At 37.6% G+C, this 143453-nt stretch overlaps 13 protein-coding genes across 17 annotated transcripts; 11 read left to right on the forward strand and 2 right to left on the reverse strand.

Annotated features, from left to right (window-relative positions):
* The first annotated feature begins 23874 nt into the window (after positions 1-23874).
* Positions 23875-25363, forward strand: LOC131332075 (ethylene-responsive transcription factor ERF105-like). Its single transcript, XM_058366132.1, has one exon. The coding sequence runs from the start codon at positions 24023-24025 to the stop codon at positions 24947-24949; it is 927 nt and encodes a 308-aa protein (XP_058222115.1). The 5' UTR covers positions 23875-24022; the 3' UTR covers positions 24950-25363.
* Positions 25364-38986: 13623 nt separating this feature from the next.
* Positions 38987-40128, forward strand: LOC131332076 (ethylene-responsive transcription factor 1A-like). Its single transcript, XM_058366133.1, has one exon. It carries the CDS (start codon positions 39169-39171, stop codon positions 39850-39852), a length of 684 nt encoding a protein of 227 aa, XP_058222116.1. The 5' UTR covers positions 38987-39168; the 3' UTR covers positions 39853-40128.
* A 12110-nt stretch (positions 40129-52238) lies between these two features.
* LOC131332078 (uncharacterized) lies at positions 52239-52943 on the forward strand. The gene is made up of 2 exons (XM_058366134.1): positions 52239-52657; positions 52739-52943. Exons 1-2 carry the CDS (start codon positions 52270-52272, stop codon positions 52762-52764), a joined length of 414 nt encoding a protein of 137 aa, XP_058222117.1. The 5' UTR covers positions 52239-52269; the 3' UTR covers positions 52765-52943.
* Positions 52944-52950: 7 nt separating this feature from the next.
* LOC131332673 (G-type lectin S-receptor-like serine/threonine-protein kinase LECRK4) lies at positions 52951-53915 on the forward strand. The gene is given in 3 exon segments (XM_058366972.1): positions 52951-52990; positions 53318-53776; positions 53779-53915. Coding segments are annotated over 3 exon segments (636 nt in total).
* A 6090-nt stretch (positions 53916-60005) lies between these two features.
* Positions 60006-62678, forward strand: LOC131332079 (G-type lectin S-receptor-like serine/threonine-protein kinase LECRK2). The gene has a single exon (XM_058366135.1). It carries the CDS (start codon positions 60093-60095, stop codon positions 62457-62459), a length of 2367 nt encoding a protein of 788 aa, XP_058222118.1. The 5' UTR covers positions 60006-60092; the 3' UTR covers positions 62460-62678.
* Positions 62679-73244: 10566 nt separating this feature from the next.
* LOC131332081 (G-type lectin S-receptor-like serine/threonine-protein kinase LECRK3) lies at positions 73245-75990 on the forward strand. The gene is made up of 2 exons (XM_058366138.1): positions 73245-74764; positions 74870-75990. Exons 1-2 carry the CDS (start codon positions 73498-73500, stop codon positions 75835-75837), a joined length of 2235 nt encoding a protein of 744 aa, XP_058222121.1. The 5' UTR covers positions 73245-73497; the 3' UTR covers positions 75838-75990.
* Positions 75991-76480: 490 nt separating this feature from the next.
* On the reverse strand, positions 76481-81188 carry LOC131332083 (uncharacterized). 2 transcript variants are annotated; one of them, XM_058366141.1, is made up of 6 exons: positions 81030-81188; positions 80796-80832; positions 80006-80283; positions 78844-78880; positions 78328-78608; positions 76481-76643 (listed from the first exon to the last, which is right to left on the reverse strand). In XM_058366141.1, the coding sequence occupies exons 1-6, from the start codon at positions 81096-81098 to the stop codon at positions 76485-76487; spliced, it is 861 nt and encodes a 286-aa protein (XP_058222124.1). In that variant the 5' UTR covers positions 81099-81188; the 3' UTR covers positions 76481-76484. The 2 variants fall into 2 exon arrangements, with proteins under 2 accessions (XP_058222124.1, XP_058222123.1); XM_058366140.1 differs by having other exon boundaries at positions 76481-77701; positions 81030-81165.
* A 5743-nt stretch (positions 81189-86931) lies between these two features.
* On the forward strand, positions 86932-87699 carry LOC131332675 (uncharacterized). Its single transcript, XM_058366973.1, has one exon. It carries the CDS (start codon positions 86932-86934, stop codon positions 87697-87699), a length of 768 nt encoding a protein of 255 aa, XP_058222956.1.
* On the forward strand, positions 87699-89445 carry LOC131332676 (uncharacterized). Its single transcript, XM_058366974.1, has 3 exons — positions 87699-87861; positions 88115-89047; positions 89090-89445. The coding sequence occupies exons 1-3, from the start codon at positions 87699-87701 to the stop codon at positions 89443-89445; spliced, it is 1452 nt and encodes a 483-aa protein (XP_058222957.1).
* A 4058-nt stretch (positions 89446-93503) lies between these two features.
* LOC131332085 (uncharacterized) lies at positions 93504-107347 on the forward strand. Of its 3 annotated transcripts, XM_058366144.1 has the most exons (5): positions 98405-98728; positions 101495-101588; positions 104801-104890; positions 106564-106643; positions 106723-107347. In XM_058366144.1, the coding sequence occupies exons 2-5, from the start codon at positions 101574-101576 to the stop codon at positions 107000-107002; spliced, it is 465 nt and encodes a 154-aa protein (XP_058222127.1). In that variant the 5' UTR covers positions 98405-98728; positions 101495-101573; the 3' UTR covers positions 107003-107347. The 3 variants fall into 3 exon arrangements, with proteins under 3 accessions (XP_058222128.1, XP_058222127.1, XP_058222129.1); XM_058366145.1 differs by lacking the exons at positions 98405-98728; positions 101495-101588 and adding an exon at positions 93504-93729; XM_058366146.1 differs by lacking the exons at positions 98405-98728; positions 101495-101588 and adding an exon at positions 104307-104353.
* Positions 107348-119255: 11908 nt separating this feature from the next.
* Positions 119256-121879, forward strand: LOC131332080 (G-type lectin S-receptor-like serine/threonine-protein kinase LECRK3). The gene is made up of 2 exons (XM_058366136.1): positions 119256-120593; positions 120699-121879. Exons 1-2 carry the CDS (start codon positions 119312-119314, stop codon positions 121664-121666), a joined length of 2250 nt encoding a protein of 749 aa, XP_058222119.1. The 5' UTR covers positions 119256-119311; the 3' UTR covers positions 121667-121879.
* On the reverse strand, positions 121676-129583 carry LOC131332082 (uncharacterized). The gene is made up of 8 exons (XM_058366139.1): positions 129006-129583; positions 128769-128805; positions 127975-128252; positions 127568-127636; positions 126805-126841; positions 126290-126570; positions 125113-125640; positions 121676-122471 (listed from the first exon to the last, which is right to left on the reverse strand). The coding sequence occupies exons 1-8, from the start codon at positions 129072-129074 to the stop codon at positions 122328-122330; spliced, it is 1443 nt and encodes a 480-aa protein (XP_058222122.1). The 5' UTR covers positions 129075-129583; the 3' UTR covers positions 121676-122327.
* A 707-nt stretch (positions 129584-130290) lies between these two features.
* Positions 130291-136595, forward strand: LOC131332084 (uncharacterized). 2 transcript variants are annotated; one of them, XM_058366143.1, is made up of 5 exons: positions 130291-130442; positions 134197-134286; positions 136001-136080; positions 136154-136441; positions 136475-136595. In XM_058366143.1, exons 1-4 carry the CDS (start codon positions 130413-130415, stop codon positions 136419-136421), a joined length of 468 nt encoding a protein of 155 aa, XP_058222126.1. In that variant the 5' UTR covers positions 130291-130412; the 3' UTR covers positions 136422-136441; positions 136475-136595. The 2 variants fall into 2 exon arrangements, with proteins under 2 accessions (XP_058222126.1, XP_058222125.1); XM_058366142.1 differs by having other exon boundaries at positions 136154-136595.
* Positions 136596-143453: the final 6858 nt, after the last annotated feature.

A 143453-nucleotide genomic window follows, 5' to 3' on the forward strand; every position in this document is an offset into this window, starting at 1 on the left:
GAACACCGTTTAATATTTCAACTTTGCATATTTTTATATCATACTCTCCGAATACCTACAACACAAAAATTAAGCATTAAAACACCAAGTAATAAAAATAAAAAGACTTAGCAATGATAAATTAGGAGGCGCTAATGTGAACAATTATGTGCGTATCAATACATGAAATATAAAACTTAAGTGGAAAAATAATGTTAGTTTAGAAATACAAGAAGGTAGATATGAGTTTGTGGCAAGGCTGCATGAGAGAAATGTTGGAAAATTTTCAGAATTAATGAATGATAGTTTTCAGCAGTTTTTGGCAAAATAATGCCCAATTAATAGAGGTTAAAGCTGGCATTTGCACCTGCTATTTACTCTGACAGTTTTGTATATTGATTCTCCCCTATTCAAGGCTGAGAAATCAATTTCTCATATTCATTTCCTAGCTGTTACAGAGACTCCAAAGCTATATATAATGGGCAGTCCATTCTTCATTTTGTACTAGGAAATTCACAAACTCTGAAAGCTCTGAAATTCGTTCTTTGTGTGACAGAGAGACAAGCAGTAGTTTGTTCGCCAAGACGGTCGACAGCGGTGTTCCGACGGCTTGCGGTTTAGCTGAGCCAACCCTGTGAGGAAGTCATCGACGCAACCTACAGCACCCACGGTAGGCGGCGAATCTTTCTTAAGGAGACTGTGGTATCACATCGGACTTGGTTTCGATCCAAAAAATTCTGTTTGTATCTCGTTCTCTGTAATCTGTTTATTGCTTATGTAAATTGTATTTGTTCAATCATGTAATTGTAAGTTATCAGTGAAATTGTTCTTTGGAATTTTCGTTATTGCCGAATTTTTTCCAACAAGCTTAAGAAAGATTTTGATCATTGATCGGCATCGAATTCCAGAAAACAATTTCTGTTTTGCACCAATCTTTAAGTTGCAAGAGCAGGTTCATGACGTGGTGGAGTACCACTGGTGTAAGATGTTTAATCAATCTGCTTGGCAGATTGATCGGTGATTCATACGAGATTATTACAGTTTGATTGATGGATTGAAACGTGATATGATAACAGACCTGTTTGGCTTCGGCCATGGCCTGTCGTGCGCGACATGGCCAATGTTCGGTGATGGGATAAACAGTAAGGCTACGGCCTATGGCAATCGTGCGCAGCTTGGCCTTGGATCAATTTTTGGTGGCCTCTGGGGTGATCTACATGGTTTATGCCTTGACATCGCCTGTCCTTGATCCCACTATTACGATCTGCTTGGCGGATACAGTTTGGGTACTTGGCATGGGATTAGCCAGAGGTGGCATACGGCCTGGTGTGCCTTGCCTGAAGTGATTAAGCCCGTGGTAGGCGTGATTCACTCAGCCTTGGTACACGACCTATGTGGTATAAGCCAGTACCCGGATTACGTTGTTTAGCAGAAGGGGAAGTCGGATGGCCACAGTCTTACTAGCAGCAGATTATGTATACCGTTTACCTTTCAGGGGCGCTTCCCCCGAACCCTCGCCTGGGGGCGCGACCCCTTGGACCTTCGCGACAAGGTCGATCCCCGCTGATGGCCAGCCCTCTAACTCCCGCTCGGGGGTGCTGCCCCCAAGATTCCCGTCAAGGGGTGCGCCCCCTAGGACCCTCGGGGTACGTGGTATTGTGGAGGATGTTAGACTTTTAGCTTATTTGATAGATTGTATAGCTTGTCATTTTGAGATTGAGATTTGTTCTTTCATATGTGGTTGTTCCTAATTTCAGGAAAACATGACAACTGAGTAAGGAAAAACTGCTATCACGGGCAAAGACAAAGAGACTGGTAGTGTTAGCGGAAATGGAAATGGTAGTGGTGCTATTCCAACTCATGCTCCTATTCCTGGGATTCTCAATGTTCCAATGTCTCACGTGGAGAGGCCGAGCAAATTTATTGGGGTCGACTTCAAAAGGTGGCAACAGAAGATGTTGTTCTATCTCACCACCTTGAACTTGGCAAAGTGGCTTGTCGAGGAAGCACTTGTCATTGCTGAGGACGATCTTGACACTCAAAAGTGAATTGATGTGGCCAGATGGAAAGAGCATGACTATATGTGCAAGAATTATATTCTGAATACTCTAGATGATTCGCTGTATTCTGTGTATGGCGAGGCTCCGTCGGCTAAGGAGTTATGGGATTTCTTAGACAGCAAATACAAGATCGAGGGTGCTAGGTTCAAAAAGTTTGTTGTGGGCCGATTCCTTGATTATATGATGGTGGACTCCAAGTCTGAGGCAGTCCAAGTCCAAGAGCTGCAGCTCCTGCTCAACGAGATCAGGACTGAATGGATGATTCTGAGAAAAGCATTCCAAGTGGATGCGGTCATCCACAAGCTACCCCCAGCATGGAAAGAATTCAAGAGCTATCTCATGTTCAAGAATAAGGAGATGACCTTGGAGGCTCTTTTCATCAAACTCCGTATTGAATAGGAGAATCGGGGTATGGATAGGAGTGCAATGGCCTCTTACATTGCCAAGGCAAATATGATGGAGCATGGTCAATCTTCCGGTGTGAGAAAAAACCAGAATGACAGGAGTTCTGACAAGCAGTTTGATAAGAAAGCTGGTAAATAGAAGGACAAGAGTGTCAATCTGGGACCGAGAGGTGGTGTTGCCAAGAAACAGAAAGAGAAGTTTCAGGGTACATGCTTCAACTGCAACAAGTTCGGGCATAAAGCTTCGGAGTGTAAGAAGTTGCCTAACCCTCGCACTCAGGCACACTTGGCTCAGATGGAGGCAAGAGTGTCCGATATTAACCTCTCGGCTATGGTATCTGAAGTGAACATGGTTGGTTCTAACCCGCAAGAATGGTGGGTAGACATTAGGGCTACACGCCATATCTGTTGTGATAAACAGTTGTTTAATACCTTTGAGCCAGTTGCTAACGGTGAAAAATTGTTCATGGGGAATTTAGCTACCTCAGATGTTGCAGGCACGAGAAAGTAGTCCTAAAGATGACTTCGGGAAAAGAGTTGACTTTGAATAATGTGTTGTTTGTGCTAGATATTCGTAAGAATTTGATTTTTGGTTCGCTATTGAGCAAGCACGGCTTTCGCCTGGTTTTCGAGGCTGATAGGGTCACTTTGACTGAAGCTGAAATGCATGTAGGGAAAGGTTACATGACTGATGGTCTCTTTAAGATGAATGTAGTGACTGTTATCCCTACTATCAATAAAAAGAAATCCCTTATTGCTTATGTGCTTGAATATTTCCTTTTTGTGGCATGGTAGACTAGGTCATGTTAATTACGATTCTATGCGTAGATTAATTAACTTGGACCATATTCCAGCTTTCCAATTTGATAAAAAACACAAGTGTGAGACTTGTGTAGGGGCTAAATGCTGAGAGCATCTTTCAAAGCCGTACAAAGAAACACAGAGCCTTTGGATTTAATCCACACTAATGTGTGTGATCTGAAATATGTCCAAACTCGGGCCGGTAACAAGTATTTCATTACTTTTATCGAAGACAGCACTCGGTTTTGTTATGTGTATTTGCTAAAAAGTAAGGATGAAGCCCTGGATATATTTGTTCATTACAAGACTCAGGTTGAGAATCAACTGAGCTGAAAGATTAAGGTGGTCAGAAGCGATCGTGGTGGTGAGTTTCAGTCACCGTTTGGAGAATTCTATGCCTAATATGGGATTATCTATGAAACCACAGCACCTTATTCGCCTTAGACTAATGGAATTGTTGAGTGCAAGAATCATACATTGAAGGATATGATGAACGCAATGTTGATCAGCTCTGGATTGCCTCAGAACGTGTGGGGAGATACTATTCTCACCACTAATTGCATCCTCAATAAAATACCTCGCAAAGATGTTAGTAAAACCCCGTATGAATTGTTTAAGGGTAGAAAGCCTACCTATACATTCTTACGAACATGAGGTTGTCTAGCGAAGGTGGCTGTACCTCCTCCTAAAAAGGAGAAGATAGGCCCTAAAACCGTTGATTGTGTGTTCATCGGTTATGTAGACGATAGCAGTGCCTATCGATTTCTTGTGTATGAGTCAGATATACAAGATATTCATAAGAATATTCTTATAGAGTCTAGGAATGCAATGTTTTTGGAAAACATATTCCTTTATAGATCCATTGGAGAGTCAAGTTCTGTTAAATGGACTTCGCATCTGACTAATGAAAGCAGACGAGGCCAAGAAGAGGAAGTTGATGTTGAACCATGACGTAGCAAGCGAGCTAGAACATCAACATCTTTTGGTGATCAGATTTTTTGACTTATCTGGTAGAAAATGAGCCTCAGACGTACCAAGAAGCTGTAAGCTGCCCTAAGGGTCCTTTGTGGAAAGAGGCCATTAAGCGTGAGATTAAATGCATACTGCAAAACCATATGTGGGAACTGGTGGATTTGCCACCAGGCAGTAAGCCTCTCGGCTACAAATGGATCTTCAAAAGGAAGATGAAAACAGATGGGTCAATTGATAAGTACAAAACTAGGCTTGTTATCAAAGGATACAGACAAAAAGAATGCCTAGATTACTTTGATACTTACTCACCAGTCTCGAGGATTACTTCCATCCGGATGATCATCGCGATCGCAGCTTTGCGTAACCTTGAGATACATCAAATGGATGTAAAAACAGCTTTCCTGAACGGCGATTTAGATGAAGAGATCTACATGGAACAACCTGAGGGTTTTTTCGCGCCAGGTCAACAAGGGAAAGTATGCAAGCTTGTTAGATCATTGTATGATCTAAAGCAAGCACGGAAACAATGACATGAGAAATTTGACAGTGCTGTGTTGTCAAGTGGTTTCAAGATCAACGAATATGACAAGTGCGTTTATGTCAAAGACACAGACGAAGGGTACGTCATTTTATGCCTCTACGTTGATGACATTTTCATGGTTGGTAGCAATGAAAAGGTCATTCGGTCTACCAAGGATATGTTAAACTCAAAGTTTGACATGAAGGATATGGGCCTTACAGATGTCATTCTGGGTGTCAAGATCACCTTGCGTTGTCTCAACCACACTATGTTGACAAAATTCTTGAGAAGTTCAACTCGTTCGATTCAAGCGTCGCAAGAACCCCTGCGGATTTAAATCTGCATTTATCCAAGAATAGGGAGGAAGGCTTATCTCAATTAGAGTATTCTCGGATAATTGGGAGCCTGATGTACTTGATGAGTTGTACAAGGCCCAATATAGCTTATTCAGTCAGCAGACTGAGCACATACACGAGTAATCTAGGTCGTGATCACTGAAAGGCAATAGTCAGGGTTCTGCATTATTTGAGGTATACTCGTGATTTGGGGCTACACTACACCAGTTATCCAAGAGTACTAGAAGGGTATTGTGATGCAAACTGGATATCAGATATGAAGGACTCAAAATCTACAAGTGGATATGTCTTTATACTTGGTGGTGCAGCTGTTTCTTGGAAATCCTCCAAATAGACGTGTATAACACGTTCGACGATGGAACCAGAGTTTATTACTCTAGATAAACCGTCTGAGGAGGCCGAGTGGCACCGTCAATTTTTGGAGGATATTTCAAGATGGCCGAAACCTGTGCCAGCAATTAGTATGATAGTATCCATTGCGACAGTCAATCTGCAATTGGTATGGCACAGAGTAACATGTAAAATGGTAAGTCTAGACATATTCGACATAGACATAATACCATTAGGCAACTACTCTCAAGTGGAGTTGTCGCTATTGACTATGTGAGGTCAAAAGACAATATTGCGGATCCGCTAACTAAATAGTTAAACAGAGAGCTAGTTGAGCAAGTATCGAAAGGGATAGGGCTAAAGCCACTACGCTCATAGTTACCACGGGAGTAGCCAACCTAGTTGACTGGAGATCTCAAGATCTAAGTTCAATGAGACTATCTTTCGTGAGTAGCCAAGAACGATCACTAAGGAGACTCAGTCTCCTACCCATTCCTATGGCGTAGAACAATGATACCTGCAAATGGAAAGAGGTTAAGCATTACTTTTAATGACTCCAATGCGCTGGGTTGCCAGGCGGGGTATAGTAGGATACCTTTTATAGGAAGGTCACCTATGTTAGTATGAAGTGGGGCCGCTTCTTTGAGAATTGTAGCGAAATTCTCAAGAAAATACTCGCGGAACCAGGAAAGGGGTGTCATGGCCAAAATGAACCCAATAATGAGAACTGAACTATGTCAGGAGAAGTTCTGTGTGACGTCCGTTGTCTCAGTTTATATCGGCGGCAGAACAGTTCAAAGTGAGACAGCACATTGGTTTGCCAGTAAACCCAACAGGCTATCACAAGGGAAGGTTCCAGGTCAAAAGCCACCTATCCTATGCAAGAATTATCCATTGTCTCTCTCTCTCTCCGACTCAGCTTTGTACTCTGCGTCAGTATGCCTGTCAATTTCTTTCATGGGGGGGGATTGTTGGAAAATTTCCAGAATTAATGATTGATAATTTTCCAACAGTTTTTAGCAGAATAATGCCCCATGAATAGAGGTTAATGCTGGCATTTGCACCTACTATTTACTCTGGCAGTTTTGTATATTGATTCTCCTCTATTCAAGGCTGAGAAATCAATTTCCCATATTCATTTCCTAGCTGTTGCAGAGACTCCAAAGCTGTATATAATGGGCAGTTCATTCTTCATTCTGTACTAGGAAATTCACCAACTCTGAGAGCTCTAAAATTCGTTCTTTATGTGAGAGAAAGATAAGCAATAGTTAGTTCGCTAAGGCGGTCGACGGCGGTGTTCCGATAACTTGCGGTTTAGCCAAGCCAACCCTAGGAGGAAGTCGCCGACGCAACCTACAGTACCTACGGCAGGTGGCGAATCTTTCTTAAGGAGACTGTGGTATCACACAGGACTTGGTTTCGATCCAAAAAATTCTGTTTGTATCTCGTTCTCTATAATCTGTCTGTTGTTTATGTAATCTATATTTGTTCAATCATGTAATTGTAAGTTATCAATGAAATTATTCTCTAGAATTTTCGTTATTGCCGAATGTTTCCCAACAAGAAATTTATTGTGCATCCCTAATCTCGGCATATGAATGGTTTGTCTTTAAACGCACCAATGTGTCATTGATAAAAAGTGACTTTTCCATTGTACATTTGCTTAGTCCAAGAAATGTATGATTCTTTTTGTCCCTTTCATTTTCCTTTTCCTATAATTATTTTGGACTTCTTTTTTTTTTGGTAAACTGGAATTATAATAAAAATTAGAAGAGTACATGTGTCTAAGGTATGAAACCCTCTAGGCGTTCGCCCTTAATTGAAAAGAAATACAACTAGGCATATTATCTAAAACATGAAACCCCATATCCATTTGAAGTCTCAAATCTGTCAACCGGTCCGCACATGCATTGCCCTCTCGAAAGGTATGTTTCACTTTCATCACCCCTAACTGCTGCAAGAGGTACTTTCAATAATTCAATAGAGCACTCAATTGATGTGTTTCATCCCAATTTGTAGCAAGTAACTGGATCATGACCATGGAGTCTTATTCAACTTCCAAGTTTGGTAGTTGAAGACTAGTTGCTAACTGTAATCCGTCACGCAACTCCCAAATTTTCGCAACTAGAATTGTAGCTGCTTTGATATTCCCGCAGATCCCCATTATCCAGTTTCCATTGTGATCCCGAACTAATCCCCCTGCAGCGGCTTGAATGAAATTGTTACGAGATGCGCCGTCCGTGTTGAGTTTGAACCCATTCGGTTCAGGTGGCTTCCAGCCTGATGTGAACCAAAAAGGTGCCCAACATGGAGGACAATAGGCACCAGTAAAATCAATAGGTTTTGGAACCCAACAAAGAGGTCAAAATCAGCCAAGAATTGGATGGAATCAACAACAGCAACCACCTTACCAAAATTAGAATTTTGGAATAGAAAATGGTCAAGCAAAGCCAAATCTGTCATCTGGAGGCAGGATTTTTCACACTTCAAGGAGATTACGAAGAATATGATCCTATGGTGATCCGAGGTAATCTTATAATTGTTCAACGCATATATTTAAGCATTATACAATTTGGAGCATCGCACGCTTTTGTATCTGCTGCATGTGTTAAATCACTGGGACTAGAAACGGAACCTCTAGGAACTATGAATGGAACCTCAGCATTAGAGGTAGAATCTCCAAAAGTCTTATATAGCAAGTTTGCATAATAGAAGTCTCCAATCTACGTTCGACCTGTGACCATCGAGTCAAAAAAAAAAGAAAAAAAGAGAGAGGGTCAATTGCAAATGTCAATTTGGGTAAGAATTGACTGCATGCTCACTCTGCTATCATAGGACACTATCGGAAGATAATGACAGCTTACTCTTCAAACATAACGTGTCCTAAATTTAAGGGGATAGACGGATTTATCATCAACGGCTTTATCATCAACGGCGACTCGGTGTTCGACATGTAACGAGAAACTGTTAGGATAGCTACAAAGTCTCTTTGCAATCAATCAAAAGAAGAATCAATCAGGATGCAACAGATGTCAACTACTCGCGCGTAATGGAGAAAACGCCATAATTTTGAGAACGAAATTGTTTTAAGGGGATAGTTTGTAACGACCCAGATTTTTGCCCTATTTTTTTTTTAAATACAAATTTAAAATGATAAATACTAATTTAATAATTAGTTAGATTAATTAATTAAAATACATTATTATGTGTATAATTGATATTACTTAGAAAATCGTATTCGAAATATATTATACTTTAGAGATATACATTCATCCCTTACCCTTCCTATCTAAATGCTAATTAGAATTCTATTGAAACTATTCCTCCACTTTTCTCTCGCACTCTACAACCTCCATCCTTATCTTCCAAACTTGCATCTCACCTTCCTCCACTACTCCACAATATTAGTTCCCCACCTCCATCTAATTTCTCTACAAAACCAACACCGACACTCCACCTCTCCATCACCTCTCTATCTCATCCCCTCTTTTTGTGCAAAAACCAAACCCAACCTCCATTCCCTCACTTCTCGGCAGTAAGAGAGAAAAAGGGAGCGAGACAGAGGGAGAGTATGTGAGAGAAAGAGAAAGGCATTAACCCATAGCCTTATTTCCTTTTCTTCTTTTCTTTTGTTCCTTGCCAAGAGTGAGAGAGAGGGGTGCTGGAAAAAGAAGGAAAAGAAGAAGAAGGAAGAAAAGTACCACCGTTGCCACCACCAAGTTCTGCTTCTGAACCCACCATTTTCATCCGTCCTAGCTAGAACTCCAAGGATCAAGGTAGATTTTTCTTTACCCTTTAACTCTAAGTAAATTAAAATAGTTTCATCATAAAATCGTGACTTGGATCAATTCATGCAAAGTGAAATGAAAAATGAAAAATATTGTTTGTACGAGTTGAGCACCTTGCGTCCACGAGTCACGACCTTACTACCATAACTTGAACTCATGCATGATATAATCTGATCTTTTGGTCGGACAATTCGCACGATCCGACCTTACGGCCCGTAAACCTCATTCCTGTTTTTGAAACTGTGTTAAATGTTAATGCTTTAGTTATTGATCGGTGATGATATGTTTGAGTGTTGCCATGCACGTAGCTAATTGCCATTTCTGTTAAATTGTTACTAGACTATATATTGTTCTTGTAATAAAATAATCTCAGTGCATGTTATTATGTTAGGTTAATACATGTACAAAAGAAAATGATTTGTATAGTTATATATGTAATGAGTTATAAAATTTTGTTTTGAAATCACTGGGGTGAAAGACTTGAGAAGTTAATGACATCTAGAAATTAGTAATTAAATTATACATCTAAAAAAAAGGAATAAAATAACTGTTAAGCGAAAATTTGTAAAATCAAGAATCTATTTAAATGACTATGTAAATTAGTTAGTTTAGTAATGATTAGTAACAGTCGTTTTATGAAAAGAGATCCTACTCCTTTAGGAATGAAAAAGTTGCCTTATGATTTGTACAAAAGATATTTTATTTTGCAAAAGAAATGTAAATTTAGAAGATAATAGATGTCAAGTTCAAGTGATACCTTATCTAATTATTTTTGTAGAGTAATCAAGTCAAAATCTATTTTAATAAAATTACAAGATAAACTCTAGAGCTTGCAAAGCCACGAGTTAACCCTTAACAGTTAACCAACTTAAAGATTAACCCTATATTTAAGCAAAGTGCGAAAAAGAACCAAAAGTCCGAAATAACTATTCAATCCTCAAATAATAGAAATTACTAAAATGAACCTATGTGCAAAATCCTAATGAAACCCAAAAGTCATATATAAGGACAAATCCGAATACTTCATGTGAAATTCTTCTGCCTTTTGAACTGTTGATAATGTTATGCTTCTGTAAATTTTTTTATGAACTGTTATTGTTGATCCACTTGCAATTACTTTGACATCGAAACATATTGAAATCGTTGAGAGGTTAGTTTGGACTTAAGCTCACTGGAGGTGAATGTACGGTGGTTCAGTTATCTTGTATCTGTGGTTATATTATGATCTGTTTGCTCGTCATTTGAGATGATTGTTTTGCCGATTGAACCGGGAACGTAGAAAGGATATTAGGGACGTTGGATGAGTTATGAACTTAGAGAAATTTTGTAGATGTTGTTCTAGTTAACAGGAAAAGGAAACAGATGAAAGGTTGTGGGCTTAGCAGGACCTTAGGAGTGGCCTGACAGGACCTCGTGTTATCGGGGGTGGCCTGGTAGGACCTTGAGGGCAGCCTGAAAGACCCAGTGTAATTAGGGTGGCCAAGCAGGACCTCAAGGGTAGCCTGGCAGGACCTCAGGTATTGAGGGCAGCCTGATAGACCAAGAATTGTGAGAGTAGCCTACTAGGACCTCGCGTTATGGAGGGTAGCCTAGGAGGACCTGTAAAGTATGTCCAGTGAAATTCTGAGTTTGGAACGTGGTGAATACTGCAGTGTTGGAATGATGATAGAAGTTGAGATTCTGGAATTTACTAAAGTTGATGGTTATATAAAGAAATAAGTTTTGTGCTCTTCAATTCTTACCTCCTTTTATTATAAATGTGATTGCTTGTAGAGTAAGGGTTAATAGGTAAGATTTATCTACTGAGTTTGAAAACTCATTATAGTGTCGTTGGGCTGGCGTTTCATGCCAGGTAATCAGGAGATCAAAGAACAGAGTCCTCTACAAAATGATCAATACCAGGGTGAGGACCTCCAGCTGAGGAAAGGGAGTTTGTCGAGCCTTGGATGCCTTACTCTTAGAAGCTCTGTTAATTTAGAATAATGTTATTTGAATTTCCAAAAGTGTTATCACATTTGTCAAACTCTGTTTTATTTTTGTTGAGTTGTAAGACAATTAAGTAGTTTTGAATTAGTATTTGAGATTTCCGCTACTAAACTCTGTTTAATAAAATTTTATTTCTTAAATCAGTTTTATGAATTATTAAATCAATTAAAAATGATTTAATTAACGTGTCCGAAAATCGGGGCGTTACAACAAAGCTCTGATAATTTACATTTTCTTTCTCTTCTTTTGATTCGTGTATCTGTCATAACCTAACGTGTCCACTATTAATATTAAATTTTTTTTTTTTGTCAATCGGTGGGAGAGATCATCATCACATCATGTATGAAGTACAAAGTACACATCGCAGGACACTACATCCATTGTGTGAGAGTCCACGAGATAACCAAGTTCAACAACTGAATCAACATGATAAATAAGCCCATCAAATGGATCATAATCATTATAAGTCCAACTCTACAAGCCCCATTAAAGGAAGAAATAACTCCAACAAATATAAAGGAAAGAACACCCACACGCAAGTGGGAAGACTCGAACTCCTAACCACTTTATGAAATGTAAGAGTCCTGGCCAACTGAGCTAGCTCCAGTTGGTTTTTAGTATTAAAAATTTCAGTAGGGTTACTTTTCACACTACCTTTTTTATATCCATACTTCATTTTTTGAAATGAGGAGCGTGAAAACCAATCCCCTTCTAGTATATATGTCTTTGCGGCTAAGCCGACCAATCAAATATGGCTCCGAGACGTAGGATCGAGATTGATCAGTAACAAGTTACTGTACATATCTAGGCATAATTTGTCTAATCTTATGCATATATAACATGTTCTACTCCTTATACTACCAGTCGAATTCTTCAAAATTTAGGACCCGTTCCTTCACGCATAAAGATTTCAGTGCAACGACGAAGTCGCCTCTCGTGATATCATGACGAGTAATAATCTGTACAAACGTTATTGTGAAACCCGTTATGCAAAGTGATGATTACTGGAATAGTCTGGATAAATTAATTAAATGTATTGATCAGCTATATATTGCGAGATAACTGATCTCTCAAAACTTTATTGGTTACTCACACCAAGTTTGCATGATGATGATGATGATGCAGTACTTCTCATTGGTCGATCAGCTACATATTTTTTCCCTTGTTTCTAGTGCACGCCCGTGCCAGCAGGCACGACTCGAACGATCAGCGCACACAAATAAATTCTAGATTCATGCGCAAAATATTAACCCATGTCCAACGAATCCAATTATGCGGAACTCAAGCATATTCCTTGATTTGTTTAATTTGAACAAACAATTTTTCAATCCATAGTTGCCCGTGCTTGAAGGCACACCGCAATACGTTCACAACAAATGAGCCTGTGCATGAAAACACTTATAAAAAAGCATTAATCTAATAAAAGTTTCTTGCACTATGAACAATGAAATTGCATACTCTCAATCAAAAATATTACTTAAGGAATCAAAACCATTTCGAAGCTGCTATTCAAATCACAAATATTTACTAAGTCAATCAAAAGAGTTATAAATATGATTAAAGACTATGAATTTAGAACAAAGTGGGGGTCTACCCACCAAAATTCAAAGCCACCATAGTTGATGTAGCACTTAATAGCTACCAACAAAAAAGATGGAATGGTAGCCAGTAGTATAAAAAGAATTGAAGAAGATAGAATGGGAGTCATTCGGAAGAGGATAACCAACAGTATAACCTCCACCACCACCTTCCATCTCTGGATACCTGCATATTGAATTTAAACGTTGGTGCAACAAGATTAAATAGAATCATTTGACTTTTGTTTAGAAAGAATCTGTTCAGAAATAACAAAATACTACCAAGAATACTTCTCATTCAACTCTGAGGGCTCCCTCAAAAGGCACAATCATCACCTCCTTCCTACTCCATAGAAAGTAAAAAACAGTTTATCAAAAATAATTAGGAACTATAGTAGAAATTGAAAATAAGTAAAGAGTTATGGAAACAATGTTATAGGATTTTATGAAATGAATGTAAACTCGCATTTCAAGTGACATCAAAGTACTCAACAGTTAGATAAATAATTAAATCAAATCATTGACTAAAAAATACGAAGAAATTTTGAACATTAAAAATAAACAATAGATGTCCATCATCTATTCTAGCTGCAAAAAACAATCAAACCTAAATATAACACACACAAAAATACTGGTTAACTGATTATTTTACGAATTAACTTTTTTCTATTCTTTTACTGATTAACTTTTTTCACACCAGCATATATATAGCAAGTATGTTGGAAAACATAAGAACTACATCAGTCAAGCCAATAGTACTCAAACCCTGCACACAATGTTTGGTGTCCTTTGATTTACACGTGAAACAGAACTCTAGAACAAAGAAAAAAGGGTAAAATCTATTAGTATATATTTCAGCTGAATAAGGAAAAAGAACTAACAGATCAGTAAATTTTGCTTTGGTACTCCTTTGTGCTAAGTTCTAATTAGCTTGACGATTTTGCTAGAAAACACATGAGGTATACCACCTATTCACTATTAAAATAGAAAAACAGAGCAAAAATAGCACCTCGTAAACATGTAATAATCCCTCCCTTCTACTCTAGGAATGAATTGAGATACAATCATTTACCTAACTACTTCGAAGTTGTGTACTTCTCGAATGCGGATGCATGGCCTCGATCTGGACAAAGCACATACAAAAAAAATAAAAATAAAAATCAGAGGAATACATTGAAGGAGGTTATTGGTCTTCATAGATTTTTATCCTAACAACATGCAACACTACAAAATGATTTTTAGTGGAATGGAACCAATACACTTGTCAATGATGTTTTGTGATTGAACTTTCATTTTTGTTTCGTTAAAAAAAATCACTTTTATAGAACACGGTTTCATTTTGCTAACACGTTAATCAAAAGCTAACATGTTAATCATGAATAATACAAACAAAGAAAAATGCCCCAAAATGCAATCACCTGCTCTTTCTCTTAGTTTAATTTAACCATAAAAATACAGATAACTAAGTAGTGATTTTGTAAAGTTAATAGGAAGAAACTCAAAAACACCCATGGTTTTGTGTTAGAATAAAAAATATTATATTGTTAAAGCCAAAAAAAGAGAGAACAATACAATTAAAGTGAAAAAAGAGCGAGGGAGACTGTTACTGTAGAAAGTCGATTCCGTTTCCAGTCTTTGGTAAATTGTTTCAACTCTTAAATCTAAAAACTAGAAATTGGTAGAAGAGATAAACGTTAGACGTTGCCAAAGTAACTAAAAAATGCAAATTGCAAAAGATAAAAGGGAGAGACAGTGAGAGGGACTTACCGCAACAATGATTTGGTTTGGGAGAGACGGAAGGTTCAGAATATGGAGAGAGAGAGAGAGAGAGAGAGAGAGAGAGAGAGAGGGAGGGAGGGAGGGAGAGGGAGAGGGAGAGGGAGAGAGAGATTGGTGGCGTGAACCGTGATGAAAATACAAAAAATTTACCAACTTTGTTTGAAGCGAAGGCAAAAATTGGAACTTTGCTTTTCAAGTATTTGTCTTCTTCTGTTGGAGTGATTTACATTTGGGTTAATATTCTCTCGATCCATCCTGCAAAAGAATTGATTGATCATTTGCGCACAACATGGGAAAAGGGAAAGCTTATTAGCCAACACATAAAAGTAAAAACATTAAATCAAGGCTTACACTGAAGTTGGAAAATTGATTGGTCTTCCTCTAAATTAATTTTGTACTCGAGCGAAGAAATCTACAGTGGCATATTCACCCAACGTGAAAAAAATTTAACATCGTTCTTTAACTAAGCAAAATCCAAACAATTCAAGCAGAGTTGAAAAAAATAACAAATGGAAAAAGACCATTAGAATCTCACTGTGGTTCCAAAAGAATTATTCAAGGTATGTATTCCTCTCAAGTTTAAACGTGAGATAGGTAGTTTAAAGAGTTTGGAATAATTTTGAAAAGATAGGGTTTGAAGAGATTTACAGATTTCAAAATTCTAAAAGATTGATAGATTACCCAATAGGAGTAACTTCTTTTGTGAGATAGGAAACCATGTAATTATCTTTCTTAATCATTTAAATTTTACCTAATAATTTACTTGTTCTTACCATAAATATCAAATTAGGTTTTCTTCTTTTTGGGAAAACAAATTAGGTTTTCCTTTATCCCCACCATTCACGCCTCAATCAATAGGATCAGCATCGATGTTTTTTCCTATCGACAATCAAAAGTTACAATGCTTATCTATGTTAATTTGTCTTTTCCTTTTAAATCCATCAATCATGCTTCAATAGTTGGACGGATAAAAATTGAGTTGGAAATGAATTAGTTGGACATGTTATGCAAAGAAATCTTCAGTGATTGCATTTCCTTTTTGGACAGATTAATGGACAGATGAATTACGTTTCCTTTTCGAAATTTTCAGTCATTGCATAATAATTTTAACAAATATCTCCTAATCTGGTACCATATAGACATAGATTCTTTCTAAATTTATCGTTAGCCCTACTACCCTGTAATATCAACCATAGAAAAAATATCTAACAATCCAATGATGGAAAATATAAACCCCTCTCCCATATTATAATATACTAGTACTTATCCGTGCCTATGGCACTATGCACCCCGGTTGAAATTGCCCATGCCTATAGCACTTGCTAGCTAGTGGCTCAAATACTAAATCGATTCAATAGTGTGTAATTAGCAAATAATGCCCTATTTTCGTACTGCCATAATATTTTCTTAGTAGGTTATACTCCACAATCACCCAAAATCATACAAAATATATAGCTTGTTGTTGCAAAAAGCTATACAAAGACGGCAAACTCAAATAGGTGGTGAGTTATCTGTTTCCACTAAACTAAATGGTATGTTAGATCTTGAAGTTTGAAAATTGATAGATAGATGTGAAGTTTGAAAATCTTAATTGGGATCTAAATTAACGGAAAAGGATTTTTTGTTTTGTTTGGATTTTTTGTTTTGTTTTGGCTGTTACGTAAAAGAAAATTAGAAAGGTCAACTTACTCATTACTACCGTAATTTTTTTATTAGGTTTCATCCATTCCACAAAATACAAATCATGCCTTAATTAAAAGAATCCCTTCAAAAAAAATTCAGTTTTGAGACAATTATCCCATAAATTTCCGGAATATTAGATTACCATGATCGGTTAGGATATTTCAATTCAAATGAGTTCCTTTTGTGGTCTTGAAGTTTCCAATAATTACCAAAATGCCATGTTGTAGAAGGAAGGACGAAGACAAATCTGGACTGTTGGTTGTGTTTGAATGGGTAGATAAATTTTGGACAAGGATAAATCTGAACCGTTGAGAAAGAATATTCTGTAAAATACCCATCATGTTTTATAATATAGATATAGATGTACACGATGTATATATATTATCAGTCAATATACAAAGCTTTTCTCTTCGGTGGTCAAGACTTAGAAACTTCTAACCTGCTATCAACTATTTTGAAAGTAAGTTCACACGGAGCATTTGTTCTAGCTTCAAATGTGATCATCGGTAGTGGACAGTGGGTTCATGACGCATACACGTAGTTATCAAAAATCTCTTAAAGTCCATGCACCCAAAATGTGCTATCTCAGTTCCGGTCTCTCCAAGGCACTCGGAGTTGACAATCTCTCCGGACACAATATTTTAGAATTCTTACGGTCCAATTACTAGTTTTTTATTAAGAGAGATAAGACAAGAATATGAATCAAAACTAACCGTTCGGCTAAATAAGTTAAGTGGCTTTTTTTTGTTGTCCTTATTCTATTTTTTTTTTGCGTTTGTTAGATTTTTGTCAATTTTTTAGAGATTATTGCATCGTCATGACGAAAGAAATCTAAAAACTAAAATATTACAATCGAAACCTAAATTTTTAGAATAAAGACAAAAATAAGTCAATAAGTCAATTTTTTTCGTCTTTATTCAAAAAAAAATTTGGATTTCGATCGTAATTTTTTACTTTTTAGATTCCTCTTGTCATGAAGAAGCAATAATCCCCAAAAATTGACAAAAACTAATAAATGCGAATTTTTTTTGAATAAAGACAAAAAAATAAACCAAGTGACTTATTTAACCGAACGGCCATAATCATGCTAGAACCATGGAGTGAAACAACAAGAATGGAGTAAATATTAGATCATGTAACTTTCCCAAAATTTTAAATAAATTAAAATATATTCCATTTACTTTTACTTAACTAATGTCTACTATTTAATTGATTAAATTAGAGATCATGGGTTATGTTGTAAATTAGAACAGATTATAGCTTAGACTCGAAATCTAAATAGTTACTTGAACCAACCATGGACCCAACCCAATTGTTGGCTTTGTGCATGGATTAGTCGTTGTAACCTTGTTTCTCCTCCATCCTAATATTTGCTAGCACATCATTCGTCTTTGTTTATCCTGTTCCGATCCTTTTTTTGGGTGCTTAATTTCTGGGTAAGTCTTTTGGGTACTCGGCATTAATGTTTCACTTCACCTGAACGCAATCAATTCGGCACAAGATGATTACACGTAGCACATCTCATTCGTCAGATCGAGTAGTACGGTCTGTAACGACCCGGATTTTTGACCTAATTTTTTTTTAATACAAATTTATATTGTTAAATTCCTAATTCAATAATTAATTAGATTGAATAATTTAAATATATTATTATGTGTACAATTGATATTATTTGCATTATTGTATAAGATATGTATTTAAACTTTAGATATACAAGAAATCAGTGATTCATATTCATCTCTTATCTTTCCTATCTAAACCCTAAGTAGAACTCTATTCAAACTAACTCTCCACTTCTCTATCTCTCATCCTATACATAAAAGCGTCCAGATACATTCTCACCCTGTACATACATGCGTCCACATACATTAGAATTGAAACCCCCCCAAATGTGGCACTTGTCCCCTATCTTTTTATCGTTATCAGTATCACTCTCCTTCCTCATTCCACCACTTTTACACTTATCCTCTCACCTTCTTACTATCTTATTCTCTCTCATTATACATACCCACATAATCCGAAAATTGAACACCAGTAGATTATTTCACTCCCAATTCTATTGTTGAGTCTAGAACAGAGAGAGAGAGAGAGAGAGAGAGAGTTGTGGCCATAGATGTGTGCACACCATGAGTTTCATGGGCACACCGCTGCTGCGGGCCCTATCAGAGTGCCGCCGTACGCTGCCTCGGGATTTCAAAACCACCACGGCGATCTACGGACACCGTATAACACTTATCCGAACTTAGAATCGCGTTTGAGGTAGATTTCCGGAAACCCAAAACCTTTATCTGCATTTTAATGGAGTTACTTAGATTTAAAGTTTATTGAAGATGATGATCTGCTGTTAAATTGTTAATTTATTTTTAGTCCTGTTTATATTAAAATTTAATCTGGTTGTGCTGGAATGATTAGTGTTATACCCTGTGAAAATTTATGATCGTTTAACAAGTGTTTGATTGTGAAATTATTATTGATGTTGCACTGTTAATTTGTATTAGAGTGGATGTTTACGTGTTTAATAAATTATTGGAGTAGATAAATATTTATGAAATATTAACAAGAATATTTTACTAGTAAAAATTTATTTAGATTGTAAACAAGAAATATTTTAGATTATATATTAGTTAATCTTTAACTCTAATAAATATTGACTAGAATAGCCTCGCATAATTTTGTTCTTATGAAAATCTCATATTAATATGTAATATAGTTAGTAAATACTAAATTTAGCAATAAGTATTTTTCAATAAAAATAATTAGTTTGTAAAATCTATGAATAATATGAAAGTTAAAGAAAATGTTTAAATAGTAGAAATGTTTTATAAAATTTCTAAATGAGAGAAATAGACTTAATTTTAAGTATAGTAATTAATTGTTTGACTGAATATTATTTTGTTACTCGCATGATAAATTCTATGACATGATTAATTTTATCGCATGGTTATATGTTGTTAGTACTTTTAGTTGAAATGTTGAACCGTGTGATATTTTGTTGTGGCTGTAGATTGGACAAATAGATTCCCTGGGTGGTTACGAGTAGTGACTCATGTAGACGATATTAAGTAAATGAAAATTGATAAAGTGTTGGAAGTGTGATTGTGTGGATTGTGATTTGAGCCATGGTGATGGCAAGGGTAACCTATGGGGCCCTGTGTTGAAATGGGTTACCTGAGGGGCCCGGTGTTGTGACGCTAACGTATGATACGTCATGGGAAGTTTCTCTTCGAGGAAGAGAATGGGTCCCATGAGACGGTTATAGTTAGTGAGACGTTAATGTATGATACGTCATGGAAAGTTTCTCTTGGAGAAAGAGAATGGGTCCCATGAGACGGTTATAGTTAGCGTGGGGTAGTGGATGTCCGACCCTAATGTACGATACGTCATGGGATGACTCGATCCTCCTGTTATGGTCTTAAGTGAGAACATACTCGGTACATAACTTAGATGCGCTCACCTAGGACCCTGGTGCAGGACAAGCAAGAGGAAGGGTGGACCCATGAGACGATTGTAATTAGTGGAATTGGGAGGAAAGGATCTCGCGGAGAGAATCCTTAGATTACATGTAAGATGATGGATAGTAAAGAAAAAGACGATGTGTTATTATTTTGTACCTTCGGTGTGTTATGAATTATTATATTGTCGATCTGCATATTGTGGTATTGGGTTTTAGGATTTCTACTTAGTGAATTATCACTCAGGATACGTTTGTATCCTGGCAAATCGTTTGCTTCGGCGTTCAATTTGCCAGAGTGTGCAGGATTTCACAGTGGAGCAGTTGATACAGGTGGGACCTCTGAAACGGAGTCTGGGCCAACATTGCTTGGAATTTCGTGTCAAAATTAGAGTCGCTCTGGAGTTGCTTTATTTAAGTAAATGTACATAGATTTTTGTATTATTTTGAAATTGTAATTTTTGTATAAGGATAAATAGGGGCCTAATAGTTTGTAAAATTTAGTGTATCTTTGGGTTAATGCTTCCGAAATTCTTTGAGAAATCGGGGCGTTACACGGTCACTAACACTATCTCCATTTTATTTATGTCGTCATATTGTTTCCAATTCGGACCACTTCTTTTATTCCTTTTTTTGTCAAGAACATTTGTGGAATCATATCTAACATAAAGCCCATGCTATCCACGGCGCGAAAGCGCGCAAATAATTGTGAACACTACTTTGTAGGCGTTTAACTATAATTCCAAGCATACTTATATTCTACGGTTATTGAATATTTTACTACAAAATAAAAAGCAGATACGTTGCTACCATCCTTTCTTAGCCGATACTCCATAGATACTAAACGTCGGTAGGATAGCTCGATGGGAAACGATTTCACCGATTCTAAAATGGATATGCTTACGCGTTGCATATCTATATCCAGTATGAATTGGGAGATGGTGCTGTACAGTGGTATACTGCGCATTTCTAAGCTGTCGGATCGTGCATCCAAAAGCTCAGATCTCATTACGGTAATGGACGGCTCTTGATCATTAGTTGCCAGGATCAGATCCGAGCCGTCGGATGCACGATCTGACAGCTCGGAGATGTATAGCACCAACCCGAAGTCCATCCAGTATGGTGAAACTTCAGGTTGCAGGTTAAATTGTTATTGCCTTTTATTTTTCTGTTTGCGTAAAGGACGAGGGGAAGAATTAATGAGGAACTAATTGGTCCATAATGACTGAAAAGTAAGCTAACAAAATAAAATAAGATATCTAATACTAAGAAATTTACTTCTTTCTAATATATTGATGGTGATTCGATACGATCCCTCATCATGTAATATGCACGATCTTAAGCAATGATTTTGTGAGAGATTTTGTTGTAAAAAAAAAAAAAATCAATGATGTCGTTTTATTGTGATGTAAGCAGTTTTTTATCCGATCGAGAGCCATTTCGTCATGGATTTTTTCTTGTGACAATCTTACAAGGGTTTTGCTACTAACCGCCCACTGGCGTTAAAGTTGGAAGGATGAAATGACTTCTCTTTACATACTAGAAACCGACGTGTCCTGTGTTTGATTACTTTCAACGAGTTTTTCAAGAATTGCAAAGGACTCTTTTGCATAGGGTGTTAATGACTATTTTAGCCTTGCCTTTTCGTCACTTTGAACTTTGTAGTATGTACTTCTCACTTTTTCTCTCTCTAACTTATGGGTCTTCGACCCTGTTTGTTTTGGGTTTTCCGATAAATACTATGTCCACCGATTGGCGTGTGGGGTCCATTCCAGATTCTGCACGAATGATTCGAGTCGTTCAAAAATTAAAAAAAAATCCGAGTGGGGCTTGGTGAGGATCAACTTAATCCGATATGTGTAGATACTCGATCTAAGCATCCCATTCTTGAAAAATTGGGAAAAAAAAAAGATTAGATTTTTCAATTTTCAAGAATGGAAAGATTGGATCGAGTATCTACACGTATTGGATTGAGCCGATCATTGCTTAGGCCCACTTGGATATTTTTTTAAATTTTTTGAACGACTCGAATTATCCGTGCAGGGTTTGGAGTAGACTCCACACGCCGGTCGGTGGCCGGCCACTGACTCCCCCTGTCAGTGGATGTAGTGTTTCCGTTTTAAATTTGGATTTGTAGGTAATGACAATAAGATTTTGTACTCCTTAACTTTTAAGGGAGCTTTTTGGCATTGTTCAATTTCTTTTTGCGTTTTTTAGTCTTGTATCAAACTGTGTATTATTGGTGACGAATCGAAAAAGTAAAAATATTTTTGTGAGGCCTATGTTGGGTCCCACAAAGATGATCCGAATTGTTCATTTTAAAAAAAAATAAATTAAAAGTTCATGTAAAAATCAACTCAATCGAATATTGGTAAGAGCTTTTTTATTCAAATATTCAACACTTTTCCTTTTAAAATTTCAAAGTATAAAATATTAATATTTCATTAAACATATTCACCATTGTTCTTACGTTAAGGTAATAAAAATATCACTTGCATTATTCTAATTTCAGAAAATATTAATGTGCATATATGCGTTAAAAAATGAAATTGAATCAGACAAAGTACATAGACCAGATGTGAATGGAGACAGAAGAGAGAGAGGTGCTTGGGGTTAATTTGGTAATTTGATTCATCTATTCCAATTTGATTTGACTTAGATTGTCGTCTGGTAAGAAAGCTGCAAGGTTTTGAGAAAAGCCCAAGAAAAACAGCGCATGTGTTGCACCAAGGACTGCCCTGTGGGCAGTTTGTAGAATTTGTCATCTTATAAAATCCAATTAAGGAATCTTGAAAAGATATGGATACTGTGTTGAAAAAATTCCCATTATCATGGTGGACACATCAAATATGATCAGCCTAACTTGAGGAACACTAAAAGATTAGTAACATTTATTGCGAATCTTTGGTTGGCTAGATCGTGTCCTATTGAATCCAAATTTTACATAATTTTTTCGAGTAAACGGTTTGGATAGAACTCATGATTATAATTCATCCAAATAGAGTTGGGATATTATTTCAAGCACAACATTTTTGTATTGATTTAATCTCTGTTATTTTTTTTCATTTTTTACCCTATCAATAGGAGTGATCATTACATAATGTATGAATTACAAATCACGGGACACTACATCAATTATATGAGAGTCCACAAAATAAGCCCAACGACTCAACCACTATAAGCCCAACACAACTATAAGCTCCGATTAGTGGGAGAAATAATCCCGATAAAAGAACATCCACACGCATGTGGGAAGACTCAAATTCCTAGCTTCTAAGTGAAATGCAAGAGTTTTGACCAATTGAGCTAGCTCCAATTGGTAGATTTAATTTCTATTATTCAGAAACGTAACTTTTTGTCCTATTTGGTTTGTCACGCTTAATGTTGAGAAATGGAATTTCGAAGGGGGAAACATATAGCCGACGTTGACTAGATAACCAATAGATTTAGAATAGCATTTTTAATACAATATGTTTTGTTTCAAAAAGACTTTAAAAAAAAAAAAACCAATTTCAATTAGGTATAATATTTTGCCTTTGTTATTCGTTCTGAAGGGTAGATATCGTTATCAATCAAAATTGTTTGGCAATAAAACTAATTCTTTTCGTTTTTTAATATGCAGTTTAGAAAAATCGGATAAACTATAAACGAACCACGTTATCCAAATCCACACATGGGGCTTGTAATTTTATGACGTTTAGGCATTAACGCAAATCAGGCTCTATTTCATTAAGATTCTTATTTTTTAAATATTTATTTTTTACTTTACAAAATATGTCAAATAATACATTATATTTAATTCAATAAATAAGTATTTATTTCCAAAAAATGTACTCGTAGTTATTTTAGTCAGCGGACGGAACCTCAGTTAAAAAAACTTCTCCCTTATGTCAAAATAAAAAATCCAAACCCACAGATGTGAAGGAGCTGAAAGTAGGAAAACGGCGAGGATAAAAAAACAACGGAAAAAAAAACATGACAGAATTAACTTGCTTTAAATTTCAACCGTCGATTTCCCACTTGCGCATTTTCAAAGCTGAAGAGAATCCAACGATCAGGACTCGTCAAAGGAAGAACAGATGCTTCGTGTATGCTATCGTAGGAACTAACACCCGAAGGTCGCTTTTGGGGAAGCCGTTTTCCTCTCTCTCTATATAAACCCCTTTCCACTCTCCCTTCCACCCTCATCTCCCCATCTTCTCTCCAAATTCAAACTCCTCTCCCTCTCTCTCTCTCTCTATATTTCTTCCATTCTTCTCTACGTAGCTCACTATAAGGTATACTCGTTTGCTAGAAAGCCACGAAACCTAAACAAATAGCTCTATTTTTACCATAAATGGCAACAGCAGACGAAGTTTCGGCACTTGAGCTCATCAGTCTCCACTTACTCGGCGAGTTCTCTCCAGTTGAGAACAGCTTCTTCTCAGATCTGAGTGACATTTCCACTTCTGAATCTGAATCTCTCTCCTCACAGAGCTCGATGGGTTACGACTCACCGATTTTAGCCCCCGAGTACCTAAACTTTAACGAAGTTAACGGCACCGATTTCTTCGATTCCTTCCATGATTCGGTCATGTTCGAGCAAAATCGAACGGAATTTTTCGAATTTGAAACCAAGCCTCAAGCAATCGATCTCACTGCGGTTGAACCGCTGATTTCGAGCAGCAAATCGAGCCGCAGGCAGTCGTTGAAAGTTGATCTGCCTCCGGTGAAGAAGTTCGAGGTGCTGGAGTTCGGCCAGCCGGAGAAACCGATTTTCGCCGAGAGATCGTCGAGTGCGGCGGCGGCGGAGGAGGAGAAGCACTACAGGGGCGTGCGGCGGCGGCCGTGGGGGAAGTTCGCGGCTGAGATCCGTGACCCGAAGCACCGCGGGTCCAGGGTTTGGCTGGGGACTTACGACACATCCAGGGAGGCGGCCCGGGCTTACGACAGAGCCGCCTTCAGGATGCGCGGGAGCAAGGCGATCCTCAACTTCCCGCTCGAAGCTGGGAAGTGGCGGGAGGCGGTCTACACCGCCGCCGTGGACGGCGGAAGGAAGAGGGAGAGAGAAGTTGAGGAAGAAAAGGCGGTGAAGAAGGAGAAGGCGTCGGAAGAATGTGATGCTTACGAGATTAGTACTAGTATTAGTAGTCCGTTGACGCCGTCAAGTTGGACGGCCGTGTGGGATCAAAACGGGAATGGGAATTGTATCTTCAACGTGCCGATGTTATCGCCGTTATCTTCCCACGCAAGTTTGGGATTTTCAGAACTCATGGTCTTATGAGGAGCAGTTATTTTTTTACCAGTTCGTTTTGAAAGAAAAAGACGAGACAATAGGTTCACGTGCAGAGAGTATCTCTAGTTATACTCTATTATTTTGCATTTTAGATTTTTCCTCATGGCTAATGATTACTGTATATTATCCGATAATCCGACTGCCGGAGATGTATGTAAAGGTTGTGGTAGTGAGACTGGGTTCAAAGTTTGTCGTAGAGGCATGTTCATGAAACTGTGCATGACAAAAACTAGACCGTCCAAATTCACCGGCAATTTTTGTCATGGAGTACAGTTTTATGGATTCAATGTCATCGATCTTATTATTTTTTGTCGTACAAATGACTACAGTTGTGTTATTTATTGACTTTTGTACAAATTTCAGCAATGTAATTACTCAATGCCTTCACAATTTTTAGTTTCATGTTGTTTGGATTCAGAACTTTTTTGCAAGGGAATTTCGATAGAGAACGAAAATCAATTCCTTTATTTTGATGGGCAACTAAAATAATTATTCTATAATCACTTACACACCCACATTCACAGGGATGTGAGCTCCAGCCTTATAAGTATAAGGGTGCAATTAGGTGTGTAAATGGATGTGATTCTAGTAATTTTATAACTAAAAACTAAAGAAAAAATTACTTCTCTCTTTAACTCTCTGAGCATCTCTTTCTTAAAAATTCTAGCTGTCTCTCCTCCTCCTTCTTCCCTCTAGGATTCATCACTCCCATCCGGCGGCGGGAGGGAATGGCTTTGTCCTTGTTGGATGTTTCCTTCCTCCATAAGAACTTTAAGTAGTTGACCAATAAATGTTGGTGTTCAAAACATAATCAGCAGTAATTAATTGATATACATGAAACACAAAACTTATGTGAATAAATAATGTTAGTACAAAAATACAGGAAGGTATAGGAGTATGAATTTGGGGAAAGGTTGCTAGAGAGAAATTCATTGTGAATCCATAGTCTCGACTTGAATGACCAGCCTTTGATCGCACCAATTTGTCAATTGATAAAAAAATGACTTTTCCACTTTACATTTATAGTCCAAGAAATAAAATGATAGTATGATTCTTTGTCCCTTTCATCTTCATTTTCCTATAATTATTTTGGCCTTCTTTATCCTATTCTGAACATATTTTAATACCGACCATGCATTCTTTTTCTTAGTTTGAAACTGTTCGAATTTTTTTTAATAAAAATGACGAACAAAGCTCTGATAATTTACATTTTCTCTTTTCTTTTTATTTGTGTATTTGTCACAACCTAACGTGTCCACTCTTAATATTAAAAACTCTAGCAGGATAAAAAGGTAGTGTGAAAATCATTTTCCTGTCAGGAAAATGATTCAGAAAAATAATTTTCACACTACCTTTTCTATATTCACACTTTATTTTTTGTCTTTTAATAAAGAAAAATACACACTTTAAACACCAAAAAACATAATGGAGAGTGTGGATATCAACGTAGAGAGTGCGAAAATCATTCCCCTTCTAATATATATGTCTTGGCGACTTAGCTGGCCGATCAAATATGGGTCCGAGATGAAGGATCGAGAGTAACAAGTTAGTGTACATATGTAGGCATAATTTCTAGGGGTGCTTTCGTGTAGCGTTTTGGACCCCCTTTTATATTACCAATCGAATTCTTCAAAAGTAAGGACCCATTCGTTCGCGCATAAAGATTTCAGTGCAACGATGAAATCGCCTGTGCGTGATATCATGACGAGTAATAATCTGTAAAAAAAGGTTATTGTGAAACCCGTTATGCAAAGTGACGATTATTAATTGGAATATTATTGATAAATTAATTAATTAATTGTATTGATCAGCTATATATGGCGAGATTAACTGATCTCTGAAAATTTTACTATTGGCTAGTGATACCAAGTTTGCACTTTGCATGATGATGATGTAATACCTCCCCATTGGCTGATGGATAATAGGCATATCATGTTAAATGAGTTAGAGCATATCTTTAACTGGCTCTCTACTTGAGACTCCTTGGCTATAATAACTACACGCAATTCATTTTGAGTAATACAAGGAGCTCATTACTTCACTAGCCTCTTTGCCTTTATAATTTCCACTAGCTACTAGCCGCTAGAGAAGGAATCTCTCTACTCAAAAAATAAAAATTTATTTGGATAGATAGCAAGAAAAGAAAGTAGGGTTGGAATACATATGGTTGGCTATAAAACGCGTCATTTACCGAAACAAATGGTTGGAATACATATATAAAGAGGTGAATGGACAAAATAAAGATTGTATTTTTTTTTTTGTCCTCTTTACTAGGTAAAGTAAATAGTAGCGTTGGAGATGCTTTTAAAACTTTCAAAACGTATCTGACAAATATCGTTGCAGGTTTTTCGGTATTGATATACTCCTACCTTTCAAAGATTATCCATTGTTGTTGGTGCGGTAGCTAGTTATCAGTTTCCTTTTAATTGTGAAAACGATTGAACAATCTTCAACTCTTAGACCCCGTTTGTTTTGCGGTTTTGAATTTTGGATTATAATCATTATTCTATTTTTCTTTAATTATTACCTTTTTTCTCTTTTCAATCATTATCCTATTTCCACTCATTACTCTATTTTTCTCTACATTTAATACCTACAAATCCAAATCCAAATCCAAATCCAAAATTCCAAAAACAAACGGAGTCTTAAAGTCCATGCAAACACAGCAAACCCCAAGAGATTGGTTTTGTGGTCAAAACCTGGAATTTAAATGTTTGCTCTCTCATAAGGTCTAATATTTGAAAATTTTAAGGTTTTATTAACTCCTTTGAGGGTTAATTCATACAGAGCATTTGCTCTGCCTTCAAACGTAACCACCGCTAGTAGACGATGGGTTTATGTCCCATACTAGTTATTATAAAAAAAAAAAACTCTTAAAGTCCATGCACCCAAAATGTGCTATCTCAGCTCCGGTCTCTCCATGGCACTCGGAGTTGACAATCTCTCTCACTTGGAGTTGACAATCTCTCTCGGCAGAATGTTTTAAATTAGGGCAAATTTCACTCAGACCCCTTGAGGTATCTGATAATGACAGAAAGTATCCCTCAATTTTTAAAAATGACAAAAACCTCCCCTATTTCACAGTTTGGGTTTCATTCCGTTAGTTCCGTTAGTAAAATGGACGGAAAACGTACGGAAAATGAAATTTTCACTTTTATTTAGTTCTACAGCTATCTTAGGGCTCTTATTGAACGTCCTAGAGCAAAAAATTAATTATGACCCTTTTGGATAAAATGTTCAGAAAAATAAGATCTTCGCACCGATTCAAACGGATTAAAAATTGGAGCACTTAAGTATCTTCTCTTCATTTGGTTTTATGGCTCTCTCAGGGCTCTCATTGAAAGCCTTGGGGCCAAAAATTAACTATGACCATTTAGGATAAAATGATAAAAAAATAAAAATCTTTGCACCGATTCAAACGAATTAAAAATTGAAGCACTTAAGTATCTCCTCTTTGTTTAGTTCTACGGCTATCTTAAGGCTCTCATTGAAAATCTTAGAACTAAAAATTAATTATTGCACTTTAGGATAAAATAATCAGAAAAATAAGATTTTCGCACCGATTCAAATGGATTGAAAATTAGAGCACTTTAAGTATTTGCTCTTCATTGAAAGCCCTAAAATCAAATAAAGAGAAAAATTTTAAATGCTCCAAATTTTAGTTCGTTTGAATCGGTACGAAGATTTTATTTTTTTAATTATTTTATCCTAAATGGTCATAATTAATTTTTAGCTCTAGGACTTTCAATGAGAGCCCTAAGATAGCTGTAGAACTAAATAAAATTGAAGATTTCATTTTCTGTACATTTTCGTACATTTTCCGTCCACTTTACTAACGAAACAAACGGAATGGAACCCAAACTGTGAAATAGGGGAGGTTTTTGAAAATTGAGGGATACTTTCTGTCATTGTCAGATACCTTAGGGGGTCTGAGTGAAATTTGCCCTTTAAATTACGGTCAAAACTAACTAACCATGCCAGAAGACTCAGACTAATCATGTCAGAAGACTCAGAACCATATTAAAATGTTGCAGAGCTTTGACCTTTCTGAAGCTCCATAACTTCAGCCTTCAGGTGCTGGGAACGGAGGCGGGGGGCTGCTGTTCCAAGGGAATTCAAGGCCCATTTCGGTCTCGCTCAGATGATCGGAAATATTCATTTCGTAGATCTCATCGAGTAGAACAACTATGCAAAAAATCAGCTTAACTCATCTATCAAGCACTTAATGATATCCAATTAAGCTAATTTTTTGCAAAGTTGTTCTATTTGACGAGCTCTACAAAGTGAACGCTTCCGATCATCGGAGCGAGACCGAAGTGGGCCCAGAATTTGGGCACAGCAGCGCGCTACTGCCCCAAGGGGACAGCAGCCCCGCCTCCGGAAACTAATCGTTGTTCGGCCCCATTCCAGAAACCTTATTAAAAAATAAACAGCTTATTTCACATTTTCAAACTAAAAAATAATGTAAATGAAAAATAATTTTTTAATTTTTTTTGCATCGTATAAAAGATCTCAATGAGATCTTTCAAATAAGATCCATAGTGCATATTTTTAGATTTCAATAAACCCCTTATTTTTGAACTTGAAATTGTCTTCTTAAAAAATAAGGGCTTTTTTTAAGTACCGGAACGGAGCCTTCAATTCCAAAAAAGATCGTAGTAAATATTAGATCGTGTAACTTTTCCAAAAATTTTAAATAAATTAAAATCCCCTTTACTTAATTAAATAATGTTTACTACTCCCTCCGTCCCTTTTTAAGTGTCCTGCTTCGTAACTCCAACTAATTAAAAAGACATCATCATTACATCTTTCACATCAATTTTTTCCTCCACTTTCCCTACTTACCCATCATCATTACACTTTTACTCACTAACTTTTCAAAATAAAATCTACTTTTAGGGACAAAATAGACAATACACTAACTTTTACCCCCCTAACTTTACAAAATGGACACTTATTAAGAGACAGCCCAAAATGGAATACTGGACACAAAAAAAAGGGACGGAGGGAGTATTTAATTGATTAAATTAGAGATCATGGGTTAAGTTGTAATTAGAACATATTATAGCTTAGACTCGAAATCTAACTAGTTACTAATTGAACCATGGACCCAACCCAATTGTTGGCTTTGTGAATAACCTAACTACCCCAAGCCATTTTCAAAAAAAAAAAACTAGGTTAAACCCTTGACTAGAAATGCTGTACATGACTAGGTTAGTGATCATGAACCAAATTCCGATTAGACTTGGACCACGGCCCAAGCATGTACTTACGTCTTTTTTTTCCCCTTGTTTTGGGGTATGTTTTAGGGCTCTTTTTGGTTCGTTTTGCAGGTTTAATTAGCTGAGGTTATGCATGCATCTATTCTTGGCATGCTTGAAGCCGGTGGCACTTATACAACGTCTGTGGTTCTTCTTCATGGATGCACGTAGCTTAAGTTTTAATTTTCACGTTCTGGTTGTACTTTTTGGTCTTTCTCACACACATGCTCACACTGTGCTCTATTCCTAAAGGCTTTTCTTAGCCTTCACTTATTGTCGGCGACCTCATAAGTCATATCTATTGGCGATAGCATAGATTTGTGTTCTATGTTTAGAGGACCAGTGCACCTTTTTTTTTTTTTTTGATCGGCAAAGATGAAATTTTATTAAAAATTGGGAAAGGGGAAAGGGAATCCAACAAAGAGTTGGAACCGCCATACACCTGAAATAGGCAAAAGCCCAAACACCTAAGGGTCTACAAGGGATCACAAAATAGAAACATTAGAGCCCAACCCAACACCCAAATAAAACAATACAACCCAAACACCCAAATCCCAGCCCAACCCTAGACCGGCCCACCCAAGCCAACCACCAAAACCCTAACCACAACTGCGGCCACTACCGTACAAACCACCGGAGAAACCAGCCTCGCCGTAAAGCCGATCCGGCTGCTCCCAGAAGTAGCAACCGGCGGCTGAACACCGGCCTACGAGGGAGACCACTGATGCAGCCACGGCTTGGGAACCAAAACCAACCACCAAGACACAGCAGAAAACACAAAAAATTCCCAAGTTTCACGATCAACACAAGCAGCGGCAACCGACCAGTGCACCATTCCTTAGGCCTTTATATTTTGGTCTTCGCCCATCGCAGGTGCCTTCTATTTTACAGCGATAGCATAGTTGTACTTTTCTTCACATTAAGGGAATTTCTTACGCTTCAAAAAAAAAAAAAACTTTTGACGCTTTCTGTTCGAGTAACCACATACCCAATATCAGCTTTCGTGCATTATATTTTTTTTTAAGATCGATACAATGTATGATGGTGTCTTCAAATTCAATTATTCGTGTTGATGCGACGGTAAGCGTAATTTTCAACGATTTGGTGTGAGATGGAAAAAAATTAACGAACAATTGATTCATTATTACATCTTTCTCAGACTTTCTGGTCAAAGTTGTTATATTTTAATGTGACACTCCTTTCTGCCCTAATTGTCTGTCCTCTACGAAAAAAACGTCGTACAATTTTGGGGTTAAAGACTAAAATATATACTTCCGTGCATAATTGTGAAATGTTTAACACCAAATTAAAGAACTCATCACCTACTTTCATTCGGTGCAAATAAATTCAAAAAATAATGCACAAAAGTACTTGATTCTTTAATAAAAAAATTACACATCTGTTCGCATGGAACAAGCAATGTAGGGCAGAGGTAGTATTTATCTTGTATCACATACCGGCATCTAAGGACTAAGTAACCCTAAAGTCATAAGTTTGGAAAATTCAAGACATTATTTTATTACCATGGTTGAAATGCAAAAGCCTAGGAGTATTAATATAATACTAGAAGCCAAACGTCCTATATGGTCGTGCACTTAAGTATCAGGAGTTCAACTCGGGATCCTCTAAGATATCAATCTAATTATTTTAATATAATTCTAACTTCTGCCGAGGAAAAACAAAAACGTGCCGTGGTTAGAATTCCTTTGAACAGCAAACTTTAAAAGTCCAATTTAATATCCACAAAGTACTATTTTTGTATGACTTTCCACTTAGAAAAACACAGCCAAGAAAGGTCCCGTGCACCCTCCTATTTGCTCACGTTTTTTTTGCCCCGGGATTATCCAACTTATCCGAAGCCTTTATGGTTTCAACGTTGCCCTTGTGTCCATTTGTAAGATAGTAAAAAATTATTTCCACCCATCGAGCGATTATGAGATGTTTCAGGATCAAGCACCGTCACGTGACGCTCGAATGACATTTTTCATCACACACATGCATATATTTCGGAGACGTACATTTCGTGATGGAACCCATAAAAGTATGTGATGTAGAAGGCACACGTGTTGCTTCAGAAACTGGTAATACTTTTCCTCGCGCACGAAAGTCAAAATTAAGATTTGACAAAACACATGCAAGGTGGTACTTTTTCTTTTCTTTTTTATAACCGAGGAACAACTCTACAGCCGAGCCACTATTGGACCCGACTGCGCAATTCAAATCTCGGGGGAGACTAGCACAACAACCCACCGTCATGGCCTCCCACTTAAATAATAGTTTGCCTCTAGGGAGAATCGAATCCTGCTATGTTGTAAGCGCAGGTTCGCTCTTACCATATTGACAACCCATGGCAAGGTGGTATTTAATTCCTACTTAAGCAAAATCACTAGGAATTAAAAAAAAAAAAAAAAAACATCTCTTTAGAGGTGATTGTCAAAGATTAGGTCTGTCTCCTGCTCATACCTCCAATAATTGAGAACTACATGGGTTCTGTTGTTATTGTATTGCTTTAGAGGTGTTTCGGCCTAAAAAGTGGAGTGGGATTACTGAATTGTCGAATGGCAATAATCCTGCTCATTTGAGCTAAAAACAACACTTCACACCAGCATTTTTTTGGAGCAAAATCTCCTTGATAATCCAATACTTCACACCACCATTTAGCCCAAATGAGTAGTATACTTATTTTAATGATCCAATAATCGCCTTGATAATCCAATAATCTTTAATGAGTTTACGAAGATTCAACAAAGCGAGAACACGATGTGTTCACATTTGGATAAACTACACGATGGCTTCACACGAAGGAGCATCCTATATTCCTAAGTCCTAACTAGCTAGGTTCGTACTCAACCCGACACCAATGAAAACTCGAATGTTGAATGGCTTTGTCTTGAGAATTGCTATGAGTACCGACGGCTGCGCCGGGCCTACACGCATCGGATGTCGTTGATTCCCGCGTTAGGTCCCTCAGTTTTTTTTTTAAGAATTTTTGGACGGCTCGGATCGACCGTCTAGTGGCCGGAGACGGCATGGCGCGACCGTCAGTACGGAAACCCTACGGAAACCGACGGTACTTATATCATTTTCGCTTTGTCTTAGCTAGCTCCTTGGCATGCACGCGGTGAACCCAAACCGTTTTTGCCAAATAGCTAGCATACAAAGGGGAAAGGGGAGAGGGGAAATATTCCAAGTCAAACTCTAATAATTTTCTTGTGCGTACCAAAAGAAAACTCTAATAATAGTTAAAATCATCACAAGGTTGTCCCATTCTCCATCCTCTTTGACCGTTAAACTGTCTACTTCTTCTTCTTTTCTTTCGGTACTTCGGGAAGTGATTTTCACACATCTTTATTTACATTTGCTATTTTATTCACGTGAATTTGTAACATTATTTAGCTTGTTTAAGAGATGAGCCAATCTCAAACGAGTTTTAATCAAACCGAAAACGAATTGATTTTGAGTGATTTGAATTTTTATACATCATAAGCCGAACGAGCCGAGTTATAGTTTGTTCAAGTTTGATTTGAAAGTTTAACGAGCTCAAAAAAATGTTCAAGCTTGATTTTTTTTTTTTTACTTGGCAAACCAGTCTTGAACAAGCTTTTAACGAATGAGCACGAGTTCAAACTTTAGTAGCTTGGTTTGTTTATCAGCCCTATTTAAAACCCAGTCTTAATCTTTAGGAAACCAATTCACTATTCAAGATAGGGGGAATCATTAATAAAATTTAAGTAAAGCCATGTATGAACCGGTCCACAAGAGTTGATGACACCTATTTCGAAGCAAAGATCTAAGAGGGAGCAAATTCTTAAATCTTACAAAAATGATAGAGGTACAGAAAATTGGGGACCGAATCCGGACCGACGGCCGCCGGCGAGCCATCTCCGGCCACCGGACGGCCGATCCGAGCTTATACATATACACACGAAAAGGGGTGCTCCGATCAAGCACCCTACACACCTCGGATGACGTTGATTCCCGCGCTGGGCCCCTCGGTTTTTTTTTTTTAGAATTTTTGGACGGCTCGGATCGGCCGTCCGGTGGCCGGAGATGGCTCGCCGGCGGCCGTCGGTCCGGATTCGGTCCCCAATTTTCTGTACCTGTAGCAGCACTCTAAATCTTAGAACTTGATTAATAGGTTGATCTCATGGGATTGCATAATTTTAATTTATTACGAGAAGTTGTAATTTTTTTCAAGGAAAAAGTGAAGTAGTGCTGTTCATTATTTGAGATTGAGATATGACAAACCCAATCGAATTAATTCTTCTATTAGAGGCCGTGGGCCAAAAAATTGCAGTACTACTCGGAATCACAAAGCCAATCGAATTAATTCTTGCACTCCGACCTTCTTCTTTTTTTTATAACAAAAAAAATAAACAATATCCCTATTAATGAAAAATCAAATAAGCATAAGAACAAAAACTTTTCTTATTTAGTCGTTTTGTTTGTTTTGTTTGTCTTTTCAAAAAAAATTGTTAGATTCATGTGATTTTTTTTGGATTAATCATCGTTTTGATGAGAGTAGTCTAAAAAGTAAAAAATTATAATCTAAAGCAAAAAAAAAAAAAGTTCAATAAAGACGAAAAAACACAAACAGCTGTCTTTTGGAGCTTAAACGCCGTCTTATTTGAATTTTTTCAACATAGGTTTACATTTTTATACTTTTCCGAACAATTAACCCCTAAAATTACGTCGAAAAGCTAAACAAAAAGTTACGAAAAATAAAAACTACCAAAATAACCAAAAAACTTATAAGTTTAAAACAACGCAACCTTATAAAATTTTCAAACCAAATTTGAATAACTAATATGATCATTAGACTAAAATTATGTGACCGTGGGACTAAACAAATGTGAAAGGGGGTGGAGGCTGTTTTGGAAAAGATTATTGGTGATCTGAGGTCCTACATCTGCTCCTGAACTAAAGTCAAGAATTCTGTAGCTGATGAAAGCATTTGTTTAGCTTGGCATATTCCTTGTAAGGTATTCTTTTGATGATTAGCAATTTTTTTTATAACTCAGGTGTTCGGGCCATCTTATCCGCGCACCTCGACTAATCTTGGGAGACCAATCCCACCGCCCACTTATGAAGGTCCCAATTAAAGTTCGAGCAAAGCTCTTCATAAATTGGCCCTAAAGAAATTGATAGCAACAAATCCTTAAGTTTTAGACCTTTATGCTTAGCAGTTTGGTCTGCCATGGTCTTTTTGTGTTGCGTGTCTAGAATTGGTTTTGGGCTTTTCTGTGTGCTGTGTATAAAAAGCACAGAGTTTGGGTGGTTTCCTTTTCTGCTGTGTTGGGGCAGGGGATATTCTTGCCTTTTGTATGTAGATTCAGGGGTATGCCCCCTTGTATTCTTTCTGTTTTTGGTTTTAATAAAATCATTTATTTAACAAAAATGAAAAAACATTTTACTTATAACCATAAGGCCGGGGAAGTAAACTTTTTGCTTCATGAAAAGTTGCATCGCTGAATTGGCAAAACGACAGATTGATAAGGGAAGCATGCATGTAAAATGGCATATACTACAAATAAAAAAAAATGTAAAATAGCCATATTTGATATAAAATATTCACCCAAGAGTTTATTAGGTAATGTACTCATCATATAGTGAAACTTATCCGACATTAAAAATGCGCCCTTCTAACTTATATATAGTGGGATTGATCTCTCAAAATTAGTTAAAATATGCGTAAATTAATCCGAACACCTTAAAAAAAAAAGTTAGAGTTTTTCTTTAAATCCTGAAAAGTTAGAGGTTGTGCCTCACTGAACTTTCTTCTTCTGTGACGAGATTGAAAAGGATTAATCCAAGTTGAAGATGGGGATACTAGGCACGTACCAAAAACATTTGAGAGAGAGAGAGAGAGAGAGAGAGGAGCCCACCACAATGACCACATATGTAAATGACATATTGCCTTTGAAAGGAGACTTATCCAATCAGAAAAGACAACATTTGTCTAGGATGGATGTATCCCTATTGTATTGGGCACTAAAACATGTCTTCCTCATGTTTGTCCTCTTTAACACGCGGGGGGTTGAATTTGGAATTGATTGGACAAGCCCCACGGTCCATAATAATCATTTTACGGCCATAAACACTTATACAAATATAATATTTATACAAATTCATTTATATTCACATTAAGGCCTACATAAATTACACTTCTAATGTGTGTAGGCCCCACTAAAAGATGCAATTATGTATATAAAGTGTGTGTTTATGTGTGTGGTCAAATAATATACAATTATTGGGGCTATATTCTATTCCTAATACCACTCAAACGTGTGGTGAGATCTTTGCTTCGATCTCGATGTACGTGTGGTGACATTTCCTATAGATTTTTGTGTGATGCGACAGAGCAAAATACTTCTTGGCAGTCTTGACAGGTACTACACCTGCATTTTCGTTTTGTTCATTCTGATTCTGTTATCGTAAAAAAAAAAAAAAATCAAATATTAGATCGAGCACCTACATATATCGAATTGAGCTGATTTTTCACGAGCCCAATTGATTTTTTTTTAAAAATTATTGAACGACTCAAATCATTCATAAAGGACCCAGAGTGGATCCCGCGGGCCACTTGGCATGCCTAGTCGGTGTGGGGTGTCGATATGAACACTTGAGCCAATGGTTAATACTGCCATTCCATTAGTCCTCAACAAGATTCACAACAGTTGGAGAAGTATCAATTACTATCCTGGACCGTCCATCTGATTTGACTGGTAAAAATAACAAGTATATATAAACCATTGATTATCGATTTGGATCTCTGGACTCGCTGGATTTTAAACAAGTCAAGAACAAACACCCTAGAGCTAGCTCGATTGGAGTCGTTGGCACTTTTATTCCCAACTTGTGTAAAGCTACAATATTAATTTTGCATTTATCCCCTAAACTAGTCACATTTTGTCTACTTCGTCTCTAACCTATGTACTAAACAACCATTTTGTCCAAAGGCAGCTCCACTAAAAATTTGTAATTTTTCACTTATAATTTGATTTTTGTTCAATGTTGTCAGCACTAAGTCATTTATATGTAGCTAAAGTAATTGAAAATTTACTTAAATTTATGAGTAAGTAGATAATATAGCTCAACATAACAACCCAATAAATTTTCAACCATAAGAAATTTGTTTATTGTTCCATAGAGCTTCGTATACAAAAAAATTCTTTACATTTTTGTCAAGCTAAAATCTTGGAGTCACCCTTGATTTTGGCCTTCAGCTTTCTTTTTGCAATCTCGCACAATTTCATACAATTGTTGAGGGGACAAAATTGTTATTTACATAGTTTAAAAATGAAATTAAAAAATGTGGATAGTTTAAGGGATAAAAGTAAAAAAAGCTCTTCTATTTATTTCTATGTATGTTCTTAATATATTGAGATTATTGGAGTTCAATAGTCTTCTCCACCACAATTTATGCGGAGTCCAAAAATAAGTGTATGAAATTCACATAAATTTGTGGTGGAAAGTATTGGGTCACCAATCACCATGTGGCGGTGCCTTAGAACCACAGAATAATAGGTAGTCTCACCTATTTTCCTTTAAAAAAAAAAAAGTCAACTTGGTTTTTTTGTTTTCTTCTTATTCAAAATTTTTTGCATTAATTAGTTTTGCATCAAACTTTTGAGGAATACTTCATCTCGACTAGAGGAATTTAAAAATTAAAAAATTACTTTTACCTACTTTGTTTAGGAGATATCCAAGGAAAAAACCCAAATAGTCCATCTTTTTGGATTTTGTATTCGATTTTTCCCAAAAAAAAAAAATTGGATAAAAATTATATATTTTTACTTTTTTAATTCCTTTAGTCGAGACGAATCAAGAATCCACAAAAATTTATCGCAAAAATCACCAAATACGTAAAAATAAAAAAAAAATAAAGACAAATAAAGAAAACCCAAAAAGTCAAGTGAATCAGGAGTATATTTTTGGACAATAATACTATGGTGGGTTCTTTTAAACTTACCTTATTTCTTTGTTTTTTGTGTTTTATTCGTCTTTTTTAATTTTTTTGTTAGTTTGCGTGATATTTTTTGGAGTAATCATTCATATCGAAAAAAATATCAAACAACTGTCATTTGTCGAAAATGCTATCTTATTTGAATTTCTTAACATTTGTGCATATTTTTATACTTTTTTGATTCGTCTCGTTGAGACAGACACCCCAAAAATTACGATGAAAAACTAAATAAAAAGTTACGAAAAATAAAAAATACCGAAACAAATTTCAGACTTGTAAGTTTACAAGATCGCAACCTTAGACCCCATTCGTTTTGGAGTTTTGGATTTTGGATACTCATTCAATAATGCTACTCACACAACGATCCAATACACAACAATTTACACCACCTTTAACATACATGTGGCGCCCACACATAGTAGTATGTGTGGAGCCCACATGTATATGAGGATTGTGTTTGGTGTTGTGTGAGTATCATTTTTGTTAATCATTATTTTATTTTTCTCCAATCATTACTCTCATATTTTCTCTCTCCAATTATTATCTCTATTTTTAATTATTACTTTATTTTTTTCTACACTCATTACCAAAAAATTCAAATCCAAAAATCCCAAACGGGCTCTAAAAGACTCCATTCGTGTATCATCCTTCAATTTAATCATGTGCTGAAAACACTCTCTCTCAACCCCACTTTTCAGAAATTTCAAGGAAACTCAGGCCTCGAGAAATCAAAACTAAAATCCAAAAATAAAAATAAAGCAGTTGTTGACTGTGTAAAGTTCCCCCAAAGTGGAAAAATTAAAAGAAGGAATTCTCTATCTAAACCAAGTTGATGAACTCCTTTCCACAATCCACACCTCTCTTTATAAATACCTTCCCCCTCTTTTCTCTCACAAAAAGATCCTCTCTCTCTCTCCAAAAAAAAAAAAAGAACAGAACTTACTAGTATATACGGAGTAATTATATGCTCTGTTAAGATAATGTACACAAACGGTGATTTTGATCCTCAATTAGCCCTGCTCGATTCAATACGATCTCACTTGCTGGGCGACCCCGAAGTCCCTTCCTTCACTGAGAATTGGGGAGAATTGTTACCTCTCCGGGAAAACGATTCCCAAGACATGCTTCTTTACGGCCTCCTCAACCAGGCGGAGAGCGTCTGGTGGCTTCCGTCGCTCGCGCCGGAGGAAACCCCCTCCGCGTCCTCCCCCGTCAAGTTGGAGCCCGAAATGGATAACTTGGAGGGAAGTTTTGGTTTCCAGGCGGCGGCGGCGGCGATGCCTGCGGTGGTGGCGTCGAAGGGGAAGCATTACAGGGGAGTGAGGCGGCGGCCGTGGGGTAAGTTCGCGGCGGAGATCAGGGATCCGGCGAAGAACGGGGCCCGGGTTTGGCTCGGGACGTTCGAGACGGCGGAGGACGCCGCGTTGGCTTACGATAGGGCTGCTTACCGCATGCGCGGGGCGCGTGCGTTGCTCAATTTCCCCCTCCGGGTTAATTCCGGTGAACCGGAGCCGGTTCGGGTTACTTCGAAAAGGTCGTCATCGGAGCGATCCTCGTCGCCATCGTCGGAGAGTGGGTCGCCGAAGAGGCCAAGGAAGGTGGTGGCAACGGCGGAGCCGGCGGTGGTGGTCCGAGTTAAGGTGGAAGCAGGGAGTGGGTTGTAGCCTTGGAGGGTATAGAAGTTTCGGCGGTTCCACGTGGCGAACACCTGTTGGTTGGTGATGGTGATTTGGTATCCATGTTGTACACATTGCATTAGCTTAAGGATTGTAAACTTATTTTTCTTTTTTGTTTGGTGTGTTTTGTTCATTTTTTTGAATTTTTGTTAGATTCGCGTCATATTTTCTGAATTAATCATCTGCCTCGACGAGAAGAGTATATATTACAAAATTATTATGGAAAGCAAAAGAAAATTCACTAATGAGGAAAAAAAGTATCAACCAGTTGTCTTATTGTCTAAAGTGCATGCCGTTTTATTTGAATTTTTTTAATATCAATTCCTATTTTTATACTTTTTTTTATTCGTCTTATTGAGACAAACGATCAACTCCAAAAATTATGACGAAAAGCTAAACAAAATGTTATGAAAAGTAAAAATATCGAAATAAATTTCAAATTTATAAGTTCGGTCCGTCTAATGGGTGCTATATTGCACCCCTTAACCTCGGAATCAGAGTAGTATTTTAGTTCTTATGTGGGTCCTTTGGTTTTGCTGGCACGTTCTTTCTTTGTGTGTACCAAGGCAAGTGTCAGTCCAAAATGAGTGTATAGCAAACACATATGAAAAGACAATACTACCCCTAGATTCTTTTTAAACTAAATTTTGCTCGGCAAATAGTTTTTATGCAGAAATTCTAGCCGTACCGACCCATTTCATACCGAAACCGTATCGACGGCTGTGTCGGGCCTTCTATGGCCCCCGGACGGCCAATTCAAGCCGTCAAAAAATTCAAAAAAAAAAAAAAAAGCCGAGGGGGCCCCAAACGGGAATTAATGACATCCGATTTGTGTAGGGTGGTTAGATTGAGTACCCTATTTTTCGTGTATATACGTATACACGAAAAATAGGGTACTCGATCCAAGCACTCCACACACATCGGATGCTATTGATTCTTGCCTGACCCCTTGGTTTTTTTTTTTTTTAATTTTTTTACGTCTCGGATCGGCCGACCAGTGGCCGGAGACTTCCCGGCAAGACCGTCGGAACAGTTTCGGTATGGAATAGGTCGGTACGACTAGCAGAACTTGTTTTTACGGTTCTTCCTATGTAACTGACAACTGTAAGTGTTACTTACTTCTTTATTTTCTTTTTCTTTTCTTTTTGCTTTTTTTTCCTTAAGGGGTTAGAAGTTAAGGTAAAAAAAAAAATATATTTGATTTTTTTCCTAAAAGGGCTGTTTTGGGTTGTTTCAGAAGGATATACTATGGGAAATGATTTTGCCACAATAATATAAAATTCACATTGAAAAATTAAAATTTTAGTTTTAAATAATTTTATATTTAATATAGATCTCATTTAGTACATTTATACGAGTAGAGTTGAGTATATAATTTGTGTAAAAAATGAATATGTATAATAGTGGAGTAATAGTTATAAACATTTTTAGAACGAAAATAAAAAATGAGATACAGAAAAGTGATGAAGAGAGAGAAACGGAGAGGAGAGGAGAGAGAGAGAGAGAGAGAGAGAGAGAGAGAGTAAAGTAGTACTTGTAAAAGTAATGAGGTGGGAGCGAGTACATGAGGTGAGAATTGGGAACAACAAGAAGGGTACAAATGTCATTTCAGTGCACACAGTAAAAGTGATGTTGCATACTCTGACATTGAATTTGACTTTCACAGCAAAAAAGCTGCAAAGCTAGCGCGTGAGCTACACAAACCGGTGCCATATTGCGGTCGTTAGCATTTGCCTTATAAGTTTACGAGAACCCAGGAATGATCCTGGGAGGAGGCTATAGTGTTTTCGAGGAAATTTTCAGGTTCGAATTGATGGGCTAATATAAATTCCAGGAAAAAAAAGTGAAGTCCATGTTTGGGATTGCGAATGCAAGAGCCTCTTACTATTTACTACTCTGTCCCAAATTCTTGATCATCTTTTATTTTTTGTAAGTCTCGAAAAATTAGCTATATATCTTTTAAGTTATTTTAAAAACTTTGTATAAAAGAGCTCATTGAAATTTATCAAACAAAATTCATATTTAATACGGAGTATAAAAAAATATTATATATTAAGAGATAGGGAAAGACTACAAATACACGCCTCTTATTTGGCCATAGCATTCCAAACATTCAAATGAATGTGGAAACTTTATATTCATCTCAAAACAAATTGACAATAAGTGAAGGGATCTCAAAATCGTATTAATTGATCGATCACTTTTTTTGTTTTTTGAATATGCCACAAGAGACAACAAAACAGCTCAAGACACATCTCTAAGCAAAATGGATTCTAAATCGGGCAGAATACATTGTGATGCAATCCAGTGAGCTGCTGCTCCGTTGGGAGCACGATTACACGAACGACCACCTTCTTGTCCCGGGCCATTCCTTAATGTCCGCCACAATTGTAGTAGCTATTTTCCCATGGGCACTGTGCTTTGGAATCAGTAATGTAGGAGATGAGGTTCTTACAGTCAGCTAGATTGAAAGATCACTTCTGGGAAATTCTGCTCTATTGCCAAACTGCAAGCAATCCGAAGGGCCCATGCTTCAATAGCCAAAGCCTACGAGACCACCACTCTTCCACAACGCCACACTTAGAGCCAATTCACCTAATCACTCATTCCACTTCATATATTCCACTTTCAAGTAACGCGGTATTGTGTCTTTTGAGCTCTTTGAGGACAGGTATCAATATGAGTTACTCCAGCAATTGATTGTCCATGTTCAAGTTACTAACCCCACAAGCTTGTGTGGTCCACTAACTAAAGAAGTACTTATTTTTTAAATTATAAATTTTTTTTCTCTAATATTATATGCATTAGCAGGAATTAGTGGGGGTATTAGAGTTAGTACAAGGAAGTCAAGAGGCTATCTATAGCTATGGCTCCTAAAGCCCTACCCCTCGTGGAACTCGACCCTTGGTCACTACTGGTGGAGAGAGAAGAGTTACTAATTGGTTCTCTAATAAAGAAGTATTCCACCAACCCAAATAAATACTTATTTTTCGAATTAAAGGTGATGTATTGTGAGAGAATAACATATCTTGTAAAATGAAAAATTAGTATTTCAAAAATTAGAACCTTAGCGGAACGGGAAGCGCTTATTTTTTGAATTAAATGTGATGTATTATTGTAAGAGAATGACTTATCATGTAAAACAAAAAATAAATACTTAAAAAATAAAAATTTTAGCGAAACGAGACCAGCTATTAGTAAAAATTTTTGCTCTCACTCTATTAATTCTTGTACTGCAATCGCTCTCTCAATCCTTAATCTCATAGAATTTAGTTCTAGTAGTTCGTTATATATTTTAAAAACGCTTTCACGTTCACGGTCTAACTTATGCAAGCACGCACAAATTATGCGACTTGCCCACAATGTTAAAGCAACAAAACAAGTTGACATTGACGCACATGGTTGGGTCCCCCATCAGATGATACGTACGGTCTAAGAAAGTAGCTTCTCCAAAGACTTTGACTACCAAAGTTGACCAGACTTGTCTTCACGAGTTGACATCTCACCCACAAAAAAGTAGAAATTTCCTACTTTTTTTCAACCACAAAGAGAACATTGGTGACTCTTCAACCACAGAGAAAAACAAGAATCGAGAACATTGGTGACTCCTCTATTTAGGAACTTTTTCTTTTGAACAACTTTGTGCTTTTGTCATTATTCCAACTTTTTTTGCGTTTATTAGTTTTACCCTAAACTTTTATATGAGATATGGGTTTGTCCAGACAAGAAGAACCAAAAAAATAAAAATTATGACTTTTACGCAAGCATTTTGAGAAATATCCAAAGAAAAACTCAAAAGGTAAAAAATTACGACTTTTACACAAGTATTTTAGGCATTATCCAATAAAAAGTCCAAAAATTGACTTTTTGAGTTTTTCTTTGAATATTTCCCAAAATACTTGTGTAAAAGTAATAATTTTTTATTTTTCTGATTTCTCTTGTCGAGACGAACCTATATCACATAAAAAATTTTCGTAAAACTAACAAACGCAAAAAAAAAATTGAATAAAGACAAAATCAAAAAATTATGATGCATAAGTTAATCATTAGTGTAAAGACCCCGTCCCAAATTAATTTGTAGTCTCTCATTGTATCCTAACTGAATTGAAAATTGGTTATAGTTTTCAACTGATAATACTTTTTTATACGCAATATGAATCTTATTCGATATATTTTAATTAATTTTTAAAATGATATTTTCAAACTTGTCTAATAAATTATGATTATAATATATAATTAATTGAAAAGTGGTGCAAATTTTCAAAAAGGATAAATAAATTAGGATAGATGGAGTATATGCGGATTAGCCATTCTACTAGTGTTGCCCGGACAACCAATTTTATATTGCCACGTCACCTAAATCATTGAAATTGCGGGCCACCCTATTCAAAAGTCACACGTCACATGTATGCTTACCACAAAAAAAAAAAAAAAAGTCACATGTTAACCTAACCATGGTTTAAACAATATTTTGGTGCTCCCCTCTCTTTGCGCTCTCTCTCTCTCCTAGCTGCTACATTGTATCGGCAAAATACAGGTCGTTATTCCCATTTCCCACCATCAAATCCTTCCATGCTTTTTGGTAAATCGAAGAATTTGAAACAAGAATTAGCCTTCCTTTGCAATCCAGCTTCGAACCAATCCCATCTTGTGGATTAAAATCACTTGTTATTTAGCCAAATTTATAGTTTGGGTTTCTTTTGTTTGTGCCCCTTATCTGTTTAGTGATTACTATCTTAAATCTTCAATCTACTTTGCTGAGTGTTTTAACTCGTGTAGATCGAGAGAGAGAGGGGTGGGGGCGCACCTAGTTAAGTAGGAGTGTTAAACTCAGGTCTAGAAATGGAGTATTGTTTGGAATTTTGGACCCTGGTTGAGAGAGAGAGAGAGAGAGAGATGATTTATCTTGGTTAAGTTAGCATTTGACTTTCAAACAAAGTGGTCCACAATTTCTGTGTCTTTGATGATGTGTCAAACTAGCATTGGTGCTCCGGACAAGCCTAAGTGAACACAGCTGATCTCTCTATATTCTCATATGATCCGATGGTTGAAAATGCACAAGAACATCGGTACATGACAAAGTGAGTAATGAGAATTTGAGAGGCCATTCATCGGCTATCGTACACACACCCGCCCAACGACTGACTTTTTGAATTTGAGAGGCCATTCATCGACTATCGTACACACACCCGCCCAACGACTGACTTTTTGCAAGTGTGAACTGTGAAGGATATACAATGGACTCTGCCTCTTTGAGCATTTCCATTGTAATAAGTAAATGAATGTGAATAAATAAATTTAACAATAATATTCAAAAAACACACCATAAGCAGAGTTACAAGTCTTTTATCAACTAACCAAATTTCACTTATTTTATAATCAAATTTAAAAACTTTTACCAATAACCAAACTTAATAACTTAAAAAAATCCCACATTAGAATCGTCTCATCGAGACGAATAATTTGGTATAGTCGGGTGCGTGATTGAAACTCGTTTGCGATTGGACAACTGTGCATTGTGTATTGTAGGGGTTTTTTTTGTTAGGGATGCAAAAAAAACCAATGTGAAGGTAGAGGTTGTTAAGTTTGATTATGGACTAAATGGATAATTAAATGCTAACATGACACATTTTGATTATTGATTTTGATTATTACCATTGCGGATGCTCTTACTACCAAATAATTTGCCCTTAATTTAAGAGAAAATGATGGCCAATGACGTATTTTGATAATTTATACTCGCCAAAGACATGCTGAGAACATTTATTAATGCTGAAAATGTCCTTGACGGGTATTAATTATCAAAACACGTTATTGGCCATCATTTTCCCTTAATTTAATTCGGGCCATATTACTAGGCTCAATCAAGTTTTTGGCCAGAAAAGGGTGAGTTATTTAACAACTTATTACAAACGGTAATACTTAGTACTATGGCTAGAAACAACGAAATCTCTCACAAATTCACACCGACCATGCTACTTGATTTGTGGGTCCGCACCACCATTACTTGTTGAAAGAATAAAGAATAAAGAAAGGAAAAAACTGAACCCTGTTTGGTTTGGATTTTGAAAGAGATTTTAAAGTGCGCTGGAGTTTTAAGTACTTCAAAGTTCAAACGAACAAGTCCGAGATAGTTGCTAGGTCATGGGTGGAACAGCGAGCGATAGTTGTGCACTAAAGTGAGGGAGATTGTAATACATCCAATCTCACATTAGTGAGTTAGGAAAACAAAAATGTGAGGGGTATACAAGAGACCACTTATGACTGTCAAATAATTTGATTTCCAAGTATTTTGAGCCTTGTTATTTGGTTCAAAAAAAATTATTGAACTTGTAAAAGAGGAGGTCGCTACATTCTATAGCCGAAAACACCACCACCTTGAGACTAGTAGTCGAGGAATCCTATCAAAGTGCGCAAACCGCCTGTCTACATTTTGACATCAACATGAAGTACAAAAGGCACAATAATATTTTCATTTCTTAATGCAACTTTCTTGCCATCATTTATGTCTTAACCCTTGATATATTGATGAGAACTTGTCATTTTTTCCTCGGCAAAAGTCAACATTGTTAATTTTAGTTTGTGAGTTTTGAATCACTGTCAAATGTGTGGGAGTACGCTGTGCCTGTCACTTGGTACCACTCTAGTAGCAGATTTGTGAGAACTCTGTTGCCTTAAGAATCTTCTATCTAAAACCTGATTTTCTTAGGCTGGGTTTGGACACAGTATCTGCAATTTACCAAGAACACTAAACTGGTAGGAGTGTGGCTATATTTATTTATTTTTCTTGTTACTTCCTTATCTCTTTGCTAATCTCCACAGAAATTCTTGATTCAAATCAAACTGAATATAACACCAGGCCCATGTGTTTATTAGAGGATTTTATTTGGGGGCCTGGCCATTAGGGTGTGTTTGGGCTTAGTCTCAACGGGTTTTTCCTTTTCGTCCAACCTTTAGTTTTTTTTTTTTATCCATGTCCAACCTTTAGTTGGATTCTACTCCCTTTCCCCCACATCATTTGTCAAGGTTTCTCAGTAAAACGTTTTTTTGCCAATCAAGAAAATAAAATAAAATAAAAAACAAATCATGCGGATACTCCATTAGGCTGCGGCCCGTTATACCAAACCATTTGGGCCAAATATCCAAATTGGTTGTTTGTGGATATTTTGGTTGTAGCCCGTTACAGCCGATTTGTGGGCATTCGGTTGTGGCCCATTGTACCCAAACAAGCTCGTGGACTAAGTCCAAAACCAAACATGTGGGCCCACTAAGCCCAACACAAGCAGGAGAAGATTAATCTCTCAGAAATAAAGACCCATGTCATTGGCAGCCCGCATGTCCGAACATTGAATTGATCAACAACTATCGGTTTTCCTTGCTTTGAGGAATTTAGGATTGAACTTAACTATTGTGTAGATCATAATCTAGGCGATTTTTTGTGGATGCTGTATGGCTTGTTTGATCGAATTGAATGGGTGTGCTTTAATTTTTTTTTTTTAGTCGATAGGTATACAATCGACTTACACTATATGTATAGTTACATTTCAATCATTCCATAAATCATGCCTCAAATTAATAATAGGATCCTTTTAAATGTTTTCATGTTTAAAATACTATCCCACAAAATAAGGATTTGTTACCCTTAAAGAATTTTTTCAAAACATTCGAAAATAATTTGACTAAGAATTGTGCCGACCAATAAATTGAAACCACTTGTCGCGCCGATGGTTCTGCTTACGAAAAGCCATTCTGCAATCCTATATAGTATAGATAGATTTTTGGAGCCTACTCGAAGAGAATTATCTAACGAGATCCATTTTGAATAAATTTTATACTGAAAAAAAAATGATTCAAGAGAGTGTAGATTCTGCATGGGTGTGTGAATTGTGTGTTGTAATAGGGGTTAGGGGACGGGTGTGAATTCTAAATTTTGTTACTTTAAGGTTGCGCATTTAGGGAGTTTGAATTCTATATTTTTGGTTTGTTATTTCTTTACTTTTGGCCATGGGAATCTTGTATTTCTGGGGGTGTCAATTATGCGTTTTTTTGTGTGGCAAGTTGTAGAATGTTAGCCTATTAGTACGTCCCATTTATTCTAAACATAGAATCCCAAAGCACCTTAAATAATTTAATCATGTTTTCACGCTTGGCGTTCACTCTGATAATGCGCATTGACTAGCATAAAGAATTTCTCACTTCCACATTCTTCCCCACCCTTTCCATATATGATATATTATACACAAGCGGAGGCGGAGCCAACATGTGACGGGGGTCACGTGGCCCCTGGAATTTTATCACCAACATCTTTTCGTTTTTCTTTTTGGATACACCACTCACAAAAATTGTTAAAACATAATCTAAACACAGCAAATTAGTAGATCTTCAAACAATACAACCCCCCTAATATATAGCGTCAGTAATTCAAGTCAACTACTAAAATTGCCAAGTCAACTCTTTTTCGCGCATTTGGCTGGTTGATTACGTAGTTGCTTTGCTGTTCAAGATTTTTGATAATAAGGGAACACCCACAAAATAAAACAAATTAGCAAACTTCAGCATACACTACAACACGAAAGGAATGTAGCGAGGATTTAGTTTCCTCGCAAAAACACCTGATTTCCTTGCAAAATGTATTAGCGAGGAAATTTTTTCTTGCCAATTTTCCTCACCTAAACATTGTCGCAAAAAGTATTAGCGAGGAAAAAATAGATTTCCTCGCCTATTCGAACCCAATTGCGAGGAATTTTTTCCCTCGCTAAATCTTTTCCTCACAAATATTATTTGTCGTCCATTCTGCCATTTTGTCGCAAAAGGGCTTGCAAGAGGATTTTTTCCTCACTAAACAAATTAAAATCTAAAAAGAAAGCCGGATCTCCACATATTGTGCAGTTCCCAACACTCGAACCTCCGACCTCTTAGTTGAGACACGCAACACCTATCAACTGCATTATTAGGGTTGGCAATGGGGCGGGTAGGAGGTGGATACCACTATCCCCATCCCCGATCCCCAAATCCAAATCCATCCCCATCCCCGTTCCCTCCCCGATCCCCACCGGGGAATTTTTTTTATCCTCCATCCCCTCCCCAAACGGAGAACGGGGATCCCCGTGGGGAATCGGGGATCCAACTGGAACCACAGGAAAAACCGGTATTCTTAATCCGGTACCCCTCCTGCAGCAAGACGCCAAGAACAAACAACACACGCAAGGCTCTTTAAAGCTTCGTTTCTTAGTCTCTCAACACGACGCTATTTCATGAGTTTCCTACGTGAACAATATTTATCAGACGTGAACAATATTTATCTGACTAGAACTATCGATTTGAGCTCTTTTTTCTACTAATCTTCTATCCGTGGTACGTGAATTCAATTACTTCCATGTTAATTGACAGTGAGATTTAGTTTATTTCTTTCTTCCTCACTTATGTATAGATAGTACTCCTATATAACTTTCATTTATGTATATAACTCATTTATTTTATATATACACACACACACACACACACACACACACACAAATGGGGCGGGGCGGGGCGGGGCGGGGCGGGGATCGACTCGTACCCATCCCCTACCCGTTCCCCATTTTTTAAAAATAATTATCCCCATCCCCTACCTGATCTCCAAAAAATCCCCGAATCCCCAATCCATTTGGGGCGGGGCGGGGTGAGGCGGCCGGGATTGCCATCCCTATGCATTATGTTACACTTCTGGCCCTCTGGGTAGAAAGGTGAACTTTTTCTTATATATTACGTTCTAGAATCTCTTTCACCTCTCCAAATTAGTTTCTTCAACATTAATTATGTCTTTTCGACTTTTTGTACTCTTGTAGCATTTGAACTTTATTTGAACAAGTTTAACTTTTTGCTAGCACAACATTTTTTTTTTTTTGATCTGCACAATTTTATTAATTACCAAATTCAAAAATTACAGAGATTATGGGCACAAGAAAATTAAAATTACTTAATCTCCATAGGCACCCGAGACTTAAACACAATAATTTTCTGGTTGAAATATTTTATATTGGTATCTGATAGTAACTTTTAAAGGACTAATAATATGTGTTATTATTCTAATTTTTTTGATGGAATTATCCTTAGCTATTATGGAATGAGATTTTTGTTATCATAAGCTCGAGATATATTTTAATACTAGATTCTGAGCGACAAGAGACATCACTGTCGTTTTTTAATTTTAAGAATGCATTTGACCTTCTTCTTTTTGCCAAATACAAAGGGTATTATAGATTCATAGTTATTTTTTAAAGCTCTTTTCATCATTGCTATAATAATATGAACAAAATTTGTAAATATTCAGATAAGATTATCCTAAAACTAGTAAAGACAATACTTTTTAAATTTTTCCATCTTTAACAAATTTTTTAAAATTTTAAATTACCCAATATCTATCATACACACATAATATGTATGTGTGTGTGTGTGTGTATATAGTCCGGATCTGGTCAGGACGTCCTAACCAGAGCTTAGGTCCGGACTTCTCCCATAGCCGTCAGATTGTGTTTTCGATGGTCCGGATGCACGGATAGTTTGTTCACGCAAACAAATTATTTGTTTGCGTGAACAAACTATCCGTGCATCCGGATCATTGAAAACACAATCCAACGGCTAAGATCGTGGTCCAGACCTACGCTCCGGTCAGGACGTCCTGACCAAATCCGGATTTTATATATATATATAGGAATGCCAATAAAATCACCTAAGTTGGTTTAAATAAAAATCAATAACGGTTCACACAAAAAATTCTTTACAGCATGAATGCACAATTGATATGAAATAGTGTATTTTTTTTTTTGTGAAATAGTGTATTTTATGTAGATGTTTTGAAAATAGATTTGTGATGATCTAATTAACTTCGAGCTAGTTTCAATACTACATCACTTCAAGATGTTTTTAACTTTATTATCTTTTATTGAGATTTTCATTACTATGAAATAAATCCTCGACACCTACACTTCAAGATATCTTTCATTGCTAATTAGAATAAGAAAAGTGACAAATATAAGATTTTTTCACCAATTCAATGCAATTGACGAGGAAACTATTTTTTCCCGTTTATCACTTTTTTATTTTAATAAATTTGATAATGGTATTAAACTATGTAGTTGATTATGTCTTACCATTGAAATATTACAAATACATATGATATGTCTTACCATTGTAATATTACAAATACATATGAACATAGTTAATAATGAATATAAATAATAAGTCGTAAAAAAGGCGAGGAAATCAGATTTCCTCACCAAATGTAAGCTTTTGGCGAGGAAATCTGTTTTCCTCGCTAGAAACGGTCTTTTGGTGAGAAAATCTGTTTTCTCGCTAGAAAAGGCGACGAAATTAAATTTCTTCACATTAATATACTATCAGCGACAAAAACCATTTTCCTCGTCATATTTCCTCGCTATAACCCTTTCGTGTTGTAGTGATAACCTTTATCGTAGTATTCTAATAATAAGCGCTTTCAATAACGCAATCACCATCGACTATTGACTCTTCAAACTGTCATTACCTATGAAGCACAGATACGGATACGGGATACAGATACCACATGATATGGATACGGCGATACGTCAAAACCTAAAAAAATAGGATACGGATACTTCGGGGATACAGCTGTATAAATTATACATTTTTATAATTATTAGTCTCCTAGGCATAAAAGTGAAGTCATAAGAAATAAAAGAGTAGTTGAATTACTAATACCAAGCATGAAGTACATGTCAATCTCAAAAGAGTAGGAACATATCATCCAAAAGATTAAAATTTTGTAAAAAAGAAAAAAAAATACAGGTTAGTAGGCAATAGACTAATCGGTATGCATATAATATACTTCATATATATACAAATATATCTATGTACCAGTGTATGTATTAGATATAATTTATTATATAATGTAAACAATAGAAACCCACACCAATAAAATAGAGAGAACCTTGTGAAGCGATCTAGGGTAGGAAAATATCGACCGGTTCATAGAATGATCTATCGATGTGCATAATTTCCTAAGTTTTATATAAGTGATGCTATTATTACAATTTTTCCCTTTTAATTTGTACTTGATTCTTTAAAAAATTTCATTTTAACCCCGACCGTATCCTAAACGTATCCTGCCGTATCCCCACGTATCCCTCGCGTATCCGAAATAAAAAATATTTAATTTAAATGCAGGATACTTATTTGCCGTATCCAATACGTATCGGGACGTATCGGGCGCGTATCCGTATCCCTCGCGTATCCGATACTCGTACGTGACTTGTTTCGGAGTATCTGTGCTTCATAGTTCATTACCACCTGATTACGTAGTACAAGGTTTTGTGAATTGACTAATTCAGTACCCAATCTCATTTTGTAGTATTAAACCTTCTTTGAAGTTAAAGAGTAACATCTTCAATGGCTTCTTCAGCTATTCCACCTCCGATCATCTTCCTCTCCCTTTTGCCCTTTCTGCCCTTATTTGCTGCTTCTAATGTGCCTTTGGGCTCATCGCCTTCTGCCACTAACGGTAACTCTTCTCTAGCAGACAAAGGAGCAAGCAACCCCGCGGAAGACTCGTACGATTTGATTGAGGTTCCAAACATTAACTTCCTGTTCGGAGATGATGAAAGTTTGGGTCCATTAAATCTAACACACTGTATACGAGCTTGTTCGCAGGATTCCGATTGTGTTGTTGCTATATTCAATGGCATATCATGTTGGAAGAAGATATTGCCTATCTGGGAGGATGATGTTGACTGGGAGGAAGATGACGATTACGAGGAAGAGGATGATTTCGAGGAAGGTGCCGCTCTTTTTATAGATTTTGATGATGTTGACTTGGAGGAAGATGACGATAACGAGGAAGAGGATGATTTCGAGGAAGGTGCCGCTCTTTTTATAGATTTTTAAATCCGAGGTTTGGCGTTTCCGGTCGTTCTTTTGAGTTTCGATTGTGGTTGTAGGTTTTTGGTATTTATTCTCTAGATTTCTAGGTTGCTTTGCTTGTAGTTTTGTTTAGATTGTTTTAGTGGGTGTTACGGTTTTGGTTGTAGTGTTTTTGGTTGGCTTCTTGTCTTTCGTTGGGTTTGGTTCTCCATGGCGTTATGCTGGTGTGCTCGTAATTCGTTGAATCTATGTAATCATTTTCAAAGATTTATAAAATCTTTTTTTGCCGATCAAAAAGAAGAAGAAGAAGAGATTGCCTGTGTAAAATGGGAGACTACAAAATGCAACAGCAGTGAGAGGAAACAAAGTGTTGTTAATGCTACGTCTTTGGGTGGTTCTTTTGATCACTAGAGTTATGTGTGGCATTTCTTGATTTTCTTTGACACCTTGAAAAACCACTAGAGGAATCACGCCTAGCATTAGAATGCTAAAGAGCTCTGAGATTCCAAAAACAAGTGACAATCAGAAAACTCGCTTGTGATCTTCAAAACAAATTTGCATGTTTTTACTTTTGAAGGGCTCCAAAATGTGACAAAAGGGTTCAAGGAAGAACTGGGAAGGCATTCATTCGGCATTGTTTACAAAGGCTCAGTGAAATATGGTTCTAACACTCAAGTTGCAGTCAAGAAGTTGGACAAGTTGTCACAAGGATGAGATAGGGAATTCAAAGCCGAACTGAATGAGATTGGGAGAACCCATCACAAGAATCTGGTCCAATTGCTGGGCTGTTGTTATGAGGGGACACACAGGCTTCTAGTGTATAAGTTCATGAGCAATGGCAGTTTGGCGGATTTCCTCTTTGGCATCCCAAGACCTGATTGGTATCATAGGGTCCAACTAGCTCTAGGGATTGCCAGAGGACTGGTATACTTACATGAAGATTGCAGTACCCCAATAATCCATTGTGACATAAAGCCTCAAAACATACTCATCGACGAATTGTTCAGACCACAAATTTTTGACTTTGGATTGGCAAATCCCTCGTGCTCAATCAAACTTGAACTCATAGAGGGATAAGAGGGACTCGAGGATATGTGGCTCCAGAGTGGTTCAGAAATGTACTTGTGACAACTTAAGTGGATGTACGTAGCTTCGGTGCATGTTGCTCAAGATAATTTGTTGCAAAAAGCACTACAACAAAGTTCGTCTATGGCAACGAATTTTTTTCGTCGCCAATTAGATCGTTTTTGTTGCCATAAACATTGCCGACGAAAAAAATCCGTAGTCTTATCCTCGTCGCGGTAGACTCCTAGCGACGGGGAAAAAAAAAATCACTAAAAGCAAAAACCAAAAAATTACTTTTACTTTGTTTTTTCCACCAATCAAACTCACAACCTCTAGAACTAATATCAGAGCCTCCCGTGCCACTTAAGACTTCATTACTAATACTCCTAGATTTAGTTTATATTACCTTTTTATGACCAATTTTTAATTAAATTATTCTGTTTATATTTTATGTAATATCTAATTATATATGTATTTTTACGGTTAAATAATATGAATTTTTATAAATTAAGAAAATAATTAGTCAAAAAAATTGGTCTATGGCGACGGATTTTGAAATTTTGTCGCTAAAAGCTACCCCTATGGCAACAAATTCTAGATTCCTCGCTAAATGCTACCCTTTGGCGACGAAATCCAAAAATTTGTCGCCGAAGGGTTATGAAGATGAAGAAAGAGCAATACTAACAGTCATGAGACATTAAGAAGGTGGGTTATGATAGCGCGCAATATGAATGACATTGAGAAAGAAAATGAATATGATTAGGAACATAAAGATCAAGATCAAGTGTTAACACTAAATATGAGCAGCTCAATACCTGCTGAGTGAGTAGTTTCCTCCATGAAGGCCCAAAATGAAGATACAAAAGCAGTGACCTAATCTAGCACGAACAATACAAGACAAAAGAGGGGAGAAAACATCAACGGAAGCACAAATGGAGTCAAATTTGCATTTTGGGACTGTTCTTATAGCTTTAAGATAAGATACACTATTGCGTTAACACTATCCCAAGTCACAAAAGAGGTGATGACAAAGGAACATTGTAAAAAACTATGGTCTATTTTCATTTCCAGGAAGTTAGTATAAAGCCAAGGGAGATGGTTTTAATACACCTTAATATATTTTTTTAATATAAGAATTGAGGTTTTTTCTATCGGCTCATAACAAGAAGACAAATATGATTTCTAATTGTATGTGAGATATGCCTGTGAACTACCACCCTTAATCGAGTTTATGTTCTTCTTTATAACAGTAAGTGAATCATACGTTATAACAGTAAGTGAATCATACGTTTAGTTAAGGAGCAGCATGAACTAAGAAAACAAGAATCATATATGTATAACTGGTGAAATTTTTGGGTGCCGAGCGGGCACCACGTGGTTGCTCGAGCAGTGTATCTGGGCTGTCCATTTAGGTTTTAGACGGCTCGGATTTGGAAAGAGAAAGAGGAGAGAGAGTGGTGGAATGAGAGGAAAAAGAGGGTTTCAATCTGGCCGTCTAACACACTTTTGAATGGCCCGGATGGGCTGCTCGGACATCACGTGGGCACCGCCACGTGGTACCCACCCGGCACCCAAAAATTTATCATATAACAGGGGTTCCTAGAGTATTTCCCACCCTCATCATACAACAGAATTCCTTCTTATCTTCAGCAGTGCAGTTAAATGAAAGCTAGAACTTGACATGTATGCATGCATGAGCTTTTGAACATCTTTCCCAACTAACAAATGCAAAATTTGCAGCTCCAAATTCACAGCTCCAGCATTTGAAGAGATGGTTCCAGCTTTAAAGTTAGTTTCATGAAGTTTCTGCAACTAAACATCAAAACCAGCTGTAGGAGGAGCTACTTCAGCTTCTAATCCTTGGAATTCCAGCAATCGAGGATCGATTCCAATATTTAGAATGACTTTCAGCAATTTGAGGCGGCACTGATTACTCCAAGTTTTGACCATACATTTTAGATCAATAACTTCAGTTGCACAACCAGTTTAAATACAATAACTTAAGTACCTGGAAGGTGCGATACGGGAGATAGATTGGCAAGGGCAAAAATGTAAAATCAGCAAGGACGAAAAATCCAACCAATCATCCATTTGAGAGGATGAGATTTGATACTTTCAAATTTGGAGTATCAAAAAATTATGGAAGATCTCTTCCATTTTACCATTCACCTTTTCAAATCCCACTTTTGTCCCCGCTTATGACTATCAAACTATCAAAGAGTTTGAGTTTCAAGTATTTTGAGCAATGTTATTGGGGTTCAAACAAGTTATTTGGCTTTTTATGGCGAAAGTCAGTATTGTTAGTTTAAGTTAGTGAGATTAAATCCCTACCAAATGCATGAGAGTATATAATGGCCACCACTTGAAACCACTCCACTTGCAAATTTTAGAGATCTTGTCGCCTTCGAAGATATGTGTTTTCCTCTCCATGTCGCCTAAGGGAGCGTTTCCACTAAGTAATAAGTTATGGACCACAACTTTTTTGTTTTGTCTTTATTCAAAAAAAATTTCGTATGTTAGTTTTACACCAAACTTTTATGTATTAGGAATTTGTCTCAACGAGAAGAGTCGAAAAAATAAAAAATTAGTATGACTTTTACATAAGTATTTTGGAAAATATCCAAGAAAAAGCCTGTAAAGCCGACTTTTTTGGTTTTTCTTGGATATTTCCCAAAATACTTGTATAAAAGTCATAATTTTTTATATTTCCGATTCATCTCGTCGAGACTAACGCAAAACTAACATACGCGAAAACAAACTTAAATAAGAACAAAATCAAAAAGTTATAGTCCACGACTTATTGCTTAGTAGAAATTAGTGATTTCATTGACTGGGTCCGCAATTACCAAGAACACTTTCGCCACAATTCCACAGAACAGAAGTTCTTGATTCAAATCAAACTTGATTTTTACCAATAAAAAAACCTATACCAAATCTTGTGGGCTTAATATCCAAATCGGTTGTGGCGTATAATGTTGTCTTTGGAGATATATATATTAATTATTTTAATATCCAACTTGGTTGTGGCGTATAAATGTTGTCTTTGGATATTAATTACTATTTTAATACATCCAAATTGGTTGTAGCGTATAATCAAACTTGATTTATAGCCGTTTTGTGGACATCTGACTGTGGCCCGTTATATCCAAAGAGTGTGGACCAAGTCCAAAACAAAACACGTGGCCCCACTAACCCCGTCTTAGAGGCCCGTTGAGCTTAAGAAGAGTCCACGAATAGGCCTACTAAACGTTTCAGTTGGGGTTGTAAACCAATCAAACAGCTCGCGAGTTCGGCTCGGCTCGTTTAATAAATGAGCCGAGCTCGAGTTTTCAGCTTGTTTACTAAACTAGCCGAGTAAAGCTCGGCCCGTTCGACAAAAACTCGACTCGTTAAGGGAAGATCGACTCAATTAAAGAAGCTCGTTTAGTGAATGACTAAACTAGGCTCATTAAGGCTCGAACCGAGCTCGAACTCGCCGAAGCTCAATTCAGCTCGGCTCGTTTACACCCCTAGGTCCAGTCCCTTTTAAACACAAGAGTGGATACACCTCTTAAAACTAAAGGTTAGCTTTGGAAATGGCATATCCTGTGCACATTATTTTTACCACCAGAGAGAGAGAGAGTGCTACAATCAGATGTGGGGTACTGCACCTTACATAGTTGTGGGACTAACATTGTGTGAGGGAATACGAGATACCGTTACACCACAGTGCAGCTGAGGCAAATAAATGAAATTAACAGCCAAACAATTGATTGAGTAACCTTTGTTTTGTTTAATAACTTAACATAGGAGTTTTAAAAAATGTTTAAACTAAAAAAGTCAATCTCAAACGAGCCGAGCCAATCACGCACCGATCTCGAGTACCTTGAATTTTTAAGATATTATAAGTCAAATGAGCCTAAAAGTAGCATGCTCGAGCTTAAGTTTAAACTCTTAACGAGCTTTAAAAAAAAATGTTCAAGCTTAGATTGTTCATGAAACTAACTGATCTCAAAAGAGCTTTTAACGAGGCAGCACGAGCCCGAACTTGGACGGTTTGGAATGGTTTTGTCAGCCTAGGTGCAACAGTTACACAAAAATCCTTCTCAGAGAATCAAAGTTATATTAGTCGAAGGATTATTTTGCAATGAGTTCAACTCCTCCTCCTATGAGCTAATCTAACTATTCTCAAAATACTACAAACATTTGCCGATAAAAAAAGAAGATGATTATTTTGTCAAATATATTGTTGTTTCACCCGAAATTGAGGGTGAAAACCATAACAACAGAACAAAGCATCTCGAATGACAATAGATCGAGCATCTCTAATAACAAGCGGAAGGAGCTTCTATGACATTGATTAAAAGAAGAGATTAATGCTATAAATTGGCAGTACCAAGCTATTTGGCATGATTTTTGGAATTGCAATTGTTGCTATGCAACTCCTTTTTTGAACAGGATTTACTATGCTAACTCGATCACAATTTTTCGACATCTCCTAATAGACTCACAAACAGCGTTTGAATTTGCCACTGCAGAGGAGTAAAGTAGGGAAAATGGTTATCGTACCTTCGGAATAGCATTGCCAAATCTCAGCATTCCGCATTGGCAATGTAAAGCCATTTCAGAACATTGCCACCTACGGAGTAAGTCCACCTGCTAGTTTCAAACTCTGCAATATCAACGGTTCGGATCTAATTTTTTGTATAGGGAACGGATTGGTTAGATTTTTTTTTTTTGATCGGCAAAAGATAAATTTTATTAAAAACGGGGAAAGGGGAAAGGGATCCAACAAACTGTTGGAAAAACACCACAAGGGCAAAGCCTAAACCACCGAAATGTCTATCAGGATCCACAACATATAATACATTAAAGCCCGACCTGACACCCAAATAAAACAATAATGACCAAACACCCAAAACCGGTCCAAGCCTGGACCAGCCCACCCAAACCATCCTACAAACCCTAACTACACCGACAGCCACCGCCGTACAAACCACCGGAGCCCAGCCTCGCCGTTAAGCCGAACCGGCCTCTCCCGAATGTAGAGACCGGCAGTAGGAACCAGCCTACGATAGTGAAAACCGAGGCAATCAAGGCTTGAGGCCAACCACCACCACTGCCTACAAAAAATCTGAGCAATCCCCTGGAACAAACAATCTTCATCCGCGAAATCACCACCCAAAACGATGAAATGCCAGCCCCAAGCCCGATTGGGAGCTCAAAAGGCCGCCAACCGGAATTCGGCACACAAAAGACGACCAAAGCAACACAACCATGGGAGCCACATCCACCTCACCACCACCGGATTGGATCATCACCGATCAAAATCGCCATCTTCACCAATCAATTTCTGGAAATAAAGAGACCTGCAAAACAAAAATTATGAAAACAACTACGCTACACCTCCCTACCCACCACAGCACCGCCCTCCACCAACACCCCGCCCACGCCCAGATCTACACCACCAGTTGCCACCACCAAACAAACACTGCACAAGCACGGTCCACCCAACGCCGCTAGGCCTCCGGAGGAAGCCAAGGAGTCCTCCGGCCGGAGGCGGCAACAACCGAGGGGGAGATCGAGGGGGAGGGTGAGGACATATCGGTCTTTTAATGTCGTGTCCATTATGAATGAAAAATATGATGACAGAGAGTTTATCCGCATATAAACTACAGAGAGGTTATATGCACACTTTTGAACCACAGAGGGTGTATCCGCGCATGTGAAAGTGGACTTTGCCCCATCTTCAAACAATTCTACCCCATATGTATCCGCGCATGTGAAAGTGGACTTTTGCCCATCTTCAAACAATTCTACCCCATATGTAACTGACTAGTGCAAGTCAACTAAAGTAAAATTGCCAAGTCAATTCTTTTTTGCTCGCTCATTGAATTCGTAGTTGCTTTGATCTCCATGATTTGATAATAAGGGGACAACAAAAAACAAATAAATTACTCTCTCCATTCCTAAATAAGTGTCCGGTTCGCAAACTTAAGCCTTACAAAAGATGCATTCGTTTCATTAAAAAAATTAATTTTTTTTCACAAATGAATAGAAGGCAATGAGTTCTTTTGTATGGTCTAAGTTTGCGTGCCGAACACTTATTCAGGGATGGAAGGAGTAACAAACTTAAGCCTATACAGTATTCTAATTATACTCTCTTTCTGTGGCACAATCAGCATCTATGGACTCTTTCAAAGCCATTCCTGCCTAAGCATATACGAGATTTTCTGAATTGATTAAAACAGCTATAACCAATCTCATTTTGTAATAAACCCTCTTTGAAGTTGGAGGTAACATCTTCAATGGCTTCTTCTGCAATATTTCCTCTTCTCTTACTTTCCCTTTTGCCCTTTCTGCCCTTGTATGCTACTTCTAATGTAACTTTGGGCTCATCACTTTCCACCACAAGCGATAACCCTTCATGGGTTTCACCTTCTGGGGATTTCGCGTTTGGATTCCGACAACTTAACAATACCGACATTTTCTTGCTTGCGATATGGTACGCCCAATTGCCCGATCAAACCATAGTTTGGCACGCAAACACAACAAGTCCAGTGCAAACAGGATCAAACATCAAACTCACAACGAATGGGCTCAATCTAACCGATCCCAACGGCCTAACAATATGGACGGCACAATCTGCAAATTCCACCATCTCCTATGGCGCGATGCTTGACACGGGCAATTTCATACTTTCAGGTACTAATACAGCTGTTTATGTGTGGCAGAGTTTTAATTATCCTACGGACACAATTTTACCAACCCAAATACTGCCACTAGGTGGCATGTTGTATTCTAAGTTGTCTGAAACCAACTACGCAAAAGGAAGGTTTGAGCTCCATTTCATGAATGGAACTCTCCAGCTCAATCCCGTCGCCTGGCCAACCGAAACCCAATACAACTATTACTACAGTAGTGGAACAGCGAATCTTAATTCTTCTCTGTCTGGGTTTCAGATAGTTTTCAGTCAATCCGCAGATATTTACATTCTTCTGGGGAATGGGACGACTTTCCCACTATGGCCATATGTCTTTCCAAACTCAAGCAACTACTATCGTGCAACCCTAGATTTTGACGGTGTTTTCAGGGAATACGCTTATCCGAAGAGTTCAGTCGGCAACGAGAGCTGGTCAGCTGTTGGATACATTCCTGAAAATATATGTGCGGATCTAACAACTAACGACTTGGGCAGCGGCGCATGTGGGTACAATAGCTACTGCATGGCAAATGGTTCCAGTAATAGTTGCCATTGCCCACCTGGGTTTTCATTCATCGATCCGAATAACGACTATGGTGGATGCGCACCTGACTTCCCTCAAGATTGTGGAGTAGACAACGGAGCAGGCAACCCGGAAGACTTGTATGATATGATTGAGGTTCAAAACATTAACTTTCCGTTCGGAGACTATGATAGTTTGGGTCCGTACAATCTAACACAGTGTGAACAAGCTTGTTTGCAGGATTGTAATTGTGTTGTTGCCATATTCAATGGCATATTATGTTGGAAGAAGAGATTGCCAATGTCAAATGGGAGACAACAGACTGCAATGGCTATTTTCAAAGTGAGGAAACATAGTGTTGCTAACACTACTCTTTTAGGTGGTTCTTCTGATCCAATTTCCAACTCCAAGAGAGACAAGCTAGTTTTTTGGTTGTCACTTCTTTCTGGAAGCTCAGGACTCTTCAATATCCTATCACTAGGCGTGATTTCTCTGTTGATTTTCAAAAGTCGTCGGAGAAAATCAAGAGAGGCCATTCGTGACTCAAGCGTCTTTGAAACAAATTTGCATGTTTTCACTTTTGAAGAGCTAAAAAAGGCAACAGATGGGTTCAGGGAAGAACTGGGAAGCGGTTCATTCGGCATTGTCTACAAAGGCGTACTGAAATATGGTTCTAAGACTCAAGTTGCAGTCAAGAAGTTGGACAAGTTGTCACAAGGACGAGATAGGGAATTCAAAGCCGAAGTGACTGCGATTGGGAGAACCCATCACAAGAATCTGGTCCAATTGCTGGGCTATTGTTATGAGGGGACACACAGGCTTCTAGTGTATGAGTTCATGAGCAATGGCAGTTTGGCGGATTTCCTCTTTGGCATCCCAAGACCTGATTGGTATCATAGGGTCCAGCTAGCTCTAGGGATTGCTAGAGGACTGGTATACTTACATGAAGATTGCAGTACCCCAATAATCCATTGTGACATAAAGCCTCAAAACATACTCATCGACGAATTGTTCATACCACGAATTTCTGACTTCGGACTGGCAAAATCCTTAGTGCTCAATCAAACTCGAACGCATACAGGGATAAGGGGTACTCGAGGATACGTCGCTCCAGAGTGGTTTAGAAATGTACCTGTGACAGTTAAAGTTGACGTATATAGCTTTGGTGTCATGTTGCTCGAGATTATTTGTTGCAGAAAGAGTGTCGCACAGGAGTTTGAAGATGAAGAGAGAGCAATATTAACAGACTGGGCCTATGATTGCTTTAGAGAAGGGACTCTCGATGCTTTAGTGGAAAACGATGACGCTGCTATGAATGATATTGAAACATTGCGAAGGTGGGTCATGACAGCAATCTGGTGTGTTCAGGAGGATCCGTTGCGAAGGCCTGCAATGAGTACGGTCTTGCGAATGCTGGAAGGATATGTCAAAGTTTCAAGTCCTATCTGAACTAATTCTTCGATCTATGCAACTTCTTGGACCGTACGTGAAGACAAAGATGGAGGAAGATCATTTTTTCTATTTTTCTTTTCTATTCTCCTATTCCAAAGGACTGTGTGCACGAATTTTTCTTATTGTAGTGGGCAAATTTGAAGCAGGTGGATCATATATGTGATGATGTGAAAGTTGTGAATGCATAACCATTGTGAAAATAAACAATTTTGGCTTACAATCCTTGTTGTGCTCATCAGATAGGCTCTATCCTTTCTTTTGAATAGCTGAATCTCATTCAACAACAGACCAAACAGGATAGTCTTGATACAAAATGGCATTAAGCCAGGAAGAAAAATGAAACCAACAGGGATTCACAGATTCGAACACAGGGGAATCTAATGTCGTGTTACAATTCCAAAGTGAAAGACCTAATGTCGTGTTACAATTACACCAAACTGCCAAGGCGGGACTGACTCAGATACACATAGAGTGATGAGATCCTTGTCGTCGCTTCCCTCAAAGCAAAGAGCTTTGCAGAACAACACTGAGGGTCCTGAGATTTTCACTCTTCTGCCATCCACTATTTTCGTAAGATGATCCCTCAACACCACACCGACGAAACCAGATTTAGTCTCCCCCATCCACTTTCCACGATACATCACAGTTTAATTTATTTAGGCTCCATCTCATATTAGAAAATCCGAAACGTAAATTTTGACTGGCTCCTAAAAAAAGATTGGAGCAAAAAAATGATCCATTTATTGGACCAGGATATGGCCCATTTGATGTGTACAGCAGGGGCTGCTCCCCAATCCAAAAATCTGCACTCACCAAGCAAAAGCAACAATCAAGGCTAAACCATGTAAGTTAAACCTCGTCACACAATCATGAGTGCATCAAATTGATTTTTGAGCACAGGATTACCAAAACAATAGAACCGAGCCAATGAACTTATTATTCTCGTCATTTAGCTACTTATTTCTTGCAACCGGTAGGAAACTAACCAATCTCAAACGAGCTTTTAACGAGGAAGCCCGAGCTCAAACATGGACGGTATGGATGATAACAGTTACACAAAAATACTTCTTCTCAAAGATTCAAAGTTATATTAGTCTCAAGAATTGGTTCGTAATGAATTTGACTCCTCCTCCAATGAGCTAATCTAATTATTTTCACAATACTAACATTTGTCGATAAAAAAAAGATTATTTTGTCCGATATATTGTTGTTTCACCCGAAATTGAGGGTGAAAACCGTAACAACAGAACAAAGCATCTCGAATGACAACAGAGCATCTCTAACAACAAGCGGAAGGAGCTTCTATGGCATTGAAAGAAGAGACGCAATAAATTGGCAGTACCAAACTTTGTCACTACCAATACCATGCTATTGGCATGAAGTTCTGAATTACAATTGTTGCTAACTCGCTCACAATTTTTCGACATCTCCTAATGGACTCACAAACAGCATATGAATTCGCCACTGCAGAGGAGTAAAGTAGGGAGAATGGTTATAGTACCTGTGGAATAGCATTGCCAAATCTCAGCATTCCACACTGGCAATGTAAAGCCATTTCAGAACATTACCACCTACAGGGTCAGTCCACCCGTTAGTTTCAACTTTTCTTTGTCAGCGTAGTTTTTTGACTTGTTACAATGCCAAAAACTCAAAGAATAACAATATTGCATCACTAGTTTGGTGTTAGCAAAATCTCAGATATAGACGATTGGATGCACTTTTCGATACTGATCACTTTTGCTTGGGTGATCGTTAACGATCTTGGTAGTCAAAGTTTTTGCAATTTTGGCTCACCGGTGGACCTACATTTGTCGAAAGAAACTTCCAAATTTTCGAATGGCCTTGCTCTTAGTAGGTTTGGTTCCCCTCTGTTTCAACTAGCTTTTTCTCCGGCCCAGCATGGTCTGGCTTGTACCAAAACCTGAATGAACTGAGTCAAATTTAAAAAACCCCAGTCGAGGACCACACCATGGCCCTAGAAGGAGGATTCGACCTGGTCAGGATTCTACCAAAACCTAAATGAACCTAGACTTTAATGAGCCCAAGTTGGTCCATGAACTATAAAAAAAACAAAAAGAAGAACACAACCCATTTATCGCGCCTTACCGAAAAATCTGGATTACAGCCTAGCAGGCCTGGTTGTGCTCATCAGATGAGCTCCATCTCTTGTCAAAGAAATTCGCACTGTAAATTTGAATTGGCTCCTCAAATATGTCACGTATGTTAAAAAGTGATCCTTTTATTGGCCCAGGATGAGGCCCATGTGATGCGTAAATGATGTAGAACACGTGGAGGCCCAATTCCATGATCAGCTGGACCGAGCCAAGCCTCGAAAGTCCAAACGGTATTTAATTTCGGGAAAATGACGGCCAAGGACGTATTTGATAATTAATACCTTCCAAGGACATTTTCAGTATTAACAAATGTTCTCAAATGTTCTCAGCATGTCCTTGACGGGTATTAATTATCAAAACACGTCCTGGGCCGTCATTTTCCCTTTAATTTCAGATTACCCAAATTGGTTAAAATCGGACGAGCTCGGAATAGGCCCAAACTTGGTGGGCTGACTTATTTTCGCGCTCCGGTCAATACTCATGAACCCTAAGTTGATGATCGATGGTGCTTTTCGGCCTAATTCCTTCGTTTAGGCATTCAATTGCGTTATTTTGCTGTTTTAGGAAAGATTTGTTTCGTTAATAACTCTTAGACCGTAATTCCTTTTAAGTTGATTCTTTTTGGGAAAGTCTTGTTTTTCTTTCCCGTTTTCAATTTTAGGAAAAGCCCCAAATTCTGGGACTTTTTATTTTCCAAGTTTATTTTTAGGGTTTCTAGGGTTTCAGCCTATTTAAGGGTTTGTAACCTAGAGTTTATGCAGCTTATTATCAATAATATTCAGACTTTGTCTTTTTCTCTTGAAGATTCAAGAACTGCTCGTGGCTACGAGTACCTATCATTCGTTTGATTAGTACGCAACTAATCTCTTTGTTAATTCCGCTGCGTCAAGTGGTATCAGAGCAAGGCTTTGCCTGGTTCGATGGCACCAAACACAGAAGAAGACACACCCATTGACGTTGGTCGTGGGCTTACTGACCTAATGAGAATGGTGGAGGATCAACAGGCACAATTAACCGAGATCCGTCAGGATACTCACACTCAATTCGCTCAGATCCGTGAGTTGCTGCAGGAGTTGACTCTACAAAATCGCCGAAGGCCAGAAAGGGTTGAGGAGGAACGCGCGGTGGGGTTTGCCCATCGTCAACCTCGTAACCAGGATCGGGAGCGCGCTGAAGGATTTGCCCGAGGCCCACCCGGTGATCGACGGGTTGCAAGGAACCTTCGTCATCGTGCTGATACCGAAGATTCTGAACCTGAAGATGAAGAAGAGGTACAAGGAGGACGCCGTCCAGCACGGCAACAACAGTGGTTTGATGATTACAAAGTGAAGGTGGATCTTCCCACGTTCAACGGTAATCTGCATATTGAGGATTTTCTTGACTGGCTTTCTGAGGTTGAGAGATTCCTTAATATGATGGAGGTTTCTGAGACCAAACAGGTGAAGTTGGTCGCCTACAAGTTGAAGAGCGGCGCTGCAGTTTGGTGGGATCAGTTACAAACGAAACGGTACAGGCAGGGAAAAGAGCCTGTGAGGACATGGCGCCGGATGAAGCAACTGATGATGGAAAGATTCTTGCCGCCTGATTATGATCAACATCTATTCCGGTCATATCAAAACTGTTCGCAGGGATCTAAATCTGTGTTTGACTACACGACTGAATTTAGTCGACTTTCAGATCGTAATAATCTGAATGAGACCGAAGGTCAGCGCGTAGCTAGATATATAAATGGATTGAAGCCTTCAATTCAAGAGAAAATTGGGATGCAGGTTGTGTGGGATGTTGAGGAAGCCTATAACCTAGCTTTGAAGGCTGAGCAGTTTGAGCGTAAACCGACCACTTCGGGATTCCGCCGAGGTCCAGAGGAGTCGTTTGTTCCCTCTTCTGAAAGGGGGAAGGAAAAGCAGCATGCGGTTCCAGTGGTTCCAACGTTTCAATCAAAGGGTGTTGCTGGTGGTGGAACGAAGTTTGGAGGACCTAACCAGGCAGGTAGCTCTAACAACAGAAACGTGGCCAAGGATCCGAACCCTTATGCCAAACCGAGGGGTGACAAGTGCTTTCGGTGTAACAAACCCGGTCACTTGTCTAACGCATGCCCAGATAGGAAGGTGGGCCTGGTAGAGGAAGACGGGCATATTGAAGAAGATTCTGAGAATGATCTTGAAGATGTGGATTATGCCGAGGAAGATGGGGAACGGGTCAATTGTGTGGTTCAACGGGTGCTGTTTGCGCCAAAATCGGAGGGTTCTAGCCAACGTCATAGCATATTTCGATCGCGCTGTTTAGTCAACCAGAAAGTTTGTGATTTAATTGTGGATAGTGGGAGTTGCGAGAATTTTGTGGCAAGGAGACTAGTGGAGTATTTGAAGTTGTCGATGGAACCCCATCCCGCGCCTTACAGCATTGGGTGGATCAAAAAGGGCCCCACGGTGAAGGTAACTCAAATCTGTAAACTTCCTCTTTCAATTGGGAAATTTTATAGAGCTGAAGTTACTTGTGATGTTATTGAGATGGATGCTAGTCATGTGCTGTTAGGTAGACCCTGGCAGTTTGATGTAGACGTTGTTTATAAGGGTCGTGACAACACTTACTGTTTTAATTGGGAGTCCCATAAGGTTGTTATGGTACCCACCAATCATAAGGTGTCTGTCAAGCCTTCTAAAGTAGAGGGGTCCTCGTTTTTAACCATTGCTAGTTCCGAAGCTGAGTTTGTTGCAGGTTTGAAAGAGTCTGAACAGGTTTATGCAATGGTGGTAAAATCGTTGGTTGTGCACGGAGTGAATGAGGCAGTGATTTCAGTGCCTAAACAGATACAACCGTTACTGGAAGAGTTTGAGGAGCTGGTTACTGATGATGTGCCTAATGAACTCCCTCCCATGAGGGATATTCAGCATCAGATTGATTTGGTGCCTGGGGCAAGTTTGCCCAACTTACCACATTATCGTATGAGTCCTAAAGAGAATGAGATCCTGAGAGAAAAGGTAGAAGAGCTATTGCAGAAAGGGCATATCCGAGAGAGTCTGAGTCCTTGTGGTGTGCCGGCTTTGTTAACACCAAAGAAGGATGGTAGTTGGCGTATGTGTGTTGATAGTCGAGCTATTAACAAGATTACCATCAAGTACAGGTTTCCTATTCCGCGTTTGGATGATATGCTGGATATGTTGTATGGGTCGAAGTGGTTTTCAAAAATCGATCTACGAAGTGGGTACCATCAGATTCGTATCCAACCGGGCGATGAGTGGAAGACAGCGTTCAAAACTAAGGATGGCCTTTACGAGTGGCTGGTTATGCCATTCGGCCTTTCTAATGCGCCAAACACTTTTATGCGAATTATGAATCAGATTTTGCGCCCTTTTACTGGAAAGTTTGTTGTCATTTATTTCGACGACATACTGATCTATAGTAAGTCCGAGGAGGAGCACGTGGAGCACGTGCGCCAAGTGTTGATGGTGCTGCAAGAAAATAAGTTGTACATTCAACTTAAGAAGTGCAGTTTCTTGACTAACAGCTTATTGTTCTTGGGTTATGTGGTTAGTTCTGATGGGATTCATGTGGATGAAGATAAGGTTCGAGCCATTCGTGACTGGCCAACGCCGAAATCTGTTACTGAGGTTCGAAGCTTCCATGGGTTGGCCACTTTCTATCGGCGTTTTATTCGGAATTTCAGTTCTATTGTGGCACCGATCACTGAGTGTTTGAAGAAAGGCAAGTTCTTATGGGGAGATGAAGCAGAGAAGAGCTTTACAGTGATTAAGGAGAAGCTATGCACTGCGCCGGTTTTGGCACTACCTAGCTTTGAAAAGATTTTCGAAGTTGAGTGCGATGCTAGTGGGATTGGTATTGGGGCTGTACTGTCCCAAGAAAAAAGGCCGGTGGCTTTCTTTAGTCAGAAGTTAAGTGAAGCAAGGCAGAAGTGGAGTACATATGATCAGGAATTCTATGCTGTGGTGCACGCTCTCAAACATTGGGAACATTATCTGATTCAAAGGGAGTTTGTTTTGTATACTGATCATCAGGCGCTGAAATTTATCAATAGTCAGAAGAAGCTGGATAGTATGCACGTGCGTTGGGCGACGTTTTTGCAGAAATTTCCTTTTACTATTCGACATAAGTCTGGGGTAACAAATCGTGTGGCTGATGCTTTGAGTCGTCGAGCCGATCTATTGGTGACCTTAGCACATGAGATTGTGGGCTTTGAATTCCTGAAGGAGCTGTACCCAGAGGATGATGACTTTAAAGATATTTGGGATGTATGTATGCAAAATCGGCCTATGAGTGATTTCCATATTACTGATGGGTATTTGTTTCGAGGCAATCGCTTGTGTATTCCAAAGTCTTCCTTAAGGGAAAGCTTAATCCGAGACTTACATGGTGGAGGATTAAGTGGTCACTTAGGGAGGGATAAAACTGTGGCCAGTTTGGAGGAACGATATTATTGGCCTCAGTTGAAGCGAGATGCTGGGAATTTTGTAAGGAAGTGCTACACTTGTCAGGTGTCTAAAGGTCAGTCCCAAAACACTGGTCTTTACACGCCTTTGCCTGTTCCTAATAGCATTTGGGAGGACTTGTCGATGGATTTCGTGCTGGGTCTACCTCGTACTCAACGAGGAGTAGATTCTGTGTTTGTGGTGGTGGACAGGTTTTCGAAGATGGTGCACTTTATTGCTTGCCGAAAAACATCTGATGCTTCTCATGTGGCTCGTTTGTTTTTCCGTGAGGTGGTGCGTTTGCATGGGGTGCCACAGTCCCTTACTTCTGATCGTGATGTGAAGTTTCTTAGCCATTTTTGGGTAACTTTGTGGAAGATGTTCGGTACGTCGCTGAAAAGGAGCTCTACTGCACATCCACAAACGGATGGCCAAACTGAGGTGACTAATCGGAGTTTGGGAAATTTGATTCGCAGTATTTGTGGGGACAAGCCGAAACAGTGGGATTTTGCTCTACCGCAGGCTGAGTTTGCTTTCAATAGCGCAGTTCACAGTGCCACAGGAAAATCACCTTTTTCTTTGGTGTATGTGACCCCTCCAAAGCATGTGGTGGATTTGGTTCAGTTTTCTCGAGGACCTGGGGTTAGCGTTGCAGCTGAGGCAATGGCTAAGCAGGCTCAAGAGGTGCATGAGCAAGTAAAACAGAAGCTAACTGAGACTAATGCGAAATACAAAAGGGCTGCAGACAAACATAGGCGTGAGAAATTGTTCAAGGAAGGGGATTTTGTGATGGTGTTTTTGCGCAAGGAGCGGTTTCCAGTGGGAACTTATAACAAGCTAAAGCTCAGAAAGTATGGTCCGTATGAAGTTTTGAAGAAGATTGGTGACAATGCTTATGTGATTGATCTTCCTGATTCCATGAAGATTTCAAAGGTTTTTAATGTTGCTGATTTATCTGAGTATCATGCTGAGGAGCCGCTGTATCCAGACTTGAACTCGAGGTCGAGTTCTTTCGAAGAAGAGGGGACTGATGTAGAACACGTGGAGGCCCAATTCCATGATCAGCTGGACCGAGCCAAGCCTCGAAAGTCCAAACGGTATTTAATTTCAGATTACCCAAATTGGTTAAAATCGGACGAGCTCGGAATAGGCCCAAACTTGGTGGGCTGACTTATTTTCGCGCTCCGGTCAATACTCATGAACCCTAAGTTGATGATCGATGGTGCTTTTCGGCCTAATTCCTTCGTTTAGGTATTCAATTGCGTTATTTTGCTGTTTTAGGAAAGATTTGTTTCGTTAATAACTCTTAGACCGTAATTCCTTTTAAGTTGATTCTTTTTGGGAAAGTCTTGTTTTTCTTTCCCGTTTTCAATTTTAGGAAAAGCCCCAAATTCTGGGACTTTTTATTTTCCAAGTTTATTTTTAGGGTTTCTAGGGTTTCAGCCTATTTAAGGGTTTGTAACCTAGAGTTTATGCAGCTTATTATCAATAATATTCAGACTTTGTCTTTTTCTCTTGAAGATTCAAGAACTGCTCGTGACTACGAGTACCTATCATTCGTTTGATTAGTACGCAACTAATCTCTTTGTTAATTCCGCTGCGTCAAAAGTTCCCGATCCAAAAATCAAAACTCATTATACAAAAAGCAATAACCAAGGCTAAACCATCCATATGTAAAACCTCATCACACTATTCATGAGTGCATCAAATCTAATTTTGAACAAAGGATTACCAGAACTATAGAACTGAGCAACTAAACATTTTCTCGTCATTCTTTTCTTCTTTTTTTTCCTGCATGTGGTAGGATGTTAGCATGTTTACATCCCACACTGTTTAGCTTATCCTATTTTTACACTTAGCAAAATCACTCTGGTTACATGCATATTGACTAGCATAAAGAATTCCTCGCTTCCTCATTCTTCGCCACCCTCCTTATTATATATTGGAGAACACAATTATAAAACTCCAAATTACTAATCAATGACCAGTGGCGGATCTAAGAATTTTCGATAGATGGATCACTCCTTTAAGAGCGGCCTTATATGTTTCAATGTCGTAAGCGAACTCACATCAATTTTTATTATTTAATTCAAAAATGAGTGTATATATACATCAAATATTTTTCTTGTTAGTGGTAGTTAATGTTGAGCTGTAAAAAAAATTAAAAAATGTTAAAGAAAATACATATTTTTTATTTTATTTTATGTGGAACTTAGAATTATAGTAATTGATTTGTGTAGGTAATTACATTATTGTAAATGACTTTGTGGTATCAATGCTAGACAAGATAGTTTACGTTTGGGTTTGAGATCCGAACACTCAAAAGAAACATGAAGAGGTGTGTGTTTTAACCATTAAAACACAAAAAAAAAAAAACCGGAGGATGTAGGCACCAAGATTCGAACTTGAGTCAAGACTGTGGATAGGCGGCTTCTTTCCACTAGAACAGTCATGCAAAAATTTCGAGATACTTTACATGAGTATATTACAAACTTTAACTTGGGGCCCTTCTTCGAGGCCATTTTTCAACTGGGTCACGTGACCCACCTGTGCAGTGTGCCTACACTGAATCCGCCCCAGAATCAATCCAATAGTTAACGTACAGAGCAAGCAAATGATTTTTGACTAATCTCTCAAAAAAATTCATAATCCAATCACGGTGATGTATCTTCAAACAAATATTATACTACCCCATACCATGCAACTTTCCTAGTTCAACTCAACTACAATACTATCGTTGCCAATTCAAACTCTCTTTTGCGCATTTGACACGTTGGTTACGTGGGTGCTTGAAAGCCTATTTTTTGACTTTTCATTTTCAATTTTTGACTTTTTGAATTATGATCAGAATGAATTTTTAATTTGGTAAAATGTTTAAATGATATGTACATAATGCATTTTGCAACAGAAGTAGTGTTTGGAAGATATGTGATGAAAATGAATTATGACCTAGTTTTTTACCATGTTGCCCTTGTTTATTTATTATGAGATATACTATGTATAAATAATGGTTTAATCAATTTTTTTTAAATTTTTTCGTTTTTAATTGTATCAGCACACACAACTTTTTACACCTTTCTCCTAAAAAGAAAATTTTTACACCCTTTATATATTACAAAATATAATTAAAAAATTAATTGCTCAAATTTTCAATCCGTTTTAACCGATGTGAAAATTTTATTTTTCTAATCATTTTATCCTAAATGGTCATAATAAAATTTTGACTCTAAAGCCTTTCAATAAACACCCTAAAAAAATTCTAAAATCGAATATAGAGGATAATTTGATATTTTCTCTTTTTAACTCATCAGAAGTGGAAAAGGACCTCCCTTCCTCTTTTTGGCTTTTTCACGGCATCTTCAAAATTGAAGAAATCATTTGTCAAAACTCATTCTCTACCCAAACAGTCAAAAGGTGAAAATGAGAAACTGAAAAGTTGAAAAAGAACCGTCCAAACTGGCACGTAGTTGCTTTGCCGTCCATTTTTTAATAACAAGGGGACGACAAAAGTCTTCTAATTAGACTCGCTTCCAGTGACGCAATCAGCATCTACAGACTCTTTTAAAGCCATTACTTCAATCAAATAAGAAAAGAAAAAAACGTAGTTACTTGTGTTTTGATACTCCTTTGTGCTAAATTTTTACTTCGAGACGAATTAATAATTCACAAAAGTTTAGTCCAAAATTAACAAACGCGAAAAAAAATTGAATAAAAGCATAACGTGCACCTTTTCTATAAGTAAAAAAAAAAGTGTTAGTGGAACACCACCTTAGTCTCATTTTAAAGACACTGCCTTCATCCTTCCAACGGCACCAACTTTATAAATAGTGAAGGTACTATATATTAAAAGTTAAAAGATATTTCATCAAAATATAGCAAAATATATAAAGGACATGCTTGGTATTTAAATTTGGAGTCAAATGCTCATGGGAACAAAAGTGATATATGAAAATGTGAATCGTGAAATGGAGGAGATCCTCCATGTTTTTTTGATGCTCCAAATTTGGAGTAGGAAATCTCATCCTCTCAAATGGAAGATGGTTGAATTTATTTTTTCCCCAAACCTTGAAGATATATAGAGAAATAGAGCATGCATCGGAGATGCTCTATTTTTATACTTGCCAAAATCACTCTGGTTACATCCGTATTGACTAGCATAAAGTATTTCTCACTTCCTCAGGAGTATTACATGTAGGAGAAAACAATTATAAAACCCCAAATTACTAATAATCCAATAGTTAATGTGCAGAGCAAGCAAATGAGTTTTGACTAATCTCTCCAAAAATTACCTAACCTTAGTACTAGTATTCAAATCCTTCTCGCGTTTGCTCACACGCAATCACCATAATATAATTTGATCTTTCAAAACCATTCCCGGCCCATTACTATAAATGAGGTTTTCTTCTGCATTGACTAAAACAGCAATTAATAACCAATCTCATGATCATTTTGTAATAAACCTAACCTTCTTTGAAGTTAGGAGTAACATCTTCAATGGCTTCTTCTGCAATCCCTCCTCCCCTGCTCTTACTCTCCCTTTTGCCCTTGTATGCTGCTGCTTCTAATGTAACTTTGGGCTCATCACTTTCCACCACAAGCGATGACCCTTCTTCATGGGTTTCACCTTCTGGGGATTTTGCTTTTGGATTCCGACAACTTAACAATACCAACATCTTCTTGCTTGCGATATGGTACGCCCAAATACCCGATCAAACCATCGTTTGGCAAGCAAACACAAATAGTCCAGTGCAAGCAGGATCAAACATCGAACTCGCAGCGAATGGGCTCAATCTAACTGATCCCAATGGCCTGACAATCTGGAGTGCGCAACAAAATTCCACCACCTCCTATGGCGCGATGCTTGACACGGGAAATTTCATACTTTCAGGTACTAATACATATGTTTATGTGTGGCAAAGTTTTGACTATCCCACAGACACGATTTTACCAACCCAAATACTGCCATTGGGTGGCATGTTGTATTCTAAATTGTCTACAACTAACTACACAAAAGGAAGGTTCGTGCTCCATTTCACGAATGGAGATCTCCAGCTCAATCCTATTGCCTGGCCAACCGAACACCAATATACCTATTACTACAGTAGTGGAACAGCGAACCCTAATTCTTCTCTATCTGGGTTTCAGCTGGTTTTCAATCAATCCGGAGATGTCTACATTCTGCTTGGGAATGGGTCGAATTTCCAACTCTGGCAAAATATCTTTCGAAACTCAAACAACTATTATCGTGCGACCCTAGATTTTGACGGTGTTTTCAGGGAATACGCTTGTGCGAAGAGTTCAGACGGCAACCAGAGGTGGTCAGTTGTTGGATACATTCCTGATGATATATGTTCGGATCTGACAAATGAGGAATATGGTAGTGGTGCATGTGGGTACAATAGCTACTGCGTGGCAAATGGTGCCAGTATTAGTTGCTATTGCCCACCTGGGTTTTCATACATCGATCTGAATAACGAAAATGGCGGATGCGCACCTGATTTCCCTCCAAATTGTGAAGTAGACAACGGAACGAGCAACCTGGAAGACGTGTATGATTTGATTGAGCTCCAAGACATTAATTTCCCGTTCGGAGATTATGATCAATTGGGTCCTTACAACTCGACACAGTGTGGACAAGCTTGTTTGAAGGATTGTAATTGTGCTGTTTCCATATTCAATGGCTCATATTGTTGGAAGAAGAGACTGCCTATGTCTAATGGGAGACGGGAGACTGCACTAGCTTTTGTCAAAGTGATGAAAGGTATTGTTTCTTCTGATCCAATTTCCAACTCCAAGCATGACAAGAAAGTTATATGGTTGTCAGTTCTTTTTGGCAGCTCAGGGCTCTTTAACATTCTACTGCTAGGTGTGATTTCTCTAATGGTTTTCTCAAGGCGTCAGAGAAAGTCAAGAAAGGACGTAAATGACTCAAGTGTCTTTGAAACAAACTTGCATGTTTTCACTTTTGAAGAGCTAAAAAAAGCGACAGAAGAGTTCAAGGAAGAACTGGGAATGGGTTCATTCGGCATTGTTTACAAAGGCGTAGTGAAATATGGTTCTAAGACTCAAGTTGCAGTCAAGAAGTTGGACAAGTTATCGCAAGGAGGAGAGATGGAATTCAAAGCCGAAGTGACTGCAATTGGGAGAACCCATCACAAGAATCTTGTCCAATTGCTCGGCTATTGTTGTGAGGGGCCACACAGGATTCTAGTGTACGAGTTCATGAGTAATGGCAGTTTAGCGAATTTCATCTTTGGCATCCCAAGACCTGATTGGTATCAACGGGTTCAGGTAGCTCTGGGGATCGCAAGAGGACTGGTGTACTTACATGAAGAATGCACGACCCCAATAATCCATTGTGACATAAAGCCCCAAAACATACTCATCGACGAATTGTTCATACCACGAATTTCTGACTTCGGACTGGCAAAATCCTTAGTGCTCAATCAAACTCGAACGCATACAGGGATAAGGGGGACTCGAGGATACATCGCTCCAGAGTGGTTCAGATATGTACCTGTGACAGTTAAAGTTGATGTATATAGTTTTGGTGTTATGTTGCTCGAGATTATTTGTTGCAGAAAGAGTGTCGCACAGGAGTTTGAAGATGAAGAGAGAGCAATATTAACAGACTGGGCCTATGATTGCTTTAGAGAAGGGACTCTAGATGCTTTAGTGGAAAATGATGACGCTGCTATGAATGATATTAAAACATTGCAAAGGTGGGTCATGACAGCAATCTGGTGTATACAGGAGGATCCGTTGCAAAGGCCTGCAATGAGTATGGTCATACAAATGCTGGAAGGATATGTTGAAGTTCCAATTCCTATCTGAACTTCTTCAATCTATGCAACTTTATGGACCATGAAGACAAAGATGGAAGAAGATTATTTTTCTATTTTTATTTTCTATTCTACTATCCCAAAGGACTGTGTGCATGAATTTTTCCTATTGTAGTGGGCAAATTTCAAGCAGTTGAATCATTTATATGATGATGTGAAAGTTTGTAATGCATAACCATTGTGAAAAAAAATAAATTTTGCTTACATGTTCTCTTGGTGCTTCATCACAAGCAAGGAAAATCATATGTATTTCAGTGGTTCTCTGTTAGTAAAACATGAAAATTTGTCAAAGCTCAATGAGTTTTATGGCTTTAAGAAATGGTTTGGTACGACGTCTGGTGAGATTGTTTAGAAAAATCATAGTTGAATTATTCTACAGTATTGCTTGTGTTTGGAATCATTGATGATCTCATGCACTATTCTTTTGGCTTGACCAATTCCACACCACCCAACTAACATTAACAGAGAACATGGTTACCAAATCTAGATACAAACGTGACCACAATAATGGGTCAAACCTAAAGTTCAAAAACCTTGAAGAGCTCTCTCAAGGAAGCGATGGTCCCAAAGGCCAATAGCATGTAGAGGTGCAATCGTTTCATAGTTTATGAGCCTTTTGTTTATTTAGTCACGAGTATATTAATGCTTCATTTCTAAGAAAAATTCTGACAAACCTTCTAAGCAGCCTTTGGTTTCCATGTGTTGTTCCCAGCAATCTTGTCCCAATGCCAAAGCAAATCCCATGTCTTTATTAAGCCTGACACAAATAACTCGTGCCGAACTTATTGCCAGCTGACCCTGTGAAGAACATGTTAGTATCAACGTTCAACATGTAACTGAAAAAATCTAAGCAGTTTTCTCCAAATGAAGGAACTCTACGTAGCTATTTGTCCCTAAGATCCATTAATACTAAAGTTTAAATGAACTTCTCAATTCCCTGAAGTGGACATTGTCCACAGGATTTGGCAAACGTCAGGAGTATAACAGTACAATGTACATATACATGTATATACATATATATACATGAATATTGTGATGCAAATTTTCGTAGGTATGAATTACATAATTTATAAATTTGTCGTAATTGGATATGGTGGAGAATCCGAAATTTACCATATTATTTGATCTGAAAAATGGTACGACTTTATAAAATGGGATAAACAATGAAATGAGGACAATGGATTGAACTGGCCTTTGCAAACAACATAAGAACGCATCATAGTGAAAATTCTCTCTGAGGACTCTAAGGCCATGAAAGAAGAGTTATGGCTGTTCAAAAAATAAAAAAGAAAGAAGAGTTATGACCACTCTTAAAAACTAATCCAATCTCCTTTTTCTCCATCACAACTCACAAGCTTTCATACCCTGTGAACCCATTGTTCAAGGCGAAGCTGCTTCAAAGGAGGTCCAAGATTCGGCTTCCTCTTTTGTGGACACTGCCACTTTCCAGTAATCTCTGAATAATCAGTGCATCGGATATTATTATTGGTTGTTTCTGATAATGGCTTTCTTTTTAAAACAGCTAATGAATCTGTCACTCCATTTGTCAGACAATTTTTCAAAGAACTGTCATGGTTTACCCTTTCTCTTCTCTCGTTCCTCGTCGAAACAAACCCATTTTCTGCAATAGTGGTTCCCTGGTTTTCTTTGTTGATTCCACAAGCTGGTTTTCTTATTTCCCCGTAATCCCTCCTTCGAGTAGACTTTTTTGGAGATTTTCCGTTGTTCTTTCCAATGGGAACTTGGCAGTCTGAGCATGATTTTTCATCATTTTGGGTTGAACAATCATCATAATTTCTTGTTGGTTTTCCTTCCTGTCCAGAAATCATTTTGACAGGTTCAACACTAAAAGTATCCTGAAAAGTGACAAGAACGAAAATATGTTAGCACAAACAACACTAGAGCAAAAAAATCGTGAATCTTTCTGATCAGCTTCTCCCGATGATCAGTTATCCAACTAATAATCAAACTACCAACTTAATTTCGTACCAAGTGCCAAACCATTAATTTAGAGATTCTATGTCAGCTAATAACTTAAGAAGTAGATAAGAACCTGCCCCCTCTCCGAAGAAATGGACAAAAAGTGTTGTTAAGGTTCGAGTTCTCTGTTAATGCTTCATAATTTTTTTGGGTAAGTAAAACTTCATAATTTATTCATGAAACATTAGACTTGTTAGGAATACTAGAACCCAACGCAAGAACTAGGAAATAGAATTCAAAAAGATAGATACAAATCAAAAACCATAACCTAGGATGCTCGAAGCTACAATTTCTCTAGTGTTACAAACTAACAATATATAGTTGGAATCATGAACACAAGGTCTAGATTACAATTCAAAGAGCCTCCACAACATATAACACTTGTAATTTTGACAAAAGGTGTTTCAGAACTTTTCAAGCTATGAACGACTATGTGAGTTATTGGGAAATGAAAATAGCAAGAAGAAATAAGACTACAAGGAAAAAGGCTCGGCAAAAGTACCTCATTATTATACTGGTGGAAACGGCTTTTGTCAGTAGCATAGCTCTTACATTCAGCCAAACCATTTGAAGATGTGTTCTTATCGGCAGCCAATACATCCCTTTTCGTACTTGTAAACTCAGTCAAGTGCTCTCCTTTATCTTGGCTGCATTTTTCAGCATTAAAGGGCACTCTCTCACTTTCACTTTCTGTAGAAACGGAATCTGTGAAAGCATTACTTGTATCAACTGCAGGAGATTCATACACGTAGCTAGCAAACCATCTTGTAATTTCCAGAGGCTCTGTTAGAACAGCAAATTAAGCGATAAAAGAAAATATGTTAGATGGTCTGGATATGCACCGGTTTAGTTTGTCACAGAAAGTAGAAGAAGAAAAGGAACTCAGAGTCTTAAACAGCCCTATGAAGCCAAGTTTGGATACGATTCCAACTAATCTTTTTTCTTATTTTCGTACAATTAATCAGGAACCGAAGATTATATGGAGTCCAGATGAATATCCAGTAGAGTTGTTACAAACCAGATGAAAGGGAGAGGGAGTCTGAAGAACCTATAACCTGCAACAAAAAAGAAACTGAGTTTGTAAGGTTTTGGACCTTCAAAATTCCTATTTGTATGAGAAGCGTGCGAAGAAATTAAGATTGGGAGTGGTACAATTGATAAATGAAGTTTTGAATCTCACAACAGTTACATTAATATGGTGCTTAGTTTGCACTTCGTAAGGCATCCCTTCGATTCCCTTTTCCCACAAAACTAGCCATGTACACTTAGTTTTTGACCAGGGCTAGACATGAGTTTGATCTTGGATTGACTTATATTGTGAACTCCATGTTCACTACTCTAGAAATGGCAAATTTTCTTTAAAAAATCTATCTTATTGTCGTTTATTTGACCCATAACAAGTTTAGTTTCACAAGCGCACACAAGTCTGGAAGAAAAATGAAATTAGTTGAAGTTCAGATTAGTTATATCTAATTAATGAGCGAAGTTCTGTGTTAGATGACTAATTTCAAAGCAAAAGGAAAAATTCTCCCCAGAAAATGGCTGCTGTCAAAGGTGTTCAAAACACTTGTACTGGATGCTCCTCCATGATGCTCTACCATTTTACGAACGACTCCATATTTCTAGCTCAAGTCATATTAGACTCAATCTGAAGTTAATATGGTTGAATATACTCTTATACCCACCCACGAGGAGGATTCCAGAATAGATATAACTAGATGGCAAAATGGTGATTAGCCTCTTTAAACGGGTGTCAAGCCAATGTACGCGCACCTTGATTAATCCCGGACAACCCTCCAATGGCCCCAAAGGTCCTCTGGCGGTGGGAGTTGAATCTGCGAGCTTGGGAGTAAGCCTTTAACTTAGTATTATCCTCCCACTCCACCAACCCATTGAGGTTGATTAGAGAATAACCTTAAAGAATTGTCAATCCAAATTCCTTAGAAATACATATACAGTCTACTCTTTTAGCACATCTGAAATTTTACATCACATCAGGCTATTCGCATGTAATCTGCTCAAATGTCTCCAAAAGTCCTTGAATTAGACTAGACTGATCATTAGACAAACTTAGATAAACATAACATTTTCTTTAAAGGAATTAAAAAAAAATCTCAAATCAATTCACCCAAAAGGGGTGAAGAGGGGGAGGAACAAACATATACAACATAAAGGAGTACCTGACTTGCGTTCTTGATTCGATGGTCGTAATCTCCCGTAGGGTTATTAGATTTTTCAAACCCAATTGAAGCTGCTTTCTCAACCAGAACTAAACCATCCTTGTTTCTGATTTTCTGAAACCTCCCAAAAGTCTCATCGTTTCCTTTTGTCTTCTCTTCGCCATCAATCCCCTCTTCCACACAACCACTTTCTCCAAAACCATATCCTTGCAAATCAGAATTCATTTCTGGAGACTCGTACGCATAGCTTGAGAACCAGTTCCTAATATCAGGAGGCTCTGAAAACCCTTAAAATCATCAGCACACAGGAATAAGCCCTGATTTTTCGAGGCAGATAGGGTTCTTTTGTTTGACCAGACCAGGTGTGAGCATCGAATTGTACTATATATCCAATAGAGTTACATATTCAGTGTCTGGTTAAAATTCTTGCGGTCTAGACTAAGCACGAATCGTGCTATATAGTCCCACACAATGTGGGATAATACTAATCCCATCATTGTTAGTCACATGGCATTATATAGCCTGACGCCTGTCGGATTATATTTCTCCATTATTAATCCCGTAAAGGGCTTGTTTGACCAAATATGAACCTTAATTTATAGTTTCATAAAGCATGAGGTGTACATCAGCCTCGGGACTGGAGTGTGGAATCATCACTTGGATCCCACATATACTATGAAATTGTATATCCCTCAGCGTTAGTCTCGTTAAAGTTTTGGGTTTTCTTAGCATCCAAACAGGGCTTACGATTTCTTTGAAATAACAGTCTTTTCGTAGAAGAAATACTAACCAGATGGATTTGAAAGAGAGTCCACGGCAGCGAGAACCTGTAGACAAATAGATTATTGAAAGCACAAACGTACTTAAGTTTTAATGCTCCGTTTGGTTGCTGAGAAAGTAAAAACAGAAGATTTTTGATACAGATCTTAGCTTTCTATGCAACCAAACAGAACAAAACTCACAATCAGTAAGAAAACAAAGCAAAGAGGGAAGTGGAAGGTGCGAAGAGGAATAATCTTGTCACCTGAGAATGCGAAGCAATCAGGAGAGAGAAATCAGAGGGTTGGGGAAAAGGGTTTGATCGTTTAGCCATCTCTCTCTCTCTCTCTAGAAAAATGAATTTTGTTTCTCGTCTTTTGTTTTCTCTCCTGCATTTCTTGGTTAAACATGCAAGTACCAAAAGCAATGAATAATGTTTCAGATTTTCTGTAAATTTTCAAATCTCCCGCGCTGAAATCACCGGCCTAAAAAGAGGGAGAGAAGAAAGTGTAAATTACATTTTGTACCTGCAGGTTGGTGTTAATTTCACTTTGGGTGTTCAAAAACTTCACTTAGACCCATTTGCCCCTCCCCGCACCACACAACAGCCGCACCACTTCTCATCTTGGCTCGGATGACTCTCTCTCTCTCTCTCTCTCTCTCTCTCTCTCTCTCTCTCTATCTCTCTCTCTCTCTCTCTCTCTCCACACCCCTTACACAAATCAACCAATTTATTCTTCCAATAGCACGCCAACTGGAAGTCTCCATTACATCTTCACATGAAGTCGTGGAAACGCCCCACTCCACCGTACAACTCAGCTGTGGTAGATCCCCACTTATTTCAACCAAAAAGTAAGGCTCTATTTGGAACTTGTGGAAAGGAAAGGAAAAGAAAAGAAAAGAGAGGGAAAATGTGAAAAAAAATGGATTCTTTTCTCTTATTTGGTTGTAGAAAGAAAATAAAAAGAAACTATGAGGAAAATAAATTTCTCTTATTTGGTTTCAAGAGGAGAATGGAAAGGTAATAAAAAAAAATTTAACTACCTTTAATCACACCTGAGAGCTTTCTCATTTCTTTTCATTTTCCTCAGCGTTCCAGATCAAGCTTTCTCCTTTCTTTTCCTTTCTATTTTCTTTTCCTTTCCCAGGCATAGGAACCAAACACCCCCTAAAAGAAATTTTTTTATTTTCCTTTCTTCTCTTTTATTTTCTATAGGTTCCAAACATAGCCAAAATTTCGTTACATTATTGGATTTTTTGCTGTGTTTCCTAACCTCTGTTTCAAAATTCCGTTCTATTTGGTTAGGATTTGTAGCGATTCCGTGGGTATTCTTCTAGACAAGGCGTTGTGACGATTCCATGGGTATTCTAGATTAGGGTTGAAGGATTCTTTTCAAATCTGCCAAAAATCAAGATAAATATTGGTAACTCCGTTTTGCTATAAGAGCTGACTAGAAAATTGGTGTGAGTTTTTGTCAAATGGGTTTAAAAGTATAGTTCCTATCTGAATCATGTTGTACTCCAAGTCTGTATGTAATTTTAGTTGTCAGTGTAAATGTACTATGAAAGGCAAAATGGTAATTGCAATAATTATTGGATTGATTGTTTTCAAATTAAGAAAACGAGGTCAAACATACCCATTCACAACTTATTCATTCGTGGTCTATTCCTACCGGCTTGTTCGGCTTAATAAGCCTTCTTCTTTCTTTTTTTTGTCCTTATTCAATTTTTTTTCGCATTTGTTAATTTTTTGAGGATCATTATTTCACCATGATGAGAGGAATTTAAAAAGTAAAAATTACAATCAAAAGCTAATTTTTTTAATAAAGGCAAAAAAAATTTGGCTTATTTTTTTCTTTATTTAAAAAATTGGGTTTTAATCGTAATTTTTTACTTTTTAGATTTCTCTCATCACGACAAAGCAATAATCCTTAAAAAATTAACAAAAAACTAACCAATGTGAATTCAAAAAATAAGAAGAAGAAAAAAAAGCAAATGGCTTTTAAGCCATACAAGAAGTCTACCGCTCCACCCACCGCTCACCTAAGTGGCGGTGGGTCCCACCAATTTTCTTAAAAAAAATGCAGCAGAAAAGAGAGAAAGAAACGAGTGCTGTTAATCACCCCTTCGGTGTCAGAGTCCCCTAGACTCGGGCCCCTCCCTTCCCTTTCCCCTTTTACCACCCTCCCCCCCCCCCCCCCCCTCCCTCCTCTCTCGTTTTTTTTTTGTTATATAAAATTTTAAATGCTAATAACTTTTTTTTCACGTATATTATTAATAAATTTTATATTTTTTTTATCTACTCAACAAACCTATCAAACAAGTCTAATATTGAATATGAAATAATGTGTTTAAATCAATTTTTTTTTGGGCCCAATATATTATCTCTTTGTTTTTATTTTTTTGTCCTTCATTTTTTTTTAAACTTCTATATTTAAGTTTTTTAAGTAAATTATGTATGTTGAATCTACTAAAATTTACTTTATATTTATCTAAACAGTCAATAATGCAAACTGAAATCAAACTTTATTTAATTATAATTGAGTATATAGAAACAATACATGAACATAAACATATACACAAATTTAGTCAATATTTCTGCCAAATTGTGGTTGTCGTCCCAGCGGATCTATTTCCATTACTTCGTACCACAATTGAAGACGTGCTTCATTAGGATGAGTCCATCCGCGTGCTTCGACTGATGGATTTTGCCTCCACCATATGATGATGGGTGGTACAAGATAACGAGGGTATAGGAAAACTTGCACGAAGTGATTGCCATTAACATGGCCAATAGCTATATTTTTGCGCTCTGTGAATGGAACTGGATGAGAGCTCAACGGCAAGTAAGTAAGACAACTTGAAGCAATCCTATCAAATGTATACAGTACAACGTTGTACGTTGATGCGATGAAAAGTCCAAATGGTATAGAATCCATCCAATGATCCTCTGGTGCCGATGGCTGGAAGCAACGAAGTCTTAGTAACACCTGGTATACATAATCACGTTCTGGATAAAGCTGATCGTACATGATCCAATTTTGTTTAATCTCTTGGAAAAGGTCCCTGTAACACCCCGAATTTTGGGAACGTTAAATGGATAATTTCATTGAAATTTAAATGGAGTCTGGCTCAATATTACAGCATGATTATCAAAAGAGTACTTTTATTCAACAAAAGGAGGGGTAAACTAGGGTTCCTATCTACTGCTTCGCATCTTCTTCCATTTTGGCCAGCTACTCGGCTCCAAAAGCTTCCGAGGTGTAGAGTTCACCCTGTTCGTCTATAAGATCTGACACATTATACTAGTGTCGCCACTAATATAATATGTCAGGGTCACCAAAAGGTAACACCGTGAGCTACAAAAGCTCAATAGAGTAACCTATACCAACTAACCCTTAACTTACGAACAAACGATCACAAGTTCAATGATTTCCACATAGTTCATACATATTTGACAAAATAGTTAATAATGACACTTCCGCATTCATTATTCAACTAACGTTGGTGTTCATGATTTTTTGAGTTTCTCCTACGCGACTCCTCGTAGACCGTGTCACTAGTTTCACCTTTCATTAACCAAATCAACATTTCCAAAACCGTTATTTTAACACACCCAACCTCGGTTCCGCCGTTCTGGTCTTCCGAGTATCCTCACAATGGTTCTACCGCACCGGGTTTCTATTGGCACACTTTGCATTGGCTCCTCTCCTCAGATAACCAAACCACACACCCAACCTCAATTATGTCGTTCCGGTCTCCCGAGTATCCTCACAATAGTTTCGCCGCACCGGGTTTCCATTGGCACACAAAACACACACCACACAATGGGTTACCACGTCCGGCCACATTGTGGTTTCCAAAACATTTCACCTTTCCAAAACTCGTCTTTTCATTAACCACACCCTAGGTGTCATGTTTCTAACTTTCTTGATTTTCGTGTCACGTTTTCATGCAACGACTCCGCAGTAAGACTTTTCACATATGAAATCATAAATCATTTATTGTAATCTTGAAACTAAACTAGCAAGATCATCCAACTCTATATTACTGAGCATGCTCAAATCACAACTTAAAGCATAACGCCACGTGTACGGACGCCTTTAGAGTGAAAATCACTTATGCTTTACAATAAGACAAGTAATACAAATAATTCATAATACATGCTCATAACCATCTAAAGATCAAAATATGAATACTTCTATCAACGATAAAGTCTTATCCTTTGAAAAACCGTTCTTTCTTCCTTTGTGGGAAATTCAAAACAACACATGTTTACTAGAGTAAAAGTTGATTATTCCAATAAGTTCATACTTCCATTAGCGAGAATAAGTTTACAAATTTTCATGCGTTTCAAACTTATAGGGGATAGATAACCTTATATACGGAAATTCTACTTATACTTCCAATATACGGTTCTACGTTATACTTGGAGTTGGTGGACAAAGAGACTCTACCTTTCTTCTTGGCGGTAGTGGCGACTACGGAGAGAATGTGTAATTTGGACAGAGTAACTTCCTACGGTTGGCTTCCGGTAGCTTCGAAAGAGAAAAGGTTCTCTCGAAACTACTTTGTGACTAAAACTACTCAACTTTATGGATCGAATGGTGGTTTTAGGATAAGTTTCTTGAAGAACTTAGGAAGAACTCCAAGAACAAGGAAAAACTAAGCAAGAAGAAGTAAAAACACAAGCTTTCTTAGAGAGAGAAGTTGGAGGATGAAGGTATGAGTTGAATGCTTAGACAAGGGTCCTATTTATAGCAAAATTTGGCCCTCTCTCCCTCCTTCATGGCCGGACTCCCTCTCTCTCTCTTTCTCTCTCTCTCTCTCTCTACCATGGATTTGCTCCATGGTCATGTCAAATCATGCTTGAAAGCCTTCCATGACTTGTCTTGTCCAATCCTTTTAGGTTTAATGCTATAAACTAACTAGGATCTTAGGCTTTCTAGGTGAATCTAGGTGATTATAGCCTAGGTCTAGGATGATTAAAGGCTAGGATTCTATGCTAGAATTTGACTAGAAATGGGTTGGCAAATCATAAATAGGCTTAAGGCTAAAGGTACCTTGTGGAAGTGAACAAAACACATGCACACACTCCACCTCTCACTCTCAGCCTCTCTCTCTCCCTCCCTCCCCCCCCCCCCCCCTCGCCGCTCTCTCTCAGGGCCGGCCTTGGGCCTAGGCCCACCAGGCGGTGGCCTAGGGCCCCCCCAAAAAGGCCCAAAATTGGGGCCCCTCACCATTATAAGTTAGTATACTAGATTAGGAGTCTTTAGGCCCAAAATTTGTACCCAAAGTTACCTTAACTGAGTGAGGCCCCATTTTAAAACAAGGCCCAAAAGATTTTTTCGGCCCAATTCTGAAATTCCTGAGACAAATCTTAAAAGGAAAAAAAGAAAACAAAAAAACAAAATAGAACCACCCAACGTCGTCTTTCTCTGCCTCTGGTCTCAGACTCTCATAGCAAGAATTGAAATTTGAAAACGCCAAGTTACCCAACCCAACGTCGGCGGCTCAGCTTCTCCTCTCACCTTCTCTAGTCTCTCTCTGTCTCTCAGTCTCACCCACAAATTTCATCTCCTACATTCCTACTTGTAACCCTAACCCAACAAAGCCCCAAAATACTTTTAGCTCCTACCCTTGATTCTTGAAGAGGTAAAAACGTGAATACAATAATCAGTTTTCGCGGCAACTCGGCAAGAAATCAATCGACCAGACTACCAGGTATGGGCTTTGGGCATTTGTTTATGCTTTTGTCTTTTGCAAGTATTATTTATTTATGGATTTGGGAAATTGAAAACTATTTGTTTAATTGCTGGAAAATAGGGTTAAGGGCCTTAAGGCCATCTGATTCAGCCGTGTGATTTGCTTTGAAATAGGGTTGTGCTCTTGTTTTTTATTCCTTTAGAATAAAGCCATCAGCCGATTTAGCAATCAGCCTATTCGAAAATAGGGTTGTGCTCTTGTTTCTTATTCCTTTAGAATAAAATATGTTGGAATGTGGTGGTGCATATAGAATAAAATAGGCATATAGGAGAGTTCATTGATAACCTAACATTGTATATATCTTAGTCTAATAAAATTTGCTTTAATCGATCAGTAGAACAAGAGAAAGTGTGTTACATGATTAATACCCTTCTTCTTTTTTCCTTTTACCCCAGCTTATCATGAAGCTTAAAATATGTTACCCGTCTGGATATGAAAAGAGAAAAAAGAAGCAAAGAGTCGAAAGTTTACTCAAATCTCAAACAGGGGCTATTGATAAATTCGTTACGGCCAGTAAACCGATAGAACATTCGGTTGAAGACTTGGAAAATAAAGAAGATGAAGGTTTGGAGAATAATGAAAATGAAAATTTGGTGAATGAAGAAGTTGAAAGTTTGGTGAATAACGAAAACGAAAACTTGGTGAATGAAGAAGGAAATGGGAATTTAGGGAGTGGAGAAGCCAATCAAGATGAGGAGATGAATGTCGAATATGAACCTTTGAATATTGATGATCCGAGTAATTTGAAAAATATTGATCAAAATTTACGAGATTTATTAGTAGAGAGAGGTCCTGTGAGAAGAGATTGTGACGTCAACTTCCCTAAGGACGCTAATGCCAGGCATTTCTCCTCCATTCATTACATTCGGCATTTAACAAATGGAGAAAAACTTGATAGGAAATGGCTAATATACTCGGAGGTTTTGGATAGAGTTTTTTTCTTTTGTTGTAAGTTGTTTAAGCAAGAAGGAAATAAGACTCAATTAGCTACTGAAGGATTTAAAGATTGGAAAAATATTGGTGAGAGACTTAAAGGCCATGAAAGTAGTAACGAGCACATTACTTGCATGAGCAAATGGATTGAGCTAGAGAAAAGATTGGGGAAGAATCAAACAATAGATAAGAGTGCACAAGACCAAGTTAGCAAAGAAAGAGACGAGTATTATTGATGATAATTGCTATTGTGAAATTCCTTGCGAAGAATAATTTGCCTTTTCATGGAAGCCATGAGAAGATTTATGAAGAGAGCAATGGAGTTTTTTTAAGCACAGTTGAAATGATTGCCGAGTTTGAACCAACAATGCAAGAGCACTTGCGGCAGATAGAAAAGGGTGAGATTCATTACCATTATTTGAGTCACAAAATTCAAAATGAATGGATACAATTGTTGGCCGGGGAAGTCAAAACTGCAATTGTGTCAAAAATCAAACAAGCGAAATATTTTTCAGTCATACTTGATTGTACTCCGGATATAAGCCATCAAGAACAAATGTCTCTTGTTTTGTGATGTGTGGATGTTTCAACAAGTCCAATTATGGTAAAAGAGTTTTTTTTTGGAATTTTTGAAGGTGGATGATACAACAGGAATGGGACTTTTTGGTGAACTTCAAGAAGCGTTAGTTAGCCTTGAACTTGATATTGGTGATTTAAGAGGACAAGGATACGACAATGGTTCTAACATGAAAGGAAAAAACAAAGGCGTTCAAACAAGAGTACTTGAGCTTAATCCTAGAGCATTCTATACGCCATGTGGTTGTCATAATCTCAACCTTGTGCTTTGTGATATGGCCAACTCTTCCTCTAAAGCAAAAACTTTCTTTGGTGTGGTACAACGGATATATGTTTTGTTTGCATCTTCCGTTCAACGATGGGCTATTTTGAAAGATAATGTGGAAGGTTTCACAGTTAAGCAATTGTCACAAACGCGTTGGGAAAGTCGCATTGAAAGTGTCAAACCACTAAGGTACCATGCTCCACAAATAAGAGATGCTTTAGTTATCTTGGCAAATACTACCACAGAGGCGTTGGCAAAGAGTGAAGCTAAATCCCTAGTTACTCATGAACTTGAGAATTTTGAGTTCTTGTTTTGCATTGCTATTTGGTACAATTTGTTGTTTGTTGTTAACTCTGTTAGCAAGCTCCTTCAAAGTGAAGATATGGATATAGATGTTGCTGTAAAGCAATTGAAAGGACTTATTACCTATTTTGAAAGGTATAGAGAAAATGGTTTCGTGGAGGCAATGGTTGAAGCTAAAGAAATGGCAAGTGAAATGAAAATTGAACCTTCATTTGTTGAAAAATGCATTATTTGCAGAAAGAAACAATTTGACGAGGATATTAGTGAAGAAGTGACCCAATCGGTTGAAGAATCCTTCAGAGTTAATTACTTCTTGTATATTGTTGACAAAGATCTTTCGTCACTCAAGAATAGGTTTGAGCAATTCAAAGTATATGAGGCAAACTTTGGTTTTTTGTTTAACTTGAAAAAGACCAGCGATGAATTTGTGAAGACTTGCTGTGAGAACCTTGAAAGATTTTGAAAACATGGTGGGGTTTCAGATATTGATGGAAAAGAGTTATCTTTGGAGCTGAAAGTCTTGAAAGATGGATTGCCAAAGGAAGTCAACAAACCAATTGAAGTGCTCAATCATTTGAAGACTATGGACAATTGTTTTCCGAATTCATGGATTGCTTATAGAATACTTTTGACTATTCCGGTTACAGTTGCATCGGGGGAAAGAAACTTTTCAAAGTTGAAACTAATCAAGAATTATCTTCGATCAACCATGTCACAAGAAAGGTTGAATGGGTTAGCCATGCTATCCATTGAAAATGATTTCACAGCAAAACTAGACTATGGAAGCTTAATTGATTTATTTGCCTCTAAAAATGCAAGAAGAGCAATGTTCAAGTGATAGTTATTAGTTATTGTACTGTAATTTTTGTGACATGGCCATATAAGTATTTGCAAGTCTTAGATTTGGGATAATTTGTATTTTTTGAAAATATTTCATTTGTAGATGTGAAGGGCCCCAAATTGATTGATCGCCTAGGGCCCCGTAAAACTCAGGGCCGGGCCTGCTCTCTCTCTCTCTCTCTCTCTCTCTCTCTCTCTCTAGTACTATCATATATGTACATCTAGAAAAATCTAGGAAAGTAAGTCTAGGAGGGAAATTAGGTTCAAGGCTATTCTTCCTAGGCTTGCATGCATGGCATGATTAAGGTTGCTTCTTTTGGAAGCTAAATGATGACTACCTTTGGTATGGCTTGTCTTGTCAAGTCAATACATTCATTGGCAATTTCTAATGTCTATTGTCCAATGGATAAAAATTTTCCTATCAATTATTATCCAATAGATAAAAGAATAATGATGAGAAGTAAGGTCTTGATGTGACTAGACATGGTTAGGTCCAAGTAGGCTTATAAGGCTAAGGTAGGTCATGATTAAAGGTTAAGCTTTTAAAGGTAATCTTATGGACCAATGGCTAATAGTTTCCTAGAAAGTAAGTCTATGGTCAAGTAGTCATGATTAAAGTAGGTTATGAGTGCTACTTTTGGAATATCATGATTACTATCTTTGTCCAATGGTTTTTAAATGCTAGGGAAATGTAACTAAGTTAATTGGTACTTAGATTTGCCTAACTAAATGATTGGAAACAAAACCTATTACACAAAGCGTAAGAATTTTTCTAACAATTATCGTTCAATGGGTAAAGAGAAAAGATACACTAGAAAGATGCAATGATGAAGAATAAAGTCAAGAATTGACTAATCATGAAAGTGCAATGATTACATCCTTGGTTCAAAAGGTTTAATTAGGGTTTGGATGGGTTCATGCTTATCCTCCGAAACCTCGCCTTCAAATAAGGTTGAGAAAAACCCCAAGTGTAGGGCTAGATCGTCGGTAGCATAATAAATCGGTAAGACCGGGATCGTACCACAGGGAATTCGAATATAACTTAATCGGATTGTAGGTTTTATAAGGTGGTTTGTGGCGTTTAAGACGGCCAACTTGGTTTTGCTTTGAATGGTGGAAAGGCTAAAGCAACATATTAGAAAAGAGCTTTATAAATTAAAAGAGGCAAGTCTAGGGATCGTCTAACCCTTGACTAAGGCCGTTACCGGCTCTCAATATAACTCAAGCAAGAGTCACGACCGCGTGCTCACGCCCGGAAGATTTGGCTTTAACGATTATGTTTAAAGAAAGATATGATTAAGCGGAGCTAAGCAAACCTATTTTTGCTAATGTATCTAATACGTAGGAGGCCACGAGCCCTCAATATGCCGCTTGCCAAGACCGCTTGACTAAACGACATATTAAGAAGTTAACACCCCTCGCTTAGACCAAAATGGCTAGGTTTAGTTCAATTCCGAAAACCATGATTTTAAGCTCGAGGGTTCGAGAACCAAATAACCACCTAAGTCATTGGGAAAGATTACCCCAAGACTTAACCAAACAACTACTCAATCATAGCTAAAGCACAAAAGAAAGTATAAAAACGAGACATGATATTTAACCGACGGAAACGAAAATAAACTTGAGATTAAGAAAGATCTAGTTCGTAGCTATAATATTAACACACGACAAAACAATAAACGAGAAAGACTTACTTGAGTTCTCAAGGAAATTAACTAAGAAAGCTTAAAAAGACATTAATGGAGTAAATCTTAAGAAAATAATGTGTTAGCTAATAAAGAGAGAGAGGTCCTATTTATACAAAAAGACTCTCTCTCTCCTCCAAATTATCCAGAAACACACCAAAAGTAGAAAGTTGTCACTTATGGATAGTTAAAAGTTGTCAAAAAGTAAGTCGGTAAGCCTCTCATATCGATACTCCAAAGCCGTTTCGATACGGTTCTGTCTTGCTCTGAAACCCAGGATTCCCTGTAGACGACCCGTATCGATACACACAAAATCGTATCGATACGGAGAACAGCGTATCGATACGATGAAAGCTGGACTTCTCTCTGTTTTAATGAAGTATCGATACTCCGATAACCATATCGATACGCTGAAGCTTCCCCTGTATCCTGGCCTCAGCTTTAGCAGGCAGCCCCCAGCAGCTTCACAGCTCCTTAGCATCTTATTTTCATTCTCTAAAGTTAAGTAAAGACTACATTTTAAACATTTCTTTTACCTTTTCTTTACTTTAATTTATTTAATGAAAATAAGAAAGTACCCTCCATTTGGAAACAATGGCATTACCAGAATTTCAAGATTCCAATTAAATCAAAATGTCAACCCCCCACTTTTAGTACAAAACAAAAAACTGCACATTTTTCTCAAGAGAAAATGACTCAAAACATGACCTTGCACTTTAAATAAAACCTTGCAACTTTGTAGTTACTCATAGAAAAATTCAAGGATCAATTACCGCCATTTTTTATCTCGAAAATCAAAACTTTTTTAGAAAGTCATTTTTCCATACTTAGACAGATTTTAAGGGGCCTACAGGGTCTTAGTCATTTTTCCATACCAAGTATCTACAATATTGGATGCTCATTAGTTCACAAGGCTCAAAGACAGTCAAAAAGGTCCATCTATGGTTAGAAGAATGTAACTAGGTAATTTGGTAGTTAAGTTTCTCTAACTAATCGGTTGGAAGCTAATTCTACTTGCCAAGTAGGATTTCTAGCCGAGAAATGTAATTTAAAGATTTTATTTAACTCGTTAGGAAAATATACAAGTGTTTTTTTAAGCATCATTGTCTTTAGAAAATGACTAAATTGTTCGATGCGAAAAGATAAAATTTTATAAGTCTCAAATCTAATTATGACGGATTATTAGAAATTAAAAAGAAATTTTAAAAGCAAATTCAAGTAATTAAAATAAAATTCAAATATTTAACAAAAATTTTATTTACCGAAAATCAGAGTCGTTACAGTCCCGTCGTACTTGAGCCCATTCACGTTCCGGTGGCAGTTTGTACAATCCTCCCCTTTCACAAATAAGAATGCATTTCGGCATCTTGTTACCCTTTATACTAGCAGATTTACTTATGACAATCACAAAACCATTTTTCTTACCAACTCTCTGCACCCAATCTAACATGACAGCTCTAGTTTCAAATATCTATAACAAAAAAAATGAATACGTATAAGCACAACACTATGCAGCCTACTCTCAAAAAAAGTACCAAATATGTACAATAACAACAGTAATAACTAACCTGGTCAGTCGTAAATTTGGTTGTATAATCACACCTAACGTAGGAGCTGCTCTCCCCACAAGGAACATCATTCACAACATCGTTCCCAACTGACCAACTATCCGAAAATGAACAATTGTACTGATTCATAATGTTCTTCTATGAATTACAAAAATGAAATGAAAGTTAAGGAAATTGTTGAGGATGTGGTGAATGAGAGTAAGTGTGAAGTAGTTATATATATTGAAAATTGAAGATTAGAAGAAAATCTAATTGGGTGGCTAAAATTGAAGATAAAAAGAAAATCTGATTGGGTGGTTAAAATTGAAGGTAAGAGGATAAAATGGAAATCTAAATGAGTGGTTATAATTGAAGATAAGAGGAATGAGTAGTTATAATTGAAGATAAGAGGATAGAAAGGAAATTTGAATGAGTGGCTATAATTGAAGATAAAAGGATAAAAAGAAAATTAGAATGAGTGGTTATGAATAAAAGTAAAGGGAATAATAAATACAATGTGCTAAAATTATTAAACTACCACAAAAATATAATTTTTCCGTTTTACATTATTTTACCATCAATATTAAGCTCGTTTTATAGGTTTCGTTGAGTAGATTTCAAAAGTATAAAATTTATTTTTAAAAAAACGTGAAAAAAATTATTATCATTTAAAATTTTACAATAAAAAAGAAAGAGAGAGAAAGAGAGTGCAGTGTAAGAGAGAGAGAGAGAGAGAGCACATGGGGGTAAAAGGGGGAAGGAGGGGGCCCGTGTCGAGGGGTCTGACAATTAGTAATATCCAAAGAAACGAGTTCTTCGCTACGGATCAAAAAAGAAGAAGAGTTATTCGCTTCTTGTGGTTTGGGGGGAGAGAGAGAGGAGGAGGAGGAGGATCCAGTACGCGTGCCACCCCATCACCACCGACGACCATCACCACCGCTGCCGACCACCATCACCACCACTAGCTCCACCTTTGGCGACCACCTCCACTCCGCAAAAAATTGTCACTGTCAAATCGCAACACACCACCGTCCAAGCTCCACCGCCAAGGTCTTTTCTCTTCCCCCCCCCCCCCCCCCCCTTCTCTCTCTCTCTCTCTCTCTCTCTCTCTCTGAACTTGTCGGTGAGCTCTAGATTCTCCATCTTGGTGGTGGCTAGAACTTGTTCAAACCCCCAAAAAATTAGGGTTCAAAAAATCGGATTTTTTTTAGAAATCACGATTATTAGTAGGTGTAGGAATGCATGCCATTAGCCAATAAACTCAAAATTTATGCATGAACTTGTGAATTGTGTTCTGTCAATGACTTCAAGAGATGCATTCAAGGGATAAATTAAGAAGCTCAAGGCTGTGAAGTTGTAACTTTTTGAGGGTTTCAGATGGATTCTTTTTTGATTGGGTTTGTGGGTGGTTTTGGGGGTTGGTGCAAATCATGGTGTGCGGTTTCAGTAGAGTAGAGTTTGTGTGTGTGTGTGTGATTTCAGTAGAGTTGAGTTTGTGTGTGTGTATGCTCATCAGTGTGAGTTTTGGGTCTTTTGTTTGTCTTTCAATGTTGATGTTTGAGTTGATTTCTTTTGTTGTTGAGTTGATTAAGACAACTATTTATCGCAACAATTGTCCTTTTGACACTACAACAAAATACACAATTTCCGACTAAACTTTCCCAACTAAAAAATGTTTAGTCGGAAAATATAAGCCATTCACCAACCAAAGAATTTTTAGTCGATAAAATAGAAAATCAATTCCGACTAAACTAAATTTAGTCGGTAATTTTCATTTTTTCCGACTAAATTTCAATTTAGTCGTCGAATATCATTTTTTCGAATTTAATAAAATAGAAAATTAATTCCGACTAAAATAAATTTAGTCGGTAATTGGCTTGTTTGCCGACTAAACTTAAATTTAGTCGTGAAATATCATTTTTTGAACTTAATAAAATAGAAAATTAATTCCGACTAAAATAAATTTAGTCGGTAATTTTCTTATTTGCTGACTAAATTTAAATTTAGTAGTAAAATATGATTTTTTTGAATTTAAAAAAATAGAAAAATAATTCCGACTAAACTAATTTGGTCGGGATTTATACATATTTGCCGACTAATAATGGTTTTAGTTGGGAATATATGCATTTTTCACAATTTTAAAAAGTAAATAAGTGAAATAAATTTTCCGACTAATTAATTTGGTCGGTATTAATATATTTTTGCCGACTAATAATAGGTTTAGTCGGGGAAAATAAATTTTTTTACGGATTTTAAAAATCAATAAACAAAATATATTTCCAGACTACTTAGTTTGGTCGGCATTTATATATTTTTGCCGACGAAAAACAATTTTAGTCTTGGAAAGTCAATTTTTCCCCCTTTTTAAAACTTTCAAGAATGGAAATATTTGTTTGAACTACATTGATCACGATGCAACTTTCCCGATCAAAACCATTCATTTTTTTTGTCCTTCTTAATCATAAGTTTTTTGTAAAATTTTGTCTTGATCAAGTTAAAGTAGCCCCTTTATCGGCACACAAATTCTTAAATTAAAAAAAAATTCTTATCCGATCAAGTGTCTACCCATATGGGATTAACTTCATATTTGATACAAATGATCTTATTCGTATTACGTCAAAGATAGATGATTTCAATTGCCAAGAAAGATCTCAAGCGGGACTCATTTAGTGCATTATAACACTTAAACGTCTCCAAACGCACTAAATAGCTTTCAATCATGTGGTCGCTAATATCGAATGATCCTCGATTTTGGTGACAATACTACAATCGGTAAGATGTAAAATCCTAACGATTCAGATCAAGCATTATAAAAAATAACACGACAGTTACCTTTGCTATCTATATTTTTGATTTACTTGATAATCAACTAAACCTTATGTTGTATTTATTGTTATAGTAACCACATGAGTGCATGACAATCAAGACCGTTGATTTTTTTGCACTTCTTGAATTGTTTATTCTAAAAAATTTGCAACTTGGTCAGATTTAGAAACCTCTTTATCGAGACATGAACTCATTAGAAAAATAGGATTTTCCTTTCGATCAATTGTCTAACGAAAAGTTATCAACTATAATCTCAGTAAGAAAGATACAACCATAGTTTTGAATACCGTTTCGGACAGGGTACCGGTTTTCCTACTGGTACGGTACGTATCGGAACCGGTCAGGTACCGGGTACCGTTTCGGATTTACCACAACTACAATATATATAATAATTATATGTAATTATAATTCAAAAAAATCTCTCATATCATACAATTCATCATGAAATATCTCTACTAGAGATTCTCTAGTCCCACATTACTTAGTTACAAAACTCTTTTTCACTTTAAATGACTTTGCACACTAGTGAACTTGTGAATGAGAACCCAATAAGAGGTCTCGCGCGCTCGAGAAAATGTGCCGTGGCCGAAGGCAATTTGGAAAAACTGATTCGGAAACCAATTAATCGGGTGCGCGTCACAGGTTATTCGTGCGCAAGGGGGGTGCAAATCCAGGATCTAAGCCTCGCGCACGTAAAAAAAAAAAAACTCTGCAAAATTTCGGCTGGTATCCCGGTACCAGCCGGTATTGAGACCGGAAACGAAATTGGGGGGTTAGGGTACCGGTTCTTCGTCAAAACGGTACGTACCGGCCGGTACGGAACGGTATCCGTAACTATGGATACAACACATAAAAAATTAAAGATATATTTTTTGATCGCGCAAAAAGACCTCAAGCGTGGCTCGGGTGGTGTGCTATAAGACTTTAGTCTTTTAAGATAACATAATAATAACGGAATGAAAACAAAAGCAACATAACAGAAAGGGAAAAAAAAAACAAAAAAATTAGGCATTGCTAATGGTCAAGGTGAGTCCGGTGACTCGAACCCACGTGGTTTGCATTGGGGCCTCAATGCTTTACCACCATACCCAAGCATGAGTTTGTGTCTGCTTGTTCACAAATATCATATATATAACCTCTAAGTTTATATAAGTAAAATTTTATATAAGTAAACTTTTAATGTCCGATTAAGTATGTAAGGATGAGCAATTTACTTCATTCTTGGCATGAATGATCTAAGCTCTCCAACGTAAAAGTTAGACGGTTCTGATTTTGAAAAAATAACTCAGACGGTCATCAAATGGTGCATTATAGGGCTTTAATGCCTTTGGAATAGAGGTGTCAAATGGGTCGGGTCGGCACGGGCACGACACGTTTGAAGGCGGCAGGGCACAGGTACGGTTCTAGCCAGGCACGGCACGAGCACGGGTATGAGCACAGAAGTAGGACGGGCATGGCACGACACAACACAATTTTAGTCGGGCAAGGCACGACACAACATGGTGTTGGTTCTCGTCGGGCACGGCACAAGACATGGAAAAACCAAAAAAAATATGTTATTAAATAAACAAGGGATTTTAGATTAAAGTTTACGTTATTTCTATGTATTTTTTTGATAATCCAATAATTTATTAATCATTTCCTTTTATTTAAGTAAAATAAGCTTTTAAAATATTTTATATGATTAAGAAATTTTGAATCAAAATTCAAACATGATAAATTGATAATATACCAATTACTACACATATACTAATATACATTCCGTTTTATCTAATAAATATTTTTATAAAAAATACATAGAAAAATAAATAAGAAAAAAACTAATTTAAAAAAAATGGTTTAAAAAAAAATAATCTCTATGGCGTTCAAATCCAAGTCCTTGGGAACTTGACAGTTGACACACAAACCATCAATGCTAAAAAAAATTTTGTGCTTATAATTAGAACAAGGAAAATATATATTATATAATTATATTCTATAAAAACGGGCCTCTTGTACGCTAGCTACACAATTGCGACACAAGTATGACAATCCATACTGTTCATTTTGTTGTTCTTAGTGTTTTAATTACTCTCGCAAATTTTCGGGTTTATCGGGTTTTGGAAGCCCTTTCATTGAGACGTAGATTTATTAATAGAATTTTTTTTTATGTGCGATCAAGTATATAACAATAACCAATGTACTTCATTTTTTTCACGAATGATATAATCACTCCCACATAAAAGGTAGACGGTTTCGATTTTCAAAAAACAACTCGAGCGGCCCTCAAGTGGTGCAATATAGGATTTTAACGCGTTTAGAAGTACCAAATGTGTTCTGATCACGTGGTTTCCGACGTCCAATTATCGCCTATTTAGGGGAGAATGATAAATTTCACAAGATCTTAAATCGTAACGGTTTAGATTGAATATTTGAAAAAATGAGTCTGTAGTTACCTTTCAAATTTATGCATCCAACTTATCTAAGTCTAAACCAATGTATTCCGCTATAGTCCAATGTACGCTAGCCACACGATTGTGACACAAGTATGACAATCCATACCGTTCATTTTGTTATTCTTGGTGTTTTAATTACTTTCAAAAAATTTCGGGTCTATCGGGTTTTGGAAGCCTTTTCATCGGGATGTAGATTCATTTATTGGAAATTTTTTGTTATGTGCGATCAGTATATAACGATAACCAACTTACTTTATTTTTTGAAAGAATGATATAATCACTCCCACATAAAAAGGTAAACGGTTCCGATTTTCAAAAAACAGTTCGGACGGCCCTCGAGTGATGCATTTTAGGACTCTACGAGAATTTTTCTTTATTGAGTGTATATGCATTATCGTGCGACTGTCCCACATGATCAGGCACGGCAACAGTATAAATAGAAGGAGAACAACTCCAGCAGCCCTTTTTCTCTCACTCTCATCTGACTCTCTCTCTCACTCTCACCGTCTCTCCCTCTCAACGCTTGAGGCTCTCTCTCTCTCTCTCTCTCTCTGTCAACGTCTTTCTCTCTCCCTCTTAACTCTCAAACAGTGAAGCCGTAGTCGGTGACCACTGACCGGTGGTGACTGCCTTTGCCGTTTCCGTTTCCATTTCCGGCGGTGAGTCGGTGATCGTTCAACGACTGCTATTTCCATTCCGTTGCTGCTGCCGTTCAGCAACTCAAACGACTCAAACCCTAGATCTACAACTGTCTCTCTTCGTTTCCGGTGACACACAACTCTCAAACGGTGAGTATTTACAACCTTGGCCCGTTTTCATTCACGATCGTCGGCTTTGTCCCGTTTTACTGCAAGTACTTGTGGTTTTGATGTGAAAACATGTTAATTCATGCTACTATTTTCGTTTTCCTGTTTGTTGACCACATGTTAATTCCTTCTTGCTACTGCCAATTGCAACCGAGGCTATTGCTTGTTGACAGTAAACTGTTTTAGAGGTGGGTAATAATTTTTAAGTACAATTTGTATTTTGTATGTTTAGTAATGTCTGTGTTAGGTTTTGGTATTCTTTTTCTTTTCCTAAGACTAATCATACAGGAGAAATCGAAAAATTGTAGTACGAGGTTACACTCTGTTTATGCGTGTTAGGGTTACGAAATGGTTTTTCTAGAAATGGGTACTAATTTTGAACATTCAACTATTTGGGACTTAAAAAACCAACAGCCAGAGTTACACACTGTTTTTTAGGTTGGAGTTGAAACAGATTACTATACTAAATAGACAGGAAAATTAAAAAATTAGGTAAGAACTAAGAAGCATACCTCTTTTATTTTTTGGGTTGAGGCAAATTTTTTTTAGAACAACACTTTAAGCATCGAAAAAGGGCTTCAAATTGGAGTAGTTACTTTTAGCTTAGCCATTATTTTGGCCAATGGCCATTGAGAGAAAGAGAAGAGTATCAGAGAAAGATTGGGAAAACCCATTAATCGAATTGGGGAGAGAGAGAGAATTGCACTCGTTTCCCCACTCTAAGCCAACTCCCCACCGAGGCAGCCAACTCCCACTTTGCCACACGCACACTCTCTCTCCCTCACACATACGCTCACTCTCTCTCCCTCACACATACTCAAAACCCCCCACGATCCCCTCCCACCAGAAAATCTCTCTCTCTCCCTCTCTGTCTCTCTCTCTCTTTCTCTGTCTCTCTCTCTCTCTCTCTCTCTCTCAACCCCCACGTTCCCCTCCCACCAGAAATCTTCTCCTTTTGACCAATTAAAAAAGTAAAAATTCTAGAAATTCAGGATTAGGAGTTTGGAGCCTTTTCAAGGCTCACTGCATTTCCTTACTATATTGATTGATGCTCGGATCTGCCGAAAGGGAATGCATAGCGCATTGGATGGAAAGAAGGCACCTCATTAACAGAAAAATGGGTTTGTTACTTCTCTCAACTGATGGAAATTGATATGGGTTTTGTAGCTAGACCTTGTTGTAGTTGAAATTATACTGCTTTAAATTGGTGAAGTACTGAAGTTGAATTATAATGTTTGGAATTGCAATTTGTTTAGTTTGTTTTCACTTTTGAAATGCAATGGTTAAATGCTTTTTCCTCCAGTCCTTCTGGTAGGAAACTCCTATTTGATCTGAATTCTGGTTGTTCACTTGTTCTGTAATTGGTTCATCATTGCAATGTACTTGTCCTGTTTTGTCTTCTGTTATGATATGACTAGACACAAGCTTTGGAATTTCATAGCAAATTAATAATAAAAAAAGTGCATGTTATACAGTAAATCACATAGGATCAATAAATAAAGCTATTAGGTTCTCACACCTCATCATGTGTTTGTTTCATCCCCTTCATCTTGTAGCCTGACTCATTTTCTGCAACTTATACCTTGATAATTCTTCTCATGGCCTGCTCATTAAAGTTTACTCATTTCACTCCTAAACTCTTCTAATGGCCTGCTTAGAAACGAATGGCCTGCTTAGACACATTAGGAGTGAAATGAAACTATGTGTAGTGAAACGAATGGCCTGCTTAGACTTTGATTAAATAGACTTACTTTTATGGGATTGAGTTCTCATGGGATTGATTGACACATTGGGTTACGTTATTGACTAACGATTAGTTTGTTGATGAAATAGAAAGTGAGAAGTGTAACGGTTGCTATGTATATACGTATATTGAAACAAGGATACGTGAGAACTTGTGAAATATAAGGGACATGTACTGTTGGTGCATTGATATGAGAGAAAATGACTTGACGTTGATGTTATCTGATACATAGAGAAAAATAAATAGTTTTTCCTCGTTATGTGTTGTATCCATAGGTGGGTTTGGTAAGCGAGTTTTTTTTCTTGGTGTGAGAATTAGAGAAATGTTGGATAATGGAATTGCTTATTTAATGAGTGACATGGCGGATAATTGGATGGTAATAAGAAAGCCATGGATCCGCTGAAAGGTGTGATGCCGGAAATGGGACGCACGGGGTCCCTAATGCCCGAAAGTGCACAAGAAAGCCACGGATACACTGTAAGGTGTGATGCTGGAATGAAAATGGGATGGCACGGGGTCCCTAATGCCCGGAAGTGCACAGGAAAGCCACGGATCCACCGTAAGGTGTGATGCCGGAATGAATGTGGGATGCACGGGGTTCCTAATGCCTGGAAATGAAATCAAAGCACGTAACAAAACAGAAACGAAGAATCTTGTTATTGTTTAGTATCATATTAAAATGGGAATGTGAGTATTGATACTTTGCTTTAAAATGTGGAATTTAGACAGAACGAAGCATTCATGTGAGAAACTATGAACATTTAACTTGAGTTGATGTCTTGGATAGTTTGAGGTGTCGATGCTTGCTTTCTTCTTTTCTTATAGACTTCCTAAATTATAGTGGTTTGATGTATTGAGATTGGTGTAGAAATTTGTTGGCATGGAGACATGCTTGATGCCATAGATTTGATAATCGCTATTGTGGAAGAATTAAATTGGAATTGCAGTTTAAACTTATAATGATAAATTGGAGATTTGATTGAACGGTATGCATGTGCGTGTAGGTGGATAACTCATATGTGTTGACGACGAGACGAAGCAAAAAAAGAAGAAGAAAGAATTAAAGGGGATACGAGGGAGGACATGGTAAAACTTAACGTAAGTTTGAAAGAATTAAATTGTATGGATGTGTGAGTTCTTTGAGGACACAATGAGGTTTTGTCTGAAATGTTCTTGTGCACATTATATTTCACCTCTTTATGTGTAACTTGTTGACTTAGATGCGAGTGTGGCCAACAAAGTGGGGTACGAAAGGGGAACAGGTAGACTAGAGTATTCGGGGTTGTCTTTATGTCACCAAAATGAAAATGTGATAATATGTTCTGAGTTTGGTAATGACCTATGAAGCACCGACAGCTCTAGAGGGCGAGGTATCGCAGTGTCGGACACGGGGACACATGGACATCGCGTGGACACGCCACGTGGCGTGTCCCATAATTTAATTTGAATTTTTCACGGCGACACCGCGGGGACACGGCTGGGGCCAAACTGCAATTTTTTTTAAATTTTGGGGGCCAAACTGCAATTTTTTTTAAATTTTGGGGGCCAAACTGTAATTTTTGAAAAATTTGGGGGTCAAACTGTAATTTTTTTTAAAAATTTGGGGCCAAATTGTAATATTTTTAAAATTTTTGGGTGCCAAACTATAATTAATTAATTATTTATATATATAAATAAATAAATAAATATATACGTGGCGTGTCCCCCGCCGTGTCCGTGTCCCCATTTTTTTAGAATTCCCGTGTCCCGGTGTCGGTTTCGGTGTCCGTGTCGGTGTCCGTGCATCATAGGTAATGACAATCTAAGTTTACTCAAGATAGAAGTGGGTGCGTGCACGCTTGTAGGTGAGAGTGTTGGTGTGAGCGAAGAAGAATTCCAGGTTTATTTATTTATTTATTTTTCTAAAGGATTGCGTTGTAAGTTCTACTTTCAGTTAAAGCATTTTATTTTGCCCTTACTAAAAATATTTTCGCGGCACTCGTTCTCCTATAAGCACATAAAGTTAGTTAGAGATTTTCCTACTAAGCTAGTATAGCTCAACCTTTCATTTTCAGGTACGGACGAGAGGCAATAGCAAGGAGTGCTTGGCATAGGGTCAGACATTCGTTGAAAGTTAGGTTGAAGGGAAGTTACCTTAGCATCATAGTAAAATACTTTTTTTATTTTTTGGAAGGTGTATCTATAATTAAAATATGAAAGTTTTGGGCTGGAGTCCCCTGTATTGCAATATCTTGAACTGGTTATGTTTCAGTGAAATGAGTTTGGAAAACCTTTTGATGGAGTTATGTATAATATTGTGAGGATTTATTTATGACAAGTTATTAATAATTATGTTCAAATTTGAGGGCGTGACACGAAATCCTAACAAACCGCACTGAATTGCCATGCCCAAATCTCACCGATTAAGATCCTCCTTCCAAGGGGAACCACAGACCCAACTTGAAGGATAGAATATATCTCCTTCCCTGAGCAGAGCTCCTAGTACATAGCAGTTATTCACCCATTTTCAAGTCCCATATGCGGGCAACTAAACATCATCACAGCAGCTACAAATCTTCTTTTTCAAATATGGGGGCAGACTCATTTTAACAAGAATCTGAGATTTGGGGATCTTAAAAATAGAGCAAACTCATTTTAACAAGAATTGAAGCAATCTAAGAAGTAATTGAAAATATGGACAGTGACAACTTTTTGCAGGGTGGAGGTGGTTGCTGTTGGTGGTGGTGGTCACTGGTGGTGATGGGGTGGCATGCATACTGGGTCCTCCTCCTCCTCCTCTCTCTGTGAACCAGAAGAAGTGTTGTTTTTGTTTTGGGGGAACTCGTTCACAGCCTTTTCTGCCTCCTTTTTTTCTATTTAAAATTGGTGGGACCCACCGCCACGTAGGCCAGCGGTGGGTGGAGCCACTGGAGTGGTAGACTTATGCGGCAGGGGTAGACTTATTGATTTGCAAAATAAACAGAAAGGTTGCGGTTTCAATAATGTCACAGACACATCTCTTCACCTCTTATTATGGCAAAAAAAAAAAAATTGAGATCAAAAGCTCGGTGTTGTGAGAGAGGTCATACTCCCCTGCACCAACGCCATCCCCACCATCAAGATCTCTCTCTCTCTCTCGTCATGGATTTCCCTAGAACTTTTTTTTTAATCTGCTCCTCGAACTTGTTCAAACCACAAAAATTAGGGTTTCATGTTGAAGTTAAATTGGTTTTTTGTCTTTTTTTTTTCAGTAATTTTTTTTTTGGGTTTTTGTCTTTTGCTATGCTTGTTATTTGCAATTCTGTTCCTTTATCATATATATAATTCTCTGTAAGTATCATTGCTGAATTGTTCCACTACAACCCATTGCTCTATTCCCAAAGTCCTCACCTTTGATTTCTCAGGTGACCCAAGTCCAATGCCCGGAAAAGAAATGACAACCAATTCAATTGTAGTCACAATTGAGAACCCTTTAGTAGAAATAGATTATTCCAATTCCAATACCAATTGATCATGATTTCCTGATAAGCAAAAAGCCTCAAGGCACGCCACGTAGGCAGTTGTGGCTGGGGTGTGGTGGAGAGGTGTGCATGTAACATTATTGGCATGGTTTCTTGTTAAATCACTTATTTGGATTTAGCATTTTGGTGAGAAATGAAAGGGAGAGTACAAAAAAGAAATTTTTTGAATGACTGTTCCCCTTTCTCACCCAATCTCACCGAAAGGGGTGAGATTTAATGATAAAGGGCTCCCCTTTCGTATCTAAGCCTTTCTCACCGTCCAATTCCACCGCTCTGTTTCGGCATTCTAGTTCTTAGTTCCCATAAATCCAAAGTCACTGACTGAAATCCTTCCATCTCCACCAGCGATTCCATCACGGATCGGTATCTCTCCAGCTCTTCGTTTTGATTTGCTTTTGTTTCCCCAAAATACTGGGGTCTGGCTATTGTTTTGTATGGCTATACGTATGGATTGCCAAGCTGTTGGTTTGATCAAGCTTGCCAATAAAACCCACCGGCAACTTTGATCTTTTATCGCCTACAGTTCTTGTAATTCCTTTTGAACTTGCACTTTCGTTCATTCTCAGTATCTTATATGTGTAGTTTTTTTTTGCTTGTTCAGGTACTAAGAAGGTTATCTAACTGTCAGCACAAAATTGGTTTCAGTTTTATGTTGGCATAAATTTATAGAAACCTACTTATTGAAAAAAAATTATTAGAAACCTGTTTTGAGCTTTGGACAATGCACACATGCTTGAAATAGTTGAAAGTTTGTAACCTTTATGTGGAGTTTATTCTGTGGATTTGATTGTTTTCTATCTTGATCTTAAGGCTGGCAAAGAAGTTGCAATGAGCACGGAGGAGTCAGCCAAAAAACCTTCTCGTCCTCAACTAGTGAAGTTAGACAAGGCACTCAAATTGGTAACTACTTTTGCTGGCTTACACCATTAGAAAAATACTTTTAACGGTTGTAGCACAAGTGTCAATTATGTCTATGCAGGAACATATGATTTGGTTTTGGGTTCCCCTATTTTTGAAGTCGGGGTCACGCTAAGAAATTAAACTGATTTCGATTTTTGATTCCGATACCTCTCTCAATTGCTTCGTTTGGTGTATTCCAAGTTGAACAATTTGTTTCATCTTTCCCATCTATACTACGACTATGTAAAGGGAGGACATCATTTTGGCGTTCATTTCTTTTTTAAGTTGCTTCACACATGGAAACTCATTCAATTTTCTTTACGTTCCTCTACTTCTATTAACTGCTTCATTTCGTGAATGTAAAAATGTATCACGTTTTAACGTCTTCCTTTATTCACTATTGCTTGGTGGCGGACACAAGATTTGTGGTTAGTGGAGACTTGAATCACATGTCTTCTTGCATGGATAACAATATTTTCATCCTTATATATTGCTACTTTCTAGGTTTGGGAGAGAGACGAGATTGTGTGTGTGCGGCCCTGTGTAAATTTGCTTGAGTGACCAAAAAATGGTTGATTACTTAATAGTTTGGGACTTTTTGACATACATAGGAGTTTTAGGGAATTTTTCCACCCAAGGAACTTGCAGGGTTAATCCCATGGAATTTTTCTAAACTAACCAGAAAGATTAGTATAACTAGTAATATTTGGAGTTGCGCAGGGGCCGGAGCACCCGCCCCTACCCCTGTTGTCAACTCTCCCTCCCTGTAATTACACTAATATATAAATGGAGAACATCAATTTGGTGTTACTCTGTTCTTTTAATTTCATCATAGCAGGAAAAGTTTCAGTTTCTGATTCATCAACCTTTCTCAACCATCTCAATTTTCATTACCTAATGTGGTTTTCAAGCAATGCTAACCAACATCCTAAGTTCAACACTGGTCGGAGATACCAACCTCCATTCTAATGCAGAGAGTCCAATGAATGCAGGCATGAGTAGTATTGTGATCCATACCAACAAAATCCCTGAACAGCTTTGCAACAAGCTTACAGCCCCTTCTTCCTTCAACTTCTGGAATCTTCACAAAATAGTCCCTCTCTTCCTTCATTGCTATCCTAAAAGTGCAACACCACCCCCCCCGATCACTCCTCTCAACATCCACTATGGAGTGACCCCCCCTCTGTACGTTAGCATACTTGCCTCCTTGCCATCTTCCACATGCCTCCTCCAGAAATTGGTAAGAGTCATCTTCGTTCAAGGCCCAATGCTACGCCTCTCCGTGAAACCCTCTTCCACTCCCCAAAAGCAAACCAAAATGAAGCTCATGTTTTGTATCTTGCTTGCAAGGGACACTTATTTCTTATCTTGTTGAAATGTACTGATACTTTGTGCTTGTTAATTTGTGAGGACCGGATCTGTGACGTTTCCAACCATCTTCCTTTCATTGGAACACTAATCTGCATCCTCTATAATTGGCTCTTCATGACTTTCTTAAATTTTATTATTTTGCTTCCAGTAATTGTGATTGGTTCGATGAAGAGTGTTTTCTAGTTATTTTTTAGTTGCAGAAGATGCCATAATTGTTTTGCCATCACTTTCCATTTTCTTGTGCTGAATCCTGGTGTACTACAGATTTTGTTCTGCTCAACTATAAACTTGCTTATATGCAGGCTGAAAACTGGGTTAATAGTATGACTAAATCTACGGAAGAAGAATCGGGTGAAGTTGAATTGGAGGGTCGACCTCTTAGGTCAGTACAACTGTTTACATGGCTAAAATTATCAAATTAATAAAGAAGTTTGTTTAATTTCTACGAGCATTTGGTACAGGCTTGGATTAGGTGCTACAGTTCCACGGCAGTCCAGGGTTGGAGTCGTTGGACCGTTAAATGACCCTGTTGATAGGAGATTGCATGCTAAATTAGAAGCTGGAAAGAGGAAAGCTTCCCAGAGAATGGAGGAGGAATCCAGTCCATCTGTAAGAGGTGGGCACAATGTTAAAGACGATGAAGACTACGACGATGATTTGGATAGCCGAACAAATTTATTCGCCAAGAAGAGAGTGATGCCCTTGACCTCATCTTTACAAGAAAAGAAGAAGCAAAAGTGATTTGTTCCGGCCAACACTTGGTTACATGGCGCTCCGAGTATTTGCGATGGTAGGATTTTAAGCTGTGGCTAGGTTTTGTTATGATATCACAATAAATACTGTCAATTTGTTTAATTATAGCAAATGCAATGTTGCTTCAATGCTGGACTAACTTTTTTTTTACTATGACAGTGAGACTGACAATAGTAGATTTAGCTATAAGAGCTAAACCTAGTGCCAAATTTGGCACCAAGTATAGCCATTGCTAAAATATTGCAGGCCAAATAGCATACCATTGGAACACCAGTTTTTGAACTTGTTGCTAGTTTTTAACTATAGCAACCTAAACAGCTTGCCATTGGAGAATCTTTTAGTTTCCTTATATTTGTTTGAGAACTCAGCACCCATACAATTGGGAATATCCTAGTTCTTATGTCATCAAACACTATTTCAGGGAGAAATGCCGTAAAAAGAATGCCTTTTTCGTGGTTTTTGTTTTTTTTTTGCTCAATATTCTCAGTTGCATGTATTGTGAGCTGTAGACGTGTTGTATCATTTTTCTTTCTTTTGCAATTTTGGTGCTTTTCATTGAGCTCCCACCTATTACCTATCAGTTATACTATGTGAAAACTAAGAGGGCAACATTATAATTGCAAAAATGCTACTTGCACAACCGTTGTGTTGGTAGTGTGTGTAATTCTGACTGTCCAGGACGGTCTAGATTTAAAAAAAACTCTTCCATAGATAAGTTTAACTTTTATGAGGAAGAGTTTAAGCGAATCCTGATCATTCATTACAGCCATGGATGGTTAGAGATTGGTTGTGTGTTGTGTTTTACACAACCGTTGTGTGTGTAGCACTTTTGTTACAATTGTCCAAAGCCTGATTTTTCGGAATTTTTTTTTTTTGGTTATGTTTTTTGAGAAATAAAGCATGACTTTTGTGTGCCCTTTGTGGAGGTAAAGGTCTTAAATCAAAACTTGTTGGTTGACTTTATTGGCCACCGGATTTTGCTATGTTTAGTATTACAAGCTCCCACACTTGCCGGGATCAAGATTTTAGAAATGAAAATCAAAAAATTAATCTGTTGAATAATAGTAACTCATTATTGCACACAGGAGAACACCCCGAAGGACATTATTTTGGGTTGAAGTCCGCAAACTTCTGAAATCAGAATGTCTATCGAGAGGATTAATATCAAATCAAAATGTTTTGCAATTGTCTTGCTTCATAGAGTAGTTCATACTCTTGCCCGAAATTTCTCCGCTTGGATCCCTCCTACCTGAAAGCAGCCTGCGAGTTGATCGACCATGGCGAAAGTAAAAATGATACCCCATATATATACGGCCAGCTTGATCTTTTCTATATCGGACTGGGCGTTGTCGTGATTTCTTTGCCATAATGCCAATGATTTCTTGATTCTGATGGTGCTGTTCATCCATATTTCCTAGTTGATACAGCCATATGAAACCTAATAAGTGAGACAATGGATGTACCAAATACCCGAAATCGCCAAAGTGGTAATTTCAGCTGCCTAATCATCTCCATTGAATGACTTGAAAATCAAATAAGAATATAAAGAATTGTTGTAAAAATTGTACAACCAGACAGCACATAAAAATTGTACTACCAGACAGCAGTCACAGCACAGGCAAAGTTCTATGGTGAACGCAAGTACACTTCTGAATACTGACATCTATTGCACCAAATGGAGGATCCTGTTGTGCACAAGGTGCACAACATCCAGGCCGTCCGTTCGGCCATCCGATGGCCGGGATGAGATCTGGCTATGTCACCCACATTTTACTTGGACAATCACATAGGAAGCATATTCTCTCATTAAATTGTTCACGAGAACAACATGTACAGCTACCATAGTATGCAAGAACTGCTCTATGACATCTTCTAAACACCATTTACCCATGAAAATTAAGCAAGCATCCCTGTGACCTTGAAGGAAAAAATTACAATACACACCACCACATACGAATTTTGTGGCTGATTTTTACGAGTTTTTGTGGCTCATCTTACGAAAGTGTGTACCGTACACCCTTATGAATTTTGTGGCTTACTTTTACGAATTTTCGTAGCCCAATAAATGAGATTTTATGGTTGTTTATATATGAATTTGTGTGGTGTTGTATATGAATTTGTGTGGTGTTGAAAATGAATTATTTTGGTGTTCTATACGAATTTTGTCAAAAAGACAGCGCAAAAGTCAAAAATGGCGGCTCAAAAATATATGAGAATTTGTGGTATTGTTTATGAGATTTTCTGGTGTTATTTACGAAGTTTTTTGGTGGTGTACGTTTATGAATTTTGTGGTTCAACATACGAATTTTTGGTAATCAATAATGAGATTTTGTGGTGATATGAGTTTTTGTGGCTCAAAATACGAATTGCATACCTTATGCTGTTTTTTAGAGGTGTTGATTGTAGTCGTTCTCGAGTTGGACATGGGAGTTACATGGATATGATACATAGACGCATATCTGCACACGACTTGAGTCCTTGTAACATAGATGGGGAAGCAACTATGAGTCTTCGGATACTGAAAACATGATCCTGCGCTTGGGAGTTGGAAAAAGAGATCAAATTGGTTGTGCGTGTGTCGACTCCACACACTTTGTAAGTGTGTTTGTGCATTTGTATGTGCAAGTGTGTGTCGTTATAGCATTACTACTCTCTTTTTTTGCCAAACCCAACTCGTAACATTCTTCCGCTAGATCAGAGGGGCATCCAGGGGTAGGAGGAAATTTGGTTATAGCATTAGCCACCCTATAACAATTACGAGAAACAAAATGCAAGGAACAAGAATGAAAGTTACGAGCAAAAAATAAAGCATCTCTGATTATGACTAATCTATATAATAACCAAGCTCAGTTTTTGAATTTTATATACAAGCATAAATCTAACGGTTTAGAGTGGTCCCTTGAATCCAATGGCAGGGATCCTAGCTAGAGCTGAACATTTTTTAGAAGATCCAAACCAATCAATCTCTCTCTCTCTCTCTCTCTCTCTCTCTCTCTCTCTCTCTCTCTCTCTCTCTCTCTCTCTCTCTCTCTCTCTCTCTCTCTCTCTCTCTCTCTCTTATTCCAAATCCGATTCCAAAACTATTTCTCTCTCATTCTTTAAAAAATAAATACCAAAACAGAAATTCCATAAATAATATGAGGTTCCCTCTCTTTAAAAAATCAATATCAAAATAAGAATTTCATAAATAATATGAGGTTCTTATAGTAATCCCTATAAACACACAAAGTTCAGTCATAGGGATTAGGGTATCCATAATGCTATAATCAAAAATTGATAATCAAAAGTTGCTACATCAGCGTTTGATTATTATTTAAGAGATTGTTAAGGTTAGCAATGTAGATGTCTACAATGACATAATCAAAATTAGATAACTAAAACTTATCACATCATATTTTCAAACTATAAAAAACTAAAAACTGTGAATAGTAGAAAATACAGTAGTTTTTCTAAAAATAGTTTTGAAACTAATAAAAATTATTTACTAGAAATAGAAAATAGTTTTTGAAACTTTTTTTTGGAAGAAAACTATTTTTAAAAAACTGTTTTATAAAAAAAATTAATAATTTTTTAGTAAAATATTTTTTTTCGAAAATATTGTTCGAAAAGAAAGAGAGAGAGGAAAGGTAAAAGAGATAGAACATTTTTGTATAATGATTGGAATATTTGATTGAGAATATGTAGAGTTTATTAAATTTAGTTATTGTCAAAAAGTTACTAGTTTTGGTTATCCAAAGCCCAAAATTTGATTATTTTTATGGAGGTTGTTAAATTTAATTAAAGCATTGTGAGTTATATTTTGCACCAACATTGTTAACTTTAAAAATATTTTACTTTTGATTATAGCATTGTGGATACTCTTACTATGCGAACCTCAAATCATCTATGAAATTTCTATTTTAGTATTGATTTTTTAAGAGAGAGTTTTGGAATCTTATTTGGAATAAACTTCAGAGGGAGAGAGAAAGATTGATTTAGATTTTTTCCAAAAATGGCCAATCCAAGAAATCAATCATCGGATTTCAGGGACCATTCTAGACCATTAGATTTATGCATGTACATAAGATCTAAAAATAAAGCATCTCTGATGATGACTAAAACTCCTATAAAGAAGTCGTCCTTTGTGGCATGTTTACGGAACCTTTTTGTAGCTTATAATGCTCCAATTTCGTAGCCTGTAGAATTACTTCAAATCATGGAGTCGTCGGTGTTTCGTCATTGAGGTACGTCTCGGGTTTGTGGATTAGCTTGCGGATGTGATTGCCGGAGTCTGTTTTGTGCGTGCTTGGTCTGCCGAAGTAGGAGTGTTAGATTGATTCCGATGTTGATTCTAAGGTGTTTTTTTTTTTCTTTTTGTTTTTCGTTTTTCCCTTTTGTGTGACTTTTTTTTCCTGCGTGGGACTCTCTCACCTCTTGTGGTGTTGGCTGTCGTTTCTCTCCTTAGGGATCTCTCCTACCATTTCTTAAACTGTTCTCTATTCTTCTGTTCCATTGGAGGGTTTGATGAGCTCGAGGTAGATTTTGTGAAGATGAGTGGTTTTTGTGTAGCTCATAGTTTTGCTTTTCAAACTGTAAAAAGTGTTGGGTGTAGGACTTGGGACTTTAGTTCTCTTTGTGACTTTTATCTCTTCTCCATGGGAATAGATGCCCCGTTCTGATGTTTTTCGTTGCCATCATTTATAAAAATCTTATCCTATCGTTTGATAAAAAAATAAATGCTTCAGTTGAATACTAGCTAGTATTCTTCTTTTGTCCATAGTTCTTTGTATATGATGAAGGAAAAATGCTGCATACGTAGTAGTAATTTTAAAAGTCAAAACTATTTTCGTTAACGCCAAGATTTTAAAAGAAAACTATTTTCATTAACGTCAAGATTTTAATACAGAGAGCCAAGGTTGTAATGCGCTAAAAAAATTTCATTACACAAATAGTTTTGACATTATCACATTCATTTGCCTATACTGATTCATGCTATTAAAATAAATATGATCACTAGATCCGCCAGTAACCACGTTTTGTTTTTTATACATGCTTTTTTTAACGAATGCACGTACGAAACATCCTCTAATCGAGCCATCCCTTTTCCGAGGCTGTTCTTCTCCCCGACACTTTTCAAACATTTTTAGTATGAGGAAAGAATTTCCTCTTCGCGGTTTCATTTCAAGTAGTACTTCTTACTTTCTGCCTAACTTGAGCCTTTTTTACCCAGGAAAGAAAAGTTCTGCCGCGCGCATGCAACAATTGAAGTAGCCAGATTTTGTCAATCCAGAAATGATTTTGCCCCTCCGTACGTATCCAATTTTGTGGTAATTATCACGTTTAATTGTTGAGATGGTTGGTGTGGAATATATTAAAGTCTATGGACAAATGATGTGGTGATTGGATGTTAGCTATGGCTGGGATTGGCAAAGGGAGGAGTTGCATCATGGATGCCAAGTTTGAAGATATTGGAGCATTATTACATTGTGCCAAATCACTTTGTTTAGTTTTGAGAAGAAAAAATTGATTCAATGAGTGGAGAGGGAGAAATAGAGAAACTTGGTGTGAGTAATTCTGCCGTCCACTAGTAAGGCATGAGTAAAGTCAGGTTCACCCCATATAGACTGATCTCACGAGAGTTGATCATAGCACGAGTTTTGAACCTGAAACGTTATGAGATTGGATCATTTACATCATGAGAAACTTGGATCATCTATGCCATGCGCGTAAGGAATAAATAGAGATTCTTGCAATCAGATTTGGAGGAAAGTTCCCGTCTCACGAAATACCCTTTGACAATTAATTATGGCTAACTCAGTTGGGCAGAACTCTTTCTTTATTATTATTTTTTTAATGATGGACTTATTTCTTGTATTGTTTGAGTTGTTGAGTTCGGTTATCTCATGGACTCTCACAATTGATATAGTGTCTCGGGTTTGTACTTTGTAATTCACAAATGATGTAAATGATCTCTCATATTGACTGACAAAAAAATAAAATAATTGCACTTAGACAACATAAAAGCAAGGCGTAACTAAATGTAATTTAGATGATTAGTTTCTCTTTTGAGACTGTTGATCGTATATATGTATGAACCTACGACAGATTGCGATCAGTGCTGCTGTTTGCGTTAAACTCAATTTTTGGGCTAAGGTGAAAGATATCAACTGCCTTGTGTGTTCTCGTTTTATATTTAGATGATTAGTTTGGCTTTGTTCACAATATTTGTAATGAACTCCGTTATGTAAGTGTCGTTGGACCGATATTAATACTATAATCTTCCCCATTTTGTAAAAAAGAAAAAACCAAAAGTAATTTTTGGGAAAAAAAAAAATCATTCAAAAGACGTCATGACTAATTGTATCCTTCACAATTTGGATTTCATGATTCAAGCGTCTAGTCGATTTTAGAGTACCGATTTAGGTTTTCTTTCATGTGAACTATGAAGTTTCCCTGAAAATACTCATGAAAACTTAGACAAGAAAATCAACGAACGACAATGGAAAGTAGCTGAACAGTTACTACCAAAATTGCTTCAAAATATCTAGCTAGCATTAATACATGGAGGTATGGAAACTAGCATTCAATATTGAGCAGCAGCTAAGGCACCAATATTGAATTCATCGATTTTATTTTTTGATCCTTTAAAAAAAAAAGTACATGACAAACATCAAAGATTTACGATTCAAGAGATACTGTTTAGATAGCGATGGTTTGATTGTATAGTTTCAGTAAATAAATCTCTGAGGGGTAACTCAAGTGTTAACAATGTTGATGAGCTCTAAACTCAGATATTGTGAATTTGAAATTTATTAACAACTGGATGTTTGAGCCAACTTGCACGGACTTTGACTAATTTCGTGGCTCTGAAGATAACGATCGGGTATACCCAAATGGCTAATTTTGGTATGCGTAAAATGGCCCGGACACCCCGTACCATCAAATAAAGAAAGAGATTACTGAGAGAAACAAGACCTAAATGGGTATACCCGATCGTTATGTGCAGACACACCCCCGCCATTATGTTTTTCATTTATATTAACAGAATTTTGAATTATAAAAAAAAAAAACAAGAGAAAAATACCCTTTTGCCACCAAAATCTAATCTGAGCCGTTCCTAATGTACTAATTATAGAATTGAGCATCTTTGTAAAAAATCAACTCGATCCGACATCAATAACTGTAATCTAATTCTTGTTTAAATGAATGATAAATTGAAATTTCAAAACAAATTGGAAATGTGATTCTGAAAAGATGAAGCACTTAAAATTCAATAACTATATATGGTCACTTGAAAATCTGAAACTTCAAATTTAACGTAGTATAATTAGGGATAGTGGGAGTATTATTTTCGTCTTTCAATCTTCGTATTTTGATTAACAAAAATATTGTACGTGAAATAGATTTATCTGTTCTATATATATTTCGTTCGTAGAATTTCATGTATGGCTTCATCTTTAATTTTTGCTTTAAAAACTCTAGAAAAGTTAGGCCGTTCCTGTGAAATTTGACTTTGTATGTGCCTAAAACATGTCTGATTTGAGAAATCACACTAATTAAATAACCACCCTAGCTAGTCCCATTATGCAACTGCTTTTGATTGTTGGTTGAATTTTGCATTGTTTCCTTTGCTTTTTAAAAAGCATTTTTAAAAAAAATACTCCCTAAATTTCTCATACTTTCAACATTTTTCTCTCTATCTATCTACACTTATTACCCATACTATTTTTCAAAAAAAAATTTCAAATCCAAACACAACATCTGTTTTTTCAGTATAGTAATTAGAGAGGTGCTACAGTTCCCGTACAAACAGGATGGAAATGAACAGTATAGTAATTAATTCTGATGTCATCGTTCAAACAGGATGGAAATGGACCATCCATGGCATATCATCAACTTTGTCGTTTGAGGAGTGCTAGAGACAGAAAATTGGCAAAGAAAATACTATTAAAGTATACATGAACGGCTCAAATTCGCTGGCTCAGATTCAGCGAATCTGAGCTATTCACGTACACTTTAATAATATTTTTTTTGCTCATTTTCTTTGCACCTAGCATTTCTCTTATCGTTTTGTTGAGGTCTTTGGGGAAGACTTAGGAGTCAAGTTATACACAGCCACGAATAAAACCTCTCTCTGTTTGAATCTTCTTATGTTGAAAAGGATGGTAACAACGCGTATATGTTTTTTGAATTGCTACACACAAAGCAATCTGTGCACAAATTGTGTACATATTTTGTTGTGGGGTCCACCACGGGTCCCATACAAATCATTTGAGCCGTTCATTAATATAAAACATTTTTTCAAGGGTCCCCGTAAAAAATAAGCTCAATCCAATACCTATAGGTATTTCATCCAACCATTTAATTTTTCATTCAGATTTTCAGATAATGAAAAGTTATATGATTGGATCGAGCACCTATATGTATCGGATTGAGATTATTTTTTATTTACGGAGACCCTTGAAAAATGCTTTACATTTAATGAACGGCTTAGATGATTTGTGTGGAACCCATGGTGGGCCCCACAATGAAATCTGTGCACAGATTGTATGTATGTAGACTTTCTTGTTTTTGAATTCACTCATTATCAAACTAAGGGAAACTCTTTCTAATTTTCGCGTCACTCTAATGCCAGGCCACAATGATAAACTAGAGAAAAAGAGCCAGCCTGCGGTTTGGATTTTACTCCATTTCATTATGTATTGTCCTACCTGAAGTCAGTGACCGGACAAACCTCTAATGGCTCCAAGATTCGGAATATTTGGCCATTATAAGATGCGAACTTACAATTTCTTGAGGAGCAAGCCCTTTGATTGCTTTCCCATATGCAATTGGCCAAACCCCTTGAGGTTGTGTTTGTCCTGATTAATTCACTTAGAAAACACAACTATAGCATTAAGAGAAAATCCTCTTTACGGAGGTGCTAGCTATAAACATTTGTTTACAGCATTCAATCGTAACTGTCCAAAAGTATTTTAGATGGTCAAGAAATTAATAAAACTTTTCTGGAGAAGAGTTAATTGTGACCGGTCATAATTGAAAACAAATGTCAACCATTAATTGCGCGAATAAATGGCTGAAATTGATTGATACTGTAAATAGTTTGTTTACAGCACCTTCGTAAATATGACGGTCTCTAGCATTGAGTAGGGGTGTGCATGGGTCGGGCGGGGTCGGGTTTGACCCCGACCCGACAAGTCGGGTATCAACATTTTCAAACCCGCAAACCGAACCGAATAGGAGTAGAAACCGTCCGCTAACTGATTGGTCCGGTCGGGTTTGGTTGGGTCGGGTCTGACTAAAACCCAATACTGATCTTCATGAATTGGTCGGGTAAGAAAAACAGCACCCCGAGCCCCGAATCGAAAATTGATTTTTTTCAAAAAATGAACCCGTATCCGACCGAATCACATATTCGGCCCTGCCTGAAACCCTTTGGGTCGGGTCGGGTCCGCAGGTGAGCGGTTTTTTTGCACACCCCTAGGCCATTGAGGACTAATAGAACTGCCCTAAGCTACTTCACCTGTGTTCCAAGGAAAGTCCATAGTGAAGACTGCGAATAAGGGGTCTTTGCCTTTGATGATCCACAGCCCCACTGAATTCATGACACGTAGTCATCATGACCAATTCAATATTACTCTGTTGATCAACCCCTCTCGAGTCCTTGACCACTGACTGTTCAAAGAAAGTTGAAACTGTTTCCTGAATTTCTCTCATTCAAAGTATTTCGATAGAAAATTACTTCTAGGCTCTGTTTGTTTCGATGGAAAATATTTTACACCATTTAAAATATTTTTTCAGAAAATAAATTTTAAATTTTTATTTTTCGGTATTTGTTTGGCACTTGCAAAATATTTTCGGAAATCGATATAATAGTGTAAAGAGAGAGGGAATGGGTTTAAACGGTGGACAGATCTGAAAATATTGAAATTAAACATGGGTTAGGACTAACTATCGAGAAAACTGAGTAATGAGAATTGCAGTGGAAGGCAGCGGGTTTATTTCGGAAAATAACTTACGGAAGATTTAAGAATAAGTCATTTTCATCCAATTAATAGAAAATGTTTTACATGTAAAATGTTTTCCTCATTTTGTACACAACCAAACACCAAAAATAAGGTAAAATATTTTACCGAAGAATATTTTACGCCCAAACAAACGGAGCGTAAAATCCATTTTCAAAAGCTTTTTCCAACTAATTAAAAGTCAAGAAGACAAGAAATGGAAACAAAATTAGAGAGGCAAACAATCAATTATGTGGATATTTATTTTGTTATCACCCTTGCCAATATGATCAAGTTATTGATGGTCGATCGACCTTTCAATTATTTGTACTATGATAGAGTATTTTTCATGAGCAATTCTATGTGTGTGCACGCGCACACAATACTTAATTTTTACAGAGAAACTTGCACAAACAAATAGAGAAGTGGCTCGAATCATTCTGAAAATGGGCCGTACGACACTAACTTAAATCTTGATAACAAATACAGTACTATGTATTTTTCCGTGTCTTCCGTCGTGATTAAAGAGTGGGTCACTGTTAACCGTGTGGACCCACCACTCAATGACTTTATTTTGGGACCCCACAATCCACATAAAATGGAGAATAAATTCTTTACACTGCCGGTGTAAATATTTGTTTCCTCCAAATCAATTGCATTGCATCACGTCGCCATGTTTTATTAATTGGGACCACTGTTTTGACACATGTCGCGATGCAATTGATTTGGGGGAAACAAATATTTACACCGACGGTGTAAAGAATTTATTCTCTTCTTCATGATAGGGCCACCCAAAAAAAATCAGTAAATCACCAACCCAGTTCTCGTATAAATCATGAGATAAAAATCACAGACACCCTGCCGACACGCCTGTAATTTATCCAAAAAGAATAATGTAGATGCGGGTCATGTCCCGAAGTGTGCCCGTTCCACACATTTTTGGTGTCTTGTTTGGTCTGGAAATTTCCTTGCCATTGGTCAGAAATTTCAATCAAATAAGGAAAAAAAAACGTAGTTACTTGTGTTTTGATACTCCTTTGTGCTAAATTTTTACCTTTCTGATTCATCTCGTCAAGACGAATCAATAATCTACAGAAATTTAATTCAAAACTAACAAACGCGAAAAAAAAAACTGAATAAGGACAAAACGTACACTTTTTCTATAAGTAAAAAAAGAAAGAAAAGGTGTTAGTGGAACACCACCTTAGTCTCATTTTAAAGACACCGCCATCATCCTTCCAATGACACCAACTTTACAAATAGTAAAGGTACTATTTATTAAAAGTTAAAAGACATTTCATCAAAATACAACAAAATATATGAAGGACATGCTTGGTATTTAAATTTGGAGTCAAATGCTCATGGGAACAAAAGTGATACATGAAAATGTGAATCGTGAAATGGAGGAGATCCTCCATGTTTTTTTGATGCTCCAAATTTGGAGCAGCAAATCTCATCCTCTCAAATGGAGGATGGTTGGACTTGTTTTTTCATCCAAATCTTGGAGATATGGAGAAATAGAGCATGCATTAGAGATGCTCTATTTTTACACTTGTCAAAATCACTCTGGTTACATCCGTATTGACTAGCACGAAGAATTTCTCGCTTCGAAATATTATTATACTGTATTATATATAGGAGAATACAATTATAAAACCCCAAATTACTAATCAATCCAATAGTTAATGTACAGAGCAAGCAAATGATTTTTGACTAATCTTTCCACAAACTTCAAAATCCAATCACCGTGACGTATCTTCAAGCAATACTACCCAATATGCAACTTTCCTAGCCTAGCTAGTTCAACTCAATTCTTTTTTGCGTATTTGGCACGTTGATTACGTAGTTGCTGACAACAGAAAACAAATCAATTACTAGCTAACATAAGGCTCCGTTCGGCAATGTTAAATAAGTATTTATTTTTTAAAAATGTAATTTCAAGCTAAAAAATGGTGAATTTATTAAAATTTAAAAATATGTAATATGGATCTTGTTTGAAAAAAATTATTGAGATTTTTAATACAGTGCAAAAAAAATTGAAAATTTATTTTTCATTTGCATTATTTTTAAGTTTAAAAATATAAAATAAATACTTAATTTATAAAAAAGTATTCTGAAACGGACTCTTAGTCTAACCTTAAAGTAGTATTCTAATCAATCTCGCGTTAGCACCACATAATTGACTCTTTCAAAACCATTCCCAGCTCATTTTATATTTGACCTTTTCTGCATTGGCTGAGACTATAACAGCAGTAACCAATCTCATTTTTTAATAATAAACCTTGTTTGAAGTTAGGAGTAACATCCATCTTCAATGGCCTCTTCTTCTGCAATCCCTCCTCTCCTCTTACTCTCCCTTTTCCCCTTTCTGCCCTTGAACGCTGCTTCTAATGTAACCTTGGGCTCATCACTCTCCGCCACAAGCGATAATAACCCTTCGTGGGTTTCACCTTCTGGGGATTTCGCTTTTGGATTCCGGCAGCTTAACAATACCGACATCTTCTTGCTTGCGATATGGTATGCCCAATTACCCGATCGAACCATCCTTTGGCAAGCAAGCACAACTAGTCCAGTGCAAGCAGGATCAAACATCGAACTCACAGCGAGTGGGCTCAGTCTAACTGATCCCAACGGCCTGACAATCTGGAGTGTGCAACCGAATTCCACCGTCTCCTACGGCACGATGCTCGACACGGGAAATTTCATACTTTCAGGTACTAATACAGATGTTTATGCGTGGCAAAGTTTTGACTATCCCACAGACACGATTTTACCAACACAAATACTGCCATTGGGTGGCATGTTGTATTCTAAATTGTCTGCAACTAACTACACAAAAGGAAGGTTTGAGCTCCATTTCACGAATGGAGATCTCCAGCTCAATCCTATTGCCTGGCCAACCGAACACCCATATACCAATTACTACAATAGTGGAACAGCGAGCCCTAATTCTTCCCGATCTGGGTTTCAGCTGGTTTTCAATCAATCCGGAGAAGTCTACATTCTGCTAGAGGATGGGTCGAATTTCCAATTCATCAACTGGCAAAGTATCCTTCCAAACTCAAACAACTATTATCGTGCGACCCTAGATTTTGACGGTGTTTTCAGGGAATACGCTTGTGCGAAGAGTTCAGACGGCAACCAGAGCTGGTCAGTTGTTGGATACATTCCTAAAAATATATGTGCGGATCTGATAAATAAGGACTATGGTAGTGGTGCATGTGGGTACAATAGCTACTGCGTGGCAAATGGTGCCAGTATTCGTTGCAATTGCCTACCTGGGTTTTCATACATCGATCCGAATAACGAAAATGGCGGATGCGCACCTGATTTCCCTCCAAATTGTGAAGTAGACAACGGAATAGGCAACCCGGAAGACGTGTATGAATTGAAAGAGCTCCAAAACATTAATTTCCCGTTCGGAGATTATGATATGTTGGGTCCTTACAATTCGACAGTACAGTGTGGACAAGCTTGTTTGCAGGATTGTAATTGTGCTGTTTCCATATTCAATGGCGAATATTGTTGGAAGAAGAGACTGCCTATGTCTAATGGGAGACAAGAGGCTGCACTAGCTTTTGTCAAAGTGATGAAAGGTATTGTTCCTTCTGATCCAATTTCCAACTCCAAGCATGACAAGAAAGTTGTATGGTTGTCAGTTCTTTTTGGCAGCTCAGGGCTCTTTAACATTCTACTGCTAGGTGTGATTTCTCTAATGGTTTTCTCAAGGCGTCAGAGAAAATCAAGAAAGGACATAAATGACTCAAGTGTCTTTGAAACAAACTTGCATGTTTTCACTTTTGAAGAGCTAAAAAAAGCGACAGAAGAGTTCAAGGAAGAACTGGGAAGGGGTTCATTCGGCATTGTTTACAAAGGCGTAGTGAAATATGGTTCTAAGATTCAGGTTGCAGTCAAGAAGTTGGACAAGTTATCACAAGGAGGAGAGAAGGAATTCAAAGCCGAAGTGACTGCAATCGGGAGAACCCATCACAAGAATCTTGTCCAATTGCTCGGCTATTGTTATGAGGGGCCACACAGGATTCTAGTGTATGAGTTCATGAGTAATGGCAGTTTAGCGAATTTCCTCTTTGGAATCCCAAGACCTGATTGGTATCAACGGGTTCAGGTAGCTCTGGGGATCGCAAGAGGACTGGTGTACTTACATGAAGAATGCACGACCCCAATAATCCATTGTGACATAAAGCCCCAAAACATACTCATCGACAAATTGTTTATACCACGAATTTCTGACTTCGGACTGGCAAAATCCTTAGAGCTCAATCAAACTCGAACGCATACAGGGATAAGGGGGACTCGAGGATACATCGCTCCAGAGTGGTTCAGAAATGTACCTGTGACAGTTAAAGTTGACGTATATAGCTTTGGTGTCATGTTGCTCGAGATTATTTGTTGCAGAAAGAGTGTCACACAGGAGTTTGAACATGAAGAGAGAGCAATATTAACAGACTGGGCCTATGATTGCTTTAGAGAAGGAACTCTCGATGCTTTAGTGGAAAACGATGACGCTGCTATGAATGACATTGAAACATTGCGAGGGTGGGTCATGACAGCAATCTGCTGTGTTCAGGAGGATCCATTGCAAAGGCCTGCAATGAGTACGGTCTTGCGAATGCTGGAAGGACATGTTGAAGTTCCAAGTCCTATCTGAACTTCTTCGATCTATGCAACTTCATGGACCATGAAGACAAAGATGGAAGAAGATTATTTTTCTATTTTTATTTTCTATTCTACTATCCCAAAGGACTGTGTGCATGAATTTTTCTTATTGTAGTGGGCAAATTTGAAGCAGTTGAATCATTTATATGATGATGTGAAAGATTGTAATGCATAACCGTTGTGAAAAAAAATAAAAATTTGCTTACACGTTCTCTTGGTGCTTCATCACAAGCAAGGAAAATCATATGTATTTCAGTGGTCTCTGTTAGTAAAACATGAAAATTTGTCAAAGCTCAATGAGTTTTATGGCTTTAAGAAATGGTTTGGTACGACGTCTGGTGAGATTGTTTAGGAAAATCACAGTTGAATTATTCTACAGTATTGCTTGTGTTTGGAATCATTGATGATCTCATGCACTATGCTTTTGGCTTGACCAATTCCACACCACCCAACAAACATTAACAGAGAAAATGGTTACCAAATCTAGATACAAACCTGACCACAATAATGGGTCAAACCTAAAGTTCAAAAACCTTGAAGAGCTCTGTCAAGGAAGCGATGGTCCCAAAGGCCAATAGCATGTAGAGGCGCAATCGTTTCATAGTTTATGAGCCTTTTGTTTATTTAGTCACGAGTATATTTATGCTTCATTTCTAAGAAAAATTCTGACAAACTTCTAAGCAGCCTTTGGTTTCCATGTGTTGTACCCAGCAATCTTGTCCCAATGCCAAAGCAAATCCCATGTCTTTATTAAGCCTGACATAAATAACTCGTGCCAAACTTATTGCCAGCTGACCCTGTGAAGAACATGTTAGTATCAACGTTCAACATGTAACTGAAAAAATCTAAGCAGTTTTCTCCAAATGGAGGAACTCTACTTAGCTATTTGTCCCTAAGATCCATTAATACTAAAGTTTACATGAACTTCTCAATTCCCTTAAGTGGACATTGTCCTCAAGATTTGGCAAACATCAGGAGTATAACAATACAATGTACATATACGTGTATATACATATATATACATGAATATTGCAAATTTTCGTAGGTATGAATTACGTAATTTATAACTTTGTCGTAATTGGATATGGTGGAGAATCCGAAATTTACCATAGTGGTTTATTATTTGATCTGAAAAATGGTATGACTTCATAAAATGGGATAAACAATGAAATGAGGACAATGCATTGCACTGGCCTTTGCAAACAACATAAGAACACATCATAGTGAAAATTCTCTGAGGACTCTAAGGCCCTAAAAGAAGAGTTATGGCTGTTCAAAAAAAAAACAAATGAAAGAAGAGTTATGACCACTCCTAAAAACTAATCCAATCTCCTTTTTCTCCATCACAAGGAGGAGAGAAGGAATTCAAAGCCGAAGTGACTGCAATTGGGAGAACCCATCACAAGAATCTTGTCCAATTGCTCGGCTGTTGTTATGAGGGGCCACACAGGATTCTAGTGTACGAGTTCATGAGTAATGGCAGTTTAGAGAGTTTCATCTTTGGCATCCCAAGACCTGATTGGTATCAATGGGTTCAGGTAGCTCTGGGGATTGCAAGAGGACTGGTGTACTTACATGAAGAATGCACGACCCCAATAATCCGTTGTGACATAAAGCCTCAAAACATACTCATCGACGAATTGTTCATACCACGAATTTCTGACTTCGGACTGGCAAAATCTTTAGCGCTCAATCAAACTCGAACGCATACAGGGATAAGGGGGACTCAAGGATACATCGCTCCAGAGTGGTTCAGAAATGTACCTGTGACAGTTAAAGTTGATGTATATAGTTTTGGTGTCATGTTGCTAGAGATTATTTGTTGCAGAAAGAGTGTCGCACAGAATATTGAAGATGAAGAGAGAGCAATATTATCAGACTGGGCCTATGATTGCTTTAGAGAAGGGACTCTAGATGCTTTAGTGGAAAATGATGAGGCTGCTATGAATGATATTAAAACATTGCAAAGGTGGGTCATGACAGCAATCTGGTGTATACAGGAGGATCCTTGCAAAGGCCTGCAATGAGTATGGTCATACAAATGCTGGAAGGATATGTTGAAGTTCCAATTCCTATCTGAACTTCTTCAATCTATGCAACTTCATGGACCATGAAGACAAAGATGGAAGAAGACTATTTTTTTTTCTTTTTTTCTATTCTACTATCCCAAAGGACTGTATGCATGAATTTTTCTTATTGTAGTGGGCAAATTTGAAGCAGGTGAATCATTTATATGATGATGTGAAAGTTTGTAATGCATAACCATTGTGGAAAAAAAAATTTGCTTACACGTTCTCTTGGTGCTGCATCACAAGCAAGGAAAATCATATGTATTTCAGTTGTTCTCAGTTAGTAAACATGAAAATTTGTCAAAGCTCAATGAGTTTTATGGCTTTAAGAAATGGTTTGATACAACCTCTGGTGAGATTGTTTAGGAAAATAACAGTTGAATTATTCTACAGTATTGCTTGTGTTTGGAATCACTGATGATCTCATGCACTATGGTTCTGCTTGACCAATTCCACACCACCCAACTAACATTACCATAGAAAATGGTTGCCAAATCTAGATACAAACCTGACAACAACAATGTGTTAAACCTAAAGTTCGAAAACCTTAAAAAGCTGTCAGGGAAGAGATGGTCCCAAAGGTCAATAGCATGTAGAGGTGCAATTGTTTCATAGTTTATGAGCTTGTTGTTTATTTAGTCACCAGTATATTTATGCTTCATTTCTCAGAAAAATGCTGACAAACCTTCAAGCCTTTTGTTTCCATGTATTGTTCCCAGCAATCTTGGCCCAATGCCAAACCAAATGCCATGTCTTTATTAAGCAAGACATAAATAACTCTTGCCATACTTATTGCCTGTGGACCCTTTGAAGAACATGTTAGTATCAACCTGCAACATGTAAGTGAAAAAATCTAAGCAGTTTTTTCCAAATGAAGGAACTCTACGTAGCTATTTGTCTCTAAGAGCCATTAATACTAAAGTTTACATGAACTTCTCAATTCTCTTAAGTGGACATTATCCACAGGATTCGGCAAATGTCAGGAGTATAACAATACAATGTACATATACGTGTATATACATCTATATACATGAATATTGTGATGCAAATTTTCGTAGGTATGAATTATGTAATTTATAAATTTGTCATAATTGGATATGGTGGAGAATCCGAAATTTACCAATAATGGTTTATTATTTGTTCTGAAAAATGGTACGACTTTATAAAATGGGATAAACAATGAAATGAGGACAATGCATTGCACTGGCCTTTGCAAACAACATAAGAACACATCATAGTGAAAATTCTCTCTGAGGCCATGAAAGAAGAGTCATGGCTGTTCAAAAAAAAAATGAAAGAAGAGTTATGACCACTCCTAAAAACTAATCCAATCTCCTTTTTCTCCATCACAACTCACAAGCTTTCATACCCTGTGAACCCATTGTTCAAGGCGAAGCTGCTTCAAAGGAGGTCCAAGATTCGGCTTCCTCTTTTGTGGACACTGCCACTTTCCAGTGATCTCCAAATAATCAGCATGTTGGATATTATTATTGGTCGTTTCCGATAATGGCTTTCTTCTTAAAACAGCTAATGAATCTGTCACTCCATTTCTCAGACAATTTTTCAAAGAACTGTCATGGTTTACCCTTTCTCTTCTCTCGTTCCTCGTCGAAACGAAACCATTTTCTGCAATAGTGGTTCCCTGGTTTTCTTTGTTGTTGATTCCACAAGCTGGTTTTCTTATTTCCCTAGAATCCCTCCTTCGAGTAGACTTTTTTGGAGATTTTCTGTTGTTCTTTCCAATGGGAACTTGGTAGTCAAAGCATGATTTTTCATCAGTTTGGGTTGAACAATCATCATAATATCTTGTTGGCTTTCCTTCCTGTCCAGAAATCATTTTGACAGGCAATTCATTCTGCACAGACGACATTTTGTTCCCTTCAATACTAGAAGTATCCTGAAAAGTGACAAGGACGAACATATGTTAGCACAAACAACAATACTGGAGCACTGGTTTACTTTTCCCCTTCGGAAAATTGCAAATATTTCTGATTAGCTTCTCCCGATGATCAGTTATCCAACTAATAATCATACTACCGACTTAATTTCATAACAAAGTGCTAAACCATTAATTTAGAGATTCTGTGTCAGCTAATAACTTAAGAAGTAGATAAGAACCTGTCCCCTCTCTGAAGAAATAGACAAAAAGTGTTGTTAAGGTTCGAGTTATCCGTTAAAGCTTCATAATTTTTTTTTGGTAAGTAAAGCTTCATAATTTTTTCATGAAACATTAGACTTGTTAGGAATACTGGAACCCCAACGCAAGAACTAGGAAATAGAATGCAAAAAGATAGATACAAATCAAAAACGATCACCTAGGATGCTCGAAGCTACAATTTCTCTAGTGTTACAAACTAACAATATATAGTTGGAACTATGAACACAAGGTCTAGATTACAATTCGATGAGCCTCCACAACATATGACACTTGTAATTTTGACAAAAGGTGTTTCGGAACTTTTTCAAGCTATGAACGACTATGTGAGTGATTAGGAATGAAAATAGCAAGAAGAAATAATACAAGGAAAAAGGCTCTGCAAAAGTACCTCATTATTATCCTGTTGGAAACGGCTTTTGCCAGTAGCATAGCTATTACATTCAACCAAACCATTTGAAGATGTGTTCTTATCAGCAGCCAATACATCCCTTTTCGTACTTGTAAACTCAGTCAAGTGTTCTCCTTTATCTTTGCTGCATTTTTCAGCATTAAAGGGCACTCTCTCACTTTCACTTTCTGTAGAAACGGAATCTGTGAAAGCAACACTTGTATCAACTGCAGGAGATTCATACACGTAGCTTGCAAACCATCTTGTAATTTCCGGAGGCTCTGTTAGAACAGCAAATTAAGCGATAAAAGAAAATATGTTAGATGGTCTGGATATGCAGCAGTTTAGTTTGTCACAGAAACTAGAAGAAGAAAAGGAACTTGGAGTCTTAAACAGCCCTATGAAGCCAAGTTTGGATAAGATTCCAACTTTTTTTTTTCTTATTTTCGTACAATTAATCAGGAACCAAAGATTATATGGAGTCCAGATGAATATCCAGTAGAGTTGTTACAAACCAGATGAAAGTGAGAAGGAGTCTGAAGAACCTATAACCTGCAACAAAAAAGAAACTGAGTTTGTAAGGTTTTGGACCTTAAAAATTCCTATTTGTATGAGAAGCGTGAGAAGAAATTAAGATTGGGAGTGGTACAAATGTACAATTAGTAAATGAAGTTTTGAATCTCACAACAGTTACATTAATATGGCGCTTAGTTTGCACTTCGTCAGGCATCCCTTCGATTCCCTTTTCCCACAAAACTAGCCATGTACACTTAGTTTTGACCAGGGCTAGTCATGAGTTTGATCTTGGATTGACTTATATTGTGAACTCCGTGTTCACTACTCTAGAAATGGCGAATTTTCTTTACAAAATCTATCTTATTGTCATTTATTTGATCCATAACAAGTTTAGTTTCACAAGTGCACGCAAGTCTGGAAGAAAAATGAAATTAGCTGAAGTTTAGATTAGTTATATCTAATTAATGAGCGAAGCTTCTGTGTTAGATGACTAATTTCAAAGCAAAAAGAAAAATTCTCCCCAGAATATGGCTGCTGTCAAAGGTGTTCAAAACACTTGTACTGGATGCAGCTCCATGATGCTCTACCATTTTACGAACGACTCCATATTTCTAGCTCAAGTCATATTAGACTCAATCTGAAGTTAATATGGTTGAATATAATCTTATACCCACCCACGAGGAGGATTCCAGAATAGATATAACTAGATGGCGAAATGGTGATTAGCTTCTTTAAACGGGTGTCAAGCCGACATACACGCACCTTGATTAATCCCGGACAAACCTCCAATGGCCCCAAAGGTTCTCTGGCGGTGGGAGTTGAATCTGCGAGCTTGGGAGTAAGCCTTCAACTTAATATTATGCTCCCACTCGACCAACCCATTGTGGTTGATTGGAGAATAGCCTTAAAGAATTGTTAATCCAAATTCCTTAGAAATATGTATACGGTCTACTCTTTTAGCACATCTGCAATTTTACATCACATCAGGCTATTCACATGTAATCTGCTCAAATGTCTCCAAAAGTCCTTGACTTAGACTAGACTGATCATTCGACAAACTTAGATAAACATAACATTTTCTTTAAAGAAATTAAAAAAAAATCTCAAATCAATTCACCCAAAAGGGGTGAAGAGGGGGAGAAACAAACATATACAACAAAAAGGAGTACCTGACTTGCGTTCTTGATTCGATGATCGTAATCTCCTGTAGGGTTATTAGATTTCACAAACCCAATTGAAGCTGCTTTCTCAACCAGAACTAAACCATCCTTGTTTCTGATTTTCTGAAACCTCCCAAAAGTCTCATCGTTTCCTTTTGTCTTCTCTTCGCCATCAATCCCCTCTTCCACACAACCACTTTCTCCAAAACCATATCCTTGCAAATCAGAATTCAGTTCTGGAGACTCGTACGCATAGCTTGAGAACCGGTTCCTAATATCAGGAGGCTCTGAAAACCCATAAAATAATCAGCACACAGGAATAAACCCTGATTTTTCGAGGCAGATAGGGTTCTTTTGTTTGACCAGGCCAGGTGTGAGCATCGAATTGTACTATATATCCAACAGAGTTACATATTCGGTGTCTGGTTAAAATTCTTGCAGTCTAGACTAAGCACGAATCGTGCTATGTAGTCCCACACAATGTGGGATAATACTAATCCCATCATTGTTAGTCACATGGCATTACACAGCCTGACGCCTGTCGGATTATATTTCTCCATTATTAATCCCGTAAAGGGCTTGTTTGTTTGACCAAATATGAGCCTTAATTTACAGTTTCATAAAGCATGAGGTGTACATCAGCCTCGGGACTGGAGTGTCGAATCATCACTTGTATCCCACATATACTATGAAATTGTATATCCTTCAGCGTTAGTCTTGTTAAAGTTTTGGGTTTTCTAAGCATCCAAACAGGGCATACGATTTCTTTGAAATAACAGTCTTTTCATAGAAGAAATACTAACCAGACAGATTTGAAAGAGAGTCCAGGGCAGCGAGAACCTGTAGACAAATAGATTATTGAAAGCACAAAAGTACTGAAGTTTTAATGCTCCGTTTGGTTGCTGAGAAAGTAAAGACAGAAGATTTTTTATACAAATCCTTAGCTTTCTATGCAACCAAATAGAACAAAACTCACACAATCAGTAAGAAAACAAGGCAGAGAGGGAAATGGAAGGTGCGAAGAGGAATAATCTTGTCACCTGAGAATGCGAAGCAATCAGAAGAGAGAAATCAGAGCGTTGGGAAAATGGGTTTGATTGTTTAGCCATCTCTCTCTCTAGAAAAAATGAATTTTCTTTCTCGTCTTTTGTTTACTGTTTGAGATTTTCTGTAAATTTTCAAATCTCCCGCGTTAAAATTACCGGCCTAAAAAGAGGGAGGGAAGAAAGTTTAAATTACATTTTGTACCTGCAGGTTGGTGTTAATTGCACTTTGGGTGTTCACAAAACTTCACTTAGACCCATTTGCCCCTCCCCGCACAACACAACACTACAAGAGCCGCACCACTTCTAATCTTGACTCCTGGTTTGTTTGTTTTTTTTGATCAGACACATCTTGACTCCTGTTGCCCTCTCCCTCCGCCTCCATCTACCGACCCCCTCTCTCTTTCTCTCTCTCTCTCTCTCTCTCTCTCCACCCCTTACACGGATCAACCAATTTCTTCTTCCAACAACGCGCCGACTAGAAGTCGCCATAGCGTCTTCACCTGAAGTCGTGGAAACGCCCCACTCCATCGTACAACTCGACCGTCGTAGATCTCCCCAGGTTTCAACTGAAAAGTAAGTTTCGTTACATTATTGGACTTTGTGCTGTGCTTTCTAACCTCTGTTTCAATATTCTGTTCCATTTGGTTTGGGTTTGTAGCGATTCCATGGGTATTCTAGGTTAGGGTTTGTGGCGATTCCATGGGTATTCTAGGTTAGGGTTTAACCGTTTAAGGATTCTATTCGAATCTACCAAAAATCAAGATAAATACTGGTAACTCCGCTTTGCTGTGAAAGTTGATTAGAAAACTGAGTTTTTGTCAACTGGATTCAAAAGCTCCTGTCTGAATTATGGTGTACTCTATCCATATGTAATTTTAGTTGTTGGTGTCCATGTACTATGAAGGGCAGAATGGTAATTATAATAATTATTGGATTAATTGTTTTCAAATTAAAAAAAATAAGGTCAAGCATACTCATTCATAACTTATTCATTAATGTGAACAACTTGTTATTTTCAATAAATAAGTTGTGATGCACAACTTATTCATTAATGTGAACAATTTATTCACTAGTATGAATAAGTTGTGGTGCACAATGCACAACTTATTCAGTGTGAACAACCCGAGCCTACCCCCACCACATAAGTCTACCGCTCCACCCATCGCTCACGAACGTGGCGGTGGGTCCCACCAATTTTATTTTTAAAAAAGGCTGCAGAAAAAAGAGAAAGAAACGAGTTCTTCGCTTCTTGTGGTTCGGAGAGAGAGAGAGAGAGAGAGAGAGAGAGAGGAGTAGGAGGAGGACCCAGTACACGTGCTACCCCATCACCACCGGCGACCACCACCACCGGCTCCAACTTGGCAACCACCTCCACCCTACAAAAAGTTTTCAAAAATTGCGATGCACCACCTTCCAAGCTCCACCGCCAAGGTCTCTCCTCCCCCCTTTCTCTCTCTCTCTCTCTCTCTCTCTCTCTCTCTCTCTCTCTCTCTCTCTCTCTCTCTGTCTAAACTTGTCGATGAGCTCTAGATTCTCCATCTGGCTAGAACTTGTTCAAACCCCCAAAAAATTAGTGTTTCAAAAATTGGGGTTTTTTTAGAAATCGTGATTATTAGTAGGTGTAGGAATGCATGCCATTAGCCAGTGAACTCAGAATTTATGCATGAACTTGTGAATTGTGTTCTGTCAATGACTTCAAGAGATGCATTCAAGGGATAAGGAAGCTCAAGGCAGTGAAGTTGTAACTTTTTGAGGGTTTCGGATGGATTTTTTTTTTTGACTGGGTTCATGGGTGGTTTTGGGGGCTGGTGCAAATCATGGAGTGTGCGCGCGCGCGCGTGTGTGGTTTCAGTAGAGTTGAGTTTTTGTGTGCGCGCGCGCGCGCTCTCATCAATGTGAGTTTTGGGTCTTTTGTTTGGCTTTCAATGTTATGTGTGTTTGAGTTGATTTCTTTTGTTGTTGAGTTGATTTAGACAACTGTTTGTCGCAACTTTTGTCCTTTTGAGTAATTCACTGGCAGTAGCTAATTGGCTGTGACTTGGGGAAGCAAAAATAAGTGAACAACTATTTGCCCTTGTGCTGTCTGCCTGTTTGTTTCCATTTCTTTCGTTAATGCTGTGAATTGTTTCAATTTCCGCTGGTGTCTGGTGTGCAAGTTATGCTTTTGTTGCAGTTTGTTGGGATTGTCCAGATTTTCAATATCCTCCGTATCTCCATTTGAATTGAAAGATTTCTGGCTTATCTATGTTGACATTGCTGCTTCTTTTGGCTTATCTATGTAGAGAACAAGTAACTCGATTCTCTAGGGCTGTGTATAAGAAGTTTCATTGAATGAACCAGAAACCAAATATCATTTTTTTAGCAAAAACCAAATAGTATTTTTTGTAATGAACCACACACACACAGAGATGGAAATCGGTGGGATAGAAGTGGTGGTGATTTGTCTTCCCACCTTGCAAAATAAAGCTTCCCAGTTCAATTCAAAAAATGCTATTTGGTTGTACATTTTGTAGTGAATCAGAAACCAAATAGCAGTTACCAACAATCCATTCATATTGAACTTACAACCACTTCATTCTATTGCAATCAAAGTTACACACAAAATAAGTCCTGCTTTCGAATCTTTAGACCTTTTTTAGGTAAGTTAAATTTCATTGTAAAAACAAACCAATTACACTAGCAAAGAGGCATGCCCCAGCAGCGGACATGAAAACAAAGCAACAAAAGAAACCAACTCACTTGCACAAAAGGAGGCTACAACAGACTCAAGACACCGCCAAGACTTATACCAATCATAACCCAGAAAAATGAAACATAAGGAGGACACACAATACAAAAAACAACAATACTTTTCAACCCAAAAAGAAGCCATTACAGCTCACACAAGACGACTAAGAACCACGGCTAACATATGCTCATATCGTAGAGGGAGACTTTGAATTCAGGATTTTCCAAGGTCTTTTTATGGTTCGAAATCTTAACAAACCGCACTGGATTGCCATGCGCAAATCTTACTGATAGAGATCCTCCTCCCAAGGGGAACCATAGACCCAACTTGAAGGATAGAATATATCTCCTTCCCTGAGCAGAGCTCCTAGTACATAGCAGTTATTCACCCATTTTCAAGTCCCATATGCCAGCAACTAAACATCATCACAGCACGTACAAAACTTCTTTTTCATACAAGCAGACTCATTTTAACAAGAATATGAGATTTGGGGATCTTGAAAAATAGGGCAAACTTGTTTTAACAAGAATCGAAGGAATCTAAGAAGTAAGAGAAAATTATGGACAGTGACAACTTTTCGCGGGGTGGAGGTGGTCGCCGTTGGTGGTGGTGATGGGGTGGCACGTGTACTGGGTCCTCCTCCTCCTTCTCTCTCTCTCTCTCTCTCTCTCTCTCAAAAGAAGCGTTTTTGTGATAGGTGTAGCACCTATAGAGGAGAAGTTAAGGGAAAATAGGCTAAGGTGGTTTGGGTATATCTTCTGTAGACCAGAAGATGCAGTAGTTAAGAGAGCGGATAGGATAGCTCTAGGTAGCAATGTTACTGGGAGGGGTAGACCAAAATTGACATTAGATGTTGTAGTGTGCAAAGATATGAGTATAATGGGTTTGTGTGAACAAGTGACTCTTGACAGAGCTCAATGGAGGAAACGGATTCATGAAGCCGACCCCAAGTGATTGGGACGTAAGGCTCGGTTTGGTTTGGTTAAAATTGGTGGGACCCACTGCCACGTAGGCCAGCGGTGGGTGGAGTGGTAGACTTATGCGGCGGGGGTAGACTTATTGAATTGCGAAATAAACAGAAAGGTTATGGTTTCAATAATGTTACAGACACGTCTCTTCACCACAAGCCAGCCACAACCGCCTACATGGCATGCCACTCAGCTGCTGAGCCCCAACTCAAAAAAACTGAAATCAAACGCTCGGTGTTGATTGAGAGAGAGAGAGAGAGAGACATCATACTCCCCTGCACCAACGCCATCCCCACCATCAAGATCTCTCTCTCTCTCTCTCTCTCTCTGAACTTGTGTCAATTCGAGTCATGGATTTCCCTTGAACTTTTTTTTTTTTTGTTGATCCGCTCCTAGAGCTTGTTCAAACCACAAAAATTAGGGTTTCATGTTTAAGTTGAATTGGGTTTTTGTTTTTTTGTATGCTTGTTATCTGGGATTCCGTTCCTTTATCCTATAAATAATTCTCTGCAAGTATCATTGCTGAATTGTTCCATTACAACCCATTGCTCTATTCCCAAAGTCCTCACCTGGGTTACCTTTGATTTCTTGGGTGACCCAAGTCCAATGCCCGGAAAAGAAATGACAACCAATTCAGTTGTAGTCACAATTGAGAACCCTTTAGTAGAAATAGATTATTCCAATTCCAATACCAATTGATCATGATTTCCTGATAAGCAAAAGCCTAGAGGCACGCCATGTAGGCAGTTGTGGCTGGGGTGTGGTGGAGAGGTGTGCATGTAACATTATTGGCATGGTTTCTTGTGAAATCACTTATTACAAAAAGGAAATTTTTTGATTGACTGTTCCCCTTTATCACCCCTTTCACCAAAAGGGGTGAGATTTAATGAGAAAGGGCTCCCCTTTCGTATCTCATCCTTTCTCACCGTCCAAATCCACCGTTGTGTTTCGGCGTACTAGTTCTATAGCTCCCCTAAATCCAAAGTCACTGACCGAAATCCCTCCGTGTCCACCAGCAATTCCATCATGGATCGGTATCTCTCCAGCTCTTCGTTTTGATTTGCTTTTATTTCCCCAAAATACTAGGGTCTGGCTATTGTATAGCTATACCTATGGAATATGGATTGCCAAGCTGTTGGTTTGATCAAGCTTGCCAATAAAACCCACCAGCAACTTTGATCTTTTATCACCTAGAGTTCTTGTAATTCCTTTTGAACTTGCACTTTGTTCATTCTCAGTATCTTATATGTGTAGTTTTTTTTTTGGGGGCTTATTCAGGTACTAAAAAGGTTATCTAACTGTCAGCACAAAATTGGTTTCAGTTGTATGTTGGCATAAATTTTTAGAAACCTACTTATCGAAAAAAAATTATTAGAAACCTGTTTCGAACTTTGGACAATGCACATATGCTTGAAATAGTTGAAAGTTTGTAACCTTTTATGTGGAGTTTGTTCCGTGGATTTTGATTGTTTTCTCTCTTGATGTTAAGGCTGGCAAAGAAGTTGCAATGAGCATGGAGGAGTCAGCCACAAAACCTTCTCGTCCTCAACTAGTGAAGTTAGACAAGGCACTCAAATTGGTAACTACTTTTGCTGGCTTACACCATTAGAAAATGTACTTTTAACGGTTGCAGCACCAGTGTCAGTTATGTGTACGCGGGGATGTATGATTTGGTTTTGGGTTCCCCTATTTTTGAAGTCGGGGTCACACTAAGAAACTGATTTAGATTTTTTATTCTGATACCTCTCTCAATTGCTTCGTTTAGTGTATTCCAAAATGAATAATTTGTTTCATCTTTCCATCTATACTACGACTATGTAAAGGGAGGACATCATTTTGGCGTTCATTTCTTTTTGAAGTTGCTTCACACATGGAAACTCATTCAATTTTCTTTAGGTTCCTCTACTTCTATTAACTGCTTCATTTCGCGAATGTCAAAAATGTATCACATTTTAACGTCTTCCTTTATGCACGATTGCTTGGTGGCAGACACAAGATTTGGGGTTAGCGGAGACTTGATTCACATGTATTCTCGCATGGATAACAATATTTTCATCCTTATATATTGATACTTACTAGGTTTGGGAGAGAGACAAGATTGTGTGTGTGCGGCCCTATGTAAATTTGCTTGAGTGACCAAAAAATGGTTGATTACTTAAAAGTTTGGGACTTTTTCACATACATAGGAGTTTTAGGGAATTTTTTCCACCCAAGGAACTTGCAGGGTTAATCCCATGGAATTTTTCTAAACTAACCAGAAAGATTAGTATAACTAGTAATATTTGGAGTTGCGCAGGGGCCGGAGCACCCACCCCTACCCCTTGCGTGCCCCCCCTCCCCCCCGTAATTATACTAATATATAAATGAAGAACATCAATTTGGTGCTACTCTTTTCTTTTAATTTCATCATAGCAGGAAAAGTTTCAGTTTCCGATTCATCAACCTTTCTCAACCATTTCAATTTTCATTACCGAATGTGGTTTTCAAGCAATGCTGACCAACATCCTAAATTCAACACTGGTTGGAGATACCAACCTCCATTCTAATGTAGAGAGCCCAATGAATGCGGGCATGAGTAGTATTGTGATCCATACCAATAAAATCCCTGAACAGCTTTGCAACAAGCTTACAGCCCTGGCAGCCCCTTTTTCCTTCAACGTCTGGAATCTTCACAAAATAGTCCCTCTCTTGTTCCTTCACTGCTATCCTAAAAGCAGACACCAGCCCACACACACACCAACCACCCCCCCCCCCCCCCCCCCCACAATCACTCCTCTCAACATCCACTATGGAGTGACCCCCCTCTGAACGTTAGCGTACTTGCCTCCTTGCCATCTTCCATATGCCTCCTCCAGACATTGGTAGAGTCATCTCCGTTCAAGGCCCAATGCTACGCCTCTCCGTGAAACCCTCTTCCACTCCCCAAAAGCAAACCAAAATGAAGCCCATGCTTTGTATCTCCCTTGCAAGGCGCACTTATTTCTTATCTTGTTGAAATGTACTGATACTTTGTGCTTGTTAGTTTGTGAGGACCGGATCTGTGACGTTTCCAACCATCTTCCTTTCATTGGAACACTAATCTGCATCCTCTATTATTGGCTCTTCATGACTTCCTTAAATTTTATTATTTTGCTTCCAGTAATTGTGATTGCTTCGATGAAGAGTGTTTTCTAGTTATTTTTTAGTTGCAGAAGATGCCGTAATTGTTTTGCCATCACTTTCCATTTTCTTGTGCTGAACCTTTGTGTACTACAGATATTGTTTTGCTCAACTATGAACTTGCTTATATGCAGGCTGAAAACTGGGTTAATAATATGTCTAAATCTACGGAAGAAGAATCGGGTGAAGTTGAATTGGAGGGTCGACCTCTTAGGTCAGTACAACTGTTTGCATGGCTAAAATTATCAAATTAAAGTTTGTTTAATTTCTACGAGCATTTGGTACAGGCTTGGATTAGGTGCTACGGTTCCACGGCAGTCCAGGGTTGGACCGTTAAATGACCCTGTTGATCGGAGATTGCATGCTAAATTAGAAGCTGGAAAGAGGAAAGCTTCCCAGAGAATGGAGGAGGAATCCAGCCCATCTGTAAGAGGTGGGTACAATGTTAAAGATGATGAAGACAACGACGATGATTTGGATAGCCGAACAAATTTATTCGCTAAGAAGAGAATGATGCCCTTGACCTCATCTTTACGAGCAAAGAAGCAAAAGTGATTTGTTCTGGCCGATACTTCGTTACATGGCCCTCCGAGTGTTTGCGATGGTAGGATTTTGCGCCCTCCGAGTGTTTGCGATGGTAGGATTTTGCGCTGTGGCTAGCTTTTTGTTATGATATCACAATAAATGCTGTCAATTTGTTTAATTATAGCAAATGCAATGTTGCTTCAATGCTGGACTAACTTTTTTTTACTATGACAGTGAGACGGACACTAGTAGATTTAGCTATAATAGCTAAACCTAGTGCCAAATTTGGCACCAAGTATAGCCATTGCTAAAATATTGCAAGCCAAATAGCATACCATTGGAACACCAGCTTTTGAACTTGTTGCTAGGTTTTAACTATAGCAACCTAAACAGCTTGCCATTGGAGAATCTTTCAGTTTCCTTATACTATTTGTTTGAGAACTCAGCATGCATACAATGGGGAAACCCTTGTTCTTATGTTGTCAAACTCTATTTCAAGGAGAAATGTCGTAAAAAGAATGCATTTTTCGTGCTTTTTTTTTTTTTGCTCAACAATCTCAGGTGAATGTATTGTTGAGATCTATACGAGCTGTAGACGTGTTGTATCATTTTTCTTTGTTCTGCAATTTTGGTGCTTTTCCATTAAGCTCCCACCTATTACCTATCAGTTATACACATACATATGTGAAAACTAAGAGGTCAACCATGATATAAATTATAATTGTCCAAAGACTGACTTTTCGGATTTTTTTATTTTTTTATTTTTTGGAGTGTTTTTTGAGAAATAAAGCATGACTTTTGTGTGCCCTTTGTTTTCAAGGTAGTTGCTTTTTATCCCACTTCCTGGAAAATGCAATGGTGCTCAATAGTCAATGGCTGTTAAAGCCATAGGACTCCAGTTGAAAGTTTGACATGTTTGTGGAGGTAGAGGTCTTAAATCAAAACTTGTTGGTTGACTTTATTGGCCACCGCAGTTTGCTATGTTTAGAATTACAAGCTCCCACACTTGCCCGGATCAAGATTTTAGAAATGAAAATCAAAAAATTAATCTGTTGAATAATTGTAGTAACTCAAAATTATTGCACACAGGAGGACTCCCCAAGGACATTATTTTGGGTTAAAGTCCGCATACTTCTGGAACCAGAATGTATATCGAATGGATAAATGTCAAACAAAATGTTTTGCAATTGTCTTGCTTCATAGTTCATAGAGTAGTTCTTACACTTGCCCGAAATTTCTCTGCTTGGATGCCTCCTACCTGAAACCAGCCTACGAGTTGATCGACCGTGGCTAAAGTAAAAAGTACTACTGAAACCCCGTATATATACAGCCTGCTTGATCTTTTCTATATCGCACTGGGCGTCGTCGTGATTTCTTTGCCATAATGCCAGTGATTTCTTGATTCTGCGGGTGCTGTTCATCCGGATTTCCTAGCTGATACAGCCATACGAGAGACCTCGTAAGTGAGACAATGGATGTACAAAAAATCCGAAATCACTACCCCGTTCGTTTAAGGATTTTGGATTCTAATCATTATCATATTTCTCTCCAATCATTACTCTCATTTTTTCTCTCTATCTCTCTCCAATCATTATCCATATTTTCAATCATTACTTTATTTCTCTCTATACTTATTACCTATAAATCTAGTTTGGAACTTCTCCATTGAATGACTTGAAAATCAAATAAGAATATATAAAATAGTACAACCAGACTGCACATAAAAATTATACTACCGGACAACAATCACAGCACAGGCAGGCATAGTTCTATGGTCGCAAAGTTCCGGTCACTTCTGAATACTGACATCTATTGCACCAAATGGGGATTCCTGTTGTGCACAATCCAGGCTGTCCGTTCGGCCATCCGACAAAGTTCTGGGTATGTCACCCACATTTTACTTGGACAATCACATAGGAACCATATTCAGTAAATTGTTCACGAGAACAAACATGTACAGCTACCATAGTATGCAAGAACTGCTCTATGACATCTTCTAAACACCATTTACCCAAGAAAATTAAATAAGCATCCCTGTGAGTTTAACATGGGAGTTATGGATATATATGATAAATAGACGCATATCCGCACACGACTTGAGTCCTTGTAATATAGATGCGGAAGCAACTATGGGTTTTTGGATACCAAAAACATGATCCTGCACTCTTGGAAGTTGGGAAAAGATCAAATTGGTTGTGTGTGTGGACCCCACACATCTTGTGAGTGTTTTTGTGCATTTGTGTGTGCAAGTGTGTAGTTATATGGCCAATCCAAGAAATCAACCGTTGGATTCCAGGGAGTCAGGGACCACTCAAGACTGTTAGATTTATGTTGTGGTTTTTGTGTAGCTCATAGTTTTACTCAATCTTCAAGCTGTGAGAAGTGTTGGATGTAGGAATTGGGAGTTTAGTTCTCTTTGTGGCTTTTCTCTCTCCATCTAGCAGATGGATGCCCATTCTAATATTTTTCGTTGCTATCATTTATAAAATCTTATCCTATCATTTGAAAAAATAAAAATTTGCAACTTTCAGTTGAATACAAGTATTCTTCTTCGGATGATGCTATGGTGTCCCCGGTCATTTTGGGGACACCGTAATTTTTGGCATAACTTTACCATTAGGAGCATAACTAAAATCAATTACAAGCATAACAGAATTCAAACAAGGCATAACCAAGGAATATCCAAAAAATCAATCAAGGTGTAACTAAACCCAATCAAGGCATAACAAATAAGTTATGCCTTGCTATGGTTTTGGTTATGCCTTGCTATGATTCTGTTATGCTTGTAATAGGTTTTGGTTATACTCATAATGATTTTGTTATGCCAAAAGTTACGGTATTCCCAAAATGACCGGGGACACCAAAGTCATTCCCTTCTTGTTTTGTCCATAGTTCTTTGTATACGATGAAGGAAATTAAAATGCTGCGTAGTAGTAATTTTAAAAGTCAAAACTATTTTCGTTAATGCCAAGATTTTAATACAGAGTCAAGGTTTTAACGCGGCAAATTTTTTTATTACACAAATAGTTTTGATATTATTATTTGCCTATATAATGGTTCCTGCTATTAAAATAAATATATGATCACGAGATCCACAGTAACCGCCACGTTTTGTTTTTTATGCATGCTTTTTTAAACGAATACAACGAAACATCCTTCGCGGTTTCATTTCAAGTAGTACTTCTTACTTTCTGCCTAACTTGAACCTTTTTTTACCCAGGAGAGAAAAGTTCTGCCGCATGCAACAATTGAAGTAGTAATTGGCCAGATTTTGTCAATCCGGAAATGATTTTGCCTCTGTACTTATCCATCTATTTTGGTGGTAATTATCACGTTTAATTGTTGGCCGGGGATGGTGGGTACTGTAAATATAAAGTCTATGGACAAATGATGTGGTGATTGGATGTATGCTAGGATTAAAAGCTCGGATTGGCAAAGGGAGTTGCGGTATTATAGATGCCAAGTTTCAAGATATTGGAGCATTGTAGATTGTGCCAAATCACTTTATTTGGTTTTGAGAAAAAAAAATTTGATGTAATAAGTGGAGAGGGAGAAATAGAGAAACTTGGTGTGAATCATGCAGAAAGTAATTTTTTTTTTTCAAACTTATAACTTAGAGTGTCCGGAATAGCTTACGTACACATCAATTAATCCATGTTAGACTAATTCCGCCATCTACTGGTAGGGCATGAGTAAAGTCAGGTTCCCCCATATAGACTGATCTTATAAGAGTTGATCATAACACGAGTTTCGAACCTAAGACGTTATAAGATTGGATCATTTACATCATGACAAACTTGGATCATCTATGCCACGTAAGGAATAAATAGAGATTCTTGCAATCAGACTTGGAGGAAAGTCCCCATCCCACGAAATACTCTTTGACAACTAATTAGGGCTAACTCGGTTGGGCAGAACTCTTCCTTTGTTTTTTTTGTTTTATGATGGGCTTATTTCTTGTATTGTTTGAGTTGTTGGGTTTGGTTATCTCGTGGACTCTCACAATTGATATAGTATCTCGGATTTGTATTTTGTAATTCGCAGATGATGTAAATGATCTCTAATATCGACTGACAAAAAAAGAAGAAGAAGAATCGCTCTTAGACAACATAAAAGCAAGGCGTAACTAAAAGTAATTTAGATGATTACTTTATCTTTTGAGACTGGTGATTCTATATATGTATGAACCTACGGTAGATTGTGATCAGTGCTATTGTTTGCGTCAGACTCAATTTTTGGGCTAAGGTGAAAGACATCAACTGCCTTGTGTATTCTCGTTTTATAGTATTTAGATGATTAGTTTGGCATTGTTCACAATATTTGTAATGAACTTCGTTATGTAAGTATTGTTGGGCTGTTATTAATATAATCTTCTCTATTTTGTAAAAAAGAAAAAAAGAAAATACCAAAAGTAATTTTTGGGGAAAAAAAATCATTCAAAAGACGCCTTGACTAATTGTTTCCTTCACAATTTAGATTTCATGATTCAAGCGTCTAGTCGATTTTAGAGTACCAATTCAGGTTTTCTTTCATGTGAACATTGAAGTTTCCCTGAAAATACTCATGAAAACTTAGACAAAAAAATCAACGAACCATAATGGAAAGTAGCTGAACAATTAACTACCAAAATTGCTTCAAAATATCTAGCATTAACATATGGAGGTATGGAAACGATCATTCAATATCGAGCAGCAGCTAAGGCACCAATATTGAATTCATCGAATTTATTTTTTGATCTTTTTTTTTAAAAAAAAAAGGATTAAAAAAAAAAAGAGACATTACATACTGAGAGATACAAGACCTCAAGTAGACTTATGGAAAATGTCAACAAGAGGAGATGAAATACGTCATCATGAAGACTGAAGACAAAATACGTCAATATGCGATTAGGTCGATATTTGACTTGGATTTGTCTGTTAAAAAGAAGAAGAAGAAGAAGAAAAACCTACCTGGGCAGTGGACATGTGACAAAGTCAACCGAGAAGTCTATAAAATTCATTTGTACCCTCTCCTCTCTCTCTTCTAAATTGCAGTAACAATTCAAAACAGATAGGAAAATGTAATTCTGAAAAGATGAAGCACTTAATATGCAATAATTACGGTCACTTGAAATTTTGAAACTTTAAATTTAACATAGTATAATTTGGGAGAAAGTTCATTATGACCCCCTTTGGCTTGAGCCATGTACGGATACACCCGTTGTGGTTCAAAAGTATGCACATAATATCATGTGTTTTGTGAAATGTGCAGAAAAACCTCCTACCGTTATGTTTTTCATTCATATTAACAGAATTTTGAATTATGGAAAAAAAAATACAAGAGGAAAATACTTTTTTGCCACCAAAATCTAATCTGAGCCGTTCCTAATATCCTAATTACATAATTGAGCATCTTTGTAAAAAATCAACTCGATCCGACATCAATAACGGTAATCTAATTCTTGTTTAAATGAATGATAAATTGAAATTTCAAAACAAATTGGAAATGTAATTCTGAAAAGATGAAGCACTTAAAATTCAATAACTATGGTCACTTGAAAATCTGAAACTTCAAATTTAATGTAGTATAATTAGGGATGGTGGGAGTATTATTTTCGTCTTTCAATCTTCGTATTTTGATTAACAAAAATATTGCACGTGAAACAGATTTTTTCTTGGTGATGAATACTTATACGGAGTATTAGTTTTTTCTATAAAGTGATTTATCTATTCTATATATATTTCGTTCGTAGAATTTCAGGTAAGACTCCATCTTTAATTTTTGTTTTTAAACTCTGGAAAAGCTAGGCCGTTCATGTGAAATTTGTCTTGTATATATTGCTAATTAGTGCCTAAAACATGTCTGATTTGAGAAATCACACTAATTAAATACTAGTACCAGTACACACCACCCTAGCGAGTCCCATTATGCAACTGCTTTTGTTTTTTGGTTGACTTTTAATCTCTCTGTCTCTCTCTCTCTAGTTGAGTCCACTCTTTCTTCCCCACCGAAATGAATGCAAAGCTGCCACATTTCATGAATTATTGTTGCCGTCAATCACCGACCGCGAATGAAAGCACGTCAACTCAAAGTTCAAACACCAAAGAAAGAGTTTTAGTAATTTATACGAAAAAACCATGTGGGCTTGTTCGGTTAGGAATTGGGATTTTAGACTCAAAATTATTATCTTACATCAATATTCACTAATTATCATTATCTCTAATTATTACTTTCGTTTTTATATCTATCTCTCTTCAATCCTTACCCCTATCTCCCTACCCTAATCTTTACAAATTCAAATCCAAAATCCAAAATCCAAATAAAAAACCCTCAACTGAACAAGCCCATTTGGCACCAAATCTATCACGTCCACATATTAGATAGAGAATCCGTCATATCTTACTTTTTTATAATCGGATATTCGAATTAACTTACGCACATCTTGAAAAATACACCATAAATTGAAAGGATCGCAATAAAAAAATCATCCAACAACTCGATAGTATAACTACTATGCCCTGAAACAATTTTTGTGGTCATGCTCCCAATCTTTTTGGTCTACTCTCCACACCCATCCACGGATTTGGTTTATTGAAACTCATTTTTTTAAAATAAATGTGTTGTTACGTATGACTAATTGAGCGAGAAAATCTTATTTGCGGAGCTTTTGTGGTCAAGAATTTTTTTGGTAATCAATAATGAGATTTTGTGGTGATATATGAGTTTTTGTGGCTCAAAATACGAATTGCATACCTTACGCTGTTTTTTAGGGGTGTTTAATGTAGTCGTTCTCGAGTTGGACATAGGAGTTAAATGAATATGATACATAGACGCATATCTGCACACGACTTGAGTCCTTGTAACATAGATGTGGAAGCAACTATGGGTTTTCGGATACTGAAAACATGATCTGCGCTCTTGGAAGTTGGAAAAAGATCAAATTGGTTGTGCGTGTGTGGACTTTGTGCATGTGTGTCTAAGTGTGTGTGATTATAGCACTACTACTCTCTTTTTTTGCCGATCGGTAGGTAGTTTTATTCAACACTACATCAAAGAAATATCAACGAAGACTTCGCTATAACC

This window comes from Rhododendron vialii, chromosome 7a, assembly GCF_030253575.1.
Source record: "Rhododendron vialii isolate Sample 1 chromosome 7a, ASM3025357v1".
NCBI classification, from domain to species: Eukaryota; Viridiplantae; Streptophyta; class Magnoliopsida; order Ericales; family Ericaceae; genus Rhododendron; species Rhododendron vialii.

Coding starts and splice junctions, on each gene's coding strand:
- LOC131332076 (XM_058366133.1), top strand. CDS start 39,169: ATGTACACAAACGGTGATTTTGATCCTCAATTAGCCCTGCTCGATTCA.
- LOC131332082 (XM_058366139.1), bottom strand. CDS start 129,074: ATGGCTAAACAATCAAACCCATTTTCCCAACGCTCTGATTTCTCTCTT. Junction 128,806..129,005: donor TGATTGCTTCGCATTCTCAG/GTGACAAGATTA, acceptor ATTTGTCTACAG/GTTCTCGCTGCCCTGGACTC. Junction 122,472..125,112: donor TTGAACAATGGGTTCACAGG/GTATGAAAGCTT, acceptor TGTTCTTCACAG/GGTCAGCTGGCAATAAGTTT.
- LOC131332081 (XM_058366138.1), top strand. CDS start 73,498: ATGGCTTCTTCTGCAATCCCTCCTCCCCTGCTCTTACTCTCCCTTTTG. Junction 74,765..74,869: donor TTTTGTCAAAGTGATGAAAG/GTATTGTTTCTT, acceptor TTCTACTGCTAG/GTGTGATTTCTCTAATGGTT.
- LOC131332083 (XM_058366140.1), bottom strand. CDS start 81,098: ATGGCTAAACGATCAAACCCTTTTCCCCAACCCTCTGATTTCTCTCTC. Junction 80,833..81,029: donor TGATTGCTTCGCATTCTCAG/GTGACAAGATTA, acceptor ATTTGTCTACAG/GTTCTCGCTGCCGTGGACTC. Junction 78,881..80,005: donor GAATCAAGAACGCAAGTCAG/GTACTCCTTTAT, acceptor TTTTTGTTGCAG/GTTATAGGTTCTTCAGACTC.
- LOC131332080 (XM_058366136.1), top strand. CDS start 119,312: ATGGCCTCTTCTTCTGCAATCCCTCCTCTCCTCTTACTCTCCCTTTTC. Junction 120,594..120,698: donor TTTTGTCAAAGTGATGAAAG/GTATTGTTCCTT, acceptor TTCTACTGCTAG/GTGTGATTTCTCTAATGGTT.
- LOC131332676 (XM_058366974.1), top strand. CDS start 87,699: ATGATAATTGCTATTGTGAAATTCCTTGCGAAGAATAATTTGCCTTTT. Junction 87,862..88,114: donor CTTGCGGCAGATAGAAAAGG/GTGAGATTCATT, acceptor ATGATACAACAG/GAATGGGACTTTTTGGTGAA. Junction 89,048..89,089: donor TGAATTTGTGAAGACTTGCT/GTGAGAACCTTG, acceptor GTGGGGTTTCAG/ATATTGATGGAAAAGAGTTA.
- LOC131332078 (XM_058366134.1), top strand. CDS start 52,270: ATGGCTTCTTCAGCTATTCCACCTCCGATCATCTTCCTCTCCCTTTTG. Junction 52,658..52,738: donor AGAGGATGATTTCGAGGAAG/GTGCCGCTCTTT, acceptor ATTTCGAGGAAG/GTGCCGCTCTTTTTATAGAT.
- LOC131332675 (XM_058366973.1), top strand. CDS start 86,932: ATGAAGCTTAAAATATGTTACCCGTCTGGATATGAAAAGAGAAAAAAG.
- LOC131332079 (XM_058366135.1), top strand. CDS start 60,093: ATGGCTTCTTCTGCAATATTTCCTCTTCTCTTACTTTCCCTTTTGCCC.
- LOC131332085 (XM_058366144.1), top strand. Junction 104,891..106,563: donor TAGACAAGGCACTCAAATTG/GTAACTACTTTT, acceptor GCTTATATGCAG/GCTGAAAACTGGGTTAATAG. Junction 106,644..106,722: donor TTGGAGGGTCGACCTCTTAG/GTCAGTACAACT, acceptor CATTTGGTACAG/GCTTGGATTAGGTGCTACAG.
- LOC131332075 (XM_058366132.1), top strand. CDS start 24,023: ATGGCAACAGCAGACGAAGTTTCGGCACTTGAGCTCATCAGTCTCCAC.
- LOC131332084 (XM_058366142.1), top strand. CDS start 130,413: ATGCACCACCTTCCAAGCTCCACCGCCAAG. Junction 130,443..134,196: donor TTCCAAGCTCCACCGCCAAG/GTCTCTCCTCCC, acceptor CTTGATGTTAAG/GCTGGCAAAGAAGTTGCAAT. Junction 136,081..136,153: donor TTGGAGGGTCGACCTCTTAG/GTCAGTACAACT, acceptor CATTTGGTACAG/GCTTGGATTAGGTGCTACGG.